This window comes from Haemorhous mexicanus, chromosome 5 (assembly GCF_027477595.1).
Source record: "Haemorhous mexicanus isolate bHaeMex1 chromosome 5, bHaeMex1.pri, whole genome shotgun sequence".
Lineage (NCBI taxonomy): Eukaryota > Metazoa > Chordata > Aves > Passeriformes > Fringillidae > Haemorhous > Haemorhous mexicanus.
The window spans coordinates 40974110-41118288 of NC_082345.1; the positions used below are offsets into that span (position 1 = coordinate 40974110).

The following is a 144179-nucleotide window of genomic DNA, read 5'->3' on the forward strand; positions in this document are numbered from 1 at the left end:
GAGTGTTTTTCTTTTCTGATTAAACACTGTTCTAGGTATCTCCTCTTCCACGCGTTTGTTCTTGATTCTTTGGCCATTTAGGCTAAAGTTTGTAGAAACCCTAATTTGGCGGGCAGTTCCCAAATCACAAAGACGCTTGCACAGCACTTCCCCTCTGCTCACAGGCAATCCACACTGCCCTGCTGTCAGACCAGCCCCACTGCCAGCTTTAAAGTTTGCATTTTCCAAGTAAGCCTTAGCAAATTGCATTAGAACTTCCTCAGAAATACTGAAGCCCTACCACTTACTCTGTTAAAAGGTTTTAAACATTGGCCAGTGCTTCCCCTTCCACATTTCCCAGCTGGACTCGGCCTGGATAACACTCACTTGATGGATGCTTTCATGTGTGTGTGAAATGAGCTGAGCTGTGTGGCAGCCCTCTGTGGACATCCCTGCTCCTGTGGGCATGACACCACAGCCTGGCTCCCAAGAAGCAAACTGCAGACAGGGAAGCCCCAGATGGCAGCACCAGGGCTGGGGTGGGCACAGCAGGCTGTGCCAGGCAGCAGACGGATGGGGAGATCTGTGCTCTCAGTCCTCACAGATGTCTTTGTTCTGTTCTAGGACAAATCCCTCAAAACACACTTGGAAGTGCAAGTCTGGAAACTGAGACCTGTGCTGCCTCCCCGCTGCCCTTCCCAACCTGCATCCTGCAGCACCTGCTGAAGAGCTGAGGTGAAAACAGTCCTTCAAATCCAGCACTCTGTGCTGGACCCCTGTCAAAGGGCTACATTTACAGCAGAGATTATGGGTAAAGATCTTCTAAAATGCCCCTGAATTCTCCCATTAAATCCCTCATCTGTCTGAGTTTGAATTAAGCTGTTCATTCAACAGCTATATTTTCTAACTGGGTGAAATCTTGTCTCTTACTGGCAACACAGAAACACATAAGCAGAAAAAAGGCAACTACAACTTTTTAAATGAGGGTAAGAAGCTAACAGAGAGAGATACTGTATAAGCAAATTGATTTAATTGCCCTGCATGAAAGGGAAGGCAGATCTTACTGAAGCGGAGCAGTAGACAGCATGCCAGAACAAAATTCCTCAAAGCAATGGCATATAAATATTGAATAAAATGCAAAAGCCAACTCTTGCAGATGGCTTTAGGAAAAGCAGCCGCTCTGGCTGCAAGTATGTTTCAGAGAATACACTACAAAACTTGGAAATCTGCTAAGCCAAGGAGTGAATAATCCACTAGAGGGAAATCCCCAGCTTCCACAGTCAAGTGCAGGGATTCCAAAGACATTTCTAAATCAGTGAGGGATGGGATGAGACAGAAGACTGAAAGTTAAGATTTTGAGTTTTCCCTTTAGCAAGCATCCCATACTGCCATGCCTGTACCTACTGCTGGTCAGGACACCAATTTAGATATTTATTCAGGTTTATACCTACTGCTGGTCTTTGGATACCAATTCAGATACTTAACTTGGGGTGTTAATCTCTCAGCAAAACAATTTATTATCATCTCTGTAGCCATTACTTTCTTCTAGAGGCCTTTGCAAAAGGCATTTCCAACAGATTTAACTATATGATTGCCAATCAAGTGAGCGGCATCTGCTCAATTTCCTTCTTGCCTTTTGCTCAGAGAACGGGCTGTAGGATGCACTCACAAAGCTTCTGGAGCAAAGAAAGAGAGGATTTTGTTAATCTGGATTTGTGAGCCCCAAGCTACTGGTTTAAAATTTCATGATGAATCTGTGTCACTGTGTATTTCCTTCTCCCTTGGGCAAACAAAGGATGAATGAATGTAGAAAATCAGGCTTATTCCTCTTAACTGTAAGAAGTTACCAAAGAGAAATAAATGAAGAGAATTTGGCATCACCTTACTCAGATAACCAAACCACCCCACACCTGCAGCATTATTTCATTTGCAGAGTGGGAGCAAGTAATATATACATTAAAAATTAGCAGCCAAACCCCCAAATCAGACCCACAATGCAGTGTTTCTGTGGTTGCTGAGGCAAGAGAATCACAGTGGATGCAGACAAGGCCACAGGAGCAAGACACAAGTGAAAGGAAACACAGTGACATTTGCAGGACAGCTCTTTCAGAAGCTTGCAGGCTTTCCTCTGAGAGGCTGAGAGCTCACAGCCTCTCTGCACCCAGGATATCCAGCACTATTCTTTTCAGTAGGCTGAGACAGAGGGTACCAGTGTGAGCTGGACAGCAGGCACCTTCACAGTGGTGATGTTTAACACAAAGAATTGGAAATTTTTCTTACAGGAGGTATTTTTCATCTACAGGACTGAAGGTGCTTGAACATATGCAACCAATGCCAACTGGATCTTTCATACAGAGTGATGTGCCAAGAGGCATCAAGTTCCTACCCCTACAAACACATGTCCTTAACTTGCTTTGAAGGAACAGCTATCCCCGTGTGGAGTGGGACCAGAGGACACTCCAAAAGTCACAGAGCAAGGAAGAAGGGAAGCAACAAATGCCCTCCAGTCACTCTGCTGCCCTTGCCATGCATCAGCCTTGTCACTGGGCACCACCGTGTGTACAAGAGGTCTTATGGAAATCAGTTCTAAAACACACAGTACAATTAATCTGAAAAGGACACTGAGCAATACAAGCAGGTTTGTCATCGTGCCTTGTGCCAACCAAGCTTTCAGGCTTTCAAATCTAGCACTTCTCTCATCCTCAGGAAATATTTCTGCTATGTGTTAAAATCACAACCAACCCTAAGGTATTTACACATAATACTAAGAATATCAGAGATTAGTACAATGCACAGTGTGTTTAGAACTGCAGAATTGTTGATGTAGATTAAAGTGCTTTGCCAGTAATCACTCACTTTCCTGACCCAGCCACGTGGCTTTTCCATTTTGCTGCACTCCAGCACTGCCAAGCTGCACAGCTGGTCCCGGGGGGGCAGCCCTGTGGGGGCAATGACAAGTGCCATGAAACTGCTCTGGCCCCAGCCCCTGACTACAGCAGGTTAAAATGTGCCCTGGGAGATTGCCAGAAATATGGAACTCTCTGTGCTGAGCAAGTGGGCTAGAGCTGGTACTCCCATCCCACACAGCAAGGGGCTGGGGCAAGCAGAGAAAGCAGACCCAGCAAGGCTGCATGCCCACAGAGCCCTGGGTTTTCTGGAGCATCCCCTCGGAGGTGGCCTTCCTGGAGCTGGTGTGGCTGGGATAGGCAGCGCAGCAGCAAACACCCACAGCCCTGCAGGGAGCTGATGTCCTTCTCTGGTGGTGTGAGGCACACCAGTGACACATGGGCTCTCCTCAGCAAGCACTCAGGCATTCCACTGCTTGGGTAAGATGCTGGCAAAACTCCTGTAAAACCAGTACTGTAAAATCCCTGCTCATTACAGCCTGGAGCATTCGTGGAGAGGGTATCTGAGAGGGGACAAGAAAAACTGTAGGACTGAATACCACTGAGGCAATAAAGTTAGATCCAGTATTTAATCATCTTTTCCAGTAACTGTGTCAGTATTTTTTTTTAGAAGTATTTCTGAGAGATTTCTACATTTCATCACAGTGAATGGGTGATGATGAAAGATTTTGTCTAGACAGAAGGTAAAGTTTGAACGTCAAAATTAAGCTCTACACAGTGGGGTGGGGGGGGAACCTAACCAGCACAATGTTACATTTGCCTTAAGCATTAAAAAAAAAGAAAAAGAAAAGAAAAAAAAAGGAAAAAAAAAAAAAACCCCAAAAGTTAAAACCCCTAAAACAACCAAATTTTATCATTTTGGAAATATGTTCTATCTAAAGTAAATATTTTAAATATTTAATATTAAACATTAGCAAAGATGGCTTTGTGGAGATGAAAGCAACATCATCAGGGAGTTTCATAAACTGTCTCAGTTTCTGGGAAGCTGCTCTTCAGCACTAACAGCACACAGCCTATTTGGTGCAGTGTAGATGTCTCTTTTTTTTTTGGTACAATATACTTATTTAGTGCCATAGCAGAAGAAGCAATTGGCAGGCATTTCACAGGGCACTCTCCCAAGAACAGTCCTGAGACAAGAGCTACTCCACCACAGATTAGACCCTGGAAGGAGATGCAGCTGGGTGCCCCGCAGACCTGCAGGTGTGTCAGGCTGCCCCACCTGAGACCTTCTTGCAGGTTTCTCTTTTCCACAAGCGGCCTTGCCACTCACAAATGCTTCTTCTTTTTTATTGCCTCTGCCCTGATAGCCAAGCTCTTGGCACAGATGGTCAGGACCACGATGAGGACTCCGACCAGGAAAGTCACCACGGGCCAGAGGAAGCAGTGCAAGAGAACAGTCTCGTCATGGGTGCGCTTCAGCATCACATCGTCCGGCCTGTGAAAGGGGGAACAGAGGATGGAGAAAACATAAATCAACATAATATCATCAATTCATGAGTGACAGTCATCTAACATGGTAAGGGTAAATGTGATTTATTTGCCAAAGTGTTAGAACATATTTAAGTGGATTATTTCATTCACTGCTTGCATTTGCTTTTTTATCAGCTGCACTCATGGCAGGCTGTGAGAGCTTTCCACTTGCAGTGTTTACAGGCTAACAAGTTCATTTGGATTAAAAAAGAAAAAAAAAGAAAGAAAAAAAGTGTTGGTTCTCTAGATCTTCCAGCAAATCTGATCATCACAAACAGCCATGAAAGATACAGTATCACACTGACCGTGGATTGCAAAACCACTCTGGCAAAACCATAATACCAGGCAGCATTTATACAGATCTACCTCAAGTGTTATCAGGCCCTGTGAAATGGATTTAAACAGTAATTAAATCTTCGCCTTTAGCTTTGAGCACTGATGTGTCCATGGGGCTACAGGGAGGCTCCTGATGAAGCAAGCCCTGGCTGTGGTTTGGGACTGGGCAGGGAACTGGTCCCTGTCCTCAGCCCTGGTGACCCAGGTTAGCCCAGCTGCAGTGGCAGCAGGCTGTAAGAAATCCATCCCCACCAGGACTGCAGCCTGCCCTGTGTGCCAAGGCTCCCAAGTCAGCTCCTTCCCAGCAGGGGCCTTCTCAGCAATAGGCTGTGATTTGGGGCTGCACAATGCAGTGCCTCTGTAGACTTGAGTAGGCTCCCAGAGGCACAATTTGGTGAGACTCCCACGAAGGTCTGAACCTCCTTGCCTCCACCAGCAGCATCTAATTCACAGTCACGGTGGGGTTTGTGACAGGTTTATGCACTTCCAAAGGGAAACGGAGGAAGGAGGAGAATTGAGGTGGAAGCATCTTGAGACATTTGGAAATTTAGCTGTGCCACATGACTGAAAGACCTGCTGTCTATCTGCCTCTTCCAAGTCTGGGAGGTGGTTGGCAAAATGTGATGGCAGTTTTTCCTCAGCTCTGGCTCTGTCTGCTCTCCCTTGCAGTTTAATAGTTATTAAATCAGTCTCGTGGCATTTGCACTTTGCTCCTGCTTTCCCATCTACAGCCAGAGACACGCAGTCTGCTGTAAAATTATCTGCAAAGGAGAGAAAGAGAACTTTCTCCAGCTAGAAAAATATCTATAGTCTTGACTCATGTTGGTCCTCACTGACACCGAACACTCCCATTGCATGTCGCTTCACCAATGCCTCCTGACACTTCTTGGAGAGCAAACCTCAGCCTAAAATCCTGGCAAACCAGGCTCATCCAGCAACGTCCTGGGAATCAAGGTCTCCTAACATGGTGGCACACGGGAGCAGATACCTGCTCAATGACTGTGCTGTCTCTCCCATGATAGCTTTGTCCTGATCAGAAAGGAACCCTAGGAAAGAATTCTCTGTCGAGGAAAAAGAAGGAACTCTTTTTCCTTCACTGAGAAATTGAATGGAGATGCCTGCAAGTCTACAGAGTTTTATCTATCCTTAAGGAGCTACTGGAGCCAGACAGCCAAGCTACACCTGATGCCAGATTTAATTACACCTGCATTTGCACTTGGGGTCTCTCACCCAAAACTGCTGTGTGGAGAATCCTCTGCACTGTGCCAGCCTGAAAGTCCCCAAGGCCAGCACCATGTGTCTCTCTTTGTTTCTGTAGAAAGGAGCAGAATAAAACTCTGATTGTGAGCAGCTCAGCTATACAAAATTTGAAATTCAGCAGCATAAAAAGATATCAAAAGGATCCCAGGTCTTGATATCTGTATTCAGTAGTGGAATGTATGAATTCTGCACAACCAAAATCTCCAGCTATACAAGCAGGCACAGGTGGGGACTATGAATTGGATACAGCAGTATTAACTTCATGGGTGCAAACCTGTGCACCTGAACAGAGAAATCCTCTCACAAGAGGCATGTTGGCTCCCCCACAGATACTGTATCATCACCTGTGAACAACAGAGTACCAACTGGCAAAGAGGCCATAAGTAGGCAACACTCAATCTTCACAACTCTGAACTTATTAGTGACATTGAATTTTAAGTATTTCTTTTAAGCAGATGTGAGTTCAAAAATAAGGGACAAGCAAAAACCTAGAAAATTTGATTTAATTAAAGGAAAAAAAGTGTGATTGGGGAAAGTAAGATATCCTTTAGACTGAATCTTAAACGTTTTTAAGAACACAGGTACCAAAGGTAACAGTGATGGATGTCAAACACTCATTATAGATGTGACTATGACTTAGTAATTTAAGAGAGTTTCCCTTTTAGAAAAGAGTAAAAGACAAACCCTTTAAGTAAGTTTTGAGCTGAGGTTTGGGTTTAGATGGGTATTGTTGCTATTTTCAAGAACAGCAAGAGTCCCTGCACACTGGAATGGCCTCACTTTGATTCCTGCATGAAGTTTTGGGTGCCACAATATAAGAAAGATGTTCAGATGTTGGAGAGCATCCAAAGGAGGGACATGGTGATGGTGAAGGGCCTTGAGGGGAAGCCATATGAGTGGTGGCTGGGGTCACTTTGTCCAGTGTGGAGGAGACTGAGGGGAGAGCTCTTTGCAGTTAATTCCTCACAAGGGGAAGAGCAGGGGCAGATGCTGATCCCTTCTCTGTGGTGCCCAGTGACAGAACCCAAGGGAATGGCATGAAGCTTTGTCAGGGGAGGTTCAGGTTGGGTGTTGGAAAAATGTTCTTCATGCACAGGGTGGTTGGGCACTGGAACAGGCTCTGCAGGGAGGTTGTCACAGCACCAAGACTGTCTGAGTTCAAGAAGCATTTGGACAGTGCTCTCGGGCACATGGAGTGACTCTTGGGAATGGTGCTGTGCAGGGCCTTTGGCTGGGTTGGGTGATCCTCGTGAGCGCTTTCCAATTCAGAGTGTTCTGTGATTCTGCAGCACTTGAAACACACTAATGTAACTTCTTTGGGTTTGCTTGGCAAAGCTAGCAGTTTTGAATTTTCATGCTACTTTTATAAAGGTGACCTGCCTGCTCCCACAGTCTGAAGGCTTGTTGTTTTACTTTGAAACAGAAAAGGAAAGGTGCTCTGTCCCCAAGGGAGGACTTCTCATGGTAAAGACCTGTCTTTGTTGGAAAGCCTGAGAGCACCACTCCCCTGGTGCTGAGGCAGTGAAGTTGAGCCCAAAGGAAGTACATCATGCCTAGAAACATGCTTCTTTTCCCTATGAAAATCAGCTGTTATAATAAAATTTGTTGCCTTGCTCCTGTAAGTGCAGTGTCTTCAATAAACTGATCTTTGCTCTGTGACTTTATATAGTACTTCAATTCAAAGATGTTGTCAGAGGGGTTGTGAATATTCACCCTGAGTTTGATTATTGGCAGCCTCTTCACCCTAGCAGTGCTGCCATTCAAGTTTCCAGTAAAGGTAAAGCCTCTTGAGGGGATACACCCAAAATCCTAACACCAGTCATCCATGCATAGAACAGCAGCAGAGGCAAGAAGGAGACCTAGTGGGACAAAAGGGGGAAAGCCTGAAGTGATTGCAAGCCATGCTCAGGCATTCAGAGCTGGTTCTTGCTGCCAGCAGTGATGGCCACTGTGCAGCACCACCACTGCTCAGCAGCAGTCCCAGGGTGAAACAACAAACTGAAAAAAAAATCCCTGAAGAAGCCTTTGCCTTAACCCTGAAAACACAGCTTTCTCTTTCACTGAACAGACAAGGAGGAAGGAATTTTGTTTTCATTGCTTAGAGGTGAGACCAGGACTTATTTTTAGTAGGACTTTGAGCTCAGGGCTAGACCCTTGTGGAGCTTTGAGCAGGGCTAACTGGATCAGTTGCATTGTACAACACATCCCTGTTAGGTTCTGCCAGGTAGTTCAGACACCAAATAAAACAGGCCTCCATCAGAGCCTTCAGGGCAATTACTGAACCTCATGGGGAGAATTGCAGTGCAGGGATCACCAAAATGTCATGTAGGACCCAAAGGTTTCAGGCATATGAACATTTCAGTCTTCCCTTATGAACCAAACTGTGAACCCAATGTCACACAACAGTAGCTGACAGAGGTGGAGGTGCAGGATAGGGAAGCCTTAAAAATATCTTTGTATTCAAACAATGTGGGTTTAAAGATGTTAGCAATAGACTGACTTTTCCCCCACAGATATTCCCACCCCTTTGCTCTGGCAAGCAGTCATTTTTTCCCTTATTGCTGCAAGATGCAGAGATCCCCAGCTGGATGGCTGCTTGCAGAGGCAGCACAGTGTCTTACTGACAGTCCAGTCCTTTCCCCCTCCAGCCCAAGCACTGCTCCACAGGTGGAGGGAATTCATTTAGAAAACTGTGAAGTAACAGAGCAAACCAAGATTTATGTTCCAGCATTTTATGGATGAGCAGCCTTACTACCTGAGCACCCTTGGCTTACACACATAATTATTCTGAGGTAGGTGGGAACCCTGCAGGGCACCCCAACAGCACATGGGTTGTCACTAATCACTTGACAGGGTTTGCTCTTCAAATCTCTGATGAATTTGTGTACAGCATCCTGCAGCAAACACAGAGGAGGTTAGAGCATGGCTGGCTCATCTGCTGTGCCACAGCAAAGGAAACACAGAGCCCTCTTGTGTGTGGGACAAACCCAGAGCTAACAAGCAATAATGCCATATAATCAGCCACTAGTAAGAAACTACTTGACACAGGTTGCTCTGCCTATCTCTGCATGGCATGAGACAGTGAGGCCTCAGCTCATGGCAATCTTAGTTTCTCTCTTTTTTGTTTTTGTCATGGATGTCAATGACACCTGAAACATGAAGAAATAAAGTGACAGGATCTTCCCCATCCTGCCTGTTCCCACTTTAGGGCATGCAGCTGTGGCCCTTGTTTGCATGAGGTTACAACTGCAGACTGCTGGGACACTGGGTGTGAGATCCAGAACAGCAAAGCCCTAGAGCTCAGTGCCTTCTCAAACCTTTGGCAACAGCCTGAGAACTTCATCTGAATTTGCCCTTTATTTTAGAGTCTGAAACACTGAAGGGTGGTTTCTGCTGTGCTGGGCTTCCTTCAGACTGGGGTATCATCGTGCCAACAGAACTTCACCAGAGATCCAGAAAAGCAACTTCCCTGTGCAGCTTAGACCCCTTGTCAGAGAAGAGTACAACACTAAGATTAAGTGCCTACAGTGGCAAAGCAAAACCTCACTCTTCAGTAAAGCTCTGAGCTCCAAGATAAGCTGAACTTTGGTTCCCTAAGACAAATGTCAGGCAGATAATTTTGCTGGGCAGTTTGATTTATAGTAACTAAGAATGGTTGAAATTGCCAAGTCTGCTTCTCATCCCTTTTGCATAACTTTGAACTGTAAGAATGGCACCTCTTTTTTTTTCATCTTTCCAAAGTGACCTGTTGAACCCACCAAACTGAAAGGGAGAAGTTACCCAGCAGTACACTCTGCATGCAGCAGCAGCTCTGACAAGGAAAATTGAGTAAACTCAACGAAGAGGAGACGTTCATTCATTGCCTGCATATTTACCTGGAATTTTATTCTGCTGTTTCAAAAGAGGGAGTATTAATATTACAAATACTACATTCTCTAAGGAACTATTTACTATACATTTTATACAGACTGACAGAGAACAGTTAGCTTGTCCACACAGTGAAAAAATACTGTCAGAAAACATGCACACTTCTCTTTTGAAGGGAACAGATTTCTCCCTCTTTGTTATGGTTTCTTTTCACTGCTTTGCAGGCTGCTTAGTCATCATTGCTCTAAAAGTATACCCAAGCAAGCACATTCCCAGTCAGCAGAACTTATCTCCCAAAGCTCATTGCTATCTCCAGAAGAAAATAGATGGTGTACACATTTCAGCTTAGACTATCTTCTAGTATCTCTGGCAGTGAGCCTCTCTTTTCCTGTGTATGAATTGTTGCATGATCAGCAAAAGGCAGTGTTTTAAGGCAGCCATTCTGCTGGCAAGAACTTTTAGCAGTATAGGATTCAGCATCTTTAGGGGAAAAAACCCTTCCTGAGCGCTGCACAATTTCTCAGTGCCAGCTTACATAAATGTCAGATGCTAGGCAGCATGCAGCCTTTGCAGAAAAGCTTTGTCTTTGCTCCACCAAAACGTAATGTGAGAATCAGCTCCCATAGCTCTGGACACCTACACCCTACACTCCTCTGCAGCAGAGAAATAAACATCTCTGGGCATCTGCCCTGTATCAGGCATTTACTTTGGGGTAAGATGAAAGGCACCTCTTTCTCTCCACTGACTAAAAAAGCCACACAGTTACCTTTTACATCATCCTTTGCACACCAGTTTAGATGTATCCTAGCCATGACTTCTCCTTTTACATCATCCTTTCCACACCAGTTTAGATGTATCCTAGCCATGACTTCTCCTTTTACATCATCCTTTCCACACCAGTTTAGGTGTATCCTAGCCATGACTTCTCCTGCAGACAAGCCCATGTTTCTGACTCCTCTGCTTGCTTGGGCAGTGGGTGGTGCTGCAAGTCCCAGTTCTCAGGAGTACAAGAAACAGGCAACTCCTGTCTGCCCAGAAAAACCAGAATCATAACTTAGCTCCTGGTTACCAGATCCAGGCTTTGGTACCTTGAGGGCTCCCAAGAAGATCCCTGAAAAGTCTGATGTCATCACTCAGAGTGCCCTAAGTTTTAACCTCTGAATGTTTCTTTCCCCTCTAAAGGAAAAAGTTTTGCTACAAAGTTTTGGTGGTGTCCCTCTGCAAAGAGTTAACCAGGGATGACAAACTCATCCTGGGCATGCTGGCTGGGGTCTACAGTCTCTTAAGGGGGACCACTATTATAGCCAGCCTAGGACAAACCTGAAGCCCCCAAGGCACTCAGCAGGACACTCACAGGGAATGAGGCATTTCTCCACCTGCCATCCATTCTCCTCCTGATTGTCTTTCTGAAATTAAATATCTGGTGCCAACACTCCCAGACTGAGCCCGGAACTGCACCTGCAAGTCATGAGCTATTCCCTCATCCATTTAACTTTCAAGTGTTTGTGGGACAGGACTAACCTCCTCCTGCAGCCACATTACCTTTCATTTCCTGGCATACCACCATCAGAAAGAGACAGGAAAAAGGACTCCTTCCCCTTTCTGTTTACTGAAGGAAGGAAAGCACACATCATACTCATGGAAGTCCCATCAACACTGGCAGCAAAAGTAAGAACTGAACCAGAAGGGGAGATTCTTTGGCAGTTCTGCTGCTGTTTATTACACATATCTGATCCATTAATCCTCTATGAAAACAATTGCTGAGTTAGTTTGTCATATTTACTGATCTCCCCTTTTCTTCCATGAACACAGTGGGGTTTCTTTCCTGTAGAGGAAAGGAATGTTAATATCCACACCAGAAATCTGCCATCTGAGTGTTAAAAGAAAATATGCTTTTTGCTATAAAAATTGCATGTTTTAAGGAAAACTTTTCTCAGAGTCTTATATTTTTACTTCAAGTGGTAAAAATACTCCTTTCTGTATAGCTTTTCATCAGTAGAGCTGTCTTGCAACGTTCTGCACTGAGCCCTGTGCGATAAACCACATTGCCCTGGAGGGGGGCTCTGTGTGTATGTACAGATGCAGGCATTTATATGTGTTTTCAAACAGAACCAATGGACAGCTGTTCAGCAGATGCAAAAGCACTCCTGCCTAGCCAAATGGAGATTACTCACCTCAAGTGCTGGTTAAAATAGCACGTAAATGGTTGAGAGCCCACTTTCTCTTTCCAGTATTTCTGCTTGTACGTGACGTTCTCAGAGTTCTCCTGATCGTCTCTTGCACAGGGAGGGATGTATGAGCACTGCCAAGACACATTGCAAAACAGAGTTACTGCTGGGCTCAAGAGCTCAGGGCATCACTTCTCAGCCTTTTCCTCATGATACCAGTGTGACTGAAATGGACTGAGAATAATAAACAAAAGCTCCAAAGAAACAGAAAAGAAATAGCAGCTGAACTTCAGTTGCTAATTATTCTGTGCGGGTACTGTAAAACAATAGAGTAGCATTCAGAAAGAAAAGAAAGGCTTTGCCATATTTGTTCCACTCTTAAACCAAACCACTTTGTAACGTCTTGGGGTTTGGCATGATGAATGTGAAAATGATAATTTCATTTTGATGTATTCCTAGCCAGCGGCGTGGATTGGATTTGAATAACTTCCTATTTTCAGTGAGGCATGTAATCACAAGTTTAGCTAAGGATCATGCTAATAAATAACCCAAAGAGTCCAGCAAGCTTTCCCAGATGATGGGATATCTGGCTGATGTCCACTGATACAAGAAGGTATTCTTCCCCTGTCTACAGCACATGGAAAGAAGAAAAAAGACTCACAGCCCTGCTTCAGCAGAAAGGTTCAGCATCTGCTTCTGCTGCACAGAAGTCAAGGAGAGTTGAGCATGCAGCTGAGCTACTGCAGATCTCACCTTCAGACATTTTCTTAATCCCAGAGATCAAGGGAGATTCCTCCCCTAACTTGGTGCCCTTGGGACTGGGCTTTCAGAGGCTCCCTTTGGGTCACACACACACACTGAATCAAGTGTCAGACTACCAGAATGCAGTGTCCAAGCACAATCCCTCTCATTTTTACCAGGCATCCATTGAGGAGATCAAGACAGGAGCTGTTGAACCACACTGAGTAACAGAGCCTGGCTGATCCTCCCATGGCACAGAGGCTTTTCACCCTGCAGGACGTAAGGACGCCAAGAAAACTGAGCACACTGAATTTTAATTCCTTTAAACTGGGAGCTGCAAACAGAAAAAAGTGTGACTGGGAAGGTAGCTAAAAAGCCTCCTGCTTAGGAAGGATGGGGAAGCAGGAGGTGAAGTGTGTGGGAAGCCCCTAAAGGGGGGCCCACATTTGCTCACAACATTAATTTCTCCAGTGTCCTGAAGGCAGGAACGGCAAGGAGAGCAATACCCTCTCTGACATGAGCATAAAGATCACCATGGCTCACTGTGCCTAGCACTGCTTCCTCTCCTTCTGCTGAAGTTCCACAGGGGCCTACCTTGCCCCCAGCTGCACCCTATACCTAGGATGTACAGACCTACAAAACCACATTTACCATACAACAGCTTGAAGATTTGCCATTCCAAGGGCAAGGGAGAAATCTCAGGATTTTATTCCCCTGATCATGTAAAATCTGACCACTTCTGTCAGCACCTGCAATTGCTGCCAGTGTTTTGCATGCTTCAGAATGAAAGAATCTGCAAGGTCTTCCTTGCTGCTGCCAAACTGAAACCTACCTTTTCCACATGCAAGGATCTCCATTTTCACATGGACTCCTGGCTGTGTTACCATGGCACAGAGCTCCCTTTAATTCCCTGTTCACAGGACCCTACACAAGGGTTGTCCCACTGCTGATGGAAGACAGAAATGAGGGCAACACCACTCTACTTCAGAAACCAGAATGCAGGACTTATCACAAACTGTTATTGCCATCTTAGATAATATTCCTTGGTCAGCAGAATTTTTGGTTTGGTCGTCCACTTTGGAAGCACCAAACACTCCCCTTTTTCCTCCACACTCTCAGTGCATAAACACATCTGTGCAGCAGCTGGGCAGAGTCAGCAAATTTGGCATGAAGACACCTGAGAGCACTGCTGGCTCTGCTCTGACCCCCTGACAGCCCCAGCGTGCTGCACCATCCCAGCTGGTCCCCTCCTCCCTGCTTGGCCTGGGGTCCAGCACTTCCAACATCCTCCACTCTGGTGTTTTCCTGTGTGGAGCATTTCCTGCTCTGGAAATGGCACCAAATCCCACGAGCTGTGCACTCACTGCCTGCATCTGACAGTAATCACCACGCTGCTCTTCCAGCCCCAGCTTGGAGGTAGCCCCCAGGTTTTAGGGGCTCTAGAAAGAGCTCCCAAACCAGACACTATTTAGCCAGCACACAAAATTAATGGCTAGACAAACCAGCTAAGTACCACTAGAAATTATTTTGCCTAAACTCACCCAGCTACCTCAACACTGCTATTCCTGTGTTACTGGCTCCAGTACACATATTTCCTCTATCCTCTGAAATGTTTCCTAGCCCTTCCTGACTGAGCCTCCTGCTGTCCTCTGCTATGAAAGTGCAACCAGTGCCCCACCAGTCCTGGTTAAACTGTCTCTGGATCCTTCAGAGACCTTCCACCCCACAAAACATTGCTTGAGTCCTTCACAAAGTCCATAACCTGGTGAACTGTTGGTTAGCCCCATGCTGAGCTTCAGGCTCAGAAACAACCAGAGAGGTCTCTTTTCCCAAGAGATGTCCATCTGAACAGACAAGTATCAAGCTTCAGCAGTCTTTCAGGATATTTCATCAAAGAGAGCTTCACACTTTTTCCCACCAGTCCCCATGCTGTTGGCTCAATATGAAGATATTAAAAGTTGAGTTTTTCAGGGCAGGGATTTTTCTTCCTTTGGAAGATGTAAAGGGGTCCACAGACAGTTTCTCTGGGCAGCACTTCTGTTTTTTCCTGTACCAAAACAAGACAGTGTATAGGAGTATTTCCAGTACCTACAGGAGGGACCCCTGGAAGTTGGACACAACAGTGAATGCTTTCCAGAACTCAAACTTCACATCATTTTTTCACACATAATCCCAGCTGACAGAAAGCATGCTGGATACATTTCTACCTCTTCCTCTTTATCTCCATGTGGAAAACACAAAGGAGACACCTGGGGTCTTGCCATAAATTGATGTGGCCTCACTGCTTCTGCCTGTTGAGGATTAACAGTCTTGAAGAGAGGAATGGTCTCTGTCCAGATATGAACCCCAGGGGCCACCCTGAAACATCCACTCAATGTGGCAAAGGCCTTGAGCCACAGAAAACACCCAAGATGCAATCCCAGTGGGAACATTATCAGCTGCTGCACAAACACTGGAGCTTGTTTGCCTCCACAGCATGCCCCACCTACCCAAGGTGTTTTTGTCCCTTTCTGACCCACACAGGGGGTGGATCTCTCTTCACTCACCCTCCCAAGCACACTTCTGGGCACTTTGCTTGGCCAGCTCTATCACCCTCCAAAGCAGATTCAGCAGGCAGATAAAAGGGAATCATGTCCTAACAAATTTTGCTGCTGTGACTTGATGGATGAATGTGAAATAATTTCCACTTTGGCAATAGGCAGTTTCTGAAACATTAAATCTATACTCCTCCCTTACAAGACGTGGCATGAAATACTGACATCAAAACATAAACAAATGCCAACTGAAAGCAAGCTAGGACACCAGTAAAAATGTCAGCTGATAGCCAATACATCTTTACACCAAGGTTTTGTAGGATTTGTGTCTGGGTTTGCTGCTGGATGCTCCCACTTCAGTGTCCCTGCAGCTGCCTGGAAAGATTCCTGGTGCTTCTGAACACTTCATGAGGGCAGATATTCCTCCATATCACAGAGAAAGAACAGATGCATGAACTCTTGACTATGGCTTAAGTTCCAGGTTGAATTTCATGCTTTTTAAAGATCAATTCTTGCCTAATTCAGTCACGTTTTTTAATTAAAAAAACCAGGCTTGATAGACAACAAGTCCAAGAAAGTTTCAAATGCGAAGAGACACCCTGGCCCAAAGTAGAAGCAATTCAGCCCAACAAAAGACAAACCAAAGTAATTCAGGAGAAAGATTTCAAAGTCAGTTTCCAAGTGGCATGGGGAGGACCATCCTCCTGGCTCCTGGTGAGCAATGGGACAGAGCATGTACCTTTGTTTGGTGTGGCAAAGCCCTGCAACACTGGAAGGCTGGAGTGGAGATCCACCTGCATCCCATGGGGAACCCCACACCACAGCAAAGGGATGCCCAAAGGGGGTTGTGACTTCGAGGGAAGCCCTGGGAGCGGGGTCCTGGCAGGACCTGTGATGTGTGGAGAGAGGAGCCCATGCTGGAGCAGGTTTTCTGGCAGGACTTGTGCCCCTGTGGGGACCCATGCTGGAGCACTTCATAAAGAGCTACAGCCTGTGGGAAGCAGCCACGTTGGAGCAGGTAGTGCAGGACTGTCTCCTGTGGGAGAGACCCCACACTGGAGCAGGGAAAGAGTGTGAAGAGGAAGGAGTGCAAATGTGTGATGAACTGACCACAGCACACGTCACTCTGTGCTGGTGGGAGGGAGGAGGTAAAGAAAATCAGGAGTGAAGTTAAGCTCAGGAAAAGATGGGTAGGGGAAAGGCATTTTTAGATTTGATTTTATTTATGCAGTACCCTTCTCTGATTTAATTGGCAATAAAGCAGATTAATTTCCATGAGTCAAGTTCGTTTTTCCTATGATGATAAAGGATGAGTGATCCTGTCACTCCCTGTCCTTATCTCAACCCACAAGCCTTTCATTATGTTTTCTCTCCCCTGTCCACCTGAGGAGAGATACAGCAGCTTGGGTGGGGACCTGATATCCAGCCAGGGCCAACCCACCACACCAAGCAAAGGATGAGCTTCTCCTAACTTCGTGTGTGTCTCCATTCACTACTGGCTTACCTTCATGGCATGGAAGGGAGAAGGGCTGCCACAACCATCCCACTGGGGCAGGCCATGAGCAGGACTTGCTCCATAAGTGCAAAAAATTGCCCCCTCCCAGCTGAGTGTGCTGAGGGAACTGGAGCAGAGCACCATGTCTGGTTTTCACCTGCATCTGTCAGTGCAAATGATCATCATTGGCAGAGCCCACTGACAGTGATCAAACCCATGACCCCTCACAGAGGCTCGAGGCAGGGAGTGGTGTCCCAGGTGAGACAAGTGGGTGGTAGGGTTTATCCATGGCCCCTGGGCCCGCTCCCAGAGGAATTGCTAGGCAGCATCTGCGTAGTTTGCCTGTCGCAGGTACCAGCCCAAACACAGATCTGAATGCTTCACCAGACGGAGGCACCAGACTCTGACAAAATTATTGTGAGGTTATATTTTGTTATGAAACCTCCTCTGCCATGGGTCATATTTAGGAGAATTCCAAAATGAGGCCCAATTCTATTTACAAGTGTACAGAAGAGATGACTGCACATCATCTTGTCAGCTGGGGCCACTACACAGAGAAGTGTGACAGGAGCTCGGGCAGGTGTGGAGAGCAGACAAGGGGCAGCAGCTGCTTTGCTCCCTTGCCTGGGGACAAGGATGGGGAGAACCAGGTCCTGCTGCACAGCTGCTAACATCTGTCTTACCATACACTCCCCTAAAAGTTTCTTTGGCAAAACAGGGGGCAACTTCTTCCAACCCTACACCTAACTGCAGATGTAGAAAGGGAAATGTCTAAAAAGCCAGAAATCAGATGTTTTTAGCAGCTGCCATACTCCCCTGGGGCCTGGTCCCTGTGCTGGCTGTGGGCACCACCAACGTACCCCGCGGCCAGAAAGGAATAGCGACAAATTGACTTTGGAATTAATCCTGCTTAAGCCTTATCTCACAGATCATTACTGCTGTCAAGGCAGCTGAAGAAAGGCTACAGTCACTCCAATAAATTTCTTCCTCTGAGACAGCAATCAAAAAAAAAAAAGAAATCCACAGATCACTCAGACTGAACACAAATGTAATCGTGTTCAGTGCTTTATATATACATTCCTGGATTATCTCTGACCCAGCTATATAATCTTTTAAGAGCTAAAATGAATCCTGGGCTGTACAATGATGTGATTATCTTAGAAAGCAAGAGAAGGAAAAAAAAAATTCTTTTTCCTGCATCTAGAAAAATGTTTTTCCTCACTGGAACAGACATTCATATCTGTCATATGTTTATATGTCAGCCCACTCTACTACAGAAAGTAGTAGAGCAGGGGATACACTGGGGATTTTTTGGTGGAGTGAAGCTGTCAACTGGTTTATTATTGCTGTGTGTTGTAAGGAGCCTGAACTATGCCTTTTCTACACTACTGATTTGCAGGGAAAAATTGCTACCCTACAAAGAGAAGCACCTAAGCAGAAAGTAAAATTTAAAAAACGTTCAAAACAAAATTGGTCTTCTTTTTCCCTTCTAGCTAGTGGGAATGATTAGCATGTTGTATGTGTGTCTAAGTGCATGAACACAAGGAAGCAGAGTGCAAAATATGTTGGGAACAGGAAGGGTTAAACAGCTCTCTAAGTGTTTGTTCATAAATACATATGGGATCCCAAGCATTAAATCTAGCAGATTCCTACTCTGAGGCTCTAACTAATGTATTTCAGCATAAAATCCTGAAAGCTTTCAAAACCAGCAAGGCTTTAAATCAGAAATTAAAGGACAATGTAACTGTTTGGCCCCACAAGCATTAAAGTAGGGGAAAAAAGGGAAAACCAAAGAAACAGATACAGACTTCAGTCCCTTACAAAGGAATGTTTTCCTGAAGAGACCTAACCAACTTTTCTTCTTATTTTGTATTTGTTTTACATAAGCTCCTTAAAGTAGGGAAAATAATTAGAGCACTTTTTTTTCTACACAGTTTTCCACTGAGATAAATTCAATTACTACCAAAGAATACAGTTACATCAAAAAAATGCATCCTTTCTGCTTGGTCACATCTGGTAAATCAGATTTAATCCTCAGCAATCAATATCCCAGAGTAAACAGCCCACATCTAGAGATGCAAGGTGGAAGGTAAAGAAAAGAGATTATATTTGTAAAAGCAGGAAAGTACCACACACTGCCAACAGCCCTTTTTTCCTAGGTAGAGTTAACATGAAATTAATTGTTAAATAAAAATAGTTTTCTGAGTGACATTTACAGGCATTACTTCTGAAGCTCAGAGTGCCTCCCTGCAATTGCAACTCAGCCCCTGGGTAGATGCAATCCTTCTCTTCCCACCACACTTCCAGAAAGAGAGAAGAAAATAAGATCAAGAATTAAAAACAGAACAAAACACTTGGACTACTCAGAAAGGCATTGTGGTCACGGTCCAGTTTGAAAGCTGCTGCTGAACCTCTGGGTGCTGCCAGAGGCGCTGAGCCCAGGCTCTCTGGTGCAATCAGCACCATTCCCATCTCCCACTTTCCATCTCCCAGCTGCCATCCTTGCTGGAGGTGGCCAAGCAGAGCCATAGGGCCGTGCTCGGGGACAGCCAGGCTGCAGGCTCTGCAGAACCACGGCATCACCCCCTATCAAAGGGTGACTTTTTTCCTGCATTTTGCCAACTCCCCCTGCCCACCTGAAAATGGGGAGATGTTTAGAGAAAGCTCGGCCAGCTAGGGCACTCCCAGCACACCTCTGCCACCACAGCACAGGGAGCCTGGCAGCAGCACTCCCAGGAAAATGTTTGCAAAGCTCCCTCACAGGCCAACACTTCATCTGCTTTGCAATCAGGCTCCCTCCAGCACTGCAGCTTCAATCACTCGTCACTTCTGAGCGGTGCCAACAATTTAATCCAAATCCTGTCAGATTTACCATCCTGCTACTTACCCTGCTGGTTTTTACCCTCACCACCCCTCCAAGCTGCCAAGGGGGAAGAAAGCAATCCTCAGACCCTGAGTGTGAAACTTTACCTGCTTTCCAAGGGACGGAGCACAACAGCACAGGTATGACTGAGGAGATGTGAGGCTGCACACCCCAGCTGGACACCCAAGCATGCTTCCCAGCCCCTGCAAACAGACCCTGCATCATGCTGAGCATGGCGTTTGGCACTAGGTTGCATCCACATCTCGGTCAAAGAGCTGAAATTTCCATCTCCAGCACACTCCCAATTTCAAATTCTTTCAGGAGTAGGAGGATTCCGACGTTTTTTCCCTTCTTCAAACTATTTAATAACATTTCTTCCACTCAGGTGAGTGCTGTCATCTTTACCCAGCATGAAAAGAAAATGGAGAAGGCAGAATAACTGCCTTTAAAGAAAGAGAAAGCACAAGTCACACCTTGCCTTCAGACTTCCCCAGTTTGCTGGAGGATGCAACTTTCGCGAATTCTTCATTTGGTCCCTTTTCATGTGGGTGATGGAAGAGTTTAAGAATCAAAACAGCGCGGGGGAAATTTTTGTTTTGGCGCAGCCCCTTCCCCAGCGCCCCGCCAGCAGCGGCTCCATTAACATTTCTCCGGGCGCTTTGGGGAGCGGCACCGCGAAGTCCCCCACGCTCCGGGACGCGCAAGGCAGCGGCACCGGCGCTGCCCGAGCAGACAGACCTCCCCGCCGGCAGCAGCAGGAGCTTCTCCTCCCCTCCCAGCGGCGTCCCGGGGCTCCGGCGGGGCCGGCCGGGGAGCGGCACAGGAGCCTCCGCGGCTGTCCCTGCGCGGCCGCCCGGGGGCTGCGCTCCGGACGCGGGCGGGACGGACGGAATGGGGATGGCAGCGAAGTGTGAGTGTGTGAGAGTGTGTGTGTCTATGTGTCTGTGTGTCTGTGTGTCTGTGTGCACGTATCATACTAAGTATAGTATATGGTACAGTGCAATATACTCTCTAGTATACTATACATTATACACAGTATGTTATACTATGCTAAATAGAATCACAAAATATCCCGAACTGGAAGGCACCCACTGGGATCATCAAGACCATCTCCTGCACAGGACAGCCCCAAGAGTCACACCATGTGCTTGAGAGCGAGCGCTTCTTGAACTCTGTCAGCTTTGGTGCCGTGACCACTTCCCTGGGGAGCCTGTTCCAGTGCCCAACCACCCTCTGGGTGAAGAACCTTTTCCTAGTATAGAGCCTAAACCTTCTCTGAGATTATATAGATATAAACCCAACACATAAATATAGATGTACAGTGTATAGCATGTTTATAGACATACACTGTAGAGACGCACTACTTTTCGCTGAGCAACAAGCAGAGCGGCATTTCGGACGGATGCTCCCTCCCTTCACTCACCACCCCTACCTCCCAAAAGAGAAATCCCCGGAGCGAGCAGGGGGCGGGCGCCAGGAGCGGGGAAAGGGCACCGACCGCCGCGGCGGGACCACCGCCCGCATTTTGGGAGAGGAGGGAGTCCGCGGGTCTTACCTTGGGGTTGGTGCGCAGCTGCCGCTCGTCCTCATGGAGCAGGGCGGGCGCGGAGGAGCGGGAGGTGCGGACCAGGACCTGGAGGCAGGGGTAGCGGGCGGTGCCGCGGCAGGCGGCACCGCAGGAGAAGGTGCAGGCGAAGCGCTCCCCCAGCTGCCGCACCGCCAGCACCGTGCAGTTGGCCGAGCCGCCGCCGCCGCGCTCCTGCAGCGCCGGGCGAAGCCAGCAACAGCCCAAACCCAAGAGGGAGAGCAAGCCGGCGGCGATGAGCAGGAAACCCAGCCGCATGCTCTTGTCCTCCGCCTCCGTGTACTCGTAAGCCGCCCGGCTCCTCGCCATCGCCCGGCTGCCGCTGGCATCCGCCGCCGGGCATCAGCCACTGCCATCGGCTAAAGCTACCGCCGCTCCCCGCCTCCCTCCCCGCCTCCTCCGAGGCTGACTGTGCGTGTAACCAGCGCGAAAAAAAAAAAAAAGAAAAATAAATAAAATGCAAATTTAATCCCGTCTGACCTAATTCAGGGCCCTCCGGGGGTGGAAAGGGACAGATTGCCACGGGATTATCTGACCCTGGAGATTTGCTGTGCGGAGGGCTAGTCCGGATTAATACTGGGTACCATCATGCAATGTACAATATCTAGAAGAAGATGGGTGGGTGGGGTCCTCTGGGTGCATTGTGGCCTCCCTCTAAGGCAAATCTCACCACTGGCTTGGTTAAATCCTGGAGATCTTGTGTAAAGGCCCGTTTAGTACTCCCAAGACATCTAAGTCTGCAAGGTCTCTATGAGTAGAGGAGGAAACTAATCTGAAATTAAAGAAATTAAATATCTACAAGTGAGAAGGCAGGTTCTATTTTTACCTTATTAATTAAGAAGGGACATAATGGGAATTGGCCAAACGTTAACATTTTTGGAGTGCAGGGTAAAGCATTCTGGCTAGCCCCAAAACCAGCATCTGCACAGCAGGTACAGAGATAACAGAGAAGCAAGATGATAGCTATCACACACAGGAATTGCCTTGAACAGGAAGGTATTGACCTTTGAAGGGTCACCCTAAGAAGTGCTCTCTTCCAAGCAGGTGTGCAAGAAAAGCTGCTGATTCAAGAAAACATATTTATTTGGTAAATAAAGTTTGGTTATTACCCAGCATTTCCCACTGTGGCAATACAAGTTCTTTGGTGCCAAAGTACCAAAAGCAATACTTATAGTTCTATTCTGTCATCTTTATCACAGGCAATTAGGTAGAACAAAATGTGAGCCTCAGAGCTGATAGCTGAACTTGATGACACAGCAGACAAGAAGGCATGGAAACAGAAAAAGTTCGGGAAATAGCACTTTCCTTTTTCAATCTCTTTCCCACTGCAGAGTGCAACGTCAAACTTTTATAAATGAAGCTGATCCATAGGTTCTCCAAATGGACTATTAAGCAAGGTTTGGCAGGAAGGCTATTAAGAGTCCACGCTGTGCCATGAATATAGATGGATGTAAATATTGTCCTTGCTTGCACAAGTGCACTACCACACTCCTCTCAAGCCAGCTGCTTTGCAGTAGCCTGCCCTGATTATCAAAGGGTTTCTGAAAAAGTATACCAGCTCTGAGCTGACATTATGGGTTTTTTACTTAAACCTCCCATAGGTGTTAATGCTAGAAACTCAACTCATCTTGCTCAGTCCTTGCTTCTGTTCATTCATTCCCATCATCAGGTTCTGCTGCTAGCACTTGTGGTGACAGCAGTCTCTAACAGTAGAGCCTTGTTGCATTAAGTTTTCATAATATAAAAAATAAAATTATAATCATGTTGATTGGTCACTTACCACCTGAAAGGGAAGTTCCAGCTCTGCTTTCTCAGTGGAAATGAGCTGCAGCTTCTTTCTGTCTTACCGCCTTCCATACTTGGTCCAACTCCCTGCAATTCCTTGTATATGAAGCACAGACGGAAATTAAGGCAACAGCTCACTGGGTGACAGAGCAACCTTGACTTGGTCCTCCTGGGTGCATCCAATCCCTACATCCTCCACAGCTGGGGAGATGCTGAAGCTGTATTTTAACTGGGAATAGCCTTAGCATTCACCAGGTGATCTCATACACTTTGAACTTTTCTGAACAAATGATTCAGTCAAGACAAAATCTAATTGGATCAATTGGAAGTGAAAAATGATCATCAACGCCTGATCATTGTAGCAGAGTAAAGGGGGCCTATTGTGAAGATTTTAGCTCTGCTGTCACCTGCTGAGGGCAGGAGTGGGGATGCTTGCTCCAGGAATACAGGCTGCACCAGGAGCCACCATGGCTGAGAAAGCCGGCACACAGAGTTCAACGTGTGTATGAAAATCTCAACAGCAGAGAACAGATTGCTGCCTGCTCTTCTGGGCCCTTCCTTGTCCCACAGCCAAGGGACAGCCTTACCTGTGGCCAATTGCAGCTGACCCACTTGGCCAGTGCTGAGAACACCGCTGCCTTGGTGAGGCACCTGGAGGCTGGGCAGGCACAGTGCAGCTCTGCCACCACACCCACCCAGGCTGCCCATGGGGACTGGGCTCACAGTGCCCTGTTTCCTTGCACAAGCCCAGTGCTGCTCCGTGGGATGCTGACTCTTGCAGGAAATGAACTGCCTTCTCCAAAAGCAAATGTCTATATAAAACAACAGAGTGCCCTTATAAAATCAATACTGTGATGCCCACCAGAAAGTAAACTGGCCTTCCATGGGAAGAGCGATCTCTGGAACAACCAAAGCCGCCCTTTAGTCAAGAATAAAAGTTTAGAGAACACTGAAGGGTTTCCACAGAGGTTCGTGAATGCACCGGAGCAGCTTTGGGACACCTGCCTTCCTTTGGCTCCTCATCAGGACAGTTTACAGCTGATGCAGGATGGCCCAATCATGACAACTGGCTACTTCACTGGATTGTTTGTGAAACCAGAGGGAGTTCAAAAGGTGATTTTACAGAAAATTATTTTGGTAGTTTCATCAGGAAAAAACCTGACATATACCCACATATATTAGCTCATTAGTACCCAGAAGGCAATATGAGATGCAAATGAAAAACTGAAGCCTAGCAAAAAAATACACAAACTTGGTTCACAACTGCTAATCCAGAAGTGAGCTGAATCAGCAACAGTCATGACCATTGTTCAATGTACTTTAACATTACTTTCAAAAATATAAAGTTTACCTCTAACACTAAAGTGGTTTTAAGTAGCAAAGCTACTGAAACAATTAAAGCCAAAATTTCAAAGTAGGTTATTCAGCTGCATTTCCTCAGGTCTTTTTATGTACTGGAAGCTTTCAGATTTATGGAAACAAGAACATTATGCTTATCACAGAGAAACAAAAACTTAATTCACATACTATATATGAAAATAAAAGCATCAGCTGTTAATCCAGACTAACTTCTTAGTCCAATCTGCATTATCAGAATTCAACTTCTACTAGCATTAGTTTTGGGCAGTGGCAAATTTTGAGGGACACAATGAAAAGGTACTTGAAAACTAAGCACACTCTGAAATTTGGCTTGAATAGCAATTGTTATATTTAGGACCCTAAACCAAAAGCACTGTCTAGCTATCCCATGCTTAGGATGGCAGCTGTGCATTTAGAGGCTTTTCTTGAGTGTGACAGATAGCAACCAGTTTTTCCTTTTTGTTTCATTCAATGTCCAGCCATGGAAGGATTTTCAATTGGAAGTTACCAGGAACAGGGTGGGGGAAGTTTCTTCTAAGTGACTAGTTACTTTAAACAGTATAATTTAGAAGATGGACAGTATTCTTCCATAGCCATGGCCACCTAGGAGCCACTCAGGACCAAGATGATGGCCCCACAGACCTCTCTTTCCCAGCACTGCCTAGGTCATGCCAAAGATTGTTTCTGGTCTCTTCATGATCAACGGAAACAGTCCCTCAAGACTGCAAAAATCTTGCATCTGACTGCAACACACAAATTCTTATTTGGGTACATTCTCCCATTTTTCATGGAAACTGTAAAACGGAACCAGACCTGTACAAGAAGTACTGGCTGGGGGTCAGAGAGGATCTCAGACATGTCATGCAGCCAAGTGATACGACTGTACGTCTTAGCACTGCAGAAATGCTACACAGCCATGAGGGAGTGGTGTGGCCAGCTGTGAATCCTGACACGGGTGCAGCTGACACTTCATTGAAGGTCACAGCCACGTGAAAAATATTTTTACCCATGTGAGTATCTGCAGGCTTTCCTGGATGACTTGGGTCTTCAATTAGATTAATCAAGCCCATGAAGGTTCTCATGTGCTTACGTATTTGTGGCACCAGACCACTATGGTGGAGGAGATTGAGTGCAGGGTGGTTTTTGTTTGTTCATTTCTAAACACCTCAGTGGAGTATCCTTATCCCTTTTCTTCATGACACTCTGGTACCCTTGATTTTTCTACTAGCAGGGTGGTTTGAGTAACAATTGTTGAAATACGAAGTATCTTCTGCAATAGCAAGTGTAATCAAATCAGTGAAACTTATGTTAAACCCTGGAATTCGAAGGCAGTGGATTTGGAGAGAAAGTGGAGCTAACTATTCAATGAAGAGTTGTAAACAATATGCAACAAGGACTATGAGAGCAGGTTGAACAGGCCAGAAATGGGAATACTTCTACTTCTTTCCACCCAGAACTTACCTTGCACATTGATGTACAAAACTAGTCATGGGGAAAAACACCCACCTCAAATTTAAAAACAGCATTCTAGTATATCCCTATTTATAGTGTTAACGGAATGTAAGAACATATGAAATAAGTCTCAGACCTTAACTGTCAGTCTGAAAATCTGCAGGGCAATTCAGTCACCCATTTGCCACATGAGTATATAAATGAGGGCTGAGGTTTTTTTCCTTGCAGTAAAAAAGCAGTTACGTTTTTTTCAATTTTTAAAATTAATATTGTATCAGTTAAGAAGTGGTTTCAATCTTACACCTTGTTTTCTGTTTATATCTGTTTCTCTTGCTTCAACCCACAATGTAATATGAAATTAAGTCACAGATTTTAAAGTCTACATACATGCTTATTTAACTGATAAACGAGAGCCAGACTGTTCTTCCAGCCGGAAGGAGCAAAGCACCAGTTCTGTGCTCACTGGTGAGAAGCTTCCCAGAATCAGGCATTTCAGATTTTTGAAAGACTGGGCAGTTGAATACAACTGTATCATCAAATATTTTCTGGGAGAACTTAGGTTCCCAATTTCAGCTTGTTTTTAGAAGTGTCATAGGTATTTAGTATTTTAATGTAATTGATCTTGCTCCCTGTACCATATGTTGTTAATTTCCATGAACATGAGAAATAATGACATTCGATTTGAAGAAGGAAATATCACTTCAGGAATCCTTAAAAAAACCCCAAAACAAAAAACAAACAAACAAAAAACCCCAAACAAAAAAACAACCCAAAACCCCAGGTCATAATGAACCTGACAGTAACAAAATGTAACATTAATTGTAGCAGAAACAATATGCTTTTGGAAAATCATCATTCTGAAAATTTATAAATTTGTATTTGGATCATCAAATATATGTTTGAATCTGCTCTGGTTTGGGAAACAGAACAAGCCACAATCTTTTTCAGCTGTTTAGTTATATGGATTATAACCATTCTCTTCTTTCAAGCTGGGAAAACTTTGCTTTAATAATTGAAAAAAAATATAATCAACAGAATAATATTTTTATGTTTACCATCTTAAAATAGATATTAAAAAAAGTTCAGAATTTAAGATTTGCCATACACCTGATACAGAACCACAGCAAGGTTACTAATGGTCCAATTTCCAAGCATAATTCAATACATGCAAACAAGCTGCTTTTGCACTACATAGTAAAATGGGTCAAAATGGAAAAAAAAAATTCCCAGGATTCACTAACATGTCTTGCTTTAGTAACTTCGGATATTTTTCAATGATCTGCATCACCAGATGCAACTCAATGAGAAGTGGCAATCATATCTAGAAGAAAACCATCCCAACAGTTCAGGTTTTTCTTTCTCTGCTCAGAACAGTTACAGTTTTCAAAACCAGTCTATATTCATGTTTATTTGCATCTGGAAGTTCAAGTAATAGCAATTACCAAATGAAATGCATTTCTGTTTTAAGTGGGAAAACACCAACATGGAACTAAGCTGTGATCAGCTCTAACCCAAGCTTCTCCCAAGTGATGAATTCCTGAAGCATCTTCCTATTATTTGACATGGTACCCACCCACCTTTCTAAAAATTATTTGCTATTATAAAGAGGGGATCTGAAACCAAGGTTAACCAAAGTTTTTAGCCGTGGAAACTTTACTGTGGAAAAGAATATGAAATTCTCATAAATTTACTTGTCAGCAGCAAAAAGACTCTTCAAGTGTCTTAACCACTGTACAGCTTGATAGTTTTAATACTTCAATTTTTTTTCCATTTTTCATTGTTGAAGAAATAATTTCACAATCTCAAATCAAAGTCAACACTGCAGTGAGGAGAGCTTTTCTACTTTATTACAAAGAGAAGAAGCCTTTATGTGGTCAGAAAATACAAGATTGATCTTTTTTTTTTCTCTTCCTATGAAACGCTGCTGTTCAAACAGCCAGAGTGAATTGTCTCAGTTCACTTCTTTAAGTCCCATCACATTCACTTGGGTATGGATGTCCTTGGCTGCTGAAAATCTGGCCCTTTAGTGCACAGGGCGACAAAGTAGTCCCCTGACCAGCAGTTCCAGAATGTCCCGTTTTCATATATTGCATCCATGCACACCTCCTAAAAATGAGGTACAGCAGGGCAAACATTTTCCAAAATAGATGTCATATATATAATATATACACATTCGTACATACATACCTTTATTCATGTGATGTCCAAAAATTTAAAAAAAATGTACACATTTATTACAAAATCGTAACAAAGACTGGACAGTGTTTTGCTCATTCTGGAAAGATGAAGCTCAGTAATACACAACCCTGGAAACTAACCAGAGACTGTGGCAATATCTTTCTTCTAAACAGTCAGATATTCTTGCATTAAGCTTGGCGAAAACTGCCTTTCAAAGACAGAAGGGGAAGTAAAATGAAGGAAGCAAACCTTGCTCATCTTTCCAAATGAAATACGAGAAGGATCTTCACATAAAAATGCACAAACATTTTTTATTACCAATAGTGCTACAATGAACAATGCAAATTTTGTTGTCTAATTTTTTGTCTTTTTTCTTTTTTTTTGTTTTTACATTTTGGAAAACTAAGTGGTAAACTTTTGTCAGTGTACTCGCTTGTCTTTACAGACCCAAGCTTGTCTGCTGGCAAAAAAGAAAACAAAAACAAAAATTCAGACCCTGCTCAAACTAAAGAAAAACAATTACAAATTTAGTTGTTGGGCAGCACATAATTAGTAAGGCAGGACCTCAAATGGTGACCCTTCGCATGAGCCAATTGCCAGATCCTCAAGGAATTAAAACCAGGATGCCTGAGCCACATCAGTTCTGCAGTTATGTTGAGTATTGTGCTGAGACAGCCATACCCCAAGAAAAGGGAAGTCTTTAGAAGGCTTGCTGAGCAGGGTTGTAGTTGAAGGTTGATGGCAGATGAGGCCTTTCTTCTAATTTGTCATATTCCAGGTGGAACTCCTACAATTAAAAAAAGAAAAAAAAGACAAACACAAATAAAACAATGCATCATTTACCTGTCAGCACCTGGTCTACCAGCCATACTTGATCTCCTCTGTATTTGTGCTTTTCAAGTACTAACTTATCCTAAGGCAAAACCGCATGACTTTGCCATCTTGAATTAAATATTTCAAGGAGAAAAAAGTGTAAATTACAACAATCCTAAGCCATTATACCCAAAACATGCAGACTCTCCTATTCTTTTGAATGCTACATGACTCTTAGAACCCCTGTTACAACTCAAACAACTTTATATATGTACATACACAAAACACAAACACGCAATCACAGCATGAACTGAATTACAAACAAAAGCTGTCTTTCAAGGAGACGGAGTACAGAGGCTTGTTCTGGATGAACTAAAGTTTGGAAATATTTTTGTGTCCCACTACCAGACCAAATTGCTTCATGATGCACCAGGGGAGGTTCAGGTTGGACATGAGGGAGGGGTTCCAGAAACAACTGGACTTAGTGCTAAGGTCTGTTTGACATGGTGGTGATCAGTCAAAGGCTGGATTTGATCTTAGAGGTCTCTTCTAACCTAAATGATTCTGTGAAAATGTCCAGGTATAAAGTACACTTTAAGACCCACTTAAGCCAAAATTTATTGAAATATTCCTCCACATTTCATACTCATATTTAAGCCCCAGACCCACCAAACCTGAAATATTAAATTCTTCAGACCTTTCAGCAGTTTAACTGTGTCTCAGCCCATTTAATCTTCATTCAAGAAACAGGCTAAGCAGAAGTTACAGAACTGTTTTTAGGGGTACTTCTTGGTAATTCAACAACAACAACTTTGGACATGCAGAGTAAATTATTTTGTCTAACTTGGTGGAGAACCTCAGCAGAACATCTGTATCTGCAAAGCAAACTTAGCTCACTACTTTCACACAGAGATGAAAACACACGAGCAATGAAGAGATTATTTTAGAACACTCTCTAAAGTTATTAAATAGTATAATACTTCAGTACATGTAAATCTGTACTAACTTAATGCAGTAACAGAAATAAAATCTAGGAAATGCAACTCTTATACCTCTCTTCTTTCAAGGCAAAACATGGTCCATTTAGCATAGAAAGAACATTCAGCATGGTAAGGAAACAAAGTAGTGGAAAATGCAAAGCACTGTGCACTCCCCTGAGAATACTGTCCCTAAAACTGGAAAACCCTAGCAAAACCTATGTGAAGTTACAGCCATCTGTACTGAAATGCAGCACATCTGCTTCATTTCTAGCTCCCAGCTCTCTACTCCGACCAAGGATTTTGTTGTTGTTGTTGGGTTTTTTTTGGTTTGGTTGGTTGGTTTTTGGGGGATCTTTTTTTATTTATTTAGGTGGTGTGTTTGTTTGTTTGTTTGGGCTTTTTTAGGTCATATACATATACAAGTGAATTGCTTCTGGCATTCCTAATAAAAACTGCATGCCAGTTGTAGTAGTTCTCTTTTTGGGCAGATACAGACATGCTAAGGCTGAAGAGATGCAGCAACTCCCCCCCCTTGGGTAAGAAGCAAGATCAAGGGGTACAAGCCCATACCTTTTCTTTGGTGTCAAAGGCTGGATTAGGTTGGGTGGATCTCAGGGGGCCTACAGGAAGGGTGGAGAGGGACTTTTTGCAAAGGCACAGGACAAGCTGAAGAAGGTTTTAAGCTGAAGAAGGGCAGCACTTAGATTGGGTATTAGAAATAAAGTCTTCACTATGAGGGTGGCGAGGCACTGGAACAGGCTACCCAGAGGAGGTGTGGCTACCCCATCCCTGGAAGTGTTTAAGACCAGGCTGGACGGGGCTTTGAGCAACCTGCTCTAGTGGAAGGTGTTCTTGTCCATGGTACAGGGGTTTAACTAGATGGTCTCTAATGTTTCTTCCAACCCAAACCATTCTAGGATTCCATGATCTCCAGTAATTCTGCAGTCATTTTATAACAGAAAAGACACCACTCAAGCTTTCTCTGCCCTTCATGGCTGTCAGAGTTTCTTTCCTGCACATAACTATGGATGGGCCTGCAGATACTATCCATCTATGGTCACCTTCAATCAGTTAACTGAGCTTCCACAAGCCCTGAGGTGCCTTCAAAATGACCCATGGCAAACTGCTAATTAAACCAGTAAGAGACAGTATCAGAAACCAGACAGTACCAGCATCCTAAAAAAGGGTTCTCCAACACAACTAAGGTTGTTGTGAGCCTCTACTGGCAGTGGGAGCTGCTAAAAAGGTGTTTGGAATAACTGCTCAGGGGGCTGAGCAATCCTTTGTGTCCCACAAACTGGAAGTCCTTCCTTCTGAAGGAGTATGCTTCCCTATCAAATTTTCTCTAGAAGTATGTGAGCTCATACTTCAAACTGTCATTGACTTAAAATAAACAGGCTTGAAACAGCCTTCTTGATTTGCATCCCAGTGTCAGTAAAGCTCAAATTCAATATTCAGTAGCATGTAGGAACACCTGAACATCTGTCTGACAATACCTAAAAATGAATTCATTGACCAGTATTTCTGGAAACTAAAAGCCAATTATTTATGACATAGGGGAAACTACTTACAGGTATACTATATGTTTTTGCTTTTGCCACTGTGGTTTAGGATGTCAACAGCAGCAGTGGTGTTATTTAACATAAACAGATATAAATAAAACATAAAAAATCCCACTTATCTATTGATAGATGTGTTAAATTACTTTCTTTTTCCACATGGAGGTAAGGATTAAAACTTAAATACCCTTTATTTACCAGGAATAATGAATACTGGATGCGTGTGAAAGCTTACAGCATGTGTGACACTAAATAAATTGTTCTATACAAAGAAAATAATCACCTCTCATGTCATCCTGAAAACTTGCTTTGATAGCAAAGTTACATCAGTCTGTACATGTACAAACAGTAACAGACACGGATACTTAAGGTAGGAAAGGATTGCTTAGGATGATCCATAGCAGTTATAGAGTAAAAGTAAAAAAGTTAGCAGAATAGGCCTGAGGACAAAATATTCTGGATTGTGTAAATACATTAGAGCAGAGAGTAGAAGTTCCACGGCTAGCTTAAAAATTCCAAATGGAACTTAAAAGTAGCATTGATACTGACTTTAAGATGGATGCAAAGACCCACTTTAGGGGCTGAGCTGAAATACTACACCACATCTTTACCGGAATAATACATTTAACTTTCTAGTAATTATGAAACTATTTCAATTAATACTGATCTTGACAGGATAGGGAATAATTTCATCTAGACAGCAACCCTGACAAGCAGATAAACACTTAAAAATTTAATTTTCTCTCCCTTAAAGAATTCCATGTTTTAGAACTATAGCATCAATATAAAAATGTTTTATAATCTTGTACTTAAATTTATTCTCCTTACTGAAAAGTAATAAGAAAATTCAAGCAGCTTACTTCAGACAACTTAAGTCAGGATTTCAGTAAATGTGCAACTATAGAAAGCACTTTTGGTGTCAGAGGTATTTCCTTTCCTGTCCCATGTCTCCTCAACAGTAGCAAACTATAGCCAAAACCTCAGTGAAAAAAAAAAAAATCAGCGTCTTTAACCTCAGCATACTTTCCACATGCCCTAGGATGAAAAACCATATAACAAACATGTGTAATCAGAATTTTTCTGCTTTTTACTTTGCATTTAAGGTGAATTTGAAGATTATAATTCATATTTTTTTTCACTTTTTCACTTTTTACTACCATGTGTCAGATCAGAAATAATTTTATTTCCTAACAGTTTAGGAATTCTCATTACTCTGCTACCTTGCTGAACTTCCTTCTTCAGTCTATTAAGAATATAAAAGTAGAGCCTACAGCTTAATAGAAAAGATAATTATTTGATTGTTCTTGAAAGAAGCCTTCTTTACTTTTGTTAAAACCAATCCAGAACACTAAATCTACTAAACCACAACTGGTTTATGTTTTTAAAAAAGTAAGTTTTAAGATTTTGTTGTGCTACCTAAAGAAAACTGCCGTATTTCAGTGCAGCAATATTTCATACTGCAGTGTAGTTTAAAATAGGGACAATAAATATGTAATACAAAAAATACACTATGTCTGCAAAGCACAACACATTAGGGTACGTGCTGCCCTATATTTGAGCATCTATACTAGAAAAAGAACCAAATTTACAAAGCACCTTGAAAAATAATTGAATATGCACATATGAGACAGTAATTTATGAGCAAGTATTTCTGTACACCAGTTTCAATAAAGGACTAGTGAAACTGCTCAGCAGCAATTATTACTGCGGCCTTCTAAGGAACTGATATTCCCAGCACCCACTAGTATTGGAACAGTTATAAGAGATTGCAATTTATCACAATTCTTTCTTTTTCAGCTCCTTATAGATCTAATTTCCTGAAATATTTATTAATTACTTCTGCATTTGTTAAAAAAAACTACTTTGCTGTACTTTTCTTTGCATCCAAAGTAACACGGTGTACCAAATATGGCTGTTCTTGTTAGGGTGAGTCTGTATCAGTCTTCCTCAGAGGAAATGTCCACCTCAGAAATTAATACCACAGGTAACATTACCATGGAATGCTAAGATCACACGACATGCACCTTAGTTCCTATTTATTTATCAAAGGTGAAAATGTCACAGAATTAATTCTAGTATGCAACTCATTTTCTATGCAACAAAAATATCAGTTTTCCCCAAAATCATTCTCTAGCTTCCTGTGACCAATGCTCAGTTTGCCTGCTCAAAGTGAAATAAAAATTTCAAAATAATATTCCAGATCAATTTTTTACATTGTGGAATACACAAGCCTGGAAGAAAAGATACTATTGCTTCTTACGGACATTGGGGGAGAACAAATAAAATAATCACTTTCCTTGTTGCAATACCACTACAAGTACAAAACTTTAGAAAATACTACCTCTCTCCTTACTAGCTATCAATAGCTTCTAAAGGTAGGTTGGCAGAATTACTTTCAGCATGCAAATAAAAAGAAGAGAATCTATGTAGATCTCCTAGAAAACCATTCAGAGAACAGTAGTGTTCCTGTCTCTCCATATCTCAGGAATGCCCAACAAGAGGATGGAGTGTACATCACTCAAGCACCGGATCCTGAGTTTCAGAATAGTACTCAGGATTCCAAACAGAGACAATACCATCTTAAAAAGTAACGGTAAGCATCAAATAGCAGCTGCATTCATTTACCACAGGTAGAAAAAGGAGACACTGAAGGGACTATTATTATTCTTATACAATAGGCACCATGTCCTCCTAGCAAAAAGAAATGCTGTGTGTCCACACAAGCTAAAAAAACAATTCCACTGATATGTGAATCTACATGAGGCTTGTTGCTCGTAAATGAACAGAACATGTTCATTTGACTCCAGAAAAGAAACCTGTCCTTTCAAAAGGTTAATCACTTCCTCTGTGACGATCTTAGGCAATAATAAAATAGCTTTAAACAGTATCTTGGGGAACCTCAGGAAGTATATCATGCAGCAAATGAGAAATTCAAGTAGGAACAAAAAGTTTCCTTTTGTTTGTGTTTTCTTTTTGAGGCGTGGAGCTTTTGTTTAGAAGTTTTGGAATTACCTTGCACTTAGGAAAAACCAAAAAAGCAGGGCTCACCATTAAAACTGTCAGTTACAGATTCCTGGGTTTTCCCGCAGCAGGAGAAAGTCAGCAGAGGCAAGGAGTCACACGTGCAATTGGACTAAAGAACCTCCTGTATCCTTCAGGGTAACTGGAATGTTAACTCCTGAGGGGACTTTGCACAAACTATGCAAAATTACTGGGTGGAGTGAGGGAGGAAATAAAAATATCATGTATCTAGTTAATGTCTCGATGCCAAATGGTTGTATAGACTGAGGAAGACACTGAACTTTATTCTCTTTAAAACAGGTGTTTAAAAACACATCAAAAGACATGTAACTATTTCATGCAATGTTCCCTAATCTCCAAACGAAATGCCTTTTCAGCAAACAATTCTTAAGTTGGGCTGCAGGTGAAAAGATTTCTTATTCTATGAAATACCTAAGCATGTGGAACCACAAAATATAGTTCAAACATACTGGAATCACATCTACTGAGTTCAAGGCTTCAAGGTTAATCTGATTTGATCTGTTGTTTTGTAAAGAAAATAAGAGTGTGATACAGTATCTACAGATAGTCTGACATAGAACATTATTGACAGTATTAATGGACATAATGGGACCAATTTATTGTGACAGTTGGGGAGGGAAAAAGCTATAGCTTTCTGATTTTTTAATGCCTCTTGGTCTACACTATAGAAAATAAGCATCATGGAAATATGCCTCCTTAGAAGAAGTTATTTATTTCAAAGAACTCTGATTTTCAAACAACAGAGCATGGAATTCCCAAGTATGGTTAAGGAGAGATTGTACCCAAAAAACAAAAAAGCATCCCCTGCACCCATCCAACACTCATTTTAAATTCTTAAGTGAGGTGTGGTAGCATCCTATTTAATTTTCTGAAACAAATAAAATGTTTGCAAGTAAAATTTCTAAAATGCCAAATAATGCTTTCCATTCTTCAACTCTATGCTGTGGGAAGAGCTTTCAATCTTAACAAAACTCCTAAAAGAAGTCCTATGCCCTTCTACCTCCCAAAGAAAACTGGAAATAAGAGAGACAGCTCCTTATTTTCCACAAGCAAGCCAGTGTTTTAGACAACGTTTTTTCTCTCAGACATCAGAAATTAAGCCAATGAACCTAAATAGGAGAATAAAAAGTCAGAGATTTTTGTGAAGATTTTTGTGTTTTACTCATGCTGTTGTAAAAATACACGGCTGACAGTGTATTTAAAGTATCTACACAAAGGAAAAGAGATACCTTAGCTACTTTCCTCCAGTTAAGACAGTCAAAGAAGTAATATGTTCCCCTCTCGTACGTATTGGTTTTCATTGTTGGCTCCATGCCGGGTGCCCTGGTGATCCATACTCGTTCTTCTTTGTGGTATCTCCAATCCCGGTTAAATCTTTCATTTGTAATAGAAAGGAAAAATAATTCTTAGTGTTGGTTATCTGAAATTGACTTAATAAACTAACTTTAAAGGTTTCAATCAGAACTGCACAATGCATTCAAATCCCAAACAAAATTTCTACGACATGGTTAAACCTGTGATTTCATACCTCTTCCATACAGTTATTACACCTCAAACTAAAATAAGAAACTTCAAGTTTAGTAGGTTCTAACAGCAAACACTTTTCACGAGTATTTACTTGGTTCTTATTTGGTTGATGACAGGTAAGTTACACATTCAGTAATGACTGGCACCTGCCATTTTTCCCACAGTGCTTCATAATGCAAAACACATGAGATGGGCTTTTGATTTCCACTATACAAATGTAAAAAAACTCGGTACAAAATGACACCAAGGTTGGAGGAGGTATTTTAAAAAAAGCTTTACAGTTCAAGATTGACTAAGCTTCCTGCTTTCAATGTCTAACTTGTTTGGGTGTTCTGGTTTTCGTTTTGTTTTTTTTTTAACATCTGCCATTTCACTATTGCAATAGATTAACTCATATAAGACTGACAAAATAGTTTGAACGTACAGCTCTACTGCTGCTAATAGCTGTAATACATCTCCTCCATTCATGTAATAGAGATAAAACAGGAGATCTTCTCCATATCGGCCAAGTTTTATTGCAGCCAGCTGCAAAAGATTGAAGAAAATGAGGATGAAAAATCACAATAGATAAATGTTTTAAAACACACTACCCCACTTAAGTAACATAAGAATACATCCAGAACTTCCATCCTTCTAAGTGTGTTGAAAATGATATTCTAATACAACAAGAGTAATAATTATTAAAACAATCAATTTTTCTCCACTTTTACTTAACCTTTCCAAGTTAAAGGATACAATAGAACCATACAGATATAACAGAGAAAATTCTGTCTTGCTGGTTTGTTACCTGTGTATTCCCATCTACATATTTTATTTCAAAAAACCCAAAACCACAACTTCTGCATGTATTTGCTCCCTTCACAGCCTATTAAGTAACACTACTAAAATTTCTTACACTATTTTTCAATGATCCCTTCCAACAGTTGAAAGAAAACATATCTCAAAAAATCCCTTTTCATGTAGACATGGAATGCAACAGATAAATGAGAACACAATTCTGATCTTATCTCAAGAAGAAATACCTCAATTTAATTTGCCATTTGAATTATATCCCAAAAAACTTCAACTTCACACGAAGGGCAAACTCTTAAAAATATGTTGTGCTTTTTAGCTATTCTTTTGCATGCCCATTCTTTTTTGTAATATATAATGGATGCTTGATGCATCCCATCAGCCTGTTAACACTGCTTCTAGAAAGACTGAGGACATGCACAAAATGGACCGATTTTTAGCATCTATCTGAAAGAAATTTTAGAAAATTACTGGTAATAAATGAACAAAAAATGCACACATACACACACACACACGTACTCACCTTATCCCTAATGTGAATGTTAGTTAAGTATTCAGATGGAACATGGAAGTCTAAAAAAGAATCGGAATTGATGTAACTATTAAGACATGTAAATGAATATAATTTGCAAATATTAATACTGAATTTAATAGTTATTTTTCTCTTACCTATGTCTTGAGGTCGACAAGGTGATGATGCCCATGGGGATGCAAATTTGGGATAAAGATTTCTGAAGAAAAAAGAAAAACATAAATTTATAAAAATTAACCTCCAAACCAACCAACCAACCAACCAACCAACCAACCAATTTCACAAACCTAAGAGCTATATCACACAACCAAATCCCTAGCTGGGGTGAGAAGATAAAAGGAAACATTCCTAAAGCAGTTACATTTATTATTTTTCTTTTTAATATGCAAAGTAAGGTTGCATTTAAACTGCCATGGGAAACTACAGGGTCAAAATTTCCTTTTAAATCTATCTTTCCTTCAAGTTAGGTGCCAGAGGTCCCAACCTTTTTCAGGTATCCAGTGTTATCATGCAGGGTTTCAACTTAACTAGGAATAGTTGTCACAAGCCTGGTGGGTTCTGATTTATTAGCCTATGATTTTAAAGGGGAGGAAAATTTTGTACTGGCAGGTTGCTTTTTAAAACTAACCAATAAAGATTTTACTCTTCTTCAAAACAGGAGTTAGAAGGGATAATTTAAGCCACTAGCAATATATACAAAATTCTAAAATTTTGTTTCTAAAAGAACATTCATTGTGCTAAGTTTTTATGTCACACAGGTATTTTTATCAACCAAACTACCACACAGGGCAGAAACATTTGTCTTTTCATATGTGACATAGTTTTAGTTTTTCAAACAATCCACAGAGCAAGGGAAGAATACTTAACATAAGGAAAGATGGCAGGCCAGACACCGAGGTCTGCATGGGCTGTTTGCAAAGCTTTTCTGCAGCATGAAGTAAAACCAGCTTTATAGTATAGGAATTGTCTGCATCAAATGTTAGCTCCTATCCTCTCCATCCAAAAACCTAAATACACTATATATAGTAATTAAATACTAAAAATACAATTATTTACAGCATAGCTGCTAAGAAAAGCAGAATAATAAGGAATAATTTTTTCTGTGCTTGATATCCACATTCATCAAGCTTTCCTGATTACACGCAGCTCCATATAAAATTATGAAAGATGGAAACTATGTGTGTACGCTGTCTGGTCTTTGTTTTTTTTAATATATTATGTGCAAAGATTAAAATATATATAGTACTCTGTCTATAAGGCTAACACTATATAAATCTGTGATAAAACAAAAAGGTGTGAGATTTTCAGCTGAAAGTCAGAACACCAGAAATTAATTTTTTCTCACAACTGCAGTCATCTGAAAGACACCAGTTTTGTCTAAACTGATCTGAGTTCCTTCAGTAATTAGCGTAAAAAGAAAGGCACACTGGGTTGGCTGGTTATTCATCTCCCCTGTCTAAAGCACTTCTTCTAACATTCGTGCAGTCACTAACTACTTTTCTCCCCACTGCCTCTATAGCAAACCTAGATGACTAAACTAGTCTCTTTAGGTGAACTGAGTCACTGGAAGTCAACTACTTTCATTTAAACTAATCTTCAGTGCAGTCCAACACTGCAGGTGTTCTGTTCATCATTACACACTATATAAATCTAATTTATCCCCAAACTGCTGAGAGTAAAGTGTAAATATCCCCAAGGAACATTATTATTAGAAAAGGAATGTATACATTACATTTATAAACAATAAACTGTCAATTCCTTGAAAAAAGTCCTAAAGAAGTTAAGAGGATATCTCCAGGAAAGCCACTAGGTTTATTGAAAGCTTATCCTGAAGGACTATTCTCTTTGTTATGAAAGTTTTATTTTATTGTCATTACATTTTCAAATTTTATTTGGCAAACCAGCTTGTGGGTTTAATAGTCGAGTTAACAGACTATGAATGACAGCATAATAAAACCAAAAGTGAAGATAGGATTAAATCCTAGAAACTTACTCAGGAGAGTTGAGATTGAGACCTAGTGTTGTTAAATCACTGCCTAATGCAAGATGTACCATTCCTGGGTCTGTCTCTGCTGCCCTGATGAATGTTAACAAGCCAATCATTCCGAACTGGTCCGTCACCATCCCTTGAGGAATGTTGGTAACCCGACCTGGAAAAGAAGAACAAATTAATACTCTCTTTTTAAGAAGTAGGAAGAGGAATCAACAAGGTAATCTAAATGACTGTCAAAACTTTTAAAGAAGAAAAAGCAGAATGACACATACCATCAGGTAACACCTGGATCCCTTTTTTCTGCTGGTTGTTGTTTTGCGTAGTTGAACTTTTATCTCCAGGAAACTTGGGCCCATCTGTGCTGGATGATGTTTTGCCTGATGTACTCAAATTCTATTAAAGATAATTTGCAGAGTTGGTATGAATGAAAAAAAGCCAAAATGGAAATACTTATTGACCATATCTTTTCAGTCAAGCACTCTATGCCAGTACATCAAGTCACTTCAATAAATGGCATCAAGCTGAAGCCCCTGAGTTCTGTTGACAAACCTTATGCACTATTTAACTATTATCCAAAGTATACCTGTCATACAGAACTACTATTAATAGGCTAAAAGTTTGCAGTCTAAAAGAATAAATTATTTTACACTCAAGTAGGATACACAGTGGATATCCCAAGTGCCTGTGACTAGAGGCTCCTTTGGATCACCACATCATGGATATTCCCCATAGTCCTGCTCCTGAATAACACTCCATGACACAGTAACAGTTAATACTCAAGCCAATTTCAGGTGCAAGCAGCATACAATTGGCACACTTGCAGCTATCAGGAAAGACATAGAAACACTATGTCTGATATAAACACTATGCCGGACTGTGTCTGACAAGAAACCAGACTATGCTCCAGGAATCTATCTACTGACAAAATATATTTGCCATATGTATAATTTCTAACTCTTTCATAGTCTTTATAACAAGTCTACAGTTATACAATTAATCACATTTACTCTCTCTCTCCTTACTGCACACAGTATTAATCCTATCAGAACATTTTCCTCATGATAAAACTGCCCACAACACTTGGGGGGCAGACCTCCTCATGCCTCTCTTTTTGAGCAGTTCATTTTTTAGTTCTTACATGAGTTTGTTGTAGTCATGTCTACTTCTTATTTACCAGTATTTATGGCACTGTTATTAACATATTTTTTTGCAGTTAGAAGTAATAAACCAATCAGAAACTAGAACATTTTGTCAAATCCTGTAGTAAAGTGTCCTCTGCCATTCACATTTTATTCACTGTTTGCATAAAATAGCATTATTTTTTATTACAAGTTTTTCAGAGTAAACAATGAAGAAAAGCCCATAATCTTATGCTCTAAGCTGTATATCTAATGCACAATAATTATATTAATACTTAAGATATAATGTACCTCACTAGGCTATAATATAGTCATTAATGCTCTCTATTAAGACAGTTTGTTCCCTCTGATTACACATCTCCAATAAGCATTTCACCTTAAAGAGATATTGTACCACTTAACCTTTAAAGGACAGGACAACTTTGAAGAAAAATCTTATAATGTGTAGATTACTACTACTGATGAGAGGCATCAGTAGCAAAAAGATGAGCTACAATTGACAGAAAATAAATTACAAATTGTAAACTTAAAAAATATTAGCAATTCTCAAAAGTAAGTTTTGACGCATCCAAGCAGGGTGGACTGTTTGGACCAAAAATCTTACTGAGAAATTCCATTTCCATAATTACATTTTAAATGCTGCTTATACAAAATCTCATTAATTTAGAAGGGCAAAATCGAAAATCTCTTATTACAAATGTAATCACTGACCATTTTAAAATATAATCATCAAAAGAAGTATGAACAATGAAAATAAGAGAAGATTTAGGGTTTGCTTACAGATTTATTGTCATCATTACTCGATGTTGGATCTTTGTAGCTGGAGCCTGGTAATGCTGGAAAATCTTCATTGTGTATTGAAAAGTCCTGGGACTGCTCACTTGCTGGTTTTGTTACCATCCCAACTATCATCAAAATGAAAGCAAGAATAATATTAAATGACTGCTAAGTAAAAACTTTTTCTTCTGCTGATCTTGCTTACAGTCCATTTTCATTAGGCGCAAGCTGTACAGCGATGACTTAAGAAACAGATAAAGCAAAACAAAGCTTATTCATTCAAAACATCCACACATATTAGACTAAAGCCTCTTATTTAAGTGTGAGCTGAGATACACTCCGGGTTAAATTCATAGGCACATCCACTGCACCTGTTTCACACATCTAAATAATCAAATAATCTTCACAGGCATTGCTCAAGCTGTATTTAGGTAAATCCACTGATAAGGATGTACTGCTTTTAGAAGTATAATACATTTTTTTCTCCGTCCCCTAAGTGGATGAAGAATTTTTTTGCATAATCTCTCCAGGAGCACATATTCTCAAAGGACAACCAGCTAACTTGCGGCAGAATATGTTAACAATTAAATACTTGCCTGTGACATGAAAGTGACTCCTACTTTCAGTACAAAAACTGAAAACATTTAGCCTGCAACTCTCAGTGCTCTGATCATAACTTAAAAAAAAAAGCAGCCCAGTCACATTGGTACATGGATTCTGACAACTGAACAGGTACATTTTTTTAATGCCAGTTCAAACCAAACCAAACAAGCCGCCACACCACACACCCAAGGGTGACTAGACTTTGCTGAGACATATTACAGCGATTTGGTTGCAAAGGACACTGCACTAGAAGAACAGAAGAGAGAAGGAAGTCTAGGTCCTGGTTTTTGAAGATTCTAAGTAGATGGATAGGACTAAAATGGTTCAGTAGATGACAATACATGACTTTCTTCAGTGTTCTGGAATTAGAGATCAAAGTTTCTTTAAGGAAAAAAACCAACATTGAGTTAATCTTGTTTCTGCTGTTCAGCCTTTTCATCCAGAGTTATTACAATTTCTTCCACTGGATGAATAAAATTGATAATGAATTAACTTTAATGGATATTCTTATTCAATCTAAAAGTTATTTGAAGTACAATTTTCCTGAATAATTAAGCATGAGGAAAGTAGGTCTCTGCTCTGTTTTGAACTTGCTCTTTCTTGTCCACAACCAAAAGTGCTCTCTACCTTTTGTGCTGGACAACAACATCCAAAGTATTTAACATTTTCATTTTTTGACTGTTTCTACCTCCAAACACATCTGCTGCACTACGCAGATGCTCAGGGTAGCTCTTTAGAGAACTTTATTTCGTGGTTTATCATGCAGTCATGCAAACAGCTACGCTAGCACCAAAACGGGGAAATGGTGTAAGCAAAAGAGCAATTACAGATATTTTTATGCTGCAGTGCTGTTTAATACTGAATTCAAGCTCCGTGCTGGAAGTACATCTGTGTGGATCTCCCTCCTATCTTCTATCAATTTTTCACATACTGTCTTCTTTTTCCAGAGCTGGAACTAGATTGTCCTTAGGGTTCCTTCCAACCCAAGCCATTTTATGTTGGACAAAATCTTACATAAGCCTCAAGCTGTACTAAGTATCCATTCATGCTTGGTTTTGAGTGTCTTTACCTGGGGAAGTCACTTTTTTCCCATGTTTAACAATTCAGTTTAACTTGTTTAACTCTTTCTGACAGCTATCTTATGCAGAGGGCCCTGGTTATGCCAAATCCATGAGGCTACTTTCTCTTGATAATGTGGTATCTCTTTTGTCCAATTGAAGTTGGACCTATCTCTGAAAAACACTAGTGTTTTATAGTCAGAAAACACTAGGTTATTTTTGGTTCAAAATTTGACAAGTGTCACAAAAATAACTTATGGTTATAAAAGCAACTTTTCACAAGAGCTGATGCAACATGCGTAACAAAATCTACTAAAGCAGTAACGAAAAGAAAGTTTTGTACCTCACACTAAGCTTACCTGAATTTTTTCAAGACCCAAATAGTAAGATTTGTATCCACCTAAAGGTTTTTCCTTTTATTATTTTTTAACCTGTACAGCAAGAATTATATGACACACACTTGGAATCTGAGTGATAATAATTGATGCTTACAGGTTATTTTTTGAAATCTGATGTTCATCATAAGGGTGACACTGAATAGTACAACACCAAATACTACCAAACAAACAGTGAAAGTTTACAGTACGTTTACAGCTTATGACTTTTTACACAGTAACACCTCTACTAATAAAACACTATTCCTGCAATTTGCTACTCAGACATCAACAGCTCTTGTCTACATGTAATTTGAATAAAACCTATCGCCTAAGAAATTTCTAGCGTGAGCAGCCTCAGAGCAATCATACAATACAGACCAAAACCCCCAACAATCCCTACTGACAGTAAAACTAAAAACACATGTGTTCTAATACTTATGAAAAGGAGTCTCCAATCACAGGTATCAATTATTCATTTTTAAAAATGAGTCTTAGCAGCTCACCTGTCTGGCTTTTTTGAAAAGACTGTCTATTGTCTTATGAACAGCAACAGGTGAATCAAGCAAATTTCATTTCATTCAAAGAGCTTTCAGAAGTAAGGTCTTACCATAGGGTGCCCTTCCAGCTAAAGGGTTTATTAATGGAGTTGGATTGCCACTTCCTTCCCTTCTGTTTCTGTCTGCTAGTGCTGGAAAATCTGAGAGGTCCAGTCCTGTCACATTTTCACTTCCATCTACAATAAAAACAGGTATTTTTAACTCCCTTATGTATTTTTGTCAAAGACTTCATTATGAGCAAGATAAACGTGGGACATATTTTTTTTCAAGTTGATCTTTTTTCTCATTCAGTAATTATCACATATAACTACACCCTTTGTGTTACAAGACTACCCTAGAGAGCATCAGTATGTTTGAAGTTTGCTTTCAAATGACAGATAGTAGCATTTAGTAAAGTCTACTCCTCTTGAATTAAAGTCTGTACACATAAAATACAGGCAAACTATCAAAATTTCAGTTCTGGAATAGGCATTTAAATTTGTTTCAAATCTGAAGAATTATCAAGAAGAAATTTGAGAGAATAACCCATATTAGCAGCAGCATCAAAGAGCTCTATTGTCCTTAGATAAGGTAAGATAAGCTGAAGCAGCTGAAAAGCCAATGCAGTGCAAGTTACATGGGAACACTTTTTGATTTGCAGCAGGAAATGCTACAGAGGTGAGGAAAGAGCTGCAGCTCTATAAAGATGTCACAATGTCCTAGGGAATGCCCAAAGCATTCCACTCTTGTGACATCACCAGCATCTCAGGTTGCTTCATATACACAGCCACATACAGAAACAACAGCACACATGAACCTAAATAATTTACCAACGAAGATATTTTCACCTCTCTAGTTCATTAAATTCAGGTGGAGAAGTAATTCCCAGAGAAAAATCACAACTTAAACAACTGACTGAAAGGATTACATGATAAACCAGCTGTTCCAAAGGAGTTTTGAGATTTTTAAAAAAATGCTTTCCCACTGCTTTTACATACCTAATGTTTCCATAGAACATGGATAAATCTCCAATACCCTTTTCAAGTTCAAGAGCCGTTTTACATTTCTAACTGAAAAAGCATAATCTATAGGCACGTGATGTACAGCAAATATACTACAGAACTACTTTCACTTTGTCTTCAAAAGTATTAAAAGCCACTGCTATAAAGCAGTACCATGTACCTAGCACTGCTTTTGGAGCAGTGTTTCTTTGGGACATCAGAAAATTGTTAGAAAGTTGCACTGCAACAGAACAAAGTATTATTAATTAGACTTATTAAAAAAAAAAAAAAAAACACTCTGCTGTAGTTTAAGGTCAACATTAGAGAGAGCAAACTCACCTGTTCCATTAAAAATGTTACTTGATAAGGAGTTATTCATTCCAAATGCCTGATTTCTGTTCATCCCAAATCCAGACATACTGTGAAAAAAATCCAGGAAGTCAGACAAAAGGATATATATACTTTGTATTTCTAGTGGAAGATATTAAGGGGAGAAAAAAACTGGTATTTCTAGCCTAAGCAACCCATATTAGACTAAACTTGGTTTTTAATTATTTTCTCAAAACACTGAGCAGCAACATCAGGCACTGCTCAATCGGGTCAACTGGAATGACTTCAAAATAGTTTAGTTTTTTAATAGCCACTGTGTATTAAGACATCTCTCAAGAAACAAGTTATGACTAACATGATCACTACTCAATAATTTCATATACAAAAATGAAGCAGCATTAAATGCAGTAGTTAAAAGTCAGGCTGCATTCCATTCATGGGCAGGTGGGAAGCTGGATCATGAAAAAGACCAAGTTAGTCATGACTCATTTATAAGCTGAACAGTTCTGGTGTTCAATCATGACCATGTACACATGGAGTTACTGAGAGCAGAGGGATGGTCTCTGTCATACAAGGACATGAGCTAAAGGTTCATATAGTCAGGAAAAATCATTCGAAAACATCTATGTATCATGTAGGACTACTGTGGCTGCACAGACAGCTTCACAAATAATCCCCTTCATCCTGTCGAGAAGCCCAAAGGCAGGCCCCCTGCTGAGTGAAATTCTGAATGTCTGCCCTGTGGGAACTCACAACAACCACTTCTCCCTGTAACAGGATAGAAGCTGATATTTTGGGAGTCTCCATAAATAAAAATATGAAAAGGTTCCCTAGTGGAAATTTTACCTATGCAAACTTTTTACAGTTACAAATCTGAAGCATTTAACTCTAATTTGAAACACCTTCAAATGCTTCATGTTCAAAAACCTAGCCTAAAAACTTTCATTGCTCCAACTAAACAACTATTCAGAAAATGCTTTCTGAAAGTCATATAATTCATGCACCTGACCAGCAAATGCCATAAATTCTTTCCCCCATGAGTAATTTCAAAATTTGGTTAAACAACTTAATTAGCTATTGGATATGTATACTACTATACTTCCATAGGTTAATAAACTGTGGAATAAGAGCCAGTCATTGTTTCAGAGATATTTCCTTCTCAATTTGTAAAACTTGTAGCTTACTAAAAGTGAGCAATGTAAACAGTAAAAGATAAGCATTTTAATTCAAAAGTTCCTACACACAGGGATTTCATTATCTAGAGCTACCTACAGCTGAATAATACTTGAACAGTACTTTGTATACATGTATCTATCCAATATCATTGCCCACTGCACATAGAGTTTTTAGGTACATTAGTATTTCATCTGTTTGTGATCTCAAATTTCAAAAATACTTTAAAATATATTATCTTTTTAAATTATCAGCTCTACTTGCCACTAGACAGGACAGAAAAGGCAAATTTTGTGTAATCAGAGACAAAATACAAAGTCTTTTCATGCTCCAGGACCACAAACTGCTATTACAGGATCACAATTTGCTGTGTTTGAGAACAGTATCTGTATGTCTACATCAATGTGAAACTACAAAACAAAACAATCTGATTAAATTTCAGATAACTGTTTCATTCGTCTTCACTTTCCTTTATCTATTTTGTAAAATACTAGATGGGGTTAGAGGTGGCACCTGACCACCATGAGCTTGTTTATGCTCCATCTAAGAGTCACTCCTCTAAGGAAGGGCCTGAAGGAAGAAAAAGGACTTAAGTGGGAGCACAGAGATCATGAGGTAACGGAGCCGAGCTTTAAAAGCAGGCAGCCAAGCTTAGGTGTGACTAAACACATTAAATAATTCGAACTAAGACAGTGCTTACTACAAGTTTATCAATATGAATGAAGCATAAACAGAGCACTGTAACACAGTTAAAGCCTAATGATTTGTGATGTTAGTATCCTGCCCAGAGTTAGAAAAAGAGAAAAAGCTATTGAGAAACTTTTGGCATCCAAATGAGCACTAAATCCTTAAACGAATGGCAAGCCACTCTTTTCTGTATCATTCCAAAATTTAAAGAAGTTAAATACCAGATCCTTACTGTGTCTGAATCAGTTTACTTCCCTTCTAGAATAAGTATCATGTTTTTAATTTTGTCTTTCTTCTTGCCTAAGTCCTAGATGAACAATTTTAAAACAGATGCATATGCTGAAAATTCAAGGTATGTTTCAAAAATAACCTTGAGAATATGTGAAAAACATCACATACTATAAAGTGGATGCAGCAGAAATTCAATAGTCAGAAAGAGAACTTAGCTTAAAGGCCTCAAAGACCTTACAAAAATATTACAAGGAGCTTTGAAGTTTATTGCCCAGACATGAGTACACGATACAGGTTTCAAGATTTATTCTAATGGATAAAAATTACGTTTCCAAAGCAGCATGTCTCTGGCCATACAGGGATGGTCCAATTAAAGAGTCTTACCTGTTCACAGTAAAAGGTTGTCGAGAGGGTTGCTGCTTTGGCATACATATTATGCTTGGAGAGCTTCTGTTAGGGCTGCCTAACCCTGAACTGCTCATGCTGTTTGTCCTGCTGGGAATTCCAATGCCCTGACCAACCTGGGAGTGGTTCATCATATTCCTAGGATTCATAGGCAATATCCCCCTGAAAAAGAAAAACCATCCACAGAGATGAATCTGTACAACAGTATTTGGCTACTCATTTAGATTACTAATGCAGGAAGGACTCCAAGCTGTTGCAACTTAATTTGTGCTTAGCGACCAGACACTGTGTTTGGATTACTCTCTATAATTAATGCAGTTCTGGATTTCTTCAGAAATACCAAATGACCTGTTACACGCTAATCAAGTCCTTCATCAGGTTCAGATAAATATTAAAGTATTATACATATGAAAAGGTGTTACAGCTCTTTTCTAATGAGAACTTCAGACCTACTATCTTTATTCTCATGCAGTGTATGACACCATAGCAAAATTTTAACTGTACAATCAAATAACTACCTCTTACATTCTGAAGCAGAATTTGCCAGCAATTTGTCTTTTACATACAAAAATAAAATACTGTCTTACAGTAAACCCTTACTTTTTTACGGTAATATTTCCCTAACATAGGAAGTGGTCCATAGAAACTACTTTTCTTCTTTTTTAATTTATCAGACTGTAAAGTATGAGGCAAAATATGCAGAACATTTAACAAGAGCTCTGCAGAAAGACACAATGGCAGAAATACCGCTATTGATAAATACCTGCTCGGAGATGGAGGCGTGTGAAGTGACATTGTTGGTACCCCTGTTGTTGGCGTTACGTGGCTCGGTAACTGAGTGCCTTGTGATAAGCTGCGATTTAACTGAGGGGTATTGTTGCTCATTCCCCTCATTGGAAGGCCTAGTGCACCTATTGAAAAAAAATTCAGAGGGGTGGAGATACAGAGCAATCAGGAACAAGGTCTTCTCCATCAGGTATAGATGGAAACAATTTATGCTGACAACGTACAAAAAAAGTGTAAAGACTGAAGGAAAGTGCAGTGTAAAAACTAAGTCCTTATTTGGATAGAAGAAACTCAACTATCAAATTTAAGCCCATATCTGTTGAACTTTGGAAAGGCTCTTTGAAGAATTTCTCTGAAGTCACAAAATTTTGTTTCTTTTGAGACATGTACTGTAGATGTAGGATTGAATTTTGAGTTTTTTCAATAAGGATATCAAAATCTACAATTTATCTCAGAAGAAGGCAGCATTTTAGGAAAAACAGTAACTGCACTCAAGAAATATGCTAATTACTTCTGAATAAACAAGTATGTATTTTACCAGTATTTAGAACACTGGTTTGTCTTGCTAAAAATTAAGCAAATCTCTGATAAGAAAATGAAAGTGGATGGATCTTTAATTAACAATAACACTGTTTTTAGGACAACAAAAGCAACACTTGAGGCCAATTCTCTCTTTAGAGTTCAAGTTGCTTCCTAATGGCAACAGTACTTCAGTGTCTGTGATCAAGTTTGACCTTATCAGAAAAGAAAGCAAGCAGAAGTTTAACAGCCCTCTTTCAGCATTTAAAAACATCCAGACTGTGTAGAAAATACTTTTGACCACACTGTTAAAACCAAACAACTGTGTGTGACAGAATAAAGCAAGCACTTCAGTGAGGTAAAAAATTAAATTACTTCAACTGAGAACAGCAGAAAATAACCAGTTACTGCCCTGTTTCAAAATGTCCAAAAACTTCATTAAGTTTTTCATCATTCTCACATCACTTTTCTGTGTTTAAGAAGTTTCAGAATTATGTTCAAAGACAATAAAAAGTCATTTAGTGCAATGTGGCAATAATAACAAACTTAGCATACAAAAAATGATGGCTGTGACAGTTCCTATTGCTTTGGCATAAGGCTGCTGAGGCAGACTGACAGAACTCAAAACCTCATCTTGCAGACCAAACAAAAGAAAATTCTGATGGATCAGCACTCTCCCATGGCAGAATACCCCATCAGAAGAGCTGAATATGCCAATGTATAAAGTGGTTAAATACTAAGAATGCAAAGAACAGACACAGCATATGCTCAAACTATTATCATGGACAAGGTCTGAAGATATCTCCCAGTCATTCAGCTTTTACACTATAAGAACTGCAGTCTGTGTCCTACCCTACAATTTGCAAATCCAGGGAGTTTGCAATAAAACTCAAGTGTGTAAGACTCAGATTTATCTCTATACATTTGGATTAAGAGGTAGTGTGACTTGTTATAATAAGCATCCTAACATTTCATTAAATGTTGATTACATCAAAGTGCTCACTGTAAATATTTTGGCAATTTCCTGCATCAGAATAATTTCAATGAGCATAAATATGTATTATAAATAATATTTCATGTTGATTAACAATTACATGGGATTTTAAAAATAAAATGGTAAAGAAAAAATACGTACACTTCCAAACTAGATACGGCACAGCAAAAGACACAATTAGGATATTCAACCTAATTTTGTGCAAGCATTTATTTTAGCAAAGCCACTTTTAGACTGATGGTTATTTCTTCATATTGGCTTTCTTTAAACTAGATTTTTTTACTGATGAGGGTTGTTACAGTGAAGTAGAACCATATTGCTGGCAAGGAGGGGCAGTTGAAATACTCACTGTAAGAAGAAAAATAAACCAAAGCCCTTTTTCTTACTCTTTCATTTTTCCAGTTTTCTGAGACAAGATCTATATGGGTTATGTTGGAGGCAGACCAATGAAATGGCAGATTTCCTTCCTACTGGTCAAGTTTAGGTGACATTTTTGCTGTAATATGACATCTTGCTTAATGACTGACAGCTAGCAATCCTTAAAAGTGCATAGGCACTATCAGCTTTGTTTTTCCTAAAGAGTATTTTAATTTAACTATGACTTCAACAAAAAGGTTTCTTGCCCCTTTTTCTCAAGATCTGGTAGTAACTGACACCTGATAATATTTACTTTCAAGGCTGTAGGCATGTATGTCTCCATATTACAGATATTACATCCTAGGCACAGCAACCAACTGAATGAAAAACCAAGGTGATAAAAAAGATGACCTTTAAAAATAAAAAACAAATGACTGTAACAAACAGAATGAATAGACTTTTTCAGTATCTGTATACAGTAAAGTCTGAAAGGTTCAACAGTGCCAGAATCAGCACCTAAAATACAAGAGCCAAACATGACTCTCAGAACTGGCTAGAAGCTGCTCATATAAATCTCAGTAGCATAAAATGGCAGTTTCTATTACAGGGTCACTCTTCAACAACCACTGAGATAGGGGAAAAAAACCTTCCAAAAAACCAACACCACAAAAAAACAAAAAAACCACCCCAAAATGCCACTGTGTTTTTCAACCATTTGAAGAAAGCCGAAAGAAGTTGTGAAGGCCATGCATCTAGCAAACAAAGCTTTTAGTTTGTCTAGATAAAAAAGTCCAGACTCTCTAAAGTACTCTGAAGACACTTTTTCTTGGAATCTGAGTCAGATGCACTTAGCAAGACAGCAAAAAACATTTAAAAGCATACAGTGAAACAGGAGAGATGACATTTGCAACCAGTTTCACTTGTGGAACTGTATCTAACTCAGATATTCTGAGACACTGCCTGAGTGCACCTCTCAGCTACCAGGAGGCTCAGTTCTCAATGCTGGCCCTAAGTTAGGTGGTCCTTGAGGTAGCATTACACCGTGACTGTCGCTCTATAGCTCTTCTATTACAACGCTGCCCATATGAGTGGCAGACACATGACATGGTCAAGGAAAGAAAAACCAGTGATATGGAAAGCAATAATCTTAATGGCATAGCTCTTTGCCAAACGCAAGTTGCCAAGCATGTACACAAGATTTACTGTGCTCCCGTAGAGCATGAAAAATCAGTTATATTTAAGGTATAATTTCCTTCCATTCCTTACATAGTTTTCTGAACTAGGCTCATTTTGGCTCAGCTTGCTTTCTTTATATCTTCCTTCAGAGAGTCTGTTAAATCACAGAAAGTTTTTACAGTATGATTACATTTGGATATTTAGCAGTTATAAAGTGACAATATGATATTTTGCACACAAAACACTGCAAAAATGCATACTAAACAAAGCAAAAATGTATCTTAAAATAATTGTATGTAAAGGAGACATACTGTCATTTTTACACAACCACCAGAAAACAAAGCCATCTGCATGTTCCAGAGTGTCAAACTGCAATATACTTAGCTCAAAATAAACATATTATTAATAAAAATAATTCTTACTTTGTTGCCCGTATAAACTTGCCCCAAACTGAGACAGCTGACCTGATGTTGATGGTGATGCCAGCATCTAAAATATAAGAAGAATAAGAGGTTATTAAAGACATAAAAACATTGTGTTATCTCGCTTTGGAAGTTGACAACACCATGTTACACCAAGAAAACCAAAACAACTGAAAACTCGTTCAAAGTCATGAAAAAATTTAGAAACTCCCCAAAATATCTGCACAGTAACACCTGTAGCAGAATATTACACATCAACAAAAATTTACGACTTTACCTGTATAAACACAAATTTTACTTGCAACAAAGAGCACAGGTCTAAAAGCTTTCAGGTTCTCTACCCATGCAGCCAGAAGACCCATAGCTACAGAAAAAAGAAACGCTCATTTACTTAAATCAGAGGTCTTTTTCCTCTTCAAAACATGCCTCATACAATCAGATTCTTTCCAGCTCAACAAATGAGAGTTTCATATTATCATTTACAATATGATTGGCTAGCAGCAGGTATATAAGAACAGATATGAACTTCAGGTAAGATTCTAATGTTAAAATTATAATATATTGCCCTAAGAGCTGGCTTCATGCTTGTACATGAATAGGACCTACAAATGTCAGAAGCAATATTTCCTGCCCTATCCTGCTCACTTTAGAGAAATCACGTATTACCAAGAAAGAAGGCAACTAATGTAGGCACTTGACACCAGATTTCCAGCCATTGTTCTAAGAGGAAAAGAATAAACTGTTCTCCATGCTTCCAGAGAAATGTAAAGTATTAATAACTTTGAGAAACAGGACATATAACCTAAACACTAGGAAAAAAAAACCCTTTGTAATCTTAAGGGAAGTTAAACATTGGAACATCCATCCATCCATCCATCCCTGTTTTTGTTGATTAGCTGTTCACCAACACTAGATACAGCTGACTGTCCCCCTGTAGCAAGAAGAGTTATTAGTTGACCTAATCCCTCTGTCCACAAAAGAACATGCTATTTCTGCTTAGTAACACACGGACAAATAGCTGCTTGTTTACGGAATTAGTCTGGACTTAGACTAAATTTCACGATGGTTTCAAGGAAAGAAATGTCTGGATTCTTAGACATAAGGCAATTTCAGGGTTTCCAGCATGAAACCCTTGAAAGAATTCAAATCAAAATAACTTTACTATGATAACCTGCAAATTGCTTTGTTGATATTATCTAGGCAGATGTAAAATTCAAATAAACTTTATAAACCAATCTGCTAGTTGTCTATACGGGGGCCAAATCCAGATGGTAGAAATGAGAAAGAAGACAGGCAGGGTAAGTCACTAAGTATCAAAAGTAGCATTCATATCTGTAAGTCACAAAGTATTTATGGGTTTTTTGCATATATACAGAAGACATGATAAAAGAAATTACAGCAGGCAATTACCACAGACCATCAGAAAATATATCAGAACCTAACTCAGCATACATTTTATTCACATATATTGAGAACAAAGTGCAGGTATTTGATAGTGAGCAACTACAGGAACAAACATGCACACTAGCATACAAAGAGGTTGGAAATAACAAGAGAAGATCTTTCTCAGTGAAGAACTCACTGTGAACAAAAACCCACTTTAAGTAACACCCAGTGGCTTGAGCTTAGCACTCATATAACCAGGTTCAGAGGCCATATCTGCATCCACAAGTGATGCAGACAGAGGGAAATACATTTGTAAAAAAAGAAGTTGGTTCTGGGGGCCTACCAGCTGCGGTATGCTTTCCTGAACTAAAACACTTGATGTCATGGACTAGATAGATGTCCATTAGTGAGTGGCACATGTCTGATGCAGCGCTGCAGCATCTCTTCCAACCCGTTTTCATTCAGAAGGAATAAAATTCACTCACACTAATATCACTCTGCAACACGAAACAAAGCATGCTGAAGTAGGACACTTGGGAGACAAGATTTCAAAAGCACACTTTCCCCCCATCCCAAGTTAACAAATTGATGTTCATTAAACACTGATAAAACAAGCTGACACAGTAGTTTTTAAGAAAGGAAAGACAAAGTAAAATTGTGCGGTTAAAAAAACAACATTCAAGATTGAGAAGCTGGAAAATCCTAGAACATGTTACAAGGTGTGAAAAATTGTAGTTCTACAGGGAAAAAATGAGAGGCAGAAAATTGTAAGACACCTTCTGAGACAATGATAAAGGCACACAAGTTCAAAAATAAAAGTCAACACACCAGACACTGAGCTAGAAACATCAGTCAGAAAGTACTACCAGCTTTGGGAGAGATAAGCAAAACACGTTAAGCCAAAAAGGAATATCCCATAAGCACAGCTGCTCAGGGAATTAAAAAATTGCTGTGATGGCATGTAATAAGCAGAAGATGGTACATACCTCAGCATAAATTCTTTTATTTATAACGTTAATTTGGAGTAAAACACCCCAATAATTAGAAAACCCCTAAGAGGCAACAGATTACTTTAAAGAGAGAAAAAAGAATCCCACCTCTTGTACTATGAGTACTACTTGATTTTTTTAATTCACTTAAAAGCAGTAGCAAATAATATTTATTGAACACTGCTTATTAGAATTAGGATTTTCTTTTGAAACATTGCTAAGTAGGTCACATCTATTGTGCCACTTACTTTTACATGAAAAGTTAATTGCAAAATGACTTGTAGAGAAACCTTTATAGAAAACCATAATAAAGGCCAAGTGTTGAATTCAGTAAGTCTGATAATTTAATGTCATAACACACTTAGAACACCAAAGATAACAAGGCTCAAGAAATAAATCAATAAAAAATCCTGTGGATCTGTTCCAGGCAGATTAAATGGAGGACTTCTCAAATCTTATGGACCAGGAATATGCTGTATGGATATCTCACTTATTTAATCTCTACTTTATTCAACATCTTTTTCTGTCACATCTAAGTAAGGAACAGTTTAAAATTGTCTTGGTTTTTTACTATTTCCATACAATTTAGATCAGCAACAAGAATTAAATTCAGCAAAACCTTAACCTCTATTACCAGAACCTTGACTTGCATTCAAAGCCTCTGAGTCACTATTATTGTCTACTCAAGCTTGGTCCAGCAAAGATAATGAAGATTCAAGATGAATGGTATTAGTAGTACCAAAACCATTTCTTCTGGCATTTTGCAATCATTATTTCATCTGACTGGGCTACTTGCTACACAATACAGAATATATAACAATTCTCTAAGAGCATACTTGCAACTGTGACTGGAAGTCACCTGAATTTCTTATCTACAACAGCCAAAAGTCATAACCTTAACAAAAACCAAAGCAGACTAAGCCTTAAGGTGACTAAAGCCTCTTCCAGTTGCTAAGACCTATTAAGCTTTACCCAATTATGTTAGAATCCTAGGGAAAAACCACTCAGAATTATCGTTGTAACAACCTAAATCAATTTGCCAGTGGGTAACAGCCACAAAACCCAGCATGGGATTTCTGCTTCTATTTCAAAGTTGCATCACTGAACTAGGCAGATATTTTTTTTCTATTAGCTTTCCCAATGTTGTTATTATGAGACAGAGGAGGCCTATGACTTGCCTCTGCCATGGGACAGGGGGACTACTGAGCAAAAAGACCTCATGTAACATGAAGGCTGCACTTTATTTTGCCAGGATACAGGAAAGACCAACACTCAGTACTGGCAGGCTGAAAGACTGAGTTCATGACACTCGAGACATGGACATATTTTACCCATGAGTCTCAAACAGTGACAGTGCAATTTTGATCATGGAAGTTAAGAATCTAAACTCAAACCAACGGATGATCCAAGCAGATCAATTTTGCTGGACTGGTCCACACCAAGAATCAATAAGCTGCAAGGGGCTATCTGACCATTTCGTATCCCTAGTGCTGAGAGATTTTACTGTACCTGCTTTCATTACTCTTGATCAGTTTACTGCAGTAAATTCATTTGAGAGTGTCAACAAATCTTAAAAAAAAAAAAAAAAAAAAAAAAAAAAAAAAAAAAAAAAAGCCCAGCACCAAGAAATGCTTAAATTTGCCAGAACTGTGAAGAAAACACTGCACTTTACAACCCTCCCAGGAGAGTGCAGAACATCGGCTGCAGCCTTCCTAAGAGCAGAGGGATGGTGGGAGGAGGCCCTGCAGCAGCACTGGCCAAACAGGTTCCTGCCTCCCCAGGCACTGCAGCATTGTGCTGCCTCCAAGCAAAGCCCCAGCTCAGCATGGGGACAGCTGCCTGCCACCATCACTGCCACACATCAGCTGGCACCGAAAAAACTCAGTAAAGCAATTCTATGAAGGCTGCTACATTATGTAGTTATAGCCCAAAGCTACTTTCTTAAACATGAAGCAAGCTATAGCTAAAATATATTGATTTAGCACTACAAAGTTAACTCCTAGAAGCAAAATCTGTTAGAATAAGCAAGTTTGTGAGAAGTATCAGGCCTGATAAATTATGGGATTCTCACAGATGCAAACATCAGCATAATTTTGTATATACGCTACTTTATTTCTTGTATCTGCCATCTGTGCCGCACTATTTAATAACAACATTTGACCCACAGCCTCAAAAGAAGAAAGTGTTACACTGACGTAAAAACCAGTAGTAAAATAAGTCAACAAATAACAGATAAAAATATTAGACTCTGTTTTTCAGTAGTGTTATTAGTCTTCCTCTTTACACCACCTTCTAATACAGCACTCACAAAAGTCCCATATTACAGGAAAGTATTTCCAACTCTCAGTATCATAAATCAATGAAAACCTTGAATACATATATAAATACAGGGTATTATTTGCCAGTGAAAATTATTATTTATGTAAATAATTTGTGAAATATAAACTCAAATGAAATACTGTAAAATAAATGTAATTTTATTCAGTCTTTTATATTTCATAACTTCTGGTTGGTTGTGATCTTCTGCCTCCAGCAGCACTTGGAAAGCACAAGGAGGTAGGATCACACTTTGATGGCAGCAATATCTCAAGATCTTGGAGACAAGATGTTGCTTTTGAATGACAATGACACTATTACTGTGAGGTTAACAAGGCTACCCAAGAAAAAAAACAAATTCTCCCTGGGTAGAGACATTGTCTGACAGTACAGTTTATCAAGGAGCCAAATGACTACTGAAAGCTCACTGAAAGATGCTATAAAAAATACCAAAGCAACTGAGAACTAGGACAACAAAGCAAATATTTTACACCAATTAAATAACCAGCTGCATATAAAAAACCAAAACCAAAATGCCCACTACTGAGCTCATAAATCATCAATATTACAAAACAGCATGTTCAATGAAATGAGTTATTGGGTAAAAAACCATAACCTTCCCCTTCTAGAAAATGCACATGATTTTATGCATGGAATTAATCTAGTTAAAGGCATCACTTCAAAAGCTAGAGCTGACATATAAAAATTATTATACATTGTGAAGTGGAGATGCAGTAAAATAAAGCTTCTAGATGAAGCGAAGATGAAGAACAGAAAAGTATAGCACACCTACCACAGTCATTCAATTATTCAATAAAAAGCCTAAATACAAACAGAATCATAATGAAAATGATACTACAGTCATCAACAGTAAAATTAATTTCCTTGTGACATAATTCCAAACTGTAAAGGGATGTGAACTAACTTACATTTGGATATATATTTTTCAGACACATATTTGCACAGTGTGTGAAATAGTATAAAACCACACTTTTGTCTCTAAGCAAAATTAGATTATGATGTATTGTCTTATTTGATAAATCCATTCATGAGCAAATTCAAAGGTGACACAGTAAAGAGTGCATTTTGTGTTTGAAACTTTTTGTTCTTTCAGCATACTGTAAAACCTTCTTATGAAAATGCACACTATAGGCACAATGATGATGGGCTCTGAAGGGAACTACATTAAAACACAAAGTTCCTTCAATTGTTACTAATCTCATTCCCTGCCAAACCTTCCAACTGTGTTCTCAGTAATAAAGTTCTCAGTAAAGAAGGAATGTTTAATCACTCTCCTGGAAGGTGAAAAGAACCTCTGTTGCTTTGGAACTCACACTTCAAAGAGTAAAGCCTAAGTTGTGTTTCACAAAGCAAGCAGGGCAAACCAGCTCACTATTCAGTCAAATCTACGAGAATGTTTACATGCAAAGTAATGCATGTGAAAATATTCATTTGCCATTTATAATTAAGACATTAATCTATTTATTTCTCAAAATAAACTTTAGGGGTTTTTCTCCCTCCACAAATGGATCAAAACTATTCAGACCATTACAAGTTAGGTTAATGTACAGCATCTCTATTCAGCCAACCAGCATTAGTGCGAGTGCTGCAACTGCACCTGACACAAGGGGGTTTCATGGGAATTCTTAAATACATACAACTCCATATGAAGCATCTGAAGTAAAATTATGACTAAGGTAAGAAAGATACCTTAGGAAACACGATACCATAGGTTTCCTCAGAATCCTGAAATGATAGCATTAAAAAGTCAGCAATTCAGCTGGATCAATGAGGTTCAGCAGCCTTAAAGTCAAAGCTGTCTCCAGAAAACTGACTAAACTCTTACACACTTAGTTTCCAAAACTTAGCAAGATTCTGGATGTGAATCACAATGGCAAGCTAAACCTCCAGGGTTTTCTCTCTTGTAAAGTACCACCTCCTTGTAAGGCCAAGTATTTCAAAGCACAGTAAAATTAAAGGTTCTGTAAATCAGTTTAATAGAATCATAGTAAAAGGACGACCCTTTGTTATATCAGCACCACTGACATCTGCCTTCAGGCAACTGCCTCATGACAGAGGAACCCCTGAATTTCATCCACCACTGACATGCTTTAGCGTAGGATGGAAGAAACCTCTGGAAAGCAGGCTCCCAGAATCAACAACCATTTTTCTGTACACAATATCCAAATCTGAGGACTTCCTAGTGCTAGGGAGTTAGACAAACAATTGCAATGAGACAAATCTAATCTTCAAGCTAAATCTCATCAGCCACAATTAAAAACACAAATCAGAAGTATTACTACTACCTCACTGCAAGCATTTTACTATCTGTTGAGCAACTGGAAAAGAAAATGAACACCAAAGGACTGGGCCAAGATTTGAAAAAAATATTAATTGAAAAAATCTCCTATGTTTTCTGATTGGGTAGCCCTTCATTAAAAAGCACGTGTGTCTACAGTCAGATTTATGGCTACAAAACAACAGAAGATGCCCTTATCTTACACTCTCAAGTACACATTTTCAGTGGGTTGGGCTAGATTGGTCAAACATTGTGGAGCCCTACTTACATTCTCATACATGAGAAATCAAAGAAGTTCAGACTGAATCAGTCCAGTCTTTTCTCAAAGCTGCATTTTTGTTTCGTTCATTTAACAACTGCAGTTTCAAAAGTACATGAGGGCCTTGACTTACCAATTTCTACCACTGTCACTCTATTCAAATAAAAATATATGTATCCACGTCCTGAAAATTATTTTGCTGAGTGCAGAGACAGCTCAATTAAGTTGATGAAATTAGCTACAAGTAAGCTCTGCAATTGTTTTGTGGGCGCCCACTGCATCATCCTCTTGATTTATAATAAAAGGATCCCACTTGTTGCCAGCAAAAAGTTACACTATTTTCTTAACCTGTTCTTTGTTCTGAAAGTACTGTAAAACACCTAATTTATTTGCCAAAGGATTATTGACCTGGTTATAATACACTGACCAAGTGCAGAAAGATTCACAGACAGAGCATTCATGCATATACTCTGTTTCTCTCCCCTACTTAGCTCAGCAAGCATGTGATGATTCAAGTCAAAGAAACTTATTCAGTAAAAAAAAGAAACATAAGATGGCTTGGACAAGATGTAATCTCATCTAAGGAACCATAATTGTGGGCCTAAAATAACTTATCCAATCAGTATCTGTATGATCTTGGAAGTACTTGGGCATGTGAGGAACAGGCAACTTTTCTATTTCAATTACCATATTAGTCCTGTTTATTTACAACTACTTTTCTAGGGAAAGAACAGGTAAATTAAAAGAAAACTTTTATCTCTTAGCTACACTGAGGCTGAAATAAAAGTAACATGTCCAAAATTATCTGCTGCTAGTTCTTTTCCCATGTCAAAAATCTTTGGAATTTAGGACAGGATTTGGCTTGACTTTACTGTAAAAATAAAGTGAGAAGTAAGTTTTGAAGTTTATACAAATATGCTTGCAGTAATAGCCTTCACTCTAAATTTTAGGAGGATTTCACCATTCCCTATGTTCCCCCATTCCAATACTCCTCAGCTTGGAGTATACATACACACAAGCAGCAACAGTTCCTTGGAAAGCAGCAACTTTCAAGATCAGAATCACTAAAACTTCAACAAAATGAAAACCAGAAACACCTAGCTATATCCAGTATAAGGGTAATAAGCTTTAGCCCTTGCTGAAAAACAGGATTTAGGGAAGCAATTCACAGAAGCTTCCACCAAAACCACTCTATTTCAGTTGGAAGAACACTACAAGATAAATGAAGCATAAATGAAGGACTCTGCATTCATATGTACATATCATACACTGAAGAGAAAAAAAATTACATTTCAGTAATTTTCATATAGGTCAGTTGCAAAAGCCTGCAACATTAATTCTATCTGCTTTCAGTAAAGACATAAACTGAGCAGAAAATGAAAAAGGAGGAATAACTTAAAGTGCAGTAAAATTGCACCTTGTTTAGAAAATATAATAGTAATTTGCTTCTTTCCCCGGTGTTTCTTCTGCCTTTATTTTATTCCCATAGTAGATGTGAAGACAGAAAGATTCAAAGTGCTCCAAGATCTAGAACGCTGGAATTTTCCCCCCAGGTGTTCATAAAACTGGATCTAGGTTTTGAACATTAGTCTTTATTAGCTTACCTGGAAAAACTTCTGAGCAATTTTATTTTAGCCTGTCAATACAGAGTCAATATATTTATTTTACTTTCATATACAACATTTTTTGCTGAATTCTAGTTGAAAGACTATTTGAAAACATGGTTATTTTCAAGAGCAAAGGTTTACAAAGCTGTGAAAGAGGTTGGAAACTAAGAGAATGTAACAACCTTTGCAATCCTCCTTACCTACTGTGAGCCAAGAGAAAGAGCAAATGAAACACGTAATACACAGTATGCATTTAGCTATACCTGAGTGATCCAAGGTGTACAGTCAATATTATTGCCATAAATTTATTTTTATAAACTTATAAAAAATTAGAATAGTATACAACAGTTTAAAATTTCATAAGCATAAACCCAGAAAGTTGTAATAGCCAACAGTGAAGCTACAGGATTTGGGGAACCTTAAAATAATTTAGAAATAAAATTTTAAAAAGCTTTTGCAAATCCACTCTTCTATTTCCTGTTGGAATGACATCATTCTTCTGCCAACTACAGCAGGCTTCTATGTCCCATTTTGGCCACTTCTCCCACAGGCCTTCAAGATTTCTCATTTGTCATTCCTGGTGTATGGAACACCCACCTTCCTCCTCTTGAAGTGCCATTCTAAGATCCACTTCTGCAACTCTACCTACAGAAAAAGTAGGCAACTAAAACATTCATTCACTGTGTCAACAACGTGCCAAGCCATCAGCTTATACAAATGTACGCTGTGCAGCATAGCATTTATCTCACTTTACCTTTCTTACTACACCATAATGATTTTACCCTCAGTGCATCAGATCTAAAAGTAGGGATTTAATGTACCAAAATCACTTTGGACAAATCCTCTCTACTGTTTTTGAGTGCTAGCTGCACCTCTCGGTGACCAGAGAAAGGATGTATATTCCACATCATAAATATTCCATTGTGCACCTGCGGTACATGTACACATGTAATCAACATAAAGAGAAAAGAGCAGCCCATTTAGTTTTGTTTACAGTGTACTATGTTTTAATCCTTTGCTGGCTCTTAGCAATTTATGAAACTGAATCGGAAAGCTGCATTTACGCCTTTTTTTTTTGTTTCATTTTGTCTGAAAAGGCCTTCTACTCTCTAAACCTATTTCTTTCTCTCTGAAAATCTGAATTAAAATTCACCTAAGAGTCTGTAGGAAATGCTTCTGTGGACACAGGCCAAGGCCTATCAAGACTATGTTCATAACTGTATTAACCATATTTCTGGACAGTCTTGGAGGCAGACTTGAAGCATCTTCACCTTTTTAAAAATTTGAATGGAATTGGGTGTCTTTTATTAGGAAGAATATGTTGCCTACACATATGCAAGCCTGCCATGAGATGGTATTACTGACCTGCAGGTGACATGAACTTCAAGTCACACTTTCAAGTCCTACATGTATTTCTTCATGCCACTCCATGTCAAAGTGACATATTTACTGCCAAATATATTTATCTTTGGTAAGAAGCAGCAGAGCTTCAGTAATGTCAATGCAGTTCTAACATACAATTTGTCATTAATGAGGGGAAAAAATGTTTAGGAATTGCTAGTTTTGTAACTGTGTGGCATTCCAAATAAGAGAAATCCCTAACTTAGATTACTTCAGCAAACAAATTGCACAAAGCATTTTCAGAAACTACAAATGGCTGAAGACATAAAACACAAAACCACAAGAAAAAACCTGTAGACACTGGACAGAAGTGCAAGATATAATCAATAACTCAATTTAAATTACAAATACAAGGCTTCAAGATGAAAAAACCAATAAAACCCCAAACACTGGCAAGCATATGGCTGAAGTTTACATGAATAAATTCACTGAAATTAAAGCACTTGCCACTGGAAATGTACAGCTTAAAGCTAAATGAAGCCCTTCCTCACGTAGTTTCAAGTATGTGAAATGCATCTCAGTACTGAAAGGAGAAAAAATAAGCTTATTCAACTTACATCTTTTTCTGACCGATGTGGGAACATCGATGATTGGCTGTAGTACATGTTCTCATCATGGTAGTCACCATCAACCCCCTCTACAAACTTCTTCCTTGAAGCACCAAACATGCTGTTTGTCACCTAAATAAGAAAAAAAAATTATTTTATTATATACCATATATTATTTGATTTGCTACATAGTTAGTAAATATTTTAAATATATATCAATGGAAGGATGGTAAAAAACCCATTTCTAAATATCTGAAAATTCCTCTTAAAAATACTTTCCATATATTGCCAGTGTAATGGTTCTTTCAAGAGGGATTTTCATGTGACAAACTCATATTCCAGAAACAACAGGGGTGGGGAAAGGGGACATATTTTCATTTTTTGGAATGGTGTTGTTACATTTATTTTTTGAGTTCCATGACCTTACACCCAAACTTATTTAAAACAACAACATGTCAGAAAATAAAAGAGCGAACTTCCCTAGTTTTCCTCTCCTCAGGTAAACATTCAGCCTAAAAGGAAATAATTAATAATATTCTTTAGAGCTCAATCACCTTAAAAAAAATAGCAAAAATAAAAGAGAGAAGATCTCATCACCAGAACTTGGAAAATCAGCTTTCAACTTGATCCTCCTCAGATCCATGATTAAGTAAGAGAAGGTTGAGCTTAACCACACTCAACGACCTCATCACAGACTGGCAAAGTTACTGCAGACAGCCCACAAAACCCCATTAGATTTCATTTTACCCTTACTCCCAGAATCACATATGCACACAGTGCTGCTAAGTCAGGAAATGGAAACCAGAGAAACAGCAGCCCCCCAGCTGGTCACAGAACCCTAATTCATTAGAAAATTCAATCCTGCAGCAAGGTCACACAATGTCACTAAAGCATCTTCTGCACACAGCGCGTACTTCTCTACCTGCCTTTCATTTGATCACCTGACTATGAAGCTCCAGCCCAGCACAGTGTGCGCTAACCAAGCCCCATTTTAACCACCCAGGTTAATGTTCAAACCAGCAAAGTAGCACAGGCAGGTCAGCACAGAGCAACTTCCCAGTTTCTTGTACCATATGGGGAGGCTGGAGAGAGTGTAATCCAGCAGGGTGATAATCAACCCTGAGCTACTGTCCTACATAACTTATCTTCACAAAGATCTTTAGCTTCCTTACCTTTCAAGATGATAAGGTACAATTCACTTATAAAATGCTCTGAACCTTAAGATCTACTACAGCATTAGTTAAACTTAAAAAACATAGGATTTCAAACTTCTTTTTTTTAAAAAAACAGTCCGTCTGCACTACCTTCGGCTCATGCTTAAAACTGAAATTTCAAAATATTTATTTTGGTTGGCTTCAAGAAGAGTTACTTTCAGCCAGAAATCCTCTTGACAGAAATCCCCACTGACACAAAATTACTGTGATATTCCTCACAGTATGGCTTATTCAAATTTCACCTTTACTGATGAAGATTTCCAAGCAGTATTTAAATAACATGGTTGTTCATAGACTGGTAACAATTAAACCCCATGATTTCAAAGTCACAGTACTTTTGATTAATAGTAGTCAACACCTGGGATGCATTTAATACAGCTATACTCCATGGAATGATCTCAAAATACTTGGCTAAACAAGAGTCTACTGCACTACTCCTACAAGAGGATTTCAGATATTCAGACTACTGATATTCCAGAACAAATATAAAATCTAGTACAAATATGTGAAGGATGGCATGTAAAGGAACTGCATACCTTCCCCAGATGAAGCTTGTCTTTTATGTTTTTTACAAAATATATGCAAATAAAAGGTTCCCAAGTGCTAGAATGCAATCAGCTGACTTTCACACTTATAGCTAAGCTTTCATTACACTGTAAGCATATCCCACTGTGTTAATCCCCTTACAATGCAATTATCACCTACCAGATGGGATGGAGCATTTAACAGGCTAAGGGGATTATCTTGTCCTTTGCTCTGCCTGAGTAAAGTGCAGAGAGATGAGCAGTTGCCTTTAACTGCAGTAAAAAGGATAGTGAGATGCTTTGGCAAAACTATCTATCTTCAGCAATGAAGAAAAGCTGGAGTCTCACCCAACTACTGCTCTTGAGAAGAAGAAAAGCAGCTTCTCACAAGTCCTAAAGAATTCTTTGGTATTCCTTTCGCAATACCTGGGATAAGAAAAGGATTATTTTTTTGCCACATAACCTTCTCTTGTGATACATCATCAGAATAACAACTGAATTGTGATAGAAAGCAAGTCACTGATGCATATGTGGTACTGTACTAATGTAATAAGAAACCCTGAGCTACAATACAGGAGCTATACAAGGGGAAAAAACTATTGTCTTTGACCCAGCAGATTTTGATCTTATTTCTGCAAAGTTTTACACGTGGCTGGCTACATATGCACTGTAAAGATTTCTGAGTCAGTGGGTCAGAGCTCTCAAAATATACGTCTATAGCTGCTGCAAGAAAGTTAGTATGTCCAAATATAGTCTTTCTACTGAAAAGTTGAAAGATATTTTAAATTCCCCACTAAATTCAAACTTTCTAAAATATTATTTTCTATACTGAAATCATAAACGACAGTGGGCCAAAAATCTAATCAAGACTATTCCCTGAAGAGTGACGGAGTACAGTGATATTAATATGGAGTCTGACAAGGGCATGGTCATAAAGAAAGAAAATTAAGAAAACTTCTAATAATTAGATAAATATTGGTTTTTTATCAGAAATCCATATTTCTACATGATACCTAACAGAACTGTGCTGAGAAAACAGAGAACTGTTTCCAGAGAAAACAGAGCACGCTGCAGCTGTACGGGAAGAGGGGAAGGCTGAGGAGCCTGGCTGAGGAGCCTGCAGTGCTCCTGTCTGCTACCCAGCTGCATCACTGCACCCAAGTACCCTGAAGACCTTCGAAGAGTTTTTGCTGACACTTCCTCACAACAGCATTTTTGTTCGTGATTTTGTGTTGTTCAAAGCTGCCAAGTGAAGCAGTTGCATGCAGTGCTCAAGCTGTCCAAACTCCCACTGAGGGAAGTGGTACAGGCACTGGAGGGCATTCTGGCAACTGCCTGCACCCCTAACAGGATTCCACTCCACTAGAAAGAGCTGTCACCTGTTCTTAGGGTAAACCACAGCACAGATCACAACAGAGAAATGTGGCGGTACAATTCACACCACTATCCAGCCCTGTCACAAACTAACAGCACAATAACATGAGGCAAGCTGCTAAAAACCAGTAACAGAAAGAGCAGGAACTGGGATTAGAGACTTAAACTGCAGCTGCTGTAGCCAAGTTGCTTACTTTGTGCTCATTCTGAAGCTAAAACCAGCAGCCAATTTATCTAGTTCTCAATAGTCACTGGTGACAGTAAACGGCTGGCAGGCTTCTGAATTAGAGCACTTATCCCCATGCAGACTTTTATATTACAGTAGGTTTATGCAATGACAGTGTCATACTGTTGCCAGGTTAGCAGCAGGCACCTTCCAACCCATGTTAACTTATTGCAGGATTCACTAACACGCTCATTAGTCGCTCATGCTACAAGCATATGCACAGATATTGGAAAAACACTGTTGTGGTACTCTTTGTAAGAAGGTGTGAGAATAACTGGGTCTGTGCCAAATGCAGACAGATCTGCTGATGGAACTTAGTTGTTTATTTCCTAGGACAAGAAGCTACTGAGAAACCTCATACACAGACTGCAGCTCGCTTTTCACAGACTGAGAGATCGCTGCCCAATCAGCTATGAAAGTAAATATAGCAAAGTTCATGAAGCCCTAACAAATAGATGTTAAATCCTTTGGAAAGTAACAGTGACCTGAGGTTTTCGACCTTCCGGTACAGGGTCTAAATTAGTGAGGTGAAGAGAGGCAGAAATCAGCCCTTGTATTTCAGTTCTTTCATATATATCCATATACACACACACCAACACAATCTCACAGAAGTGGTATGCCAACTGCTCGGCAATTTTATTACACACAGAATTCTTGTCTCTCAGACTAATATCATGCTTCTACTCTCCTAATCCTCTAAGTACTCTTACTGTTCTACTGTGGGAACTAAGTTCTCTGTTGCACAAGACACACTGGCAGTGTAACCATTCATTAAAAATGTAAAAACGGTGCACTTAGGTCAATTCATTCTTTCGCGTAATGTTGCAAAAGGACTTACAACTCCCACTGGTAGTCCCATGCAAAATATTAGAAAATATTCATGGTGACAGAGCAAAGAAAGGGAAGGAGCTACATATTAGGATGGAGTCAAGAGATATAACCTAATACGTGGCCACAAGCCACATCACCCACTTCTGATCAAGTGAACACATGTGCTTCTTTCAAAGCACGAGCTGCACCTGGGTCAGGGCAACCCCTCGTATCAACAGAGGCTGGGGGATGAACAGATCAAGAGCAGCCCTGCCAAGAAGAGGCAGGACATGTGTCAGCAGACTGCACTCACAGACCAGAGCTCCAACTGGATCTTGGCTATCCAAAGCAGTGTGGCGAGGGAGGGGACTCTGCCCCTCTGCTCTGCTCTGGTGAAACCCCACCTGGAGAGCTGCATCCAGCTCTGGGGTTCCCAGCATGGGAAGGACATCACCGTAATGGAATGAATCCACAGAAGGGCCACCAAGATGATTACAGGGATGGAGCACCTCTCCTATGAGGAAAGGCAGAGAGAAATGAGATTATTTAGCCTGGAAAATAGAAGTTTTGAGAGTATTTTAATTGTGGCCTTCCAGTACCTGAAGGGAAGCTACACAAAATATGGATCATGTACTGACAGGACAAGAAGGAAAGTATTTTAAACTGACAGCAAGTAGGTTTAGATTAATGTTATGAAGAAATTCCTTACTGTGAGGGTAATGAGGCACTGGCACCAGCTGCCCAGAGAAGTTGCAGATGCCCCATCCCCAGAGTTTACAGTTTGGATGGGCCTGTGAGCCACCTGGTCTAGTGGAAACTATCTCTGCCATGGCAGAGGTCTGGAAACAGATCATCTTTAAGGCCCGTTCCAGTCTAGGCCATTCTATGATTCCATGTTTAGAACTTACAACTTCAAGCTAATGTTCACCAAGCAAAATGCAGTCAGAAACCTGGTAACCTTTAAATTCTTCTGTGAACATCTCCTAACAACAGGAGAGCTAGAAGCACTGTACAAATGTTATGAACTTGAAGGATCCAATAACCAGTTTGCTGTGGCCATTGGCCTTTATCCTTCAGCTGAGAAAATAACCCAAAACAACAATCAGTACTTATTTTGAGGAAGATATAAAGAGAAATATTTTTAATTGGGAGGAATACTTCAGTATAGCATAATTCAGCACACAAAAATGTCTCACCAATAACTGAAACTATCTTATTGAAACTGAATTTTTATGAAAAACTACTAAAAAGTTTGTCTTAAGCCACAAGGAAATCTTCTTAAAAATTTACTTATAAAGGGGTTCTATGATTGTGTATCAATGTTAGTTAAACATCCTGAAGCAAATAATGAAAAATGAGAACTAATTTTATTTTTTGTTTTGCCCTATTACTATAGGCAGTGCCTAAGGAGCGCTCACTCACGCCATTAACACAGCCAAATCTAAACTAAGATAATTCTATAAAATCTCGCAGGAGAATGAATACTTTTAATTTTCCATAGAGTAGCAAAACCAACATTGAACTACAACCGATTAAACTCATCATCTTTGTGAGATTAAAACTATACACAGTAATACAAGCTGGAAAAAAAAGAGAAACACTTTTAGGAATTCTAGCAGTATCTTCCCTTTCCTGCCTCTCCAGTGACTACAGTGTTTGTCAACAGCCACACTATCATTACATGGAAGCAATTAAAAGTTGTAATCTCAGTTTGAAATTACAGAGCTTCTACCCAATTATATACTATTGCTTCTGATGTTGCTGTCTAGGTATTAATAAGCAAAGGCAAAAATTTACTCTATTTCTTTTCTGTCACAAATCACTGTTCTCACAGAAGATGACATGGGAAGGATCTACAAAAGTGACCATTAATGAGCCTTTTAGTGAAAAATAAGACTCTCAAAAATTCTATCAAAAATCACATGAAACACCAAATGAGCCTCCAATTTAAGTCAAAATACAGAATCTGAAATTACATCAGTCGGTTTGCTAGGATAAATTAAATTTATAGTAAAAACTACTACAGTTTATGGTCCTAGTGTCAGAGATAATTCCTGTTTAACCTTAAGTGGAACTGATATACAATAGAGTATGTATTTACCAAGTTGCTAAAAGCAAAAAATCTTTCAAATCCCAAACCTTTAGCAATAAGTTAAAGCTATTAAAAAAAATACAAAAAGTACACTGGCAGGAATAGATTTCATTTTCTACATGAAAGCAAAACAAAACCAGAAGTTGAGACCCCTTGTTTTCTCATTTCTTAATTGCAGTTTGTCCACTTCTTCAAGGTGGAATGACAACCTCTACCAGTACACTGTACGATTATGCTATGATAAAGAACAACTTTGTAGTACCAAAAGAACATCATCATGGCAAACAGAACATTTCACTATATTTCTCTTTTTGTTAAAAAGTGGGTTTTTTTCTTGATTAGCTTAATACTGGCACAGTTTTAAGACAATGTATTCTCACCCATTGTGAAAACACAATAGTATAACAGGTATTTTGTTCATGTTTTGTTTCTGTGTGACCCTGCCTTGGCAGGGGGCTGGTCTAGATGGTTCCCCTAAAGTGTCTTCCAACCGTAATGATTCTGTGATCTTTAACAACTGACTTCATTTTTTTTTTAAGTTATGTCTCTTCAAGTTTCAATCTCGAACCTGGAAGACAAAAAGACCACCACAACATGAGAGACAAATCTGTCAAAAAACTTTTAAGTCGGACAGCCTTTAGAATAAACTCCAGGTACTTGTGTCACATGATAAATTGATTGTTTTCCAAATTCCTACAGCATTGTAGAAAATAACAGCAACACAGACTTACACAGGTCAAGTATGAGTATTGAAGATGTAACTGATATACTTAAAACATTGCAGTGTCTTTTCTCTCAAAAAGTAACTAAGACAGACAAGATGCACAGCAACCTAAACGCAGGAACGCCAAACAAAAATTTTGATCTTCAAAGAAATAAAGGACATAAAGTTTTTTAGACTACCCTCCACTCATATTCTCAAGAACAACCATCTACAGGCTGAAGTTTTACAAGTGTTCTATGAAGTATAATAGTGCTTTCAAAAGCTACACTGAAAGTGTGAATCTATGGTGCATACAAACTATATCCAAGAAATGGCAGTCCCTTACATCATTCCAGCCAAAGAAATTCTCCTGAACAAGATCAACATGCTAACTGTTGTTAATCATCTTTAACTCTTACAAAATAAACACTTTAAAACACTCCTTAAATAGCACAGGAGGAACAGGAAAAACTATCCTACACTAAAATAGGAATAAAGGAACACTGAAATTACTAAAGCTGAACCTGAAATTTGTGATTATAAGAAACTCCACTTTGTCTTGTAACATGGTTGACACCATGTCCGTCCTGGTACAAAGTCTTCCAGGTTCTCCTCCTGGTACAGACACAACACTTGAAATATATTAGCAACCAAAAGTAGTTTGGGATATGACTTCTCTTTAAGCTGGATGCCTTTTATGGGTCTTATCAATGAGTTATAGGGAAAATAATCTTCTGATAGACCATTCAATGAAATCCAAACATATACCAACACATACACTTCTGCAAATCTGTTGCTGCCTTTCTTTTACTTTCAAACTTGCAGAAGTGACAAGGGCAAACAAACTCACACTCCATCTAGAGCAGTCTGGGGAGAAATCAGGATGATGCCACATGCATTCCACCTTAGTCAATTTTACGACCTGAGAATGAGGAATGTGTCTCCTCTGCAGATGTGGCAACGAAATCACAATTCCTGACTACCACACACATCTGCACACCCACTGTAAAACACACAGCAGTATTTTCTTGTCAAGGCCATGGTTTAAGGAATATTGTCCATTGGGAACAATGACTACTCATCTGATATTATTATTAAAAAAACCTTTCCTATAAACACTGGTACTTGGTTAATGTAGGAATGGGTGAATCTTAGGAGAAATTCAACTGTAAAGTCTGTAAATAAATAAGCAAAAAACCTCAAAATTCCATTCCAGAATGATAATAAAATGTCTTCAATACCCTCATAATAAACTTATTATTGCAGTGACACTTTCCCTGGCTCTTCAGAAATTTATTTTGTGAGTTCCTCTCAATCACTATTTTACATCTCGGCCATAATAAAAGATTGACATTGGAAGGTATTAGAATGGCACTTTCCTACCTTCTTTTGCTTGATAACCTTTGACTCCTCCCCTTATGTAATTCAGAAACACAGTGGTTGAAAACTACTTGCAGTTTAAACTAAAAATTGATTTTGTAATTGAAAAACATTGCAGATTGCCACATGAGCTGAATTAGTGTTTTTGAGTATTTCACTGTTGACACAACAAGTTTAGTTGTTTTTCAGCAATTTTCATTTTGTAACAAATTAGAATAAGATAACCTCTTGTTCAGCAAGTTCATCTATTTGAATTTTATTTCCAGTTTCATACCTCGGCTTGCCTTTTTTGTTGTTTTGTGGCACATTCTTTTAAAAAATAAATAAAAAGACAATTTACCCAATTAGAAATTCTAGATCTACTCAGCTACCCTCTGGAGACTTCCTTAGTAGAGCATATACAATCAAAAAGCTCAGCTTCAGAAGATCAGAAAATCCCTAATACATTAAGTTCTTCAGATATAACAAAATCCTACCATTTCCTCCAGGCCCCAGAGAAAGAAGCTGGAATATGGCATTTTCCTAAACACTGTGATCCTCAGAGCAAACTGATAAACATGAGACTTCTGTGTTCAGCAAAATTCTGTTGCAGTCAACTGTGCATATGGCCAAACTCACATGATGCATGAGCAGTCTGAAAGCTGAAAGGATAAGGTAACTGGAGAAATGAACCCATAAAGTAAAATCACACTAAGCAGATGCACATTGTTCTGAATTACTTAGAAATGTGTCAGATTCTATAAATTTCTCATGGAAGCAAAAAAGGAAATTGTGACCAAAGCCAATAGTTCAAAGAAGTTTGCACTTCCTACTCTAAAAACTCATTTCTCTATGAAGCAAGTCATAGAACTGGTTATAAGTAACTTCAGATGAAAATTCAAAGAGGGATGCCAAGATGAGGCAAAGCATATAGAGGGAGTAAGAAGCTTGTGTCTCAAAAAATTTGTTTCATCTTGTCCTGGCAACAGAAAATGGGATTTTAACAGGGACATAAAATTCTGACCTCAGAGTACTGGTCCTCTCTTCAGGCAAGTACTCCCCATCTGCTAGAGTGCACTAAAACAGGGCAGTTGTTCAATACATGTTTTGCCACACGTGTATGGGCATGGAGCAGAGAAAAGATTCTTAAGGGACATAAATGCACTCCTGTGAAGGGAGCTAAGCAGGTTAAGTGATAATCAGACAGGCCATAAGCCAAGTTTGGAATGCCAGCATCTTAACTCACTGAAACCCCAGACAGGTCAAATATGTTCAAAAATACAAAGAAATACAGTATGACTTCTGATAAAAAGCTCAGAAAAGTTCTGGGAGAAGAAAAGCACTTTTAAGACTCTTCATTCACCACTGGTATTTAACAGTCATCACGTATTTTAAAAAAAGACTTTTTAATTGCAATTATAACAGAAATTAACTAAGTAAGATTAAGTACTTTGGACTCCAGCTTCATAATTAAGAGAACTGCAGTGCTGAAGTATTTTTTTTTTTCTATCAACTGTTACAGCTTTGATATCAGCATGACATATTTTGCCACCTCTGATGTTTGGTATCTTTCACAGCTGCTCAAAAATATTTTCCACAAACAACAGACAACTCAGACAATGCACAAATGGACCAACACAGCTTAAACTGGAAAACAAACCAGATCCTCATCTACTCCAAGCCAGCACTATAGTCTGACTTCTGAAGCAGAGGTAACTGCTCCCAGTATTAAACAAATGATACAAAGGTTCCATTATAAGGAGCAGCTCAAAAACCTTTTATGTTGATGAATTCTCTAGGAAGCTATCAAAACAAAAGAAAACCCCCGGTGAAGTAACACACAAACATTTATACTGAAATCAGAATCTGCCAAATCAGAAATTTTTACAAGGAAAGCTAGTTGTGAGGAAAGAGGAAACAACACTCTCAGATTTTAGGGAGGCTGTATTCCTCCAAGGGGTCAAAAGTGAAAATGGTCTGCATCAAGGACACTGTCAGGGCAGGAGGTGGTAGCACGGGGATGGGAGTGGATGAGCTGGAAACATGAAGGTCAGCTGGGCCTCACAGGCAAGGGAAGATGGTTGCAAGGACAGTGTTGATATGCTTGTCAGTGAGCAAGTATTTTACCACATTACCATTACCACATGCCTGCTCTATTGCTGCGAGAGTGTTTTTTCCCATTTCTCTTAACCTTGTTGTGGTCCCTTACATGACATCTAAGCCAGGCTGACTGAGTTTCATCTGCTAAGTGCCTCCAGCTATCTCTGTAGTCACTACCTTACATACTGTTCAAGCAATATTTAACACTTCCTACACAGCCAAATCAGTTGAAACCAAAAATGCCCAATGATAAACTTTCTACATTTGTATATTAAGTCTTATTAGATGATGTGTGTTACAATATCTATTAAGTATTCTGCATCTGTTCACTGGACACCGTTTTTTGTTGGTTCATTTACTGTTAAAAAAACTTTTGCACTGTATGTCAGACATGCAGAATGCAGCTTGTAAATCAAATGAAAAAAAACAAACTCTGAAGCGTTAATTCAATTTTGGTTCATAATCACATGATTTAGGTGTTTTCATCATGCCAAACCTCATTTATTGTATGAGAAGAATAACAGATTAAAAATTAAAGAACAGGGCTCCTTGGACTTTTTACTTGCTTTCAGCTGATACTCTCAGCCAGGAGGCTAGATTTCTGCATCTGTGCTTCAGCTAAAAGGGCAACCATTGCTCCAGCTGGGACATTTCCACAACAATTTTGAACAGGCTCCTCTTTCCAGGAATACTGCACTTATCTTTTTCTTTTTTTCTCTTTTTTTTAGCACAGCACCAATTCCACTAACTTTTTAAGACAGCTGCACTGCCTTCCTATTTCTTCCTGGACAGAATCAAAACTTTCATGTTTGGTTAATCTAAAATACTGTATTTTAAATAAGCCCTGGTTTCCTGAGCATTTCCTGCAGTTAAGCACTGTACAGTGAGATGTGCAACATGATTAACAGTAACAACAAAATATTTTTTTATTTCATTACTCTGATGGACTTTGTTGACATTAAATAAATCAGTACTACTACAGACCCATTTCTACTCCAGCTTCTGCCCAAGTGGGGGGTGGGGGAAGGTGTATTGTGGTGGTTTTGGGTGTGGAGGGGGGCTTTTTGTACAGGGAGCACAAGGTAGAAAAATCTTGAATGAATAAGAGAGCCGCTACTTTTAATCTTCTATCAGTACATTCACATATACAGTATTTAATGTAAGCTGCTAACCATTTGTTTGAAGCACCTCAGGAAAGAGGTAAGAACAGTACTTTACACTGAATTTTAAGAAATACAGGCTTCCCTTTGGTTTGGGCTTTTTTTTTTTTTCCTTCTGGAGGTATTTTAAAAATAGAAATAGCTGAGAATATTTCTGGCCAAAAATTTTATTCTGCACACACAGCACATCAAACATCTTGTCTTACCTTAAAACACAACTGGAAAATTCAAAACATTAAGTATGTTTAATATATTGAATACTTGAAGAAAAAGAAATATTTATGAGCCACCACAACCTCCTGGCGGCATGCTTGCCTCTCAGTGACTCTCCCTCTCCAGACTAATGTTATGGTCTGCAAAAGCAAAAACACTTCCCAGGGGCACAGACATGTTGAAGTTAAATTCATTTATGGGTTTTTGGAGTGTCCTCCTAAAACATACGTATGAGTCTGTGACTCTCTAGGGCAAATGAAAAAATCCAAGTCAAAATTACAAATTTTTACCCTTTGGTTATTTATTTACTGTGGTTTTTATTAAATGAAACTCTTCAGATGCTTCCTAAATATTCCAGGGCCTCTGTCTTGTAACCTCCTGATTACACAGCCAGGCTGTGTTGTGATTACAGCCCTACCAGGTTCAGACATAAAATAAAGCATGACAAAACAACTTTGAATGTTTTTACATCATATCTGAAGTACAAGGCCAAACCAGTCTTAAAAAAATTTGCCAATCTTTTAAAAAAGATAACATAAAAGTACTGGAATTATTTAAGACTTTAAATTTCTGAACTGCAATTCCTTCTAACTTTCATTATTTAAGTGATACTACTCCACAGTGGAAAAAAGAAATCATAGACTGAGCTCCCTACCACACTATCACAAATGCAATCAACAAGAAAAATTAAGGAAGTGATAAATGCGCCTATCATGCCTTTCCACTGTACTAATCTTCCGCACGTAATTCAAACCTCTCCAATCACTCCGTTGTCCATTACAGCTGTCAAAAATTGAATTAGACTAGCTATGCACTGCCTTATTTATGCATATGGACTTTGGCAAGATTTCCATACTGTAAAAATTTGGCTTTATGCTGTAAACTTTGTTCAAATATCAGAAACTGAAATAACACACCAGTTTTAAATTAAAATCAACTCCTTTTGGAATGGACAGACTTTACGCCACAACATTTTAAAACAAAGCTATCTCAACTTGGCAGCCTAAGCTCAGACTGCAAATGTTGCTGAGACCTGGCCCAAGCCCCAGACATGGGATGGTCCCCTCCATCTCATACCTTCCTTGCAGTTTCTGAGAGAGCAGTTGTATACAGAGCTCCAAAACAGAACAGCAACACTTAGTGCCTCAACAGTCTGGTAAAACAACCAACAGGGCACTGCTTTCCATTCTTCTGGTCTCATTCCATTATTCTGGTCTCATTCCCATTAAAAAAAAAGGAGTACTTTTACTGAAATTGGGACTTCTCAATCTTCAGCTAATGTATACAACTTCACTCAAGAGTTCCTAGTTCTGATTTCACAAAATTCAGAAGTTTTCCTGACCAGCAGCATTACTTCATTTTCATCTAAACTTGTAATAGCAAAACACTCAAATGAATTTTAGTCTCAACATATTTTACCAGTATTACAGATGGGGAAAGCAGAAGATTTAAATCACTACACCACAATCTGATGCCAAATTCTTTGAAGTATTCTCAGAGTCAGCCAAGTCCTGAAAGAAGTTCTTGCTTCTTGAGTGATACAATCCCTTTCCTGCACTCCCCAACCTGCACAATTTTGAAGCAGAATCTTAGAAAATTTGTATTAAAAAGAAACATCGTTCCAGATATAAATCTTGTTCAGGAAAAACTAATTTCTTTACCATAGTTTCAAAATCTAAATGAATACAGTAAAGTCATGAATATGTCTCTCTCTTAGGCTGGCAAAAATATGGACGGTGATACATTTCATCATGGACCTATATACCAGACAACTGGAGGCAGCTACATGTTGCATAAGTTTATAGCTAATCTTAATTTAAACAAAATACCACCCAGATACTACAGCTCTCTTTAAGTGACTGAAGAGTACAGTAACTAGCTCTCAAAACCTGCAAATATCAAAAGCATTTACAAATACTGAAGTACTCTTTGTGTTTGATCTCCTTCAATACTGTCATTTTTTTAAAAATTGTTTATGTATCTCTGTGGTGCCATAAGTTTTTTCTGTTAAATATATTCCTTGCAGCTTTTGTTAAACCTTCCCCTCTTTTTAAAAGGGAACTTACCCAAATACTTATTGCTATGAACAATAATGTTCCCAGACGCAGCACAAACGAACAGCCTACAGAGCAAGCATAGTGCACAATTTGTAACTCCCCGAACTTAGCCACACACATAAAAGTATGTGTTCCTAGCTCTGACCAGAATTTATCTTCAAACTAGTTCAGAAATGGCAATATTATTAACATACACAGGTAAGCATAAAAGAGCCAAAAAATATGTATTTCATATAGTGACCGGATATATATCACACATCAAAAGCTTTTTGCTGATTAACAGAAAAAAACCTTGACAAGACTGTATCACCCACATCTAAGTGAAATGCAGAAAAAGATTCAGTCACAAACACATGAGTTTTTAAAAAGATTCTGAACCTTAACAGCTTTCTAACAAATTCTAATGCACACAAACCAGTTGACTCCAATACTGGAGACTGCTGGAAAGGAGGATCTACTACTTCTAAAGTACTAACATGAACTGTTTTAAGCAACTGCAAAGAAAAGTCTAGATGATTCAACAAACTGAACACCTAACAAAAGCTTTGAAAGCAGAACAAGGAAAACCAGGTATACTACAGATAGCTGGTAGAATGCTGTTCACTTAACTCTCAAAGCATTCTTTGATAATAAGGTTATTTAGGATACTTTAGTTAAAAAGTGACAGTAAATCAGTTACAGGGAAGGTGGAATACAAACACATAAAGACAATCTACTACAGGCTGCAACTACAACATTTTAATGATAAGCGAGCTTTTTGGATATTGAAGTAACACAGAGAAACCTTCCATGCATTCAGTGAACAATTCTTACATTAAGAATATAATTTTTATACTAAGACTTTGAATACAAAGATTTTGTGTTTCATAATGGAAGACTTACTACAGTGTGAATCATCACAGAGCAGAATTTTCACAAGGCATAATGTTTCACAGCAGTGAAGTCTACTGTCACATTCCTGCTCCTGGCTGGCTCCTTAAGTTTTCAGCCAGCTGTGTTCCTGGTCCAGATGTGTGGTTACAGCCATGGTTACACTATGCCACAGCAGGTGGGACAATGTAATAGCCACAGCCCCAATTTACAGTATCTTAACAGCCAAGAAACAGTATCAGAAGATCAAGGCAAGCACCCTGTTGTCCATATTCACTTTATCAAAAGGATGAATTCTTGTATGATGGAAAACACTATTAAGCAAGTATAATAAGTAACTGATCATCTGTGATGGTAAAATTGAACTAAGGTGACCAATGAAGTTGCTATCCTAAATTTTTTCATCATGCCTGCTCCACAAGCTGCAAACACAAGTAGCAACTGAGGTACTGCTGATTTACTTCTGGTAGGTTACACTGAAGTTCACACCAGATTTGCTACAATACCTTGTCCAACCACCCCTACACCAAGTACAGACACCTCTGGGACAGGAGCAAGAGCACAGCCAAGGGGAGCAACCACATGCACTACCCCATCTCTCCTACACAGGGTGTCAGTCTGCACCCAGCACCTGGGCATGGTTTTCTGTATTTGCTCAATTGTCTTTTCACTGGGAAAAAATTACAAGAAAACCCTAATAAATCCATGGGTACAGAAGATCTTAACTATTGTCACCTGTATGCTTCTCACATAACATCAAACATTAACCCCCAGTCTAAATTTTCAATTGAAAAGAACAAACTATTGACCAATGCCTGTTAATTAATGATTCAAAAACACTAAAGGAAAACCATCTGTCAGCAAGCTATGAAGAGCATACAGAGAAAAGATGCATGACCTGAAGAGCCTTTTTTTGTTAATAAAGATAAATTTGCTAAACTTTAGATTAAAAGCTTAGATAGCTAGCTTGGGCATGCATAGCCCTAGTTAAGCAGATAAAATTAGGGAGCAGTAAATTTTCTTTTAAAAAGGACTTACAAGTTTCTACATTTCAGGTTATTTATGAAAAGTTAATTCTATGAAGACTTTCTCTATACTATGGCTTTGTGCACTTTGAAAGTATTCTCTGAATCCTCTGTGTATTCATTTCTCTGGGATTCCTGTGACATCTATAGTCAGATTAATTGACAAAAGATTGACATGAAAAACTTTTTGTTTTCTAGAAAATGCATCCTTGATTAGTTCTAATTTTCTCCTTTTGTTATTTTTTCCAGTTTAACGGACTTCTTTCTTAAAATGCTGGTAAATTTCAGAGGAAAAGTTATTTCAAGTATCAATTATTTAGATTGATCCAACAAACAAGGAAGAAAAGCTGTGACAGCCTAGTTAGGAGAAAGACAGGAGCCTCCCTGGGAACTTTGTGACTTCTAATACTTATCTGATCTCCTACTCTGTATTGATGTTTCTGAATTTCTTCTCATCAAGAGCAAAGTATGCATGTGGTACTCTACAGCAATTTTCCAATCCCTTTACATAAACATTACTATATTTTATAGCTGGCCTTGCATTTTAACATAAAGTAGAACTTAACAGTTTGCTCCCTCTTCCCATATATGTTCATAGGGATAACTATATCTCTGAATCAGGGGCTCTGAAATACAACTTTCTCATTCTTGTTCAGATCAATGAAGGATTTAATACAAACAAAAAACTACATCTGAAAATGTTCTTCCAAAAGCATCCTTCTAAGTCCTGTTCTAAAATACCTAGTTGTAAAGGAAGCAAAACATACAGTCTCAAATGACAGGCTTCTGTAAAATTCCTTAGTATAAAAAGTGCTAGACTGGAAATGAGATACAACATGGATATAGAAGTACTCAACCAAAGAATGTTTCTTTTACAGTCATCTCATTTTAATGCTTCAGAAAGAACAAAGCTGAAGATCACTCTCAATAAATGAATGGCTTTTCATCTGTGGATCCAGTTTTTCAAAACAGGTCTGTCTGATACTGCTTCATTAAGTATTAGATCTAGCTCAAATTTAAATAAGCTGAATCACATTCCATGGGGCTCTCAAGCTCTGCTAGTCCTTATTCCTCCTACCCTGGTACCTGCATGTGCATCAAGCACTACTGGCTTTAAGAAGGGATGCTACTGCCTGCTTCAGAATATATAAACTCAGGAACAAGAACACTCATCCGCCTTCCTTATCACAGCAACTAAGTCAGGAAAACTTTTGTCATCCTGATACCAAGGATATCTGGAACTACAACTTTTCAAACTCCTGGTTACCAGTCTGCACATATCATTGCTGCACTTTAAACACTAGCTCTCACCTGCACAGGGAACTGCAATTGCACACCAAAGGATTCTCTGGTCTCAGCTTTAGCACTACATGGGAGACTGAGGAGAAACATCCTGCCACAAAAATAACTTTTAGAAACTACTGGTGAAAGCCACAGCCCCTAATGGCAAACTACCTACCGAGCCTTGCTCTAGGAAAGCCAAAACAATCTGGAGACTACCTTGGATGCAAAAGGAACACACTGATAAATTATCCTGAGGAACAAGAAACTAATCCGTGCCAATTGAGCATAACAAATGATACATGACAACAGAAAGGAAAAATTCTTCAAAATCACTTCTGGGACTTTCCAGAGTGTATCATCAAAATCAAACACATATTGCCAAAATGTAAAACACAGTAATCACAAAAGCAAGCTATTCTTGAGGTTTTGACTCTTCTGCTCATCTTAGCTTAATGAATCCTAAGCGTGCCATGACATGTTTCTGGGAACGTGACCATGCTACTTTTAAATGCAATTTGGCAAAACCCCAAAGCTAACTCATCTGGTTTTAACTCCATGCTTTATCATATTCACTTTTTTTCCCAGTAATTTGTCAGCTTTTACTAACCCAAAGAGTCCAGTCCACCAAATTCCTCCCTAATTCACAAGAATATAACAAATTTTACATTTAAAATGGCATAATACCCAATTTAGAAACGTCACCTCCTTCCTACTCTATGTTTAGGCTATAAATATAAGAACTGGCTACACTGCATAGCACCACAGTTTGAGACTTGCAATAAAAAACACAGCCACTGAAATTCTACTTATTGATGTTAAAATAAAAACCAAAACAGTCCTGAAATTGAACCTTTCATCTTCAAAGATGATTTTACTGAAATAAATGCAATGCTATCCCGAAGTATTTAGTATCATTATTAACAACATACATTTCTGTATAAGCAAAACGAAGGGGGTTTTTCATAGATCTTTTTAGCCTTTGCAATTTCAGCTGAAGAACACTAGGGATTCCAAAGAATGTTTATGTGTAAAGCAGATTGTTAATCTGAAGGTTTGGTTTTTTTTTAAGGGAGTAAATAAAATGTGTTTCTTATTCATATTCCAAAATGCAGAACTCAACCACTCTCTGTGTGGTAAAGCTGCTGCAAATTTACAATCACTGAACCTTGACTAACTTTTGTTATGATTACAGACTGCAGTAAATGATACTGAAGAGTAACAACTATTGCACTATGTTTCAATGCAATGAATGTAGTAAAACACCATCCAACAAAAACTAAAGATGCTAAACCACTATATAAATTAGTAATGTTCAAATTTGGGAAGACTATCACTCTGTTTACAAATCTTATAGTATTTGCAAAAATTTTTAAAGTACATGTAAACTTTTAAAAATTTCTCTTGACCACTCAAATGCATCAACATTCCATGTCACTTTTTAATAAAAACTGAAATGGTAGGGAACACATTAATATACTTCAAAGCCAGTTCCTTCATCACCTCATTGCTGAATCTACCTAAATATTTTAAACCCCAAAAATCTTACATTTTGAGACCTAATCCCATTCCCTTAGAATAAGGTTCTCCTCAAAGAACCTGAAAAAGCACACTAAAAATCACAACATACCTACACACTGTACTTTTGCCCATTAATTTTTTGTGTCTGCTCAGGTAACAAAATTGACCAGTGACCACTTCCTGTAAATTAAGTAGATTGATAAAACATTATTAGTAAAATATATTGCTATCTTACAACCTTCTTACAAGTCCTATTGTTCCATAAACAGGAAAAGAATCCAACTGAAAACATTTTATACACTGAAAATAAAATGAAAATAAACTAATAAGGTTCTGAGTAGTTTTAAAGCAAAATCCAAATGCCATAAAAAAGCAAAAATCACACTCAAACTAAAGCAAGAGTCATTAACTAGAGGAATTTCATTTTTAAAACAAAATTATTACTCACTTTTAGATTTAGGAAATAGATGGATCAGCAGTAAGTCCTGGGGTCTTTTTTACCAGAAAAAAAAAAAAAAAAAAGGCTGCAGAGATCTAGATCTATAGTATCTAGAGACCTTTTCTCTAAACACAAAGCCATAGATGCCTTGATCCTGTACAGACAAGTTATTCTAGTAATACAGATCTGCCTTATAAGAATACCACATAAGAAATCACAAATGGCCCTGAAGTTATTTTTAACTGTGTGTAATTTATTCTCCTATAACCCCAACAGAGCTTGAATACTGACAACTCTTTCTACTATCTACCTTACAGGGAACTTTTCCTCCTTACAAAAAGACAGAAATGCTTCCAAATTCATTGCTTGGGACAGCAAAAGAACAAGTTCAAATTCATGAACCAGTAGTTTTCAGAGATGACTGGAAAGACAAAGCCAGAAACTGAAAGCACAAATTCCCTATTTCCAAATCCAAAGGAGAAGAAGGAAAAGCAAAATCAACCCCAAGAGAAAACTTATTTTATTGAGAAAATAATGGAAGGAAAATTTAAAAGCAATTTAAAACAAACAAACAAACAGAAAACAAAAGATCACGAAAATGCAATTGGGAAAGCAGGTGGTGACCGTTCAGGGTCTAGAGAAGGAACCTGCTGTTGCACCCAATCACAAAGTTGTAATTTGTTTTTCAGCAGAAAGCCAAAGAGCACATCCACACTGTAAGAGTGATGCCCACAAGAGGTTTAACACAACCAGGTGTGGGTCCTGCAGCTGCATGGTAGAACTCCATCAAATGTTTTGCATCATCCCTTCTCACAATACTTTCCTACAGTTCCTTACCTCGGAAAAGTGGCAACATTTCAAATTACATTTGCTAACTAATTTGGACATACTTATTTTGCAAAATTTTTTAAGCCATTCAGTGAAATCATTCCCAAAGGACTGACATTGTAGGGGACCTATTCAAGGAGGCTACCATCAAACAGAGACTAGAAGAAAGCCTGAGAAAAGAAACCAAGTTGCCCAGGTGCACAGCAGTGAGCCCTATGGTCCCTGAGCAATTCAAGCACAGCCCAGGTTCAGTGCACCATGCAATGCAACCTAGTTTGGCAACGGTGGGGCAATGGGAGGAAGAAAAGCAGGACAGGCTGCTGTCTCCAGTGTTGACACACCACTGTATAGCACACTTAGCCTCATCACATCCAGCAAAGAAACAGCAGGATAGCAGGCAAGCTGCTGTCTTCCTCCTCCCACTTACAAAGGTTGCAAAGTCAACACACACCACCAAAAAGCCAGCAGGAAGTTTCAGATGCCTCTGGTTCTGCAAATGAACCTGGCCTCCCAAGTTACATAACCAGATAATCCAGAGACACTCTCCTTTCACCAGCACTAGCAAAGAGCAGTACTGCTGCCCAAAGCAAGTAGGACTTGGCACTGCTGCATACAAGGATGTGTCTGACAGCTGGCTCTTCATCTGACAAAACAGAGGTGGTATCAAATACTGTGGAAAACCCATGGGTTTCTTTTTTTGAGGAAGAGATTTCTATAATTGGCTATAAAAAGTACAAATCATGCCACCTAAGTCTTACAGAAACAATCCTTCTGCCTGGAAAGGGACTTGATCCTTCAGGAGCTTCAATGTGTAGGACATAAAACTTCACAGCTTCCTCAACTCCCTTCTAGGAAGACTCTATATTCACCTCATACTCCCTAATGTTGCTTTCTTTACTTGCCTTAAAACGTTACTATTTCAATTCTAGCATCCCTAAGTACTAAGTACTTCTCCTAACACTGTAGTCATTAAGACTACTACATTTATTTATTACACTAAGTTCAGATTTGCTCTACATGGAATGGCTTCTGTCAACAAGTCTTATAAACCTACTGATGGAAGCATGCACCACAGCTGGCATAGAAGTAATAATGAAGTTGTAAGAGAAACTGGAGAGAAAGGGTTGTATTCTTTTCCTGATCAGATATGACAGATATGACAACTTAATCACAGCATAAGCAATTGGTATCAGGGTATAATCCCTAAAGTGTCATAATTCCAACACAAGATTAGATTGGTCCTTTGCCTTGCAAAAAGGGAAAGGGTTTGGGTTGCAAAGCCTCTCTAGGCAGTGTCACAGAGGGAGCTGAGTTTCACTCAGCTCTTTCTTCTCTCTTTACAGCATCAAACAACATGAAAGCAGCCTTGTGTTTAGTTCCAATGGAAGAAAGGCATCTCACAGCATTACAATGTGTTTAGTTCCAATGGAAGAAAGGCATCTCACAGCATTACAATGTGTTTAGTTCCAATGGAAGAAAGGCATCTCACAGCATTACAATGCGAACTTTACCAGAACTATTAAAACAGTATTGCTGAAATTCCACAACACTCCAATCTCATCACCCCTAAAACAGGGATTGATAAAGCATGAGTGGGACCCTCAAGTACTCAAGTACCAAAATAGGTAAGACTTGAGAGCACTATAGCCAAACCAAATTGGAAGTAAAAATCTTTTCAATGAGAAAATGCCAATCTTCATTACTTTGTTATATATGTAAATAATGTTATATTAAGAAGACAACATGCTTATCCCAAATGTTAGTCTATTTCACCTCTACAAACACAAACTCTATTCTCATTAAAATCACCCTAATTTCACCTCATTTTCTGTGTTTTATAGGAAATGAGAATTCTTCAGCCCAAAAGCTGTGCATCAAATTATATTCTTCCCTTCCAAATTAGATGCTAACTTAATTAAAAATTTTGCAGGAAACATGAGATTCTCCCTAGCGATGAGATACCTCACACTGAAGAGGAGCAGTTGCTGCCATATCCTCCATGCTAGTTTCTGGCTCCTGAGCTTTCAGTTCTCCAGAAGGTAGGAGCCAGTATCTACTGGGTAACACCATTAGATGGCTCTCAAACTCATGAGAGCCCTTATAGAATCTCCCTGAGGAACCTATCCCAAGCATCTGACCACACCTACCCAAATACTCTCCAGCTTCCTAAAAATTCTTTTATTCAAAGCTTTATAACAACATTGTCAATTCCATTTTCCTCTCACTTTTCCTGTTGCACAGCTCCAATTCTTCCTCTCTGCATTTCTGGTCCAAATTGCTAGAACCATTCCTTTTTAGTCATTGTAACATATGAGGTCCTAAAATTGTTGAACACAGCCACTGTATTTCACCAGTGTTTGGACACAGGCACTCCTATGAATACATCCCAGAACAGTGTCAGTTTATCTCTTCCCCCAACAACATACTGCAGGTTTGAATGTCTTACTGCTCAGTGCACACGCTACCTCCTTTCCTGCTAATTGAGCAGTACTCCTCAACATATATTTGTACTGTTTGGCATTTCTGTATTTGCCTTTTATGCACAGTGCATACATTTACTTTCTATTCCATCTGCCAATAATTCAGGAAAAGTAGTGTCAAGTCCTAGCCTCAAGAAAAGGCATATGAAACTTGAAATTTCCTACAATTTCACAGTGAAATATTCATACTACAGCATTCAAAACAACTTACAGAAGCTTCAGTCTATGACACATCTCCTTAACTAAGTTATGTAGACTGCACCAGTGTATACTAAAAACTCTTGTCGAAATACACAGGATGTATTGCTTCTCTACTTAAATATCCTGCTCCACCACTGGAGAACACACATTTCAGCACAGTTTGGTTTTGCACAAAACCTTTCAAAATAAGCTTCAAGAGTAACATCCAATCAGACTCCATCTGCAACCTAAGACTAGGCTTTAGCTTTACAAACCCTAACTAAGTGACTCACCCTCCATTTTAACAAGCTGAGAAAAAACATTGCTAGGAGTTTAAAAATCTTAACAATAACATTACAAAAAGAAACAAAGAAACATACAAAAAATCCAACTCCAAAAAAAGACAACATACACAAAGAACAATCTTATTTTAGAAGAAAGTAAGACAGAAGTCACAGAAAATAAATAAAAATCAATGACAATAAAAAGAAAAAATGGCTATTAATATTAGATTTGAGAAAAAAAATTAAACATTTTCTTAAAGAACAGCTTCTCTTCCTCCCTCCGGCATTTGATTTTCAGAAAAACTATGCAGAATTCAAACTGACAAGTCCCACTCTGAATCTCAGACCATACAGTTTGGACAACTGTCTCAATACAAAGAAATCTCAGTTAAAAAAACATATCAAAACATACACGATATGGGCCAGAAAAACTGAAAAGCTTTTCTTCAAGCATTCCAAACTTTAATACAGATTAATGCAAAGCTAAACCAAAGAAGCTTCTGACATTAAAACCTTAGGTCACATAGAGCAAAGACAACAGGAAGTATTTCACTGCTGGAATGATTTCATTATTTAATTTTGAAATTCCAGTAAAAAAATCCAGTCAAAACAGTGTTTATACTGAAGTGCACAAAAATATGCATGTCATTTTGCAAAATTTCCTCTACGCTAAACTCAGATACAGCTTTTTGTAGTCTGCTTCTATTTGAGATACATTAGCTTAATATTTGCATTTTGAATACTGCCTGCATTTTTCCCTGTAGAAGAATTACTTTGAAATATGTTTTCTCTGTAGCCTCAGACTGAATAGTCTTGACTGATGGACAATTTCATTATTTTTAATTTTGATTTGCATTTGCCATACTTTATTATTAATTTTATTCCAGCATTCTTCTTTAAATTCAAATATTCTTGCACTGCTTTGACTTTACACATCTGAAAAACCTTCATCTGATCAGTGATCCTAAAATCCCAACCACTTCAGGTCATTTTTCAGGAACAAACTGTCCAGAGAATTTTTTTTTTTTTTACTTACAGAGAAATAGCACTGTCCTCTTCTGTGTACTAATGCATAAATTAAAAAAAAAAAGAAAAAGAGGTTTCTCTAGGTAATAAGGCCCCTTTGCATGCCCCACCAAACCAAGTCTCCTGGAGTGATCTCAAGCCACTGCCTATACAGCAGTTTTCTGAAGAGGCAGATGAACCAGATATCAAACTTGTTAGAAGTAGTAAAGCATAAGTGAGGCGGACCTACCTAGTCACTGCATCTTCACATTTCCTCTGATCTTACTGATCGGAACAAAGCCAATAATGCTAAATTTGTCACACCAGAATTCTAATGGCTCATGCTAAAGAGAATACCATCATTTTATCTGTCACACAGATATGCAAACAGCATCTAAAATTAATAACTGAACAGCCACACACAATAAACTAAAACAGAGTTTACCAGTTATATTTATCTGCAGCTCATTGACTTATTCTCTCCCATATTCTATTTCAACTGCATCTTACACTAGCTTAAGACAGCTCTACATTGACATTAGTATCTCAGGACACAGCACTTGAAGCCTCAAGTAGAACAGGCATCAATGAACTGCTCTTTGGACAATCAAAAATTATTTATAAACTGCTCAAATGTGCAGAGCTTTGGCAAGACCACAAAATAACTATGCAAAAGACAGTTAAGAGAAAACAAACACTAAGCAAAAAGGAACAGTAATCCTGAATGATCTTTTACTACAGATACTACCACTATTAACTTAAGTGGGAGAGACAGCTCTCAAAGCAGAACCACCATGACTTTGCAGACAAGTTCACCTCCTAGACTCTACTTAGTAAGTAGAGATGCAGAGAAATAGCCAAATTAATCTTCTAACTATGCAGATAAAATTAAGAAGAGAAAAAGAACTTGGAGTTTGTTCTAGCATCAGTTTCCCCTTTAACCACTTCATTAAATAAAATCACCGTTGTCTTTCTTTGCATACGTAAATCCAAATTACAACAATGGTTTCCATTCAGAAAGAGTCATCATATGATAATTATGAAGAAAAATAATGCAGGATTATTAATTACTAGCTTTGACATATTAATGGAGAGATAATCCTAAAACATGCAAATGTCTATATTTTTCTGTCAAGTATTCTTGTAAACAAAAATGAACCCTCTCTACTTGGTACCTTACAACCACATTCTTGTTCACTTGCACCGCACAGACAGCCTAACAATCCCAGGAGAACAAACCTTCTCAGTTCACCAGACTTAGGGGACAGAGGAATAACAATCCACAGATCAAAAGATATAAACAACACATACACATGTGTGTGTACATACAGATCTCAATGAAAAGGTCTCCCAACCAACTACAGATGTCAAAAGCTTTTCCAACTGGCAGGATTTAAAAAAAAAAAGTAAATATAAAACTCATAATGTAAGCATTCTTTTATCCCTCCTGTCCTGAAAAGATCACAAAGAACAATGGAAGAGTATTCAAATTCATAAAACCTAAGATAATACTCAGTTTCTGGCTAACCATTCAATTGCATTTCTCAACTGCTTCCTTCAAAATTCTTCATTAGCCTGTATGACTTGACAACTCCTTTTCATCTTTCACTTTTAATACCTCCACATATTGGACCTCTGACAAGATAACTAAAATCAACATATCTTATCTGTGCACACACTCATGTCTTTCTCTGTACTTGGGAGAGCATATACACTGAAGAGTTCATCTGGGTACTGAATTTCCAATGGAAAGACTACTTATTTTTAATAAAGATGAAGAAAAATTACAAAACATTCATTAGATTAGATTTCAGATTGCTAAATGGATAAAAAGGGGCAAGTAAATGTCACCGCAAAAACTCAAAAATACAGCATTACAAAGACAATGACTTGGTCCACATTGCACAGATGCAACAGAGGTTCCTCACAAAGAAGAGTGGTAAAAATGAACACCAGTAGTCTTCTTAGACAATACACTAGCAAGAAAATCTTAATGTGCTGTACAGGGAAAAGTATGAAAAGTAGCTAATTGATATCACTGTAATACTGAGCCATTTCCAGTGCTGAAATAACCCAAAATGAGAATAAACGTGCAGATGAAAGCAACTTCACATAGGTATGGTAAAAAAAAAAACCCAAAACCAAAACCAAACAAACAAACAAAAAAAAAACCCAAACAAAAAACCAAACCAAACCAAACCTAAACACCAAGAAAAAAGTAGTAACTCTGGTTTGAACTAGCATAAGTAAGTGTTGACAATGTCAGTGAAACTACACAATTTCTGTTGATACTACCTGCTTTTATGGTGTCATCTCTCTTCTGTGACTTGGAAATTACAGCTACCCAAACCATTATGCATATACCACTTATACCCAAACCAAATGCATATACCATTTATAGTGTTTTTCTTCTTAATAAAGATATTTCAAAATATCCATTGTATTATTTAAATCCCAAATTTTAATTAAAGAAATATTAGACCAATATTATCCTAAATCCAGAAGACATTAACTGCTGGAAAAATAAAAATGAAAAAAATATCTTCAGGCTTCCAACAATAGGCAGAAGCAAGTCCAAACAGGAGCATGGATATTATTTGAAAGAGCAACAAACTTTCTCACTGGTCTAAGGCAAACCTTGACCCTGCTGTGCTAAGGTGTTCAAATCACAACTCACATCATTTCAGCACAATCATAAACTGAATTGATATCTCAAGAACTATTGTCTGAATGGATAATAGAGATGACAGGTAGATGTCTACCTCACAGGTCCAAACTTCCCACTCAGGTTCCAAATCATGAAGTGACTGAGGCTTTTGCTAAGGTACTCAAAACATCCAGAGTACAACGAAAAGCAAACTCAATCCCTGACATGTTAAATTATTTTGTTTTGATGAATATCACGTGACTTTACAGCATTTTCTTCAATACTCTATACTGTAGTAATATATGCCATCACCGTCACCCAAAGACAGCAACCTCTTAGTCCTTCCACCTCACCAGCTACAGAAAAATGATGTAACATTTCTGTTTCTCTGGAATGGACAACTAAAGTGCAAGACCTGTGAATCCCATCATAGATTAAATAGAACTAATGGTAATTAAACTTTACATTGGAAGGAGAAAGCTATTTTGAAAACAACCCCAAGGACCTTAATCCAGGTAGCAGGACAAATTACCCCAGTCAGCTGTATCCAACTTAATAGGACATAGGCAAAATTTTAGGGCACTGAGCCTCAAGTTTAGTCTTCCATTGAGAAGGGAAAAAAAAAAAAAAAAAGATGCTTCAAGTCTACAATATAGTTTCTTGAATCTCAGTTAAGAGAATCCTATTTTATTCCCACTGAAGGAGACATCATCACCATACCTTAGTGCTGTAAAGAAGTCAATCAATCAGGTATTTTACTGTTAGCAGATCTGCACCACTAAAAAAATACAGATACTTCCTCTCTGACACTCACTTCCATATTTCCATTGCAGTGTCTTGAAATCAAGAAAGACACCAATTAATTTCCCAAATGGCCAAGGGAATGGCCAGTCACAAAGCCTGAAGGAAAAGGGAGAGGAGAAGATGAAGGGTTCAGAATAAAATTATTTCATCTTTCTCCTCCTTTTTGATATTAGAAAAAACAGGCAATTAAAAAATCCTCTCTCTCTGTAGTGCAATGAAATTTTATACAACAAAATTCCACAGTGACTCCAGAAAGACAAAGGTAGTGACAAACTGTAGGACACGTACGAATGATAAGACTTGTGGCTAAGTGCATCAAGATCAGGAGAGTTTGTTGTGGGTTTGGGTTGGTTGTCTGGTTGGTTCTCTGGGGGTTTTTTCACTTTAGAGAAAGAAAACTGCTGGCAGGGTGGGCAATATGGGCAATATGAACCTGCTGGGACACCTACAGCGACAGCAAACAGTGAATACAAATGGGTCAATAGAGCTAGAGGTGAAGCTTATAAAGCCTTCGACTGTGACTATTTTTCCTCATGTCTGAAAAGAAAGTAAGGAAAAGCTGTAGCCAGGATCTCCAAACACTGTAAAAGTCACCTTATTTGGGAAAAAAAGCCCCTAAAAAAAATAGAAGAGTCAAAAGAAAGGAGGCTGTCAGCTAGAAAACCTGTCAACATGAAACCATCTGTTTTCAGGTCAAACAATGCAGGCAGATCTTCTACAACAGATACAAGTGCATTGGCAAAACATATTCCTGCCTATCCCTAAACTCTAACTATTAAAATTTCTCTGACTGTGTCAGGACAGCCAAACATGAAGGCAACACCAAGAATATCCCCCTAGAAGGCTAGAACTCCTGACATTTCTTTCCTGCAGCCAAAAGAACAGAAATCAGCAGTGAAGCAGGGCTGTGCTTCAGCCATACCTGCAGGTAAGAACAACCTAGCTACCACACAGCATCTGTGAGGTTGCAGGATGCTTCCCTTTTCTGTTTCTAATACACAGGCCATTGCCCTGCCTTCAGCTAAATACTGGAAGCAAAGCCATTATCCTACTAACACCTGGGGACTGTGCTCTCTCTGATAGACAAAGATGACTGTAGACTTGTACTGTATTATAAAGTTACTTCATTCCCAGATGATGCAGGAAAGAGAGATCCACCACTGTGCCCCACAAATCCGCAGCCTGGAGCACATGCCCAGACAAGTTAAATAAGCAAGCATCCATCTCATCTCCTATTGAGAAGCTTTTTCACCTTGCCACCATCTTTTGGCCCTGTCCTACAATACACAGAGCTTGAAGAGACCACAAAGCCACTAACACAGATGCCAATGACAAATAGGGCAAGTAGATTTAAAGGCCAGAAACTGCAAGTAAAAAACTGCGCAGGTCAAGGAAAAACAAAAACAGCCAAGTGTTGTCAGTAAACAGGGAAGGGCACCAAGAATACTCAAGCTAAACACCACTTACAAATAGAAGCAGTCTCTAATTCAAATAGTTGTGAGCATACAAGGATCTCTGTGTGAACACCTACATGACTCATGTCTCAAAGGTAAAGCACTCTTCACATCTGTTAAAAAACCTGCAAAAATAATTTTTTGTTTGTTCAGTATAGTTAAAGGAGTATTACATTCAATTAGATGTTTGGGCAAATAAGTAAACAGGTTAACCTAAGTATTTGTCCAACTGTTTTTTGCAGGATCTAAGCTCCAGCTTTAGAGCACATACAGCGTTTGGCACAATGTGTGCAGAAAGAGAACCAAGACAGTCCCAACAGCAACAACCCAGCCCCTCGACACCGGAAGTTCAGCATACATCAACAGCACTCATCTGCACACATCTGCAATACTCCTGCTTTTTTGTTTGAAATTGGTCAGTATACACCATTGCAGCTAAATCAATTAATACATTGAAACTGAATTTCATTCTATTTCATCTAATAGAGTCTCCAAGTTTTCTCCCACTTGATTCCTCAAGCATCATATATTTATGTGGAGCAATAAGCGCATGTCTGGGCTAGTCTAATCCAGTCAGGTACTGATGCAGATCCATTTTGTTTAATTTATTCAAACCACACAGCCCAAACATGGGTATATCTTTTTTCTCCAATTGCTCCATTTAACTCAACACCACAGTACGTTACCCCATGCATGTTTCAAGAATTTTATCCACTGATGGTTAAGTGGATATTAAGATAACTCTAAATGCCCTTATTTTTAGATTGTCAGTAGAGTAACTTTACAGTAATGCAGCAACAATATCAAAACAAAATAAAATTGCAATTCATGATAAACAGCTACATATCTCCTAAGTAGGACTCAGGAATACAAAGCTAAGGAGATATGCCTTCACCTTCAATATACACATACTCTGTAGAGAATCAAGAGCACAAGACTTCACTAAATACCCCTCGTGAACTTTACTAAACCATGAAACAGTGGTATATGCTCTTGTCAGCCCAGCTGGCAAACAAATGCCAAATCATTGAGGAAAGTTAATTCAAAATATCATTAGCCTTTTTGCTTGTTTGGCTTGAGAGCACTTTGCAGATCCCTGGTTTCATTCTTACAGGCCCTTCGTGGTTCATCCATGAATGTTGTGCTCTGCTCATGCACTCCCATCTGCCCAGACCAACCAGCGTACAAGGGCAACAACCTTGCCCCTGACGAGAGAGCAGACAGCACAAGATGCTCCAGGAGAACAGAGTAGCAAGATACCTTTGCTGACTAGCAAAGGTTTCTGCAGCAAATTGTAGCTCAGCAAGTGATATGCAGGGGGAAAGAAGTGTATTTGAATAAAGAAAAAAGGCCTCATGGTAAAGTATTCAAAAAACATTATTGGAAAATATCAACTTAAAACAAATTAGCAGTGCCCTTTCAATCACTCTTCTACTTTATTTTTACACAACATACTCTTAAGTGGAAATGCCATATACATAATGAGCCTCACTGAAGTCAAATCAGAAACCCACGGGTTAAATCAAGCTATGTTTAGTTAGGGATTGGAGTCAATCCCTCGCCAAAGCAAGTGCTTTTACACACAGGGAATTTTACTGATACCAAAGGACACAGATCATTTTAAATTAGGGTCAGAAAATAAAGCTGTATCCATACCCCTTTTTGTAAGGAGGGAAAGAGGGTTGTAGAACAGACTTTCAGCTTTCCCTTTGTTTTTCCCTCCTCTTGCTTTAAACAGACAGCAAGGGAGAAAAATTCAAGGAGAAAGATACAAAAAAAGTGCACCATTATATGTATCTGCCCCATAACAACATATCCTTAATGTGGAATTTCAAAAAAAGTTGGGTTTCACAGCACAGTCTCTTATAACTGAATGTTTAACTGAAAACTGTCCTTGGCCAAGTATACTAACAATTTAGACTCAACTGCTTATATTTAGACACCGGTTAACAGATAAAACAATTTAGCCTTTGCAGAGCACGTGTACTCCTCAATCAAAATTACAAAAATCTAGCTGCATTTAACATGGAAAATAAGCCTATAATTACTCCTTCCAGGGCCCATCCAGATTTTATACTCATTTAATAAGATGGAGCAAGGTAGTAGACAACTAAGCAAACTGCACATCTCTTGCAGCTGATTAGTGTCCAGGTTATTTTGCTTTTGATTAGAAAACACCTTTCTATTCCTGACTGGTAAATCCAAAGTACCTAGAAAAAACATGAAGTTTATTCATTTCATCTCTCATAAACCTGCTCAGTTCTCAAGTCAGTGAATGATTCAGGCTTCTGCTCTTTTAACTGGAATAGCTAAATGGCAAACTCTTTGGGTCTAATTATTGCTTCAGTATTGTCTATGCTACCCCACTCTTTCTTGATGGACCAGAACAGTAATCACACTCACTAGTTCACAAGGCACTAGTAACATTCAGATGGCAGGTAAAGGAAAAAAAATACTGTTTAATGTAAGCACAGATACATCTGAAAGCACAATGAGCTTGTAATTAAAACTGTGTCATTACATAGGCACTCATAAATGCAGCTATACTGAGCAATCCTTTATTTTACAATATATTAAGAATCATTCTTTTAAGGTAAGATACACTAGAACATTTAAGACGAAGTCAAATTTCATTATTACAAATGTTACTATGTATGCTAAATCCTTCTTCTGCAGTATTAAGCATATAGAAAGGAGCACCCAGAGATTATCCTGACTATATGCAATTAAGATTAAGAGATATGTATCATACAAAAGCATCCAAAAATGCTCCAAAGTCAAGACTAGAGATCATGATAGTTACACAGATTTAAATATAAAAATATATAGTATTTTTAGGAAGTTTTCCCAATAGTTTCATCCCTAGCTACCTCACACTCCAGTACTTCTTGCTACCCATTTGACAGCTTCTGTCCCTTAAAAAAAACCTGCTGGAACAATACAATAACCAAACAAGTATTCAAAGCCATTCCATGGCAAATCAATTAAAAAATAATGCTGGTATAATCTCTGTTCCTGTACATATCTGGAGTCTGAGTATGTTTTAAGTTACAATATCAATATGCAAAACATTTTTTAAAGTTCAACGCACTCTTCAAACAAAAAAGAACAGAACAAATTGAAAGATTTGAAAAAAGCATAATGTAACAGTTCATGTTTAATATAGAATATGATCAAATAGGTCTCTTCTTGAGTTTGCTTTTAGTCGACTTGAACACGTCTATATTCATTTTTGCTCACTTTGACAAGAGCACAAAGAGAAACTGAGACCAGGGAAAAAAACCCCAAAGGTCTCAGACAGCACCATTTAAACACTGAGAGCAACAGATTGCTAATACTGTAAGCCCCATTGTCCCTAAGACTGGGAACGAGAATTAACATAAGAGCTATTTTTTCCTCCTTTGCATATTATTGAAGAATCTCTAAAGCTAAAATTCTGCAGTGAATTTTTTTTTAGTACTGGACAGATCTTAACCAGCTGAGTGTAGTAGCACAAACGAAAGTTACAGGGAATTGCTAGCATATTTTGCAACTATGCAGAAGAGCAAATCCTAGGTTTATACTCTTTACTGAAAGGCACGAGTTCCCTCCTTCATTCCCTCACTATGGATAGAATGCAAAGAATGCAGCTTCTGTCTCCATTTAAAGTTTGAGAAGTGAGACAAACAGAACTTACTACAAAAACTGCTATTCTTAGCAAAATAAATTCTGTCAGTCTACTATAATGGATACTCAGCAGCGAAGAGCTCGACTTAGGACTTGCTACTACAGAAGTCTGGCTCCTGGAAACAGACACACTTGAAGCAAAAAGTAGTTTCATTGTTAGCAAAGTATCAGAAAACTACCTTTGGATAAGACAGGCATACAGATAAAATATGAACAAAACCAAATTAAAAAAAAATGCTGAGAGGCATGTAAGATGGCAGATTTGAACATTTTCCTCCACAAAGCTTAATTTTGCTGTAACTCATTTTGCAAATTCATCCCAACTGAACAGTTCTATTTTGGGTTTGTAGCTTACTAAGTGATATTTGTAAAAAGCTGAACTTATTCTGAAAATGGTGTGTAAAAGTATATGTGCAAACAGAAAAAGGCATCATATATAGAAAGAATTTCGGACTTCACCTCAACTCAGCCAATTTCAAATGGGTATTCTGTGAAATATCACATTAGTGACACCATGAGCAGACCAAAAAAAACTACCTTAGTTCAACAACATGCTTAAATTAATTGCCAAGCCAAGATCTTACTCCATCTATTAAATACTCCCATCTGTGACCTCCAAAAACCTCATTCTGTGAGAACCCCCAAGAACAGTAATAGCTTCCTAGATCATGCTTAAGCTGGAGAAAAACACAGCAAACTACCTGAAATATCTCTTTAGAGACTTGTTCCTCTTTTCTGGACGTAGAGGCTCTCTTTAATTCAGCTGCCTTGCTGGAAATCAGAGATAATTGTTAGAGCCTAAGGCAGTGCTTGCAAGCCTGTCTAGCAAGGAACAGTTTAAAAATTACTTTCCTCATTTATCAGAGCAGGCTCTGCCAACCAACTTTTGCACTGGTTCTCAGAGCAACCTTCCAGCCAGTTTACTGACCGGCCGGATCTCTTGGGTTTGTTTAGTTGCTCACTTCCCTGTCATACAGGTACCTGTGCTGGCAGACCATTGTTGGCCAGGAAGCATTTATGAACGCAGAGAAAAAATGAAGCACAAAGCTTTTGTGCTGGTAATGATCATAAATAGCTTGCTCAGACATGGCTGTATCAAAGCCATTGCTCTGCAGCTGGTATTTCACTCAGAAGGCTGACACCACAGAATATGTTCATATTGTTCTTCCATGATCTCTGTCTAGGGGAAACCAACATCTTGCATAAACGGTTTCTGTGTCTTGCTTCCAAAAGAGAAAATGTGACACTGTTCTGAACAGTCCACATTGTCCAAAAACTTAATTCCCACAATTTTTCTAAAATCTCTCCATCTAATGCTTTTTGTTCCTGTGATGGCTTGACGTTGGCTGGATATCGGGTGCCCACCAAGCTGCTCTATCGCTCTCGCTTCCCACGTGCACAAGGGAGAGAAAGATGGAAAACAACTCTAGAGTTAAGTCTGTTTATTAAACCTAAACCAGAAGTTTGCACATGCAGAAGCAAAGAGGAAAAAAAAAAAGCTTAACTCTCCACTTCCCCTCAGCAAGCCAGTTCCCAGGAAGGAGGACTTCAGCACCTGTATCAATTGCTGCAGAAGGCAAACTTTGTGAAATAACAAATATCACTCCCCTTCCTCCTCTTTGTCTTAGCTTTTACATCAGAGCTGACTTCATTTGGTATAGAAGGTCCTTTGGTTATTTTGAGTCAGCTGGCCTAGTTGTGTCCCCTCCCAGGATTCTGCCCACCCCCAGCCTACTGATGTGGGGGAAATGTTGGAGATACAGCTCTGATGCTGTGCCAGAGCTGCTCAGCTGTAGCCAAAACAGTGGTGTGTTATCAATCCCTTTCTAGCCACTGATGCAAAGCACAGCACTGTGAGGGCTGCTGCGGGAAAATGAATTCATCTCAGCCAAACCCACTACAACTGCCTGCAGAAAACACCTTTTGCAGGCTATAAATGATTAACACTAGCATTCTCAAGAAATGACAGATAAGTAAAAATAATTCTAAGAGACACAACTTATTCCTCTCTGCCCTTGGTGAGCTGCAAGCAATCAGAGAAACCACATAAATGAAGAATAGCTTAATAATAATAACAACTTCTAATTTATAAACCCTTAAACAGCTTTCAAGGGGCACACTCCTTACAGTCTTTAATGGCATCTGTTTATCAACTACGAGTACCTTCCAGGACACTGAAAGCCAAAAGATTCCAAATCTGTTCTCCTGCCCATAATTTGGCCACAGCAGTGGAATCCCTGGATCTGAACATTTACTTTTCACAACAACCCTATGGCAAGTTCCTTGGAGTTAAGTGAGGAAAGCTAGAGTTAACCTAAGTAATGTCTGTGTTAACCCCTTAACGGAGACCTTATTTACTTAATGGGTTAACAGAGACATTAGAGACAAGACCTTATTTAGAACGTCCATCAGGTCATTTTAAACATCCAAATAATCCAAAGTGTTCACTTAACAAAGGCGTACTTTGAAACAAAGAGAAGACAGTACTCTCTGTCTCCTATCTGGCCATAAGCTAAAGATATTTTTACATGGATATCATGCTTTTGATTTTGGTGTATTTCCCATAAGAAGGTTCTATAAGGAAGACATTCACTGAGAATTGCTTACTTAATTCTGCAAAAAAGAAAAATATGAGATATCCACAATCTCAAGTTATATTATCCCTCAAAACTAATCTATATGTAAAAATCCCAACTGTCCAATTTTGGAATATATACCTGATGGCATATCAGTTTAGAGTTTGCAACTCATGTTTGCAAATTAAGAGTAAACATAAACGCTTTCCTAAAGAATTAGGAAAAATTTAAGAAAAAAAACCCAGAAATCTCAAGAATTCTCTGTAAGAGGATGAAGACACATATAAACACACACAAAAGGAATCTTCACAACTAAATTTATTAACTACAATATTGAAAAACTATTGGTTTTAATGCTGGACATTAAGTCCACCAAGGCTGATACGTAATAAAACAGAAAATTCACCCTTTAAAAGAACTGACCCTTGAAGAACTTTCAAAACCACATGAAACATAAGTTAAAAGTTTTAAATGAAGTATGAAAGAGTGTCATGATCTTTTCTAATTAGTTTAGTTAGGTAAAAGCCCAAATGAAAGAAATTGTGTCAGTGGTTTACTCTTTTGAAGCACACCATGACTGACATTGTCAGTTACATGATGTACATGGGAGTAATGTATGCCTGCTGCCCTAATGGATGCTCTCTTAACCATTTATGTATCCACCTCTTTCTAGAAAATTTTATTTTTTCCATTACATTCCTTAATCATACAGAACTCTTTTTTTTTAAAAAAAAGTCAAGTAAATGTTTATAAGCAAGTCCACCAGTTTATGTAAGCCCATCAGTATCAAGCATATTTTCACAATTAGAAAGCCTAATAGACATTTGAAAGAACAAAAACATCAGAAAGATAAATTAACACTGATAAATCTCTGTATATTCCATGCTTGGGAAAAAAAATACAATTAAAAAAGTATTGAAAAAGCTGGAGAAAAATGTAGCCTGATTTTGAACTTTGTTAGGAAAAACTGGTGGCAAGTACTACAGCTCACTTTTTAAGGAGGTTTTACAAGCAAAGTCTGTACCTTGAGCTAACTTCATACTGTCAGCATGGTGGCCCAGTAGGGACCTTTTCATAATAGATCTCAAGAGAAGTGCACAAGAGAGGACACTGAGTCATTGAGGAAAAATTACTCATTGCAAACTTTTTATTATGAATGTTCTACTCCTAATCCAATTTATACTGTTCTGTTTCATTAAAAAGAAAAAAAAAAAACCACATGAAACTTTAACTTCAACACATTTTTTAGTCAAAACCAATAATCATTTATACATGCATCTGAAAGAAGAAGCACACACTGAGACTGCAAAAGCAACACCGCACATCCTTATAAAATTATACATCAAAAAAATTATCACATCTCTCAACCAAAAGAATCTAAATAAATTTTCAGAGGTACAAACTCTGTCTTTGTCAGACAAAGAATTTTGAAGAGGAACGATTCCAGAGGCACTGTGCCTAAAAAGCAGGCAGTAAGCAGTTCGTGAAGAGCCAGTAAACAAACCATAATTCAATACAGGCCCTTCACCAAGAAGGACAAGGACCACAATACAGGGAGGACAGGGTGGCAGAGAAGAAAATGTGAGTCCAGAACTGATCCCTAACAGGACAGTATGCTAACCATACTCCCTTTTGAGATCTTGATAATCACTACTCACACAGGCACATAGAGGCAGTCTTCAAAAAATGCATAATCCCACAGGGATCCTACTGACTATACATTGTTGCACAGAGTTTGGTTTTGGGTTTTTGTGGGGTTTTTTAAAGATTATTCAAAGGTTTCTCAATCATTGTTATACTGTAATTGCTACAGTATACCAGGTTTATTAGGGTTCTTATGCTTCAGCACAGGTCTAACAGCTCTACTGCCTATTTACATGGGAAGATTTTTACCAAAACCTTGGGTTACACACAGAAAACAACACCTGCATAATTAGAAAAAAATACCCCTATCTGAAAATTGAAGCATAAAAAGAGGAAGTTCAGCAACTCACAATGTCAGCAATTCACACATTTAAGTCCATCTTAGTGAAAATCTCCGATTATTATCTGCAACATATCTGCACAACATAAAGCCTGGCTATAAGTGTATTGCCACAAGCACAGTCTGAAAAGGAGGACAAGGGTACCTGTGACCTGTTATACACATTGCCCTAACACAGGTACTCTTTCAGGTATGCACATTCATTCACAGGGCAAATGCTCACTTCTGCTGTATGCAGGCACTTTCAAGGATACTCATACATCTTTACCTGGACTTGCAGAGGCCAACATGCCTACTTATTAGCCCCAGTTGAAGTCAGAAGACTCGACAGCAATAAAACTAAGTGGAGAAAGATATGTGGGATAAATCTGGATCTTACAGCTGACACTCAAAGACTTGCAGCTGAGTCTGGGTATTAAGTCTCACTTGTAAAACACAAAGTGGAGAAAATGAGTCATATATTCCTTAAATAAACATCTTTGCTATTTTCACAATAGTTTTAATGCAGGTGAACACACCAAATAAAACAAAAATCTTCACCTCACCTAAGAACGTTCATTCCTCTTGTAACAGTTTCACTTTTAATTGCTTCACCCTATTTCTCATGACATAATCCTCCTACACCCTTACACAGAAAGTATCTTCATTTACAACACAGTGGTAGTCATTCCTTAACCATGAAGTTACAGCTAAGAGCTTTCCAATCAATTTCTAAAAATATCAATAATCTTCCTATAGACACAACTTATCTCCTGAAGTGACACTTTCTTTTAGAAAAGAAAATTAAAAAAAAAAAAATCAAGATCACAAAAATACTTTTTCTAAGCATTTAACTCCCAAGCTGTTTTCTATCTGCCCAAAAGAAAATTTGGGCAGATAGCCTCTGTATTTTAAAGTTTGGATTTCTGAACAAAATCCTGTAATTTGAAGTTTAAGCCAACATTTCTAAACTAAGGATTTTAAAAAAAATTTCTACAGCTCCTCTTATGTTTCATGTTCAGAACAGCACAAGAAATTGCATGCACATGAAATGCACTTTAATCTGGGCCTTGTTTAAAACTGCCTTCAACTGCACTACTTTGGAAGAAGAAAAAGCTATGAAAACATACTGATTCAGTCTTACTAAATTAAGACCAACTTAAATTGTTACAGAAAGCACAGGCAGTAATATTGTATTGTATAGCAGTAGTCATTAAGACCCCATATTGTTTCACTTGGCCAAATTACAGAATGCATAAGACTTTTAGGACCAAACACAAGGTTTAACCATCTTTCGGGCAAAACTGATCAAATTTATTCTTTTTTAGAGCAGCTAATATAGTTCAACAGAAAAATATTTTTTTTCTATTTTTCAACAGAAAAATACCCCCCTCCAGCTGAAAGCATTTTAAAAATCTAGTCTGTTGGGATGCTCTAGTACTTGAATGCTGTGCAACAGTGACAAGTTCAGTATGCTCTTGTCTTAGGAAACCACTGTGCACCACCACAATGTAGACCTGCTCAAATCTGCTTCAGCTGCAAGGCTCTGCAAGGCTCTGCATGGTCTCACGTGCTACACTGAGACCATGCAGGCTCTCTGCTGATCTACAACAGCATTCCCCTTCTTGCACAGGACTTCTGTGCAATGGTGTGGATGCAAGCTCAGCCATGAGGTAGCTAAGGACCTGTCATCCTAGGACTGAGAAATGCTTGTCATTGTCTTAAATACCAGTTGGGTGCTATCAGGAGAATAGCTAGAACACAAGGGAGGAGGAAACCAGAAGAGGAATTGGAGTTCAGAACAGGAACACAAAAAGAAATTGCAGAAAGACAAAGACAGATGTGTAAGGTGCTGATGGGTAGACAGAGAGCTCCAAAGACCCAGACACTACAGCATGCAGAGCCTCAGATCCTGGACCCACCCCTTCTGGATTTTACCATTATTTTGTTCAATGGACCAGAGACCACTGTCAACATCTACCTCTATCCTCTTCTAATTAATGACACAGAAATTATAGAGAGAAAACATGTCTAGCTAAGATGTTTAAATGCCACATATGTAAACCAATTTTATGTCTATCCATAAAGGTTTGCATTTTCTTTTTTTTTTTTTTAAACAATGCTGAGAGAGCCACCCACAGATTTTTACAAGTGCCTTCTGCTTGAAATATTTCATGAGTCTATGGAGAAGCATTAACTATTCACAGCTGCAAATTAATGAAAGTATTTATGTTATGAAATCCTAAGCCAGTGTCTCAGTTTCTCTACTTGTAATGCATGCTTCTCATTTCAGTGAGGCAATATAAAAATATAGTTTTTCAAAAACATGAAAAATTTCCCTTCCATGAAACTGTAATGAAGAAATTGGAGAAAAAAAATTAATCCTGTATTTGCCTATAATTTTGGATAGCATGATCTGAAAAACGGGATTAAAAAAGAAAAACCTCAGTGTGAGAACACTATGAAACCTCTCTAACCAATGGGACCAGAGTGCTCTGCGGAAAACATTATTTGATTAAAAAAATACTGTGTAACAGTGACATGTAGATGGAACCTGAGTTAAGATGGGAAAGAAAGCCTTCATTCCAGAATTCCTTGAATTCAGACTCCCTTGCGTTTGCAATTTTAATGGCCACTGAAGCAGGGTTTTATGTACTGAGGGAGGGGTTTGTTTGCAAGAAAACTTCAAACACCCATTTAAACAGTGACCTATATCCCTCTCAGTTTATGAACTGAAAATTAGACAAGTCTGACATCACAAGACAAAAACTAAGCATCGGGAAGAACAATGAGGTAATCCAAAACATCACGTTTCAATTTTAAATTGCGGGAGAAGAAAAGAAACTCAGTGAAAAGAAGTGATGAAAGAGTAAGAAAAGCACAAAAAAACCCAAACAAAAACAAACCAACATACCGTAAGAATACCAAAGGCAAAAAAAGAGAGGCATTCTGGGAGTACAGGAGATAAAAAAAGGCTACCTGGAGTGTCTTGCAGTTTCCTAAACCCCTGTCTTCAAACAAAACTTTAGTTCTCAGCATAATGTGCCTATATTAACACTGGAAAGCCTTCACGACTTGATGGAACAGAGCTGCTCCTCTCCAGGTTTATGTACTAATGCAACTCAAAGCTTCTCACACTAAATGTAAAAATTTTAAACTTCAAATAGTTAAGATTTTAAAGTATATTTTATATTAAAGAACCAATATGTGAAAAATATGACCATATCAGTAGTGTTGCATAGATTTCTATCACTTCAAACCTCAAATTTATATTAGATTCTCATAACAGATGTGTAATTACAAGGTTATCACTAGGAGTCCCATTCTTACTCAAGGACACATTTTCATCAGTAATGCTGCCATTTATAATTCTGATTTTTTGCCCATTTTACTTTGCCAGTTTGGCAGTTTCCACAGAAGTCAGACTGCTATCAGGAGCAGGACCTGGCGATGTTTCCCAAGAATGACAAGGCCTTGCTACTAGCAGATGTCTATCTTGTTTTAAGACAGCACCCTTACCACCCATACCCTTATCACCACTGGAGTCTCACCCCTGAGAGAAAAATAGAGAGGAGAGAGAAAGAAAAGAAAGAATTATACTGTGGGCAGAACCATGGCAGCTGCATTCATACAGAAGAAGCACACCACGAAAGGGAACTCTGTTTAGCAAACCAAGGCAAAATTTGGTATGTCTTCTGGGTTTGACACTACAAAGCATGAGGGCAATGAATTAAGCAAGACCGTTTTCATTTTTTTTCCTGTTTCAGTATTAGTTTAACATTGACAACTGAATTATTTTGAATGGTCTTCATGCATAACAATTTCAGAAGCTTACCTTCTAAGCAAAATCTGTCATTCTCTGTAGTATTATACACTTTTTTCTTTTCCAGTAAAAACAGTCACAGACACTTTAGAGTGTCACTACAATTATTAGTGACTATGAGCTTTCACAGAAAACATGTTCACTGCCAAAGTATTCATATTTCAGAAGGATCAAAACATACCCACACAATTTTATAGCATGCCATAGCAAGGGCAACATTAGAGGGATGTGAGCTCATTCTGACCCTGTATTAATCAATAAAATAGACTATCCATTCATTCTATAAGCTGCAAGTCAAAAAGGCAGATATTGAATAAACCTCACATAAAACTTCAAAGTTTTGCTTAATTAGACAGGAAAGGGAGGTTATGCCATCTTCCACAAAACTCTGAAGCTTTTAATAATAGCAAGTCATATGATGAGTGAAGGATAAACACACTAATTTCACAAATATAATTTATACTAACAGGACAACTAAGTAAAACTTTACTGTTTAAAGTAAAGTGTGTACTGATTCTCCACACCAAAATAAATGGCACATTCTTTTCATTAAACTCCTCTCACTTAACAACCCCCTTTGAACCTGGTGAAACCAACGTTTTCCTGACACAGCCCTACTCAAATCAGGCCAAGAAGGCTCAGTGCAGGACCTACTTCACGTTAGCAGTCTTCTCTTACCAGTGAACAAACAGATGACAGACAGCTGTGGTGAGCAAACTCTGGGATTCACTCTTGGAAAAAAAAGGACTGGGCACAAAAATGCTGAAATACACAACCAATACATTATTCTTGCATTTGGCTCCCTGGACACTTACTCAAGAAAAAGAGGAAATAATACCAGACATAAGAGAAGAACATATTTGCTGTAACAATACTGCATTTCTTCTCTACAAGCACAGCATTAATGACAGGCTAGGTCTGGGCTGACAGACCAGGATCAGAACAACATGGCATGGTCAGCACACCAGAGGCTCTTCCTCTCTGCAACACTTCCCTCCCTTGGGCATCTTCTCCTTGCCTATCAGAGGTGTGTGCCTGCTCCACCAGGGCCCAGGCACAGTCTCAGCCTTTCCATACAAAGAACAAAACCTATACATGTAGAAATGGCACACATCTAACTACCTGAATATGTGTATGTGCTGTTTCACCTCAGGATGGAAAAAGGTAAACCATACTTTGCCAAGGGTAACCCTAACACTGAAGCTTGGGCTTCTGGTGTCATAAATGCCAAACTTTACATTTTCAGTCTTTCCAGATTACCTCCATAGTTGACAAAAGGAAGTCTGAGGGCTGACAGTGCTTCCCAGCACCAAAGTTATGGCCTAGATATTGCTAGAAAATAAAATAATTTGAATTGTTCAGATAAAACAATCATTAAAAGCATCTACAAACATCTCATTTATTGTTAAAGATGCAACCTAATCAAGAGATTACCTGTTTGTTTAGTTTTACAAGTATCTGTTTCTTCAGATCCCTTTGAATTCATTCTTCACTGAAGTACCAGATCTCTCAGGGAAAAGAGAAGCATTTTGTACAGTGAAGCATTTGAGATGTCAGTAAACAGCACTATAGAAAATTAACTTTTAGAGGGACACTAATAGAATAAAGAATGGTTGGCTCTGTTTTGGCCTCAGACTTTGAGATGAACTTTCAATCCTCTACTCTGAAATTTCAGCTGTGCCCCTAACATAAAAGCACAGCACCTGCTTCAAGCAGTGGTGAAAAATGAGAACCAAGTTACTCAGATAAAGCTGTAACTCTTGATAAATTTGATTTCTGTCCCTTATTTACATATGACAAGTTTGTTCTGTACAGGTGTCATCCTATCAACAAGACACGATGCATTTTATCATCTAATTTAATGTTATTTGCAGCCTGAATTCAACAAGCATGAGAAAAGCCAGATTAAAGAGATCAAAACATTGCTAAGACTACAGCAAGAGGTGTACAAAAACTAACAGAACAGTGTAATTTGATCATAAATGTCACCCTTCTTTGCAAGAAGGTTTCGAGTTTGCCCTCAAAGCTGCATTAATATGATTAACATCTTGTTTTCATGTCTGCAGCATCCACAGACTTTCAGAACTCTTACAATTGCAGTGCAGAGCCAAATTAAGTGAGAGCTCTGAGAAGGTGCACATACCCATAAGCAGGAATCCACAAAGCTTCTTTAGGGAAACAAATGTCTACTGAACTAGGTAGTACCTTTCCAACTGTTGTTTTGCTCAGATATGCAGAGGAGTAACATACTTCACCGTGCACACAGGATACCTGATATTCCTAAACTACTACTCATTCCTAAAACAAAGCTACTCTTTGCTCCACTGACAGAGAAAGTATTTCAGATGTAAATACCCACAATCAAAAATCATGTAGGATGTGTTCCACTTCGTACCAGTGGGGATGAAGTCTCTAGGTGCTAACAATACAAGATGTGTTACATAAGACTATGCACTTATTTTTAGAAGTGCATTACAAAATTAAGTACTGCACTGGAATCTGTTGCAGAGCCATGGACAGTTGCATCAATATGCACAAAGAACAACTGCTCAGCTGGAGCAGAATATTAGGTTTGATTCAGACTGAAGCTCTCTCCTGACAGTCCCAAAAATACTAAACCATCTGAGGCAAATTTAACTTACATTCAGTAGACAAAGAAAAAACAAAACAAAACACAAAAACCCTACTAATCATAAAGACCTTTGCTATGAGCAGAAGAATTAATAAAAATTAGTTTCTTAAAGATTTGTTCTGTTTCTTAATACTTAAACCATGATAACCCTCAACTTCCTTCTTTTCCACATCTCGCTGTGACCCTCCCCCCACTTCAGGGGAGTTGTGGTGCAGACACTCAAAGTCTGCCTGTGTTTACAGGATGCTTAACCAGCTGCCATCCTAGCACATACATACCCATAGATCATGTCTGACTATTTCTTTTACAAGAAGTTGCACTAATCTGAAATTCCTTCCTTCACCTAGACACAATTTTATGAGGTCTGTAGGACCATAATTCGAATCTTAATTTCTCCTTCTCATTTGTGTTTCCACACAGAAGCATTTTTATATAAATTCAGTTAAATGCTTAACTTTTGAGTTAACCCAAAGTTGGGTTACATATATCTGACTTAATTTAAAATTTTATGTTTCTCACAAGCATAAATTAATCCATGGAGCACATTCCACTATGAACAGTTTATTCATTTACTGCCACCAACAATTTACTCATTTGCAGCCTCTGCTACTCCTCTCCAGGCTCTCTCCTAAGTACGTTAACACCAGGGCGTGTGAAGTACCTTTAGTCTACAAAGTTTTAAAATACACTGCTCAAAATGGTTTTGCTTTAATAACTGGACACAGCAGATGCAGGTATTCATTAGTACAGAAAAGGCCAGCAGCTGGACACTGGAATACATTGTTAAGGGGAAGTTAAAGATGCCTGCTCTTAGTGAGTCACACCTGGTTACCAACCAGACCTACACTTGGCCATCCCAGTTTTCAAGACTTGCTAAACTCTTGTTATAAAATCTAATTCAGACTAGTTTAAAATTGAATCTACCTGTGGATTGTAAAAGAAATGCCAGTTAGCTAAAAAAAAAAAAATCCTTTAAACTAGCTATATGTTTTTCAGAGACAATAAAAGATTAGGATCACAGCTAATATAGAGTTTGCAATTCCTAATTAAAATATTAATCCAAATGAAAATACTATTGCCATCGAACATATACTGCTGGTATTCACAATATACACTGACCTAAGCTTAGCTCGAAAGAGTACCAAACTTCTGAAAACTAACTTTTATCCTTGCAAGAAATTTTGAAAGTCCTTGTTCCATCATAGAGGTCTCGCAACATTTACATTCTTGCCTAATTAAACTTGTAGGAAATTGGGGGAAACAAAACATGTATTTACTGTCCAAAACAGATCATCCTGAAATTTCCAAAAACAAAACACAAAACATACACAAAAGAAAACCCAAAAAAACTCAAACAAGCGAAAAAAAGAAGAAAAAAAAAAAACCCAACCAAAAAAAACCACACCACAGTAGCAAAAGAAACCTGAATTCCTGAATTTACTTTGACTTCCACCATGAAATAAAAAGTGATACTGACTTATTCTTATGTGTAATGCTGATCTTGATCAATTTCATCTTACAGGAAATGTGCATCCACATGCAGAAAATAAGCCAACAAATTAAGATTTCAACATAAGGTACCTTTCTACTTTATGATAGTGCTTTTGACATGTTAGGAAAAGTACACCACACAGCAAAGTATCAAGACCAGTACCAACACTGCAATAAACAATCAAACATCTCATTTAAAAGATTTTTGAGTCGAACAGTTTTACAGATGGACACAGTATTGTAAGGTACTTTAACATTCAGAATTGCTCATCGTCTTCTCAGTCTTTCAAAAGTTGACATTGCTTAGAGCTGATTTCTATTTGAAAACTTTTCAGATTTCCACTTCTCCACATCACAATACACGGTACGAACATTCAAGAGATGACATTCTTCTATACATTTTTTTTAGCCTTCATGCTCATTACATAAAATATGTGCTTCACAGCTATTTTCCTATTTTATAACTTTTTCAAAAAATAAATATTTATATGCAACAAGTACTTTCTCACAAGCCTCATCACTACTGAATGGTAAAAGACTTCAAGCATATACCCAAACAAGTCCCCTACACAGCAGAGCAACAGAAGGAGGGTTGGCAGACATTTTTTCCATCATTATAATTCTCCGGCTACATTTCCTTCGCAAGAGTAGTTTTCACGATTCAAATAAAAAATGCTTACAAGGAATAGTCATTCTGCCCCAAACAATGCAAGGTTTTCATAAGCTGGAAGGGGAAAAATACTATTCCATTGAAGCTCAAAGCAAAAACTCACACAGCCATATAGACAGCAAGACAAGTACACAGTTCACTGACACAAGCATTAGCTGCTCATTTTACACCAGGACAGGCATTTTCCTACAACCCTTTGACAGAAAAGATAATATATGATATTACATTATCATTATTTGTGTTACAAAGACAGCTTTAGAAAAACTTGTTTGCCAAGACATTGCCCACAAATCTAAATGTTAACGTTTTAAAATTAAAAATAGTTGGCCATAATAAGTCCAACTGCCTCTTTCTGGTACATAAAAACTCCCTGCTATTATTTCCAAATGCACACATATTTCGATTGCAATGAAAATATTGTGGACATGCCATTCTGAAACATGTACAGACAAACCAGACAACTGCCACCTACTGAACTTGGTATAGAGCCATTCTGGAGGGGTTAACATTGTTTTTACTAACCATATGTACTAACTGCTACTGACACGTGGTTCCACAGAAGTCCTGAACCAGGCAAATGAAACATAGGAAACCGTTATCCTCTTACTACAGAACTTAGCTATGAATTGATTAAATGACTTACCCAGAGTAACCCATCACTTCAGTAGGTAACTCACACAGAAAGCATGGTCCAACTCAGCCCACTGGATTACTGTCTGCTCAGCAACAGCAATGCAAAGTTAGAGTTTCCACTTTACGTACCACAAAAACAGCAGCCTTTTACACCAGTTTTCAGTTTAATAAACTACACCTTTTGATTAATAACTTGACCACAGCAAGCTATTTTCAAACATCATTGATCAATCTCAAGCACATAAAAAATCTGAAAGCAGGACTTTAAAAATGCTTCCGAAGTTCAATAAACCAAAAAAAAACAATCGGGGAAAAAATCCCAAGTGATGTGGGGTAAAAACTAATACTTAAAAGTATCCCCCCATAAATTATCCCAAATCAAAAGGGAAACAAGAAGAAACAATGGTTTACTTATTACTGAATTTCTGATTAACAAGTCTTACATTTCAATTTAACAAGAGAGAGATGTGTCTGAAAAAAGTCTTCATTATAATAAAATTTTAACCTACCAGCATAATTTGAAAGGAATCCTCCTAGGAAATGTAGAGTTGTGAAATTATACATATTAGCACTGTAAAAAGCAATCAGATGGCAGAGTAACCAAGACAGGGGGAAAAAAATAATGCCTACTTTTCTGTAATTCTACTGATAACCAGTGCTACAGCACAACAAATTAAGAGTTCTCAGTAACCCCTTTGGACAAGAACCACTTACACCTTGACTTGGAGCCCATTACACAACCAGAGCAGATGAACTAGCGCACACCACCACAATAAAAATATTCTATTTTATTAGAGTATTAAACATGAAAGCTAAAATATATATTATAAGCAATATGAACATTTTATGGCTGGGTTTTTAGGTTTTTTGTTAGTTTTTTTTTTTTTTGTTGTTGTTGTTTTTGTACACAAACACAAAAATATTTTCAATCCTATGTAAGAATCTCCTGTTGATTAGCACAGACTATGTGTGGTATATGCACACCTGCTCCAAAACCAAAATAATTCCACAAGGACATTTTAAAATATCCTACTGTGCAGTATTTTCATTTGACACAATTCTTCCTACACTATTATAATGCTCAATAAAAGCATAGTTAGCTGTCAAAATACACCATCCATCCTGAAAACTCATGCACAAAGTTAACCATCAGCATGTAAGCAGGGGCTTTAAGTCAATGGGGCTACACACAAACTTTCAGGTTTCCATACGTTCAGGTGTTCTTTTCCAGGATCCAGGAACTTGGGGCCAGGAGACCAACACACACAAACACAGCACCTATGTGCTAAAGCTTATCTTAGAAAGAAAAAAAAAAAAAAAAAAAAAAAAAAAAAAAAAAAAAAAAAAAAAAAAGGGGGGGGGGAAGGCCAATTCTACTCAGGAAAGACAACTGAAACAACTTCTTGAATTGCTCAGTGCAGTGCGACTGAGACATAAATTTAAAGCAAATATATTAGCAGATTTCTGCTGTCTGGCAGAATGCTCACATACATTTTTTTACTTATGTCTCAAAAGCTCAGATAAAGCAAAGTTAACCTAACTTCAACTTCTATACTTTTGTCAATCCTTGAAATTTACATACACACTGTATTAAGAGTATTTTTAAATGAGAAAAACTGGATCATTTACAGAGCGATCATTTAAATCTGTTGTAAAAATACCAATTTGACTTCCTAAGGCACTGTACTTCCATAGAAACTGGCAAAGGGCTTTCTATTTAAGCTTACATTTATAAACACATACAACAAATGCGGCAAATACTCTGCCACGAATTTAGGAATTTTTCTTTTTTTTTTTGTTTTTAATAACACATTTTCAGGGTGCCTTTTATTCAAGCAAATTATAGTTTTAAGAGAAGACATAATTTTAAAAGTTAGATACAGGGGTCTACTTCCTTTCGAATAAAATTCTGTATTTGGTGCACTTTCTATACTACCTCGTAGGAAAACAAGCCATTCAATATTTTGCTTTAGTTTCCAGATAAAGTCAGAAAGCCAAGTGACAGAAACCTCTGTTTCAATTCAACTATGGTGCATTTTTAAGTTCTACTCACTTTCTGAGCTCATAAAAAGATGGAGATGGAAGATATTTTTGAATAAACAAAGTTATGATACAAGGCCCTTTTAAAACCATAATGAGGTTACAACTTAGCAATTACAACACTTCAGACCTTGCATTAATGTGAATATTAGGGTAATTTTTAAGAAAGCTACAACAAAAGCTTAAAAAGCAATAATGTTCCTGATTTCAAAGCTAATCTCTATCCAGACAGAAATGCACTTAGAAATATAAAAAATACATACTTTCTGAGATCTATCGGACTGCTGAGGGCACACAGAATTTTCATATGAAGCAACTAAGGTAAAGACCAAGATTTTCAGGTGGAAACAGACACTTATGGGAAAATTTTTTAGCATCAAACTTCAGGACACACTAACTGTCCTATTTTTTCCACTAAATGACAATTATCTAAAACTAGATTCTGTTAAACAGAATTCAAATCTGTTTTTTAATATAAAATTCTGGGGTTTCTTTATTTTCAGTTTTTAGCCAAGGTCTTTCATTTCTTGATAGAACTGACACACAAATAGGTTGCAACAACAATGACTACTTTGACAGAAATATTAAGTCTCTAGAAGAGATGTGTAGACAAGGTTTATCTGTTACTACACTCTTAGCTTTATCAACAGCTTCCTGAAAATGAAACGGAAACACACTTGCAAGTCAAGTCAGTCAGCTCTTGATAAGTGAGTATTCAAATCCCTTTCTAAAATCAGAAGCAGTCAACACCTTGAAGTTCAGCATACCAGCTGAATACTCAACATAAAGAACAGTGGAAGTGGGGGACAAAAAGAAGAGGAAAAAAAGGCATGGGACAGATACACCATGTTCAAGTTCACAAAATTTGATCCTGTGAGCTATGTTCTATTAATGTGTCATTTTAAGAGAACTTAAAGTACATCAACACATACACAACAATTGTTCCAGATCCAAAGGAAGACACCTTTGCAATATAAATTACTACAATTACTTTGCTCTTGTAGGTCTTCATAGGTTTAACAGTTTGAAACAAATTCAAGTTTCCCAAAACAGTTTTCCAGTAACAGATATGACAGCAGGTTTGATCATCTTAGTCTATCTTTCCCCAGCTGAAGAGTTAAGACTAACAGCCAGTCACCAGCACCAGATGCTGCTTGTGTTCAGGCATACAGGAGTGCCTCCTTAACACACTCAAGTCACACAAACACATATATATTTATGAAAGATACACAGAAAGTTCTTCTCCTCCTCGGGGATATAACAGTGCAAAGTTGGAAACAACTTTTTCCTTGATAAAAGAGACAGCAGAAATTAAACATGCTTGTGTGAGGTTTGAATAAGCAGCAGAAGCAAATACCACCTTGCACAAGCATATTTTAATTCTCCCACATTACAGAGCCTCCAAAACAAAGTTACTTATAACTTCACCAAGAAAAAGCCACTCTAAAACCGAGAATACCCATTAGTTGGTACCTTGTTTTCACCAGGAGCTAACTAGACAGCTAACACTGACACTTGCATCCTTCCCCACCACCCAACTGTCCCCCTCTTATCCCTAACCTGTCACCCTGCGCCACCTCCTCTCCCAGCACGGGTCAGGTTCACGCCAGAGCTTGTCATCGCCGCCCAGGTGGGCAGGGGAAGGTTGGATCCTTCCTCCGGCGACGGCGCTCTGTCCCTTTCAAGTTTGTTTTACAAACACGTCCGAGGGAAAGCCAGAACCTGTTTACACACCGCCTTAACCACCGCCAGGAGGAGAGTGAAACAGGCGCAGGCAAAAAAAAGGAAAAAAAAAAAAAAATAATTTTTGAACCGAAAGCCAGCCAGCAGCACCCCCGTCTCACCCCCTTTCTCCGCCCGGGGCCCGCGGTGCAGGCCGCACGGCCGCTCGGCGGAGCGCGGGGCCGGCGCAGCCCCGGCCGTGGGCGGCAGGTTCCGCTGCCCCGGCGCCGGGCCCGGGGAAGACGGCGGGCGGGGGCCGGGCGGCCGTGGAGCCCCGCGGGGCCGGGCTCGGAGGGACGGAGGAGGCCTGGGAGCAGCCGGCGGGGCGGCGGCGGGAAGAAGCCGTTCGGGCGGGCCGGGCGGGCCGAGCGGGCCGCAGGGCGAGCTGCCAACGGCGGCCGCAGGGATGCGGGGCCCAAACACCGCCGGGCCGCGGCCTCGCCCGGCCCCGGAGCGGCGCCCGGGGGCCGCCGCCGCCGGCAGCCGCAGAGGAGGGCGGGGGACGGCAGGCCGGCCCGGGCCTGCGGCTGCGCCCCCGGCTCGGGCGCCGCGCGTCCCCCCCGCTCCCCCTCGGAGACAAAAGCAAACGGAAACCCGGTGGGGCGGCCCCAGGTCCACCGAGCCCCACTGAGGGCCGCGCCGCCGCCCGGGCCTCCCACATCGGGCCGCGGCCGGGACGGCGGCGAGGCCCGGGTCGGCGGCGGGGCCGGGGAGGGGCGGCCGGGGCCGGACTCACCGCATGAATTTTCTTGTCCCGCGAATCCAAGATGGCTGAGTATCCAGCACGGAGGATGCTGGGGGAGCAACCTTTACCCTCTGACCCGGCCGCCGCCGTGACCCCGCCGCCGCTCGTCCCGGCCGCCAGCGCCGAGGGGCGGGGGCAGCGCCGCTGCACCGCCCGCAACGGCCCGGCCCTGCGGAGGGGCTGAGGAGGAAGGGGAGGAGGAAAGAGCAGCGAGGCTCCCTCGGCTGCGCTCCCTCCGCCTCCCGCGGGAGACGCGGCCCAGTGCTGGGGGCAGGGCCCGCAGGCCGCGGGGCTGCCGGATGCTGCCGCTCTCCGCCGCCCCACTGAGACGCTGCTGGCCGGGGACGCGCCCGGCTCGGATCCCGTTCTTTGAGGGGAGAGGGCGGCGCGCAGGCCTGGAGCGCCGGGCCAGAGCGGGGCGTGGGGCTGAGCAGGGTCAGGGCGCAGCGGGGCTCCCCGATTCTCCCCTCGCCCCTGCACCCCAGGCGCTGCCGGGGGCCTGTGGAGACCTACCCCGGGTGGACGCGCTCCCTTGGGAAGCGCCCCAGCTTCCAGAGGGGGCGATCTATCCCCCGTGGCCCTGCTCTGTCAACTCCCTTTGGATTGCAGAGGGCAGAAGGAACGGCCTGGCCTGTCTGTTATCCTGTGGAGGTTTTAGGTCAGGAACGACGTTGGGGTAAATTGTGTCATTCCCATTTTCTCCGCAGTGTGATAGCAGTGGAGAGACAGGTCCAGCTATCTACTTTGTGTGCTAATAAAGTGGAAAAGTATTTACAAGATGACCCGAGTGGATTTTTAATTTATCGACCCTCAAAATGTGTGTTATAGCAGTGACTTAAATACAGCAAGTGCTGATGCACAAAACACTCATGCAAATAATCCCCTCAAATTCAATGAAACTGTCAAAGGTATAAAAGTGCCTGTGCACAAGTGTTTACAGGATGATGGCCAACATCACTTGTGAACTAGCTGCTCTGCTCCATCAAAAAAAACCAAAGGCAATGACACCATAGTTTGGTTGTAAAATCATCATGAAGTCTATAATTTCAAGCAAAGAGATGAGCAGAAATAGCAGGTTTCTTTCAATAGTTTCACATGTGTGCTTTCTTCTTGGGTTTGATTTTGAACCTCCAAACTGAATTTAGAATTACTGAAGAATTCAGTGAGTTACACAACACTAATATTTTATAGAAAAGGGTGCCACAGTAACAGGTTTGTCAACATAAATACGTTTTGAAGATAGACCAGTTTCTTAATGCCACCAGCTTTATTTGTGTGATGAGAGCAGCTGCTGTGTCATTGAAATGAATGTGTGTATACACCATCCAGGAGAGCACCGCATTTTATTATTTCAATCAAAAACCTTTCCTTTGTGACAAATTCATGCATTTTCTAGAATCAAACCATTAGAAAGTACCAAAAGTGACATGCTGTTTATAGTAAGAACTTCTGGACCACTTTTGTTCTTCTGTCTGAAAAATCAAACATTTCCTCTTACCACAAATAAATATAAAAGCAGTACTTTTAAACTGAAAAATACAATCAGTGTTATTAACCTTCAGTGTTATTAAGTAAGTGTTTAGGTGGTCTGATTCTTTTGTATCTGCTTATAGACATTTTGCTTCATTATATTTCATTTCACACTTTAGTGGTCTGAGTTTCTTTTTTAAAAGCTAATTTTCATTCTATTTTCCCAAAGAGAAGTCATTTAAGACAATACCCAACAATATGATGCAAGTAAACGAAGAACCTGATATTGTCATTGCATGTACATGGACTGATCTCTCTGTTCATTACAAAATTACAGTTTACATGCAAATCAATTAGCATTTATAGGACAAGAAGCTTAAATAGCTTAACAGAGCTAGTAATGGGGAAAAAAGTGTGTTATCTTGTATTAGAATGGTTAGCTTAGTATAAACAACCTAACCAGCACGCACAATGTGTGTAAATTGTGATTTAAATTCTGTTAATTAAAAAAATCTAACCTGTCCTTCTGCCTAAGTCTGTGTTTAGTTGAGGAAGTTCATTACTCAAGTTGTCATAGCTGTGTATTCTACTTCCTCTTTTGTTTTCTTAAAGAAAGTGAAAGCATTTAATGTTTTAATGTGTTAAAATAGCATCCAAGGCCACCAATAAAGAAGCTGTATTGTCAAGTATGTGTTCATACATTTGCTGCTTTTAGTCTTGACTCAATACATTTTGCTACAAAGGTGGGGCCTGTTTCCCACATTTGCATCTGCTTAATTAAAGAAGTGCCCTGAGCTCATTTAACACAAGGACTGCTATTTTGTGTGTACAGTCCTAATCTGTTTTGATCCATGTATGGTACAGTTTTACCTCCTTTTTTAAGTCTTTGTCTACAAACTGATATGCATCTGTTTTTTTTATTCTCATTTAATCAATGGTCTCTTGCTATTGACTCATTTCACAGGCTAGGCTTATAGACATCCATCTTCAATCAGTGTAAGAATGCCTGTAAGAGTCAATCTGAAAACTTTTGTCTGTAGCAGCTCAGGTGAAGGAACTAGAAAGCAGGATTACAGAAAACCTGTCCTGCATGTGATCATGTGTGCAGGCCCCTGCAGTCAACAATCCATGTGATGCCATTGACACAGCCTTCTACCTAATGCTCCTGAGTGCCTGTTCTGAAACACCCATGTCACTTGTCTACCAGCCATTTGGACTTCTTGGCTAATGCTTCTGCTAATACCTACAGAAGGATAAAAAAGCCTACAGCACTTTGCTGGAAAGTTTGGGAAGAGGTCATCAAGAGAGTCAGAATCCCCAAATGCTTTATGGATCTCAGTGTTCATTGGGAATTCTCTGCAGTTTTTATGAGGCCTAGCTCCAGAAAGTTGGTCAGTGCTCAGTGACTCAAAGTATCACCAACAGATGTGGGTGATGCAGTCGCAGAAGTGGGAGAAATTGCCTCGATTATTTGTAGGGCAGGGTTAAGCCATTTCACTTCTCCAAAACATGAAATTAAATTAATCATAGTAAGACTACCATTCTCAGTTATGAGTAGAGGCAGAACATGGTAAATTTGCAACCTTATAAGTAATTTTTATGAAGAACAAAAAAGTTAATTGAATGCAGCAGGGGTCTGTCTTTCTCCCACCTACATATTGTCACCATATTCTTCAGGAAAAACAAATACGGTGCAATCACCTATAGCAAGAGTTGGCAGCTTTTCAGCAGTGGTGAAACAAGGTTGTATTTTTCTTTCCCAGATTACGGATTAAGTCCCTTGGAAGGAGCAACTTGAATTGCAAAGTGGTTTGATCAACTAAAACAGTGAACTACTGCTTTGGCAGAAGGCAGAGGTTTCTGTTTTCTGCTGGGCTTACAAATGTTAGTGGGAGACCCATGACTTTAAAGCTGCCTTTTCTCCCTAATATCTTTCTTACTTAATGATGTTCAAAAGTCTCTTGCTTGCTTTCTTTGTAAGGTTGTAGAGTTACAGCACTGCACTGCATTAATCTTTGACTTAGAAGAACATGGCAGATTTTTTTCATTAGTACTGCCTATTTGATTTTTAAAAATATTTCTATAAGGATAAAAGTATGTCAAAATGTACACTAAAACTCATGTTAGAGATCTCATCCCCGAGAGGTGTTGACAACACTTCTTTTTTTCAAGAATAAAAGTACTGAGACCTCACATTTTCTTAATATTTACTCGCAGTTCTTAACTATTACAGTGAAACTGAGCACAAAATATTTAGATTTGTGCAGATTTGGTTAGTTAGTTTGACTTTTGCAAGTTAGTTTCCAGTTGCTGGTGTATTTAGGAAAGGTAAGGGAAGGATCAGCTGTTTCCATGGCACTGTCCTTATCTATCCTTTCACTCCTACAGGGGATTTCCAGGGATGGCTGCTGGCAAGGGAAGCCCTAGAAGTGCAGCTCAATTACTATTTTAGCGTTAAAATGCATCACAAGGTATCCACACAGATGGCTTCTCATCTGCTGGATTTGTAGTTTCCAGGAGGGAATACTGGGAGCAGAAGTATCTTTATCTCAGTCTTTCATATTTTTACTACCAGGGAACCCTTTCTCAGCCTTCTGCTCCAGTGCCTTCAGTGTCTGATTTAGTGCTAATTATAACAGAGTATCAGGGGGGAAAAGATACCAAATTTACAAAGAAGTCTGCCAATTCTGGAAAGTAATATGACCCCAAAGAGGAGATAAAATGTAGCATTTTCCCAAAATAAGATGCTTCACATTGCTGTATAGCAACTAAGAAGTCTGCCAGAGTGCTAGTAAATGAGAGGATAAATCAAGAATTAGAGATAGCAGTTTCAAGTGTTTGCTCAGACAAAGAGGAGAATAATGATGCAGATGGAAATATGTTTTCTGGGGGAGAGAAGCATTAGAGACACAAGCCAGTGCCAGAGTAGGTGCTGACTGACATTCCTGAACAACATTATCCCCAAAGAGATGGGAGTTATGGCAGTGGGGAAAGAGAAACCCTGCTTATGTTAATTCTCAAGATTGCAGTCAGCTGGTGGTCATTGGAGAGCTGCCTGGTCAGAAGTGCTATTTCTCTTTTGAAACAATTGAATCATGGAATCATAGAATTGCTTAAGTTGGAAAAGACCTTTAAGATCAGAAAGTCTAATTGTTAACCCAGTACTTCCAGGTTCACACTAACCTGTGTCCCCAAGTTCATCACTAATCTGTGTCCCCAAGTGCCACCTTCTCTCATTCTTTGAACCCTTCCATGGAGAATAATGCCATCATTTCCCTGGGCAGCCTGTTCCAATGCCTGACCGGATTTTCAGCAAAGAGATTTTTCATAATTCCCCATCTGAACCTCCCTTGCTGCAACTCAAGGCCATTTCCTCTTGTCCTGGTGCATGTTAATTGGGAGAAGACACCAATCCCCATCTGGCTACAAACTCCTTCCAGGCAGTTGTAGAGAGGAGTGAGGTCTCTCTTAAGCTGACTTTTATCCAGGTTAAACAACCCCAGCTCTATCAACTGCTGCCTATCAGACTTGTGCTCCAAACCCTCCACCAGCTGTTGCCCTTCTCTAGACATGCTCTAGAGCCTTAAGGTCCTTCTTGCTGTGAGGGGCGCAGAGCTGAACACAGGATTCAGGTTGTGTCTTCACCAGTGCCAAGTACAGGGGGCAGTCACTGCCCTGGTCCCCCTGGCCTCACTATTGCTGACACAGACCAGGATGCCACTGGCCTTCTTGGCCACCCAGACATACACTGGCTCATGTGAAGCCAGCTGTTGATCCAGGGCCTTTTCTGATGACCAGTTTTCCAGCCACTCTGCTACCAGCCTGTAGTACTGCATGGGGTTGTTGTGACCCAGGTGCAGAACCTGGCACTTTGCCTTGTTGAATCTCCTACAATTGGCATTGGCCCATTGATCCAGCTTGTCCAGATCCCTCTACCCTCCAGCAAATCAACACTCCCACCCCACTTAGTGTCATCTGTAAACTTACTGCAAGTCCATTCAATTCCTCCTTCAGACCATTAATAAAGATATTAAACAGAACTGGCTCCGGTACTGAGGCCTAAGGAACATCACTTTTGATCATGTCAAGAGACAGGCAATGTTTTATTTCAGGTGTTGGGGTCTCCTTGGCATGACTTTTCCATGTGACTAACTGTCATAGTTACAATGAATATGAGCCACATAGGACATTCTCTCCATCAAGCTGCACTGTCTATTGAAAAAAACATAAACTTTAGTGTTTAAGATGGTTATGATTAAAAGTTAAGCTGGGAATAAAGAGTTACTGCAACAGTTTTTTCAAAAATGATGGAAAGATATATAACCAGCAGCCTGAGGAAAGCCATCACAGTATATAAGGCAAAAGAATGATTCGTTTCCCTTATGACAGGTCTTGACTGGGGAAGGGAACAGCCTGGGGGGCTGGAAAGTGCTGAATTCTAGTTCTTGTTTTTTGACAGTTTTTCTAGATTGACAGTCAGGCCTATTTCCAAAAATGTACTCTCCTCTAAATAAGTGTTAATGAGCACAACAAATGAACTCTCGCTGCACCAGCTGACAATAGTCTGCTGTCCCACCAGAAGCCAGAGGACTCCAGTATCACTGTCCCACTGGGCAGCACAATGAGCCCACGACCCCTGTCCTGTTCAAGCGAGCTGTGAGCATGAAGCTACAGAAGACCCCAAGGGACTGCTGCCTGGGCAGCCCAAATTAGCCAACTCATTTCTTTGTTAGAAGATTGGTCTTACCTGGGGAAGAGTTCCTGAGCTCCCCAGTGGTGCTCTTAACTACCTGTGTCTCATGCTGGCCCCACAGCCTGCAGATAGTTGGGTATGTGGACAGACCCAGGGTACATGTCTGCAGAAGTATTTGTCTGGGCTTTGTGCTTGCTTGAAAAGGAGAAGCAGCTGTTAAGCTACTTTGAAAGCTTTGATGGGATGCTGATTGGATGACTCTGAACATCATCAGAGGGTCTGGGCATATTTTACATTCATCTCCATGGAGGCTGAAACCCAGATCCTAAGTCCAGAGCTGTTGCTTACCTCCTTAGCCAATTCAACCAGCAACACGTTGCTAGGCTGATGAGAGGGAGAATTTCCTGCATCAAAGCTGATCTCTGCCAGCAGCCAACACACTGATTTGCATTACGTTCTACTCTGGCTTACATAAACCCAAACCCTGGCATTTCTGGGAAACTCCAGTAGCCATTACCATCACAGGGCTGCAACTGAGCCTTTCCAGCTGAGCAACACCACTGTATCATGGATTACAGTGTTCTCTAATGGAGCAACAGCAGCTACTTTTGACCTCTTTTTCACCTTTGTTACACTGCTCGACAAGATATATAAATATGTGCACATTGCATCTCAGAACCCTCCAAAAGTTTCCTAGGTCTGAGATTTGCGGCAGTCAATTGGGTGCTGGTGTTTTATAAATCTGTCTCAGATACCTTGGATGTCAGCATGATTCCCTATTCTGGTCCCATCCAGGACCATAAATTCAGACTTTCATTTACCATGAAGCCAAGCTATTTGTGAAATCTCATGATACAGAAATTCAGCTGTAAATATTGCATGCACAAATATTTGAACGTCTCACACTTCTTTCCACTCCAATCCTGCCCATCAATTTTCAGTATTCTTAGTGGAAGAACTGCTCACATCTGAGAGCAAAAGAGTAGCTCTGCACATGGAGATCAACTGATCAAGGCAGTTTGCTGCTCCCACAGTCAGACATGTCTCAGCAGAAGTAAGCAGAATTTTAAATTCAGTGGCCTGCCACGCTCCCATCACCACGAGCAGAGCCCAAGGTTCATATTGCAGCCATGCTCCTTGCCTAGCTCTGCTTCTTGCTTGGGTTGGCACTGAAGAAAGTGGCAGCATCTTCAGAGATGAAGATCCCAAGAGATCTTCTCTTTCTCCCTCTGTCTCTCCTCCTCTGCTTCTCTTTCTTTCTTTCTCAATTTATCTCTTTCTCTCATCTTGCTGTCTTTTAGAGATCACATGCACAGTGATATAAATATTCTTGCAGTAAGCAGCAAATCCTTCTAATACAAGAGACTGACCTCACTCGAGCTGTGACTCTTGTGCAAACAAACTGCTGTGCCTCTTGGGGAGCCCTACAGATTTTGGTACAGGCCTGAAACACATGGCTCATATTGTGTAAAACTTATGGTTATGATATCTGCATCCAGCATGTTTCCTGTTTCACTGTGGATTGTGATGGCTAGAAAGGGAAACATCAAGGGCCCATTTCTGCAGCAGTTTCTCAGGTGGTGCATGCCTGGGCACAGGGACAGGTACACATGCTTTACCTTCTAACTAAGCAATGGAGCGACGCTGGGTCCCACTGGTAACTGAAAGGATACAGTATCACGTATGGGCAGGAGTCATGTATCTCATATACACAAATATATCCTACTTTTTAAATTTTCTTTTGATGTTAAGTCAGAGGAACTTGAAAGCTAGGGATATGCTTCATCACACCACCTTTAGCTGTCTGAGAAGGAGAGGCCTGATCTAAGCTATTAATTCATTCTTCCTGCAAGTCAGTGGGGAGAGGGGGGAGTTTTTACTCCTTCTGCTGCCCTCTGAGGGTGGGTGTCCCTGCTGGGGTTTGGCATAGGTGGGATGTGTGGCACTTGGATGGCTGGTGCTAGCTGTGAGAAATTGTACAACCTGTTTCCTCAAATGAAAAGCCTAAATATTATTTTTTCTGTATATTCCGGAAGTTTTTCCTGAAAAATAAATTTGTGCATGAATACAAAGATCTATTGCTCAAGCCTGTGTTAGGAAGGTATGCACAAAGGACTCTCTTTTGTACACTATATATTGTAAAATATATGGTGAAATATTATGTTGGCATAAGAAAATCAGAAATTATTGAATTTAGTAGAAAGATCCTAGATATAAAATAATGTAATCCTGATTACATTATTTTATTTCTAAAAAAAATTTTGATTCCTAAAAAAAAACCCCAAAAACTCAAAAGGACCCTGCCATTTTCAGGGGTAGAAAATTTAACTGCAGGAAAACAATTTCTTAACATGAAATTGTTATTAACTTCTTAAAATTTAGGCATCAACTCTAACATCCACTGTTTTCATATTGATTAAGTTATGTCTGGTTTTTTAGTATGAAGATATATTTATTTTAAATTACAAGCTCCAGAGATCAAGGTTCTAGTGTTATAAATACAGAGCTGGACAATCTTTCCTGAGTGCTTACTGTCAAAACAGACAAGACAGAAATGGAGGAGATGATGACAAAGAACTGAAGTGGCTTGCTAAAAGTCATGTAACAATATCCTCTATCAAGCTCCAGTGAGGGGGTAAAGCTGCTCACTGGGGCTTTAAATGGACTGGATTACCCTACAGTTAGTTTGGCCTTTCCAGTTCAAATGTTCCCTAGGGAGAAAGACAGTATGACAAATCACAGTTATATTCCATGAGCAAGAATTTCATTCTTTTTAGTATTGTTAGAATGACAAAAGATACAAAAAGATTTTGTGAGGAATAGTTGTGGTTGCCACATCCTGATTAACAATCTGTACTAGCACCCAGGTAGACTACTAGCCAAAGGCTGATGAGTAGGATTTTTTTTTTAAAGTGTACAAATATGAGATAATCTGAAATATCTTCAGTGGACCAGATATATTCTGGCCCCATGCCATATTCTCCACTCAGCCTCCAGTGTTTCTTTATTGAGGACATTTATGGATATTTCTCATGCTCAAGCATGAGAAAGGGTACTGTGAACCCTGAAAACAATTGAGGTGTGGTCAGAAAATAAATCTGACTTCATCATTCCCAATATTGTTTCTCAAAGACAGTGGTCTTTCTTTTGTTGGTTCATATTTGCTTAGAAAAATGTAAATGGAGTAATTTTGTGGCAGCTGGCTTTGTGCCAAATCAAGAGCCCAGCTTCATGCCAGACCATGTACTGTTCATCCTTCAGCCATTGACATAAAATCAGGAAAAGCTTAGAACTGGCTCTGTGTGGGTCAGCAAGCCCATTCTGGGGTGGACCAGAGTGTGCAGTGATCCAGCCATGTATAGATCCAGCGTGAGCATCACAACATCACAGCCTGAGGGTAGATAGCCATATCTTGGGTTGCTTTTTTTATCCCACAGCTAGTCACATTGCCAACTGACAAAAGGCTGCTTAGCCCAGGAAACCTAATAATCAGATCTCTGTGCTCATCTAACAAAGTTGTGTTGTTTTCAGGGAGGATGAGCTGTGGGAGAGGCCTCACATTTGTCTGCAAAACATCAACTGGACTTACCCTGAGAGCACTGCCTTGCATTGCTCTGCTGTGCAGGGAAGTTGGCCTTTGTGCTTCTTCCCCCTTTTCTGGGGTGAAATGCGTGAGTCAGCCATCATAACAACCTTTGGGGTACTTGAGGTGGGTTTGCTCTCTCCTCAGGTGCAGATGTGGATCTTGCTGTCCCATCAACCACTGAAGCAGCATCTGGAGCCATCACTTCCAGTTGCTGAACCAACAAAGCCATAAAAGGGTGTGAATTGTGGGACCCTCATTGCCAAAATTGTCCAGATCTGAGCTGAAACTTAAACATTGATTGCTAGGCATTAATCTCTGCTGGCTTATCTCTTCATGAGTGAATTCACATTTACCTAAGGAGTTTTATAGACACCCTTGCAATTCCCATTGGGCTTCATAAGCAGGATTTGGGAAGACAAGATTCAATATTATTATAGGTCATTGTTATCATTGTTATCATTGTTACAGTGCTAATTACCTGTGGAAGATTTGTGTTTAATGGAGCCCAGGTTGCAGTGTGTTAGGTCAGGACCTGCCCTGAAAGGTTCCCTGAACAGCAGTCAGGGGCTGTGGAGCCAGGGTCATAATTTTTCAGCAAAGCCTGGGTCAGATCACTTGAGCCCTGCCCCCAGAAGCAGCCTGTTCCCTCAGTGTTTCTCCAGATGGTTGCTCTGTTGCAAGTGTCCAGCCTCAACTTTTCCATCCATTATCTGTTGTCATTGCAAATAAAATAAATAAAACTTGATGACATTTTCAGTAGCTATCAGCAAGTAAATATCTTGAGCCTGGTGTCAGGTGACTTTTGTGTCTTGGCCTCACAGTAGTTTCCGTAGAATATGTTCCTGATAGTATAGATAAGATTAAGTTGGAGGAAGGAATTAGCCCTTGTCATAAAACTGTATCTTTACATTTTTTTTACCACCACTGAACATTTTCATAAGTTTGTTCATGTCTAATGCATAAAGAAATTTATCATTTTAACATATAATTCAAATCTATGTGGTATAATATAGCAATAATTTGTACAAAATAATCTGGAAAAGTGCAAACAATGATGTTTTTGTTTGCAATGTTATCAAATATTTTGCATTTGATCACAATTGTGGGAAAATAAAAGCTATTGAATTAGTTTAGAATAATTCTTCATTTGTATTCTCCAAACTGGGCAAACAGTCTTTCACTTCTTTATAAGAGCATTGAGGCTTTATGCACTCACAGAAAGAAAAATAACTAAGAATTGTGTTTTAAGGTCTGTGTCACATTCATGTGTGTCGTGTGTGTGAGTACTGTACTGTTACATTTCTCTGGAGAGAACAGAGAATTTTTTGGATCCTACTTTCTAATCCCATCTCCTGGGATGGAAATAAAATCTCACTAGTTGTCCTTGATGCTGCATATCACATTACTTTCTTTTTCTTTTGGGTTTCTTGAGAAAAAGAGATGCTTAGTTATAATTTCCACACAAACCATCCCTCCCTGAAATTCTGGTGTAACAATTAACTGGAAAAAATTGGTTAAATCAAAATATTTTTTAAATGCATTCTGATTTCTCTTGTCTGCAAGATATAGCTGGCATTTGCACTCATTGGCCAACAGACATACTTCTCAAGTCCAAGTTCTTGTTTATTTTAGACTGTGAACTTTTCCAGAGGGGATATACCCTGATTATTGTATGTCAGTGGTGGAAGTATTGAAACACTACTTCTACACCAAACTAAAATTGCCAGAAAAATGAAATCCACTTCAAATACAGAAGGAACCAAAGTGCCACAGCGCAACAAAAATGTCAGAAATATTCACCTCCCTGTATCAGTTCTACTGTAGATATATTGCTATTTTGTTTATAGCTTACATGTAAAAATAGTTTCCTGTTTACCTCCTCAAAGGAGTAACCTGAAGTGATTTTCTTTTCACATCTTATAAAAGAAACATTTTTCATCCACTGGTACTCTCTAAATCATAAATTCAACGTTGAGTTATTCTAAACCTACCTTTCAAAATGAAAATCTCATCTTGCATGAAATGCCTGCAGAGGGTCATAAGCTGACACAAAAGTCCAGGGGACATCCACTGTGTGTCTAGGTGCTGTGTGCCAGCACTGACCTGTGCAGTTGCCATCCTCTCCTGGGCTGGGAAACCCACAGCAGTGCCTCTGCCATTGGGCCCTTCAGGCCACTCTCCGGGTGTGTCAGTGTAGATGGTAAAGGTCTACAATACTTAGATCTCTATATCATGATCTACTGACTGTGTGTGGGATGTAGCTGTGGTGAACATCACTGGAGCAGTGATAACCACTGAATACACCCTATTAGTTTGGTTTGTGTTGTCCAGAATCCAAATCTTTTGGATACACTAATTCTGAATTAAATATGTTAAACTGAATTTCATTTTAAGCAGCATAAGAAATTTTGCATATTAATCTCTGCTTGATTTTCCCTACTGCATTTTAGTGTTATTTGGGATTTAGGTCAGTAAATTTTTTATTGTTCATGACACCATTTGTCATACTTCCTCCCCCTACTTCTGGGATTCCCTTCTAGGTTACTCTCTTTATCTCATCAGGGACTCTTTCTCTCTCCCTCTGGCTTTTGACGATTTCTTCAGCTCCATTTGGCTCATCAGTTGAAAAGGGCATTCTTGCCCATAAACCTCTGTCTTTTAGACTGTTCTCAATGTTTCAAATTTTGGCAAGCACTTTGCTAGCCTGGATGCTTCCTTGGACCTTTGTTTTGTGTTCCCTGCTTGGTATATTCTGCATTCTACAGTTGCCTCCATCCAGCACTTTCTTTAGCATCCCCCTTCTCTTCTCAGTGTGAAGTCTGAATGACCTTTTTAGCTCCTATTTGCTCCTTTGCATGACAGGATTTTTATAAGCCTTTAGCTATGCTGCTGCTCTCAGAGGGAAGGTGTAGTACACAGATTTCTTCAGTGCCATCAGAGCGCACGCCGATACGTCAGGGATTGTGCTTGTCCCCCACCATGCCAAAACAAGCTTTGGCATCTGGGAACCCCACCTTGGAGTCAACTGCTTTTTTCCAACAACAGCACATCATGGAGGATCACTTCTAAGGCCAAGGATGTGGCAACCATGATTATTGATCATGAAATCTCTCGCTGTGAAAGGCAATGATGGCCAGAGTGCAGCTTCGGGCCCACCAGGGTGCTGCCTGTCATGTACTCCAGCTCTCCCCAGCCTTGGCCTTGCTTACAGTTATGCATCATCGAAGTGAGAAGGATTGCAGCTAAAAGAGTGCTTGGATTAGAAAAAAGTCTGGCATTGCTGTTAATAGCTACACACACAATTGAGTCTGGCAACCCAGGACGTGCAATACTTAGAGGAGCACAATTCTCTGCAAATTATGCACCCCTTTAGCCACTCCTCTTGCAAAAGGAAACTGGGAAAAGACAGAATAATAAAGACATAATCCACAGTAGGTGGCTCCTTCACTTCTTTCTGCCTGAAATGACTGTGACAGGAGTATTGAATCTAAGTAGCTGCAGCCTTGCTCAATAACATAGGAGTTTTTTCCTGGAAATGCATTTTATGCACCTCAGTTTCAAGCTCTAGTGACCCTCCTAGTCAGATGGAAATATAGCACTCATGTTTAAAAGGTAGATAAAAGCTTTTGCTTTCTTGAAACATCCTTCTCATTATGAAAAAACTGGGTGACATTTTTCCTTGAAAGATGCGTTTTTGTAGATATTTTGGTTTGAAAGAAGAAAAATGTTCAAAAACCTGATCAAAATTCAGACACCAATCGTGCTAGTCATCTTCTAGTGTGAAGAATTCAAACAGGGTTTCTAATCTGATGACTCTAAAATGCAAATAATCTGACAGCCTGAAAACCCTCCAACAGAAAACCCATGCCCAAACCTTCCTTGCAAATAATTGTTTCCTCTTCATTCATTTAAAAACTCAATCCAGCCGTTTCTCACATGCAGCCATTAAACTCCTATTTAAAATTTTTGGAATAATCTGCTTCTGGCCTGGAGTGACACCAACATGTTCCTCTGTCAGCATGGCCCACCCGAGTCTAAAATCTTTAGCCAAACACATTGGCACTGACAACTTGCAGGTGTGATGCTGCCGACCCCGGTGCTGCTGCTCCAGATCCCTGGCATGGCTGTGCTGCTTTTCATCTGTTCATGTGGCATCCGGCCCACTGGCAATGGCTTGTGCCAGCCTTAGCCACCGACCAGTGCCATAATGTAGGCATAGATAACTCCATCCCCATCGCTGCATCCAGGCAGCTGGGCCGTGGGGCTGGTTGAGCACACAGGCATCGCAGGATGCCTGGTACCCCACCATAAATAGCAGCTTTGGGGTTACAAAAGCCTTTACTCACTCTCCTGGGTTTTTTTCCTGTACTGTTACCTTGCTAGCTGCTACTGAGCCCTGAAGGAAGCTGGTGGCAGCTGGACAGCTGTTGGGAGGGCAAGCTCTGCAGGGGGCAGCCAGTGGAGGCAGGGCCACATCCCACTGGTATGCCAAGGCCTTTTGCCACCACAGGGCAACATGGCAAGCTGGTATGTTACACTGCTTCCTTAGGAACCTGTCAGTGTGAAATACTGAAGCGTTTGCTAGATTGATCCTTTGAAAGCAGCAGGAAGCTTTGAGATCTTATAGGTAGAAAAAGCACTATTACTGTGTGTAAAGCTGGTTTTATAGAAGAGAAAGGGGTTATTGTAGCCTTGCAGTCCATGGAAAACCTGAAAAAGGCCATAAGGTCTTGACCACCATTTTGCATCCTGCAGCTGTTCAGACCCACCTCTTCAGAAACATAAAAATACACTAGTAAATGCTTCACTGTGTCCTTCCTCTAACAGAAAACAAGTTCCTTAACAACTAAATATCTTCTAGCAAGATAAAGAAAATTCGTAGGTAAGATTGTTGTACTGGAAGATGCATAAGATGTATCTGTATATTTTTTCAGACATTCAGTAAAACTGTTAAGAGCAGTTCAAGTTACCCAGACTTACCCATCTTGCATTGATGGACAATCAACGTAAGTGCCCACACTTGTTTTCTGAAATGTTTTTGTCCTGGGTTGTCAGTACTTGGAAATAACTTGCAAAATAGAGCTTGAGAGTGTTAGACTGGTTTTTGATTGGTTCAGAAACAGGATAATGGCCAGCTTGTCAGATAACTTATTTGCAATGAATAATTTAGTTCTAATCAGCTGAAGTTTTATTATATTATATCTTTCACTAATCAATCTCACTTAGCATATGGGAAATCAAGATAAATTCATGCTTTTGATTAGAAAATCAAAAGCCTTTATATGCATATTTGTTGATGACAGGTCTCATAAAAGCACACCACCAAACTGCTGATGTTTCAGAAATTCTGTCTCATATAGTGCAATTCATTGATTATGCAAGGTGTTTTTAATCAGGAGATTAAATTCTGCAAGGATGCCTGATGCCACCACAGCAGCACCTCTGGTCATGCCCTTTGACTCCAGCCATCTTTTAGACATCCGTGGTCATTGCTCTGTGGCACCCAGGATGGGGTTTGGAGTGACAAGGCAAAGGTCACACAGCACCTTATGGCAGGCTCTCATTTTTCAGGTGCCCTTAAAGGGTTTGGTGCCTTTTCAAACAAAGAGGTTTAAGATCTTCAGGGCAACGTGATCCACGTCTGGTAGGAGATGCGGAAGCAAAAATGTTTTATGCTATTTTACGCCTAGAAATACCAGTTTTTAGAGAAGCCTCATTCCCTTAAGAGTGTGCTACTGTATCTTCTTGTGTTTTCTGAGTAGCCAGACTAGAGAGGGTGGGGCAACTGTTAAAAACATTAGCACAGGAAACAAATCACCCACTTATATTAAAAGTTAATTTAAATTATTAAAAAAAAAAAAAAAAAAGAAACATTGCATTTAAAAGTAACATAAAAAAATTAAAAAGTAGAACTCAAAACCTTTAGCTAAATGGAAACAAAGTGAGAGATTGTTTATTGTGTTAGGTCCTCTCCTGAAAGAGTATGTATTTTTTAGGAGTAACTTCTTTGGGGCACATTTTGCTTCCTCTAATACGTCAGCCTTCTTAATTTCCAGTTTACTTCGTAAATGAACCAATTCTTCCTTGTAGTAATGCTTTTAATAGATTTAGAAAAACAGAAAGAAAAAGAAAAAAGAGAAAAGAAAAAAGAGAAAAGAAAAAAGAGAAAAGAGAAAAGAGAAAAGAAAAAAGAAAAAAGAAAAAAGAAAAAAGAAAAAAGAAAAAAGAAAAAAGAAAAAAGAAAAAAGAAAAAAGAAAAAAGAAAGGAAACATTTTCCAATTTTTGTCCAGCTGTGGATCATAGATATCCATAGTCTAAAGTGTACGATGATTTATCATAAGTAATATTTATACTGATGGTGGCTGCAGTGTACTGAAAATGCTGTCCTGGGTTTTCATTTCTTGAAAACCTGATCAGTTGTTCATCCTTATCAAAAAAAAAAAAAAAAAAAAAAAAAAAAAGGAAGAAGATAAAAAAGAACTACAGATGTCAAACTCCAGAGTAACAGCTGAGCAGTCTCCATGATAATTTTCCCTCATGTTGATGACATCTCTAGCTTTCACCTCCCAAGGAGTCACAAGTAAGATGAGGTCCCTGTCAACTTGCATGGGAGACCTAAATTGCTAGAGCAGAAGTGTTGGGAGTAGCAATGCAGGTGACTTATTATGTGACACATTTCCTTCTGAGTCACTGCAGAATCAATGCCCTGTCAGGATGCTGAGAGGCATCAACAGGGGCTGTCTCCTGTCTCCTGCAACCAACAAAAAAGTCACTTGTTGGCAGTGAGGTTCTTCAGCACTCACTGGCTGACCAAGAGAGAAAACAGAGGGGAATTGCAAAATTTTTCTCTAAGAAGAGCACCCCTCTCAGAACAGACTGTCTTTATTCTCTGCACTATGCTTAGGTCCCTGGGCGTCTCTGGTGTTGGCAGCTCACAGCAGGGTCTTGTAGTCAACACCCATTGTGCAATAACTTGGGGATATGCAGTAGGAACCTTCCACCAGGATTAAATCCTGGCATCTGCTGAATTTTGCTCTGCATTTTTTCAGTATTGAAGCTCTGACATTTAGTTATATAATGTCATAGATTTTTAGACTGAGCTACTTCAGTGAAATATTTAATAATGGGAAGGGCAGTGCAATTCACTGGTATGAACAAAGAAGGGCTGTAACTTTGACCTCTATACACAAGAAGAATCTTCCGAGGTCTAAAAAAATAAAATTCCACAGTACACTTCTTTGATGATATAAACACTGAAATAGATATTTACTGGTAGCGAACCAAAAGGACTCAATGATGCACAAAAATATATTTTTTAATTACTATTAAAAACAAATTTTGTCAGGCAATAAAAAAATCCGTGTTTTAGTAAATACCTGTTGTAGTAGTGTTTTAAGCATGGTGTTCCAAAATCTGGTACAAGCAAATGCTTGCAGCAAGAGGTGATATTTTTGTAAAACATCTGCAAAAACTAGGAGAAACTTTTGAGCACACAGTATCTCCATCAGCTCTGGCAAAAAGGGGTCAGAAACCTCAGGCTAGAGATCTGTTTTTTATCTGTATATCTGTTTGATAAAATATTGTTACACTGAGATAAGAACTGTTTGTCTGACAGTATGTTCATTTAATTCAGCTAATTTGATAAATGTCTTATGCCTACCTACACACTTCATAGGAAGAAGTGAAATGGAAGCCATTGCACATCTCATTGTTTACTTGACTTTAAGGGCAATCAAATGAGATCACAGGACTTAGACTGATAAACTTCCCTTTCTTGACATTCTTTAAGTGTGTCATGATGTCTTCATGATAAAATTCACTGTACTATATTTAAAATGAAAGTAAACACGAGCACCTGCCTGCAGAATTAAGCAGGAATTTGATGCTGCTTAGACAATGCTTTCTTTTGTAGGTGGATAGGTGACAATAAGAAGATGAACCATGAGCTCTGTACTTTGAACTTATGTCTTAAATAGTGAGAATAAATAGGAGTACATCAGGTAATGCAGTTTCCTTATGTGAAAGGAACTTTTTTTCATTTTAAAGGTATATTACTTCACATTAGTATTTGTCTGAACTCAGCAGATTAGGGCTCATGAAGAATCTCAAAGAAAGCAGTTTGTTTCAGCTATTCAGTGGAGATATTCTGGTACAGACAGTGAGCTAGTAATCAATATAAAAAAAACTGACACGATGAAATCTTATTTAAGACTTTTATTTCATCTCTTATTTTGTTTAAATTGAAACACTCCTGCAAAATATTTATATTTTAATGACAGAATACAGTTCAGCCAAAATGCTTTTGAACAGCTTTCACAGGCTATGCAAAAAAAAAAAAAAAAAAAAAAAAAAAAAAAAAAAAAAAAAGAAAAAAGAAAAAAAATTGCAGAAATCAGCAATTTCAACATGAGGAACAGCTTGCCTTTTTATTCAATAATCAAGAAACACAGATAAGCTGCACACAATATAACCTGAAACTGTGACATAATTCCCTGTTGTATTACCTTTGAAGTATTCAGTAAATTACTATCTCTTTTTTTTTTCAGTAAGATGAAAGTAAAAATTTTTCCAAAATGGGAAATCCCCTGTAGGTGGCAATTTGGACTTCGTTCATTCCTTAAGTAATTGCTTTCAACTTTTGAAGATTCAGTTTCAGTAACAATTAATGCCCTGCACTTGCAAATAGGACTTGATGATGCTGACATGCATCACTGAGTAAACAGACGGATGTGTCAAACCCCCAAGAAGATATTTCGCAGATGCCATTTGTTCCCGGTAGTGGTCAGTGAAGTAAACACCGCAGTAAATCACACGGATGTGTGCTGCAGTGATGACTGAGTTGCAGTGCATGGCAATTACACGGGATTGGGATGTCTCCTCAGTCGCAGTTCCTGAGCCCTCTAGTGGCCCTCTCGGTATTTTACTGGCCACCAGAGATGCCATCCGTGTGCTGAGATGGCTTCTCGCAGTGAGCTGGGCGAACCGAATCTGTATCCTTGTGGTTACATGGTGCACGTACGGGGAGCGAGGTGCTCCTGGTGCTTCCCTGAGCATCCCTCCTGACAGCCTGGCAGTGCACGCAGGCGGTGCTGCTGTGCCCCGCCGCACCTGCTGCTGTCCTCCATGGGATTCCAGGTCTGCCAGCGGCTAAGGGCATGTTCTCCTCCAGTTATGGTGGGCATCCATGCTGAGCAGGCATCCGGCTGGCCTCACTGCCTCCTTCCACACTGTTTTTCCTCCCAGGGGGAAGGCGGGAGGGACACACATCGGTGATAGCAGGAGATGAGGCTGGAGGTATGAGAGAAAACCAGGGGTGGCTTTTGGGCTTTCCAGCTTGGTCCTAAGTTTGAGATCACATGACCTTCAGCTACCTCTAGCTGCTGAATCATGTCAACTGCCTCAAAACTACTCGTTTGTGTGTCCTTAATCGTTTCTGGCCAAATGATTAGCTCTTTTTCCTGTTCCTTGGGCATCTTAAAACCAGAAATTGTGTGAATACTTTTCCCCATTGTGTAAAACAATTTCTGAGACTCCCTACCCAGTCGTTTATAAATAATCCCTGTCCCCTGTGATTACCATGTTATAATGGGATGCATTAGTGAGATAATTTCAGGCATCCTGCCAGCACTTTGCATCCCATCACATGGATCTCTTGTAGTGCCTCCTCATGAAAGTTACTACAAAATAAATCCTCGTTCTGCTAATGCCATGATAGACAGCACATGTTAAAGCATGGGAATGACAAATACACACAAGTACATCATGCATCACTTGATAAACATGGCTAAATTTGGCCGTCCCTGGCACAAGAGGTCGGCAGGGACAATCTATTGTCCCTAGCACAATAGAAAGGCACAGCAGAACTCGGTGGCAACACCTTGGTGATATCACAGAAAACCTTTAATGAGCCCGTGTTCAAGGCATCAGTGAAGGTTCAACAAAGACGAAGCAGAGCTTAAAAGTTTGAAAATGGAAAATGTCATCTGTCATGTCAGATTTAAGGGTCTAATTGCCAAGTGAGAACATGGAGCATGGCTGACTGAGCAGTGGTATGACATCCTGGGAGGACACCAGAGGATATTCACGGACACTGCCTTCCCTGCCTGCTGCTGCCTGATCCCACTAGGTCCAGGTGCTTGTGCTGAACCTACCGTGCTGAGTCCTGGGACAAAAATGTCCATGTGCATCTGGCCCAGGATATCCTCCCTGGTCCTCAAAGAGAATAAAAACCACCCACAGTTAATCACTTACATGGCACAGACCAAGTCAAGCTCTACATTGCCTCTCTAGCTCTGCACACTAAACAGAGAATTATTTTTTCCCATTAAGGTTTGTAAAAGTGAGTGCTACAAGCACTTCATGGTGATACACACAGCATTTCCAGCAAATATATATAGCTAAGCTATTTGCCTTCCCACTATTTTCACTTTATTCTTTCTTTTTCTATCTTTTTAAAACAGAATTTGAAAGAAAATAGAGGGGTATTTTCCCCTCCTCTCCAATTTATGTCCTATTTTTTTCTGGTAAAAATTTTTGCAATCAATATTTAACCAACCTCTTAATGTTTTTGAAGATCTCCATGAGGAGAGTAGCAATTCTGCTATTGTAATATAGTTTAGATAAAGTAGTTCATCCCACAAACAAAACAAAACAGTCACCAATGTTAATGCATTGTAACAGATATGACATAGTGATGTATTTTCCTGAAAATTTGAAAGACCTTTAAAATACTAGATCACATTTTTCTGCTGTCTTGTTGTTAGTATTTTGTAAACTGTAGAAAATTACTTGACTAAGGCACATAAAACTCAAGGAAGTTTAAAAATCCAGAGTATCAGTCAAGGGATTTTATTTGACCGTGGCTTGCTTATCTTCAAAATTATTTTCTCCTTCAGTGGACTTTGTGGAAGCAAGAGCTTTATGGTGCTTGTCTGTATCTGTATTTGAATTTCACACTAAACACTGCAATTATATACAGTAAAATTAATATTCATAATCTGGTCTCTCCATGGTGAACATGCTCATCTCAAAGTAAACTTTAAGTGACCTGATAAAATTTGTGTAGAGGAGTATAGGCTTTCTAGAGTGTCTGGAGTAGTACGTGATTGAGTGCAGCTGATGGGATGGTATCAAAACCAATAAAAGCCTAGGAAATTTTGCGCTGGATTTCATAGTATAAAATAGCAATGCAGCAATGCTCCAAGTTCAGATGAATGGGGAGACTAAAAGTGTGGGATCCAACCAAAGAACTTTTGCAGTTGTAAGACAGAAGTAACTCACAGATTTTGTCTTCTGAAATCTGGGCAGGCAATCCGTTTTTATTATAATTACTTTGACCTGGTGAATGCATTATACAGGGAATTACTTGTCAACATTTCATACTCTGTAGATTCTTTTAGTTAAAAAACACAGATTTTAGCTGGTTCATAAAGACTGACAAAAATATTTTTTAAAGTTTTGTAAGTACATAATTAGTATTGCTTTTGGCAAAAGACTCTGTAGATGCAGTCCTGTGTCCTCTATTACCTTATATGTAACTGGTTTTACAAAAGAAATCTGATTTAATAAACTCTAGGCAGAAATGGCAGCAAACCCCCATAAAATATAAAGAAATAATTTTCCCTCTAAATTATACATTCAAATCACACCACAGTACATAGTGGTCTTGCATGTTTAATGAAAATAAAAATTTCAGCAAGTTCCAGATACCACTGGTGAATAAAATACAAGTATTTTCACATATCCATCTAGCTGGATTCATGAAAGCCATAAGCTACATGTATAGAGCACCTGCAGGTATACTATTGTTGAATTCAAGGTGATTCCAGCACAGACAGGTCTTCCAGCCCATTAGTTACAATGCCCAGCATATTATACTGGAGATGGCCCTTTGAATAGGGACACACTAGCTTCAGTGGTCTGACAGAAGCACAACATTCCCAAAATGGCTTTGAGGAATTTCTGGGGAACAATCCAAAAGTGGCTTTTGGGGAATAAGCCAGGCCAGCCAGAGCAGGAACAAATATTCCTTAGCTACCTCTTTAGAAGAGAGCCAGGATGTAAACCACCTCAAGGGTCTATATAGCTGTGGTGGACCCTCCTGGGAAGTCTGACTGCTTGATTACCTCTCTGAAATGCCTGTACACCAACCCACACAGCCCAGGGAATAAACAGGAATAAGCAGAGACCTCCCTGCAGTCACATTGCCAGAACCTCACTGCAGGTACAGGGACATGGTGGCATAGTTCCCAGGATGGGAGTGCTGTCAGGGATGGACTTTGTAGGCAAGACAGGACAGCAAGACAAAATGGTGGAGCTACTCCTTATGTGAGAGAGCAATTGGAATGTGTGGAGCACTGCCTAGGGGTGGATGAAGAATGAGTCAAGAGCTTACGGTAAGAATTAAGGGGCAGGCTAACATGGGTGACATTGCTGTGGGCGTTAGCTACAGGTCACCCAGTCATGAGAGGAAATTGATGAGACATTGAGTTTGCCAAGCAAATCACAGTATTTGCCTGTCTGTGACAAAGACTGATCAGTGAAGTACCCATGTCACCGTGGCTCATTTTGTCATGGAAGTGATTCCCTCCAGATATCATTAAACTCTAAAATGCCTTAGTGTTCTCTTAAGGTCATTTTGTGCCCTGTGATCCTCCAGGCCTGATCCTAACTCCACGAAGTTAAAAAGCTTGGCACCACCAAATGTGAGCTTTGCTGTCTTTATTGTTAAGGAATGGCAGGGCAGAGCAGATGCTGTGAAGAGGCTAACCAGCATGAGCAAGCAGGAGGGTGTTTGTTTAATCCACATTGCTTTTTTTCTTCTACACTCATGTGAAAATCTCATATTTTGCTCTCTTATTAGCATATTTGTCTAGTCTTTCACAGCTACAATCTGAAATGGACTATAAAGAAGCATTGCCACAGTGGTAACAAAATGGTTATTTTGCAATGATGAAGTAATTTGTCCTTCCATGGATGGAACTATATTGTTTTCTTCTAGTCCAATACCTCCTCAGTAGTTGGATGTTTCATGTATTTAGCCTAGAACTCTCACAAAAATGGCAAAAAGAAAAACAAAAGTAACCCTCAGCCTCCTAGAGACCTCCCTCAGATTGTCTTTCCAAGATTATTGCATTAGCACAGCAGATTACCTTGATGGATTGAATATAATGCGCTCTGATTTTAGCTAATGCTGCTTCACTGAAGGGACTAACAAACTTAATTCTATCCAGGCCAGGATTACCTGACAGAGTAACTGAGTACTTTTGTGTGCTTACAGATATGATGAAACAGATTGACTCTCTTCTTTGCTCTCCTTGCATTACTTTGTTAGAAATTACTTCTCCCAGGACTTACACCTACGGTCTTCACTGTTGGCTTGAGGCTGAGCTGAGGTCCCACTCCCTGGAGGGCTTTGTCAGCCAGGTCCAGTAGCTGAAGGCTCGTCAAAATGAAGAATCACATTCTAACTACGTCTCCAGCCAGTCCCTTGCTGCCAGCACCTGCCTGCTCCTGCCCAGGGTGGAGTGGCCACTGGCAGGACACCAGGCCAAGAAGTGAAGCACTTCTCCAGGACCTCGCCCACATATTGGGACCCTTGCCCTCCTCACTCTGGGCCCATCACGTGGCTTCTGAGCTCCCAGGGGGTATTTGTAGCTTGTACCTGCTTTGCTGAAGGACAGAGACCCCCTAGGGGCCAGGGCCAAGCCATCTCTGGGTGTCCTGTCCCTGTCAGACCCTACGGTCAGTGGGCAGCCTCCAGTGCAGACGTCCTGCAGTTGCTCTGGGGGGTATTGCACTGCATGAGTAACCTCACATTTACAGTGCAGGAGGCAGTCACAGCTTAGCAGGGAAACACTGAGGCTGGGACAAGGTGCAAGAGCCAAATCCATCTGGGAAACCATAAAGAACAAGGCAGTCACAGCATGAGTCGCAGGGCTGTAGTTTACCCAACCTGTAGCAAAGCAGAAACCACTGTGTGAGAAACCTTCCTTTAAAAGACAGACTCCAGACCTTCTCATCGCTTTAATTATATGGTGGCTACCAACAGTTAAAACAAACAGCTCTTTTTTAATGTGTGTGTTTGGTTTTTGTTTGGAGTTTGTGTGTGTGTAGGCTCATCTTTGCTCCCCCCATGCTGTGGAGCCTCATGCATTTCAAAGGCCTTCTCTGCTAATGGAGACTGGAGTGGCCATAGCAAGGCGGCTTTGAAAAAGAAATTCTAGCAGTGAAAATCTTCTGTAGCTTGCTGCTGGCTTCAAACAATCTCCACAGTGTTAAAATGCAAGAGAGGACATGAAAGAGGAAATTCAGGCCACGAGAAGAGACTAATGGGAGATCAAATTGCATATCCTAAGAAAGTCCTGTATGTGAGGCTGAGGATAAGTGACAAAAGGAGTTTCATTCTCAGGGAGTTTAAATTATTAATATCCTTGTAAAGAGGTCACTGTAAGGTCTTTTCTAGTCTCCAAAATAGTAAAAAACATGTCAAATGCAAGAAAGTACTGCAGAGAAAAATAATGATGGCAATCTAAGTGGGATGGCACAGCAATCTCACTGGGAAGGAAGAAAATTCTTCATTAAGAGCTGTCTTACAACAGCTAAACATTTTTCCCTGGTACTTTTGTCCATGGACTTTAACTTGCTTTACCAGAGATTTTTTCCTTGGTTCCCCTATTTTACCAAGGAGGAATCTTAAATAAATTGAACAGCTGAAAAGATTTTGAGCAGGTTTCTTTACCCACAGTTTCCTTTACTCACATCTCTGCAGCATGGCTCTTAAAAGTTGTGGAGGATCACAGACCCCATCTGATTAATTTGTTTTGGAAGAGCATGAGCAGTACTGGTGTAACCAAAATCACTCCAAGTAACAGTAGAAGAGCCTTAAATAATAAGTCACAGTTCAGCTTGGCAGCCCTCCCCAGGGAATGTGTGCTAGGCATTAGGTCAATTGAGCCATTTGGGGTGGGGGGGAACCAAACCAACAAAAACCCCCTAACATATGCAATGGCAAAACTAAGAATCTAAATAAATGTTGAAATCTGACTCTGTTGGTCTGTCTGAAAATAGTCTGTCCTACAACACTAATGCTGCTGCATTTGGATAACTGACAGGAGGAACATCAAGCAGGTTTGAAGTGCGACTGTTTCAGAGACTATTCAGTGTTTTCCTATACTTTGGCTGCTCCCCTTTCTGAGCTGCCTGACAGATCTTTGGGATGTGCAACCTTTGCAAGCAAACCTCAGGCCCTGTCTGGACTGTGCAATCAAAGTTTTGGTCAGGTTCCTGGAGCCAGATCAAAACCACACTGAGCAACAGTGTGTCCTGCATTACACACTTATTATTCAACTTTGCTCAAAAACAGTAATGATTAGACTTTACATCAACAGTGTTTATGTTTGAGCATGCACATTGCTCTTTGCTACTTTTAGTTTCTATCAGGTCAGGTAATGCTTGTGTTCCCTCAGCCAGGCTGGAAACGTGAACTTTCTGTCCTGTGCATGGGTTAACTTACCTCCAGCCTGCAGACGTGCCTGGGCAAGACTGAAGCTGTGCTGCTCCAGGCTTCAGCATTAATTCAGTATTAATGAGTAAAGGATGCCAGGATCACTGACTTCTGCAGGCCAGCCTAAAGGACTAAGCACTAGTGAAAGAGTTGTGTTCAACCCTGAGAGGTTGTCTCTACAAGCAGTTTGATCAACACTACACTTTTCCAAATGACATTTTGTTCTCATGAACAGTTTGAGGTACTGACAGCCAGCTTTGCCCATCAACAAACCCTGTGTGAGGAGTGCAGAGGTGCTGCCCTGGCAGGCTGCCCAAAGCCCATTACACTGCCATTTGCCTCGAGGAGGAGGTGTGGAAGTTTCCACACACATCATGGTGAGCCTGCAGTGGAGACATGGTGGCACAAGGACTGTGAGATCTGCCCAGAAGCAGGGTGGATGCAGTGGTAGGAAGCTGGGTGCAGGGGGCTCAAGGGGGAAATCAGGGAGCAGAGCTACAGGAACAGCAGAGCTGGAGGCTAAAGAAAGGTATGGTTTCCAGCATCTTGTTACAAACTTTACAAACAAGCCTATCCTAGACTAGCCCAGGCAATGTACAGATTACACATGTCCAACAGTTTCTTTACACCTACTTCTTTGCATCATTGTCATAAACCAAAAACAAATATAAGCTTTGCATTTCAGAGTTTTAATCTCTGACATACTCTATGTTGATTTTTCCTATTGGAAGAAACTACCTCATCTCCTGTGAGTTTGTCTTCACAAGTCTCCTTTTAAAAAAGGAGAGAAAGTTCACATACCTAATTATTTTTCAAGTTTATGTATAGAGGTTTAATATTATAATTGAAACTTTCCTGGCACCATTAATAAATAGAATAGTTTCTATGTTGTGATGCCTGTACACAATTTATCTTCTTGGAATGCTATGTTGTTGCAGGGAGTTCCCAGGATCAAAGTCCAGCCTGTACAAAGACATTATCTGATCGCCTTCGCACTAGTGACTGAAATAGAAATTTAATACTACAGGAGAGAATGCAGCAGTTCCTGCTGTAAAACTTCTTTCATAACACTGGGCAACATATATGGCATTTTAAATGCTGGTTAACATGCCATATATACGAGTTGATTCCAGCTGTTGCAAGTAACCTGATATGTCATGAGCAGCTCCAAGAAAAATGCAGATATTGCCAGATGCTGGAAGTCTGTATTAGGAGAAGTACTGCCCTGTCCCTCTGCATCAGCTGTGTGTCTGGGTCTTCCTTCTAGGACAAACTTTTGTTTGCTTATCCATTTATCAGTCAGTCCATTGTGAGTTCTGATTCATTTGTCCAGGAGGATACTCTGGTCTCTCAATTTTGGTAAAGAAAGTGAGCCTTACTTTTATGTATCTGACGGTAAAGATGTTACATTTTGTAGGATCTGTAAATGTAGCTCACGTTGACAGCAATCAATATATTTCCATATGGCAGACTGTTCCATTAATATGCACGAAAATGTGTATGCACCCCAGCAAAAATATAGATGGTTTTGGGGGTTTTTTTTTGTAAATATAGCAGATCCACATATACCATTAACATGGTCAGAAGGAAAGACAATACTTTTGGTTAAAAGACAAAAACATGAGAGTGGTCCAGGTCCAAATTGGTATTTTAACCAGGCAATTTCTATTTCCTTCTGCCATCTCCAGCATCTTAAATTTTTTATTCTCGTCATTCTCTTGTAACAGTAAGTACACATGGCAATATTTGCAATGTAGCTGGATAGACAAGGACCCTGGAAAGAAAAAATATTAGCTTTTCATCTGTTCATACATATTTCCTCCAACTTTTAAAACATTTTCCCAACACTTTGGTTTTTTTCTACCTGTTTGTAAAACACCTTTGAAATTATTTGGGATGGGGATAAAAGGTATATAACAACAACAATATGAAGTTAAAAACAAAGATGAAGATTTTTCTTCCATGTTACTCAATGCTGTTAGGAGACTTCTTGAAAATAAGAAATGTTTAGTGAATGTATTTTCTGTATCCCCACAGAAATGGACTTCTTTCTTTTGTGTAACTTTGAAAATCAAATAGTGACTTTTTAAATTTAGCTTAGAGTAAACTCTGCTTTTCTTGTTTGAATTTACCAAGAGGTTTTGGGATACATGTTTTATTGATGCTATTTTTACTGATTTTCATATTTGGAGGTTTTTTTCTTTTGTGAGGAGGAGAAGAGGGAGCTGACCTCTGCAAATGACGCTGTTAATTTTTTTTTTATTTTACCTATGCTTTAAGGAGTAAGTGAGAGAAAGACTGCATTCAATGCTCAGAAACTTTTGAGGGCTTTGCAATGAAACACTGCAAGTTAGGAAATTCTTAACACGGGCTCAGCCATATGAGCCAAATTCACTCAAAACCTGAGAGTAATTTATTTAGAGATTTTAGGCTATTGTAGTTCTGTTCACTCCTGGACAACCAAACATAGCATTCCCCCAGAGATGAAATGGTAGAAAAGACACTTGAAAAATGGTAACTGGAAGTTTCTGCTGGGAGCTTCAGCCTAGCTCTTCACCACAGAAAACACAAACCTCGTGATGGATTAATTGGCATCCTATCAATCAAAAGAGAGGACAAGAAGCAGAGAGCACCACAGTGCTGCATCCATGCAGTGTGTAAGTCCTGTTTGGCAGTCAGTTAAAGACTAATATATTTGCCTGCAATATCATCCTTTATGTAGTGCTTGCTTTTGATGGAAGATTCCAACACTAGCTGAGTTTTATTTTCCTGTCCATCAGACTTGAGCCCAAAATATTACTTTTATATGCAGTATTAGGTGACCTTTGATATGGTGCGGCCTTAGAGGACCACACTCAAGTTTTCTACATTAAGATCTAGTTCCTGACTAGATCTTCCTTTCTGAGATAAAATAGTTTGCATTCTTCCCAAACGAGCTTAAAACTCCACAAGTTTTTTTAATTTGTAATTTACATTTATAAGAAGTAAGTAAAAGGAAGAGAGATGTATCTGTATACCAAGGTATGACCAACACTACCAATGTGCAGAGTAACACAAGAAAAAATAAATGCTAACTTTGATCATTGAGGGCTTTTTTCTCGAGAAAGAGACTGGTTTTTGACAATTCTGTAAACCAATTTGTTGATTATCTGCATATTCTTCAGCGAACAGTTCAAAATATTCAGGATCTCTTAGTTCAGTGGCTCAGATTCATCTCACCTATTCCAGTGTCTGGGCATGTTCAATCATCAGTAAGGGACACAGGCATCTTCTTGTTGGCTTATTAGTCCACTGAAAATTTCTGCATCAACTGTTAAGGAAATCAAGGTGAATACATGCTTCACTTCAGTAGATGTCTCATTTCAACAAGATGCAGTTTGCACCAGTGAGCTTGCAGTCCTACACACGAGAGCAGGGTTTGGCACTGCATGGGTACAGTATCAAACTGTAAGAAAGGCACCCAAATTCATCCAGCAGGAAACCTCACAGAACTTAAAATGCTAATTAAATTACATGTTGAAGTCAAATATCTTTACTACTACAAGGGAAAGATTTATAATGTTGTTGTTGCATGAGGACTGCTAAGTGTAGACAGCCTTACTAATATAGGATTCATTAATAATCATGAGTAACAAATGAGAGTAAAAAGCAGTGAGTTTTTGTTGCAACATTAAACTTAGTGAAGCCATTAGACCACTCACTGCAGTGAAAGTCCATGTCTTGCTGCAGCAGCAGTACTTTTGGATACAGATCAAACAGCTCTGCAAGTAGCACAGTTAGAAGCTCCAATTTACAAGTCCTAATTCACAGGAAGTCATAATTAAAACCAATCCTTATCCACAATCTGTCTAGTCCCTGCTTAAAAATAAAATAGTATTTTAGGTACCTGAATAAACTCTAGGAACTATAGATGACTTATCTCCACTGCCACATGCCACTTTTCTCATTCTAGCCCCCTTACCCTTTCATTTTTCTCTCATAGCTCTTGTAAGGAGACCCTTAGCCCAATGTGGGCTAAGAAGGGCTTTACATCAGCATTAAATCAATGTGCTTTCAGTCTCTTCCACCTTATCTAGGCAACTGAGAGCACTACAGAGTGCTTAGGGCCAGATGCTTATGTAACCTTAACCAGGTGGTCTGTATCACCTTAACTCTTGGAGCATGTTGACAGAGTCAGTTGGATCACCCTGCAGGAAGGCTGGATTTTTTGTTTGAAAATATGCAAGAACTTGGCTTCTGTGATTATACAAGAGGTGCACGTAAAGCACATTTTAATGTAATGATAATTTGACAAATGTTGACTCCTGCTGATAGAGCTGCTAATTATATGCTGCAACCGTGCTACTAGATCAGAGGGATTAATACATGACATTCATAAAAATTCCTATTTTCATGGATATCATGCATTAATTTAGTAATTCTTCATACATTCCTGTAGTCCAGTGAAACACAGAAATACTGGCTCACCGAGGGCCTATAAAGCAACACTAGGGTTTATGAAGCTCCATTTTTTTAAGGCTATCTTCACTGCCACTTTTTATTTTGCTTTGGTATTTACATTTTCAGTGCAAGAGCAGGATTTCAACTCTTGTGCTGTGAAAAATTATGCAGTGCTTATTGCATGCATTCCTGCAAGTGGCAGGAAGGAATGTAGATTTGATACCTGAACAGAGAGCTCAAGCCCTCTTTCTCCAAGATGTTCCTTTACTGCAAGAACTGCCTCCAAAAGGAGAGGGATAATTCAGGCTACACATCCATTTACTACTTAGTCCTATAACAGGGGTTATAGACAAGGATGTAGTTCTTGGTCATTTTTGTGATGCATCCAAATGTTCCTGGGGAATTATGCTGCCAGGACCAGAGTCACTTGCAAGCATCAATTGATAAAGACCTGGGTGAATTTCAGTCTACTGCCTGCAGAGAGCTGAATCAGTCTGTAAATATCTGAGTCTCTCAAGACATCCAGATTGTGAGGAACCCTCTTCATTTATTAATAAAAAGTTTCAAAGTGCTTCATCTTGTGGAACTTCAACTTTCTTGCTGCTGTTCTTTTAGTACAAACTATCATTGGTGATCTGTCTCATGGATGCTTCAGGCACTGATACATCTTTGAGAAGATGTTTTTCTAAAACTCAGGTCCTAGTCCTGTAATGGCAATTTGCACCATAGCAGGTGGCACTGGCTGCAGGATTACAATGTTTTTATAGGATAGATAGATAGATAGATAGATAGATAGATAGATAGATAGATAGATAGATAGATAGATGGCCTGATTCTCCTTCCTCTAGGACCACCATATAGATGGTAAGTAGCTTCTCCAGAGTTAGAAGAAAGCTGCAAGTGCAGGACAGATGCAAGTGAGTGCAGAAACCAAGGTGCTGCAGATGAGTAATTTGTAGTGTTAGTTGTGACAAATGTGAGCCTGAAAGTTGCCTCCCTGATGCCACACATCATGCAGTAGGCTCAGGTCAGCACCCTGCTGAGGCGGAGGCATGTGTTTCAGAAGGGCAGCTTCACTAAATCCCAGTCTCCTTAAAGAAAAGTGATCCTTACAGAATGAATACTGGTCTTCTCTAGACATTATATTTCTTTTTTTTTGGCAGCTCTTCCATTTTCCCAGACCTCTCCAATCTGAGGGCTTTCTGCCTGGGGAAATGGAGAGCTTCACAGCATGAGTCAGCCTCAGGGGCAACCTTAGCTCGATGCAGTGACATGAGCACA

General features: G+C 39.5%; 2 protein-coding genes across 2 annotated transcripts; both read right to left on the reverse strand.

Annotated features, from left to right (window-relative positions):
• Window positions 1-3440: 3440 nt before the first annotated feature.
• Window positions 3441-21584, reverse strand: KCNMB4 (potassium calcium-activated channel subfamily M regulatory beta subunit 4). Its single transcript, XM_059846925.1, has 3 exons — window positions 21175-21584; window positions 11993-12120; window positions 3441-4320 (listed from the first exon to the last, which is right to left on the reverse strand). Exons 1-3 carry the CDS (start codon window positions 21511-21513, stop codon window positions 4152-4154), a joined length of 636 nt encoding a protein of 211 aa, XP_059702908.1. The 5' UTR covers window positions 21514-21584; the 3' UTR covers window positions 3441-4151.
• Window positions 21585-27625: 6041 nt separating this feature from the next.
• CNOT2 (CCR4-NOT transcription complex subunit 2) lies at window positions 27626-113337 on the reverse strand. The gene is made up of 15 exons (XM_059846926.1): window positions 113195-113337; window positions 62602-62724; window positions 51788-51854; window positions 48297-48444; window positions 47513-47695; window positions 45047-45126; window positions 43778-43903; window positions 41136-41260; window positions 39489-39609; window positions 39217-39373; window positions 37361-37422; window positions 37215-37264; window positions 36324-36424; window positions 35602-35746; window positions 27626-28765 (listed from the first exon to the last, which is right to left on the reverse strand). Exons 2-15 carry the CDS (start codon window positions 62710-62712, stop codon window positions 28679-28681), a joined length of 1563 nt encoding a protein of 520 aa, XP_059702909.1. The 5' UTR covers window positions 62713-62724; window positions 113195-113337; the 3' UTR covers window positions 27626-28678.
• Between the last annotated feature and the right edge of the window lie 30842 nt (window positions 113338-144179).

What these genes read in the sequence shown, in the direction of transcription:
- KCNMB4 (XM_059846925.1), bottom strand. Translation starts at nt 21,513, where the DNA reads ATGGCGAGGAGCCGGGCGGCTTACGAGTACACGGAGGCGGAGGACAAG. An exon ending in AGCTGCGCACCAACCCCAAG is followed by an intron (nt 12,121 to 21,174) that starts GTAAGACCCGCG and finishes GTGTCTTGGCAG; the next exon opens with TGCTCATACATCCCTCCCTG. An exon ending in TATTTTAACCAGCACTTGAG is followed by an intron (nt 4,321 to 11,992) that starts GTGAGTAATCTC and finishes CCCCTTTCACAG; the next exon opens with GCCGGACGATGTGATGCTGA.
- CNOT2 (XM_059846926.1), bottom strand. Translation starts at nt 62,712, where the DNA reads ATGTTTGGTGCTTCAAGGAAGAAGTTTGTAGAGGGGGTTGATGGTGAC. An exon ending in ACGCCTCCATCTCCGAGCAG is followed by an intron (nt 47,696 to 48,296) that starts GTATTTATCAAT and finishes TTTCTTTTTCAG; the next exon opens with GGGGATATTGCCTATGAATC. An exon ending in TAACATTTTTAATGGAACAG is followed by an intron (nt 43,904 to 45,046) that starts GTGAGTTTGCTC and finishes TTTTTATTGTAG; the next exon opens with ATGGAAGTGAAAATGTGACA.